Raw genomic sequence first — 127406 nt, 5'->3', positions numbered from 1 at the left:
ACTCCAAATATTTGGGGGTAACTGCTGATCAAATGAAGGCAGGCATAATTAAATTTTTCACTATGGGTCAGATACATGAAACTGGTTAAATGGTTAGACATTTAGTGCATTAAGAGATTGGATAACTAAGTGACTATATGAGAAACACTAGTCAGACAGACATGTGCAGCTGTAGTATCTCTGGGTATAACGATGGTGTTGTCATGCTGGAGATCTGGTTTCGAATCCTTCCCCTTGACATATTGTCCCATGTCTCTACTCTTAATATTTCCTATAATTCTACTTATGGTAATAAATAAGAGATTCCTCACAGTGATTTGGTCACAGTGAAGGTCGGGGAGTTGAGAGAAGGATTTGATCTGGATAAAAGTAATCATGGTTTTACTGTAGTAATATTGATGTAATCATGTGTTTGGTGGAAACTATATAGTTCTGATGTACTAACCATGCTGTTACTACAGTAACATGTTGTTAATGGAAACCGTGTTTAACGTTGTGGTTACTATGATTTTACTTGAAAAATACCATGGTCATGCTATGGTTACTGTAATAAAACCATGGGTTATTTTTTTGTTAGGCAGGGTTAGGGGTAGGGGTAGGTGTTGGTGTAGAATGTCTGTGGGACTCCAAATAAACACAATAAAAATGCTGCAGTGATGCCACTGTACTATATGTTAGTATTTAAACAGGGGTGTAAGAGTATCTGCCACTATTTGCACTAGAGTGCAAACAGCATCTAACACTGTTTGCACATATTGCAAAGAATATGCTTTTTGTTGCTTTTTACACTTAGTGAAAATAGAACCCGTCGCTATCTGTTAACCCCTCTGCTGAAATAATATGTTATTTTGCAATCAATGAAAGGGTTAGTCAAGCTAAAAATGAAAATTCTCTCATCATTTGCTTACCCTCATGCCATCTAAGATGTGTATGAATTTCTAATTTCTGCAGAACAAAAATGAAGATTTTTAGAAGAATATTTCAGCTCTGTAGGTCCATTCAATCATGTGAAAGGTGACCAGAACTTTGAAGCTCCAAAAAGCAGATCAAGTCAGCATAAACATAATCCATCAAACTCCAGTGGTTAAATCAATGTCTTCTGAAGCGATCCAGTTGGTTTTGGGTGAGAACAGACCAAAATGTAACTCCTTTTCCACTAAACATCTTGATGCAGTCTCCTTGGCGATCGTGATTTTAAGCTCGATTACACATCCTACTTCACCATTCAGCGCTCTGCACATGCATCAAGCACTAGGAAGTGTAATCAAGCTTTAAATCATAATTGTGCTTAGAGATTGCAATATCAAGATGTATAGTGAAAATGGAGTAATATTTTGGTTTGTTTCATAATATCTTCATAATATATGGTTTTTACCACCAGAGTCACCTGAAGTATTTTTATTTTGCTCTTATTTTGGGTGATTTTACAGTGTGGGTACTCGCAAGACATGCGAAACGAGAGACAATCAATCGTTTGATGTGCTCTGACCAATATAATTTACTCTTAACCCCTTTCACAGTAACTTTGCGGATTCATCCAGAACATAACTCTACTGATTACAGACCCAAAATCCCTTGACATACACTTAAGAACCTACAAACAGCATCAGCCATGCAGTAATTATAAATTCAGCAACATCAATTTCCACAAAATATGAGTACACCCAAACAAACTGCAGCATGGCGGTAGAAGAACTATGTGCAAAGCAATTGCTGTTCCCATTGACATGGTGAAACCACCAATCACAGTTGCACACAGTTAAACATTTTGCATGTTCTTGTGAAGGCACATCCATTGAACACTATTACTCTCTGGCACTCTCTAGCTTTACATTGAATTTAATGGATCATCATTAATTTTACAAAATGAAGATGTGTAACATAAACTGAATCTCCATTCCCTGGTTAAACTGAAGGATTTTGCAATTCAAGGGGATTTTTACAATTCACTTAGGATAATAAAACATATGTTTATGTTCATAAAATACCAGTTGTGTCAGTACAGCTGTTTGGCTGTTCATATCATATACTGTCCATAAGGCACTGTAGATTTGTCACAACAATTTTTATCCTCCCCTCCGATACAGACTGTGTAATGCTTAACTTTATTATGCACAGTGGGCGTGTGTTTTAATTGAACTGCACTACTGCAAAGAGTTTGCTGATTGAGAAGAGATGTGACCTTATAAAAAGCAAGGTACATCCCTGTGCAATATAACTGTCAAAGAAACTATCATTATTTAATGGCAGCATAAAAACTGTGCACTTCTCTTGCACAAAAGTGTATATTTGTCAGATTATCTTTTTATTTGCAGGTATGCAAATGTTTCAACCTGTAATAACCTGTCTGGTAAAGAAATATTTAAGGAATATCAAAAATAGCTCTTTCATATTCACAATAATGAGCATTTGGCAGTAAGTTGACTGTCACCACTTATCTCACTTTAAGTTAGATTGAGATTGAGTAGGCATTGCTTTAAAAAGCACACAGTTATAATGTCAGGCTCCAGCACTTTTCTGTCCTTTAATTTGGAAAAGGGCGTTTCAAAAATGTCATGGAATTTAGAAATATAATGGAGGGTAAATCTATAGATTACAGGGAATTTTCAAGGTCCAGCAATATAATTTGGCTAATTTTAGTGGAACAAACCAACAGTCGGAAGCCTGCAAATATAGTTTAACACTGATAAAAATCAATGGACTTTGTTTTGAATATAAATCTCATGGAAAATGTTACAAAAGTTCAAGAAAAAAAAAAAAAGGTTTTACTGTAATATGTTATTAAAGGAACAGTTCACCTAAAATTGAAAATTCTCTCATAATTCTCACCCTCATGCCATCCCAGATGTGTATGACTCTTTGTTTCTTCTTATACAGAACACAAACAAAGAATTTTAGAAAAAATATCTCAGCTCTGTTGGTCCACACAATGCAAGAAAATGGTGATCATTCCTTTGTAGCTCCAGAAATCACATAAAGGAGACATAAAAGTAATCCATGTTACTTCAGTGGTTCACTGAAGTGGTTATAGTACAGAGCTGAGATATTCTTCTAAAAATCTTTGTTTGTGTTCAGCAGAAGAAAGAAAGTCATGCACATCAGGGATGGCAAAAGGGTGAGTAAATGATGGGAGATTTTCATTTTCGGGTGAACTACCCCAGTACTACAGTGCATCTAATCAGGCCAAATAATTAACAAGCAATGGTTTCAGTCATACATATTACTTATATACTCCTGTATTCAAATGTAATAATATATATATATACACACACACACACACACACAGGGGTGCACATAACTGTTTTAGTCTGGTTCTCAGGTGAGCACTAGGTGATTTTGTTTGGTACTCACCCTATACGCAGTGTAGTCTGACTAAGCGTCATCTTCCTCACTGCTCTCCTCACTGCTCTCTCACTATCCTCAGTTTCAGTTATAGAAAAGGAAGATGAACTTGAGGCTTCCTGGATGGTGGAATATGATACAATTCCCTGGTTGTGTCTATGATGAGCTGTTTGCAACCATAAGTCTACAGCTGGCTTTGGGTCAAATGTTTCTGTGGTCATCTTTGACAAGTGTATCAGGGCTGAGAGACGAGTATGAGACAGATGGGATCTGTACCTGTTTTTTATTATATTGAGATGTGAGAAACCCCTCTCATAGGCTGCACTACTCAAAGGAAGAGTAAGCGACAATTTAAGTACCTTGTAGATCTTGGAGTAACAATTTAGATTGATTGTATTTACTACCTTGTCCAAGTCATACACAGATGCTGCTACCAGATGTTTTCCTGCTTGCTTTAAACTTATCCGTTCTCTTATTGTGGAGTCTCTGTCCAGAGGCAAGATGGCCTCATACTTCTGGAGAATGGTGCTGATCATTGTGTTGCCAAATGTGTGGAGGTCTTGCAATTCTTGATGTCAGGTTGAAGGATCAAAAACATAAAAATAATCACATGACTTCAAAGATTCATGTCTGTTTTCAAACTCTCCAATTAGTCCTCTGAGTAACATTATTTTGTCCCTGTTGGCATCAGCATTGGATATTGTGTTTTTTCTATGCTGGCCTTCAACATCAAGCAAAAGTGTGGACTGTCCACAGGCTAGTATGAGTTCATCTTTTCATGTTGAAACCTTTGAGATGTCAAAAGCAAAATGTTGCCAATGTCAAGCATATTGGACAGAAAACACTGAAAATGCTTTGTTGGACACAGACACAATGTCCTGCTCCATTTTTGTTATGTCCTCCGATCCGTCAAAATTCATACCCCAAAAGTCAGCTAATTTAAACTTTTCCCTCAATTACACACTGATAGTCAGCACGATGCTTTGCATTATTTGTGTTCCCCCTTCATGTGAATGATATGCCCCTCTGACATTGACTTCTAGCCTTTTCAATAGTGCAATATCCTCAGCATATGAAGACATAGCCTTATGAAAGGCCACAAGAAAAACATTACACACAGCTTTCCACTGTTCTTAATTTACCTTGCTTTACCATCTATCAAGCAGCGACTGGATTTTTCCTCTTGACTAGCATGTCTGTTAGCAATAGCGTGTAATACATTTGCATGTTCTTTACTCTTTATAAAATGCTGAATGACTAAAAATATTTGTCCCCCCGTAGCACTAGTTTTGTTTGCTAGATGTGGATGTGAATGACACATCTTACACCACATTTGGCTAAGCTTATCGTTGGATTCAAGCCATGGCACTTCTTGGAGCCACTTCTCTGAAAAAACTCTTTCCCTCTGGCTCAGTCTGATGTTTCTTTTGAGGTGGAGGAATGCCAAAGAAGGTACTTAACGTCTGCTGTTTTTTATGACATCATAAAGACCCATAGTCTTTAATTTGGTCGATTCAAGACGGTAACTGTGCATTGACACCAGCAACGACCTTGATGGTATGTAAATGAGTGCACAAAAATAAATAACCTGTGCATTTTGTATTTCGGTCGTGCATGTGCACCTGCGCACCAGTTATGTGCACCCCTGTATACCTCATCTTTAAATGGCCATTGAAATGGACTTTAAATGTCTGACTTTGTTTTAAATATAACTCTCTTGGAAATAATTTAACATATTAAAGTTAACTCTGGCCTTTTAAAGTGATTCTTCTTTAAATTTGGAGAACATTTAATATGACCATATTGAGTGTTTTTAAGAAGAAAAATAAATAAATAAGTGTGACCAAGAACAACATATTACACAAAATAATATATAAGAACAATAGCCCAAAATGCCGAAATTGACATTTGCATGTCATACAACTTTATTTAAGCGTAGTTTACACAAGGCTGCCAAGTTTAGAACTGTCCTAAGCAAATGTTAGTTTATTCTGAGCAAAAGTGCCTCAAATGTTGATGAAAGATAAAGAATCCAGTCCAGATGAAAATGTTTCTGGACTTGGCCCTCTGCGCTGGTTTGCGGACGAATGAGCATGGAGTAGTTTCAAGGTTTCGGACAAACCTTTAAGGAAAAGCAAATCAAACCGAGTAAGAAATTCTTCTGATAGTAATTTGTCTGAAATTGTCAGTTCTCTTCTGTAGAAGAGTAAATTTGAAGTTTTATTTCTACCTCTAATAGCTGAATTTCTACCAAGCACAACCTACCAAAAGCTCTAAACGCATGCCTCTGGCAAGTTTAGCCCTTGTGGTTTCAGCTGTTCTATTTGTACACCATAAAACCACAAACTGCCCTCTTTAAACTTATTCATATATCACTGTCCCCTTAAATTAACAAAAACACCTTAGAAGTGCCTCTCGTGCATATGAGTACCAGTCTTTGCCAGGTACATTGCATTTCAAAGCTACTGAAAAATGCCAAACAATTTTTTTAAGAATTTCTTGTCACACAACCCCAAGGCTGCAGCTTACAGGAACAGGATGATAATTTGACAAATAGGATTTTCACTTGTTGTGGAACTCTGATATTCATAGTGGATTAACCGTGTTCACTTTTGGGGCCAGCATGTTTCTGTATAGGGAAAAACCTCAAAAGTGATGTGACGATGTGGTACAGAAGAGAACATCTTACATGTGGCTCTTAAAATTCAACAGGTCATCAGTTATGGTAACTTAAAGCAACTTTGGCACATGCTGAATTTACAGAGACAACTGCAGCATTCTCAGTTAAACAATCTTGTTGTGTGATGCCAGATCCCCTATATTAGCACAAACTTTCCACTGCTCATCTGGAGACTAAGTGTTTATGACTAGCTCAGTTTAGCTCAACCCACAAATGCATGTTTCTAAAATCTGCTTGGCAAAGTAGGTCTCGGTTCAGCTGCAGCTACTGTTTATTCAAAGAGGAAATGCAAGTTGTAATGTGTCATTAATCCTTTAGGGGCCATTTAAAAAGAATAATGCACATCTTTTCAAACTTTGCAATGAATACAACTGTGGCAGGGTGGAGGGCGGGGCCAGGTCGTGATTATAAACACCTGGTCCTTTATCCCTCTCGGAGGCTTAATTAGCCTGATAAGGGACCGGGTGTGTACAATCACGACCCGGCCCCGCCCTCCCACTGCCACAAGAACCATCACTGATCACTTAATATATGATATTTTCATATTATCAATTATTTAATGGCATGTAAATGTTTGAGGCATGCAGTGATAAGGTGAAATCAACAGAAAATGCCATCTAATCAATACCTCTCAATAAAACATTGGTTTTAGTCTTGCATATTACTTATTTACTACTTTACTAAAATAAAACATTCTAAATGTTTCTAAAAATATGTCTAAAGCATCAAAGCAGTTCGCCAGATTTATAGTACTTTTGCGTCAAATACTTTTAATACTTTTGTCAGGATCCTGTCATCAGTTTTTTACTTTTGTGGCAGGATCCTGACACTCTTGTTGTTTTTGTTATTATGGGATGTTCTGTTTCTCTTCATGTATTTCTCTTCCCCTGCTTATTTCTGTCTCATGCCATAGCCCCGCCCCCTTGTTCTCTGATCTTCTGTTAATTTGCTTCACCTGCCCCTCTCGTTTGCCTGCCTGATTTATCCCTCTTTATATTTCCCATGTGTGCTCTGCCCTGTGTGTGATTGTTTTGTGAGTTCCTGTCTTCAGTCTTGTGATTCTTCGGTCAATAGATATTCTTTGGTCCTGTTGTCTTTTTTGGCATTTCTTGTTTCTCCCTCAAGAGAGTTTGTTTCTGGTTTTTGATTATTTTTCAATAAAAGCGTATTTGATTGCCTCTCTGCGTTTGGGTCCTCCCTCAGAATTCGTAACAACTTTAGTCTACGAGTGATATAAATAATTTATTGACATACATACATACATATACTACATACCGTATAAGAGTGATTTGAGCATGTAAGACAATTGGATGGGGTCTATTTGAAAAAGCCATGCTTTTTTGTGTGTGTTTGTGTTACCATTACAATGTTTCACAATGTCTAAATATTTTCTGAACATCTTCATGAACTCAGTATTATTCATGCTTTTAGATGTTTGTCATATTTTATTCTAAATTGCTTGAATTGTTTCTTTCAGACAAAGTCAGCAATTATCTTTGGAAGACACTCTTAGATCAGTTATTACAGGACTTAACCACCAAAACTTTCTGGAAAACCCATTACGTAGCTTTATTTAACTGATTCCTTAAAGTGATTCTGATTCCCTCAAGGAAGGGATATGTTTTTCTCCCATCCAGTCAACAATATAAAAAAAAAATAAAAAATTGTAAAGGGTGAGACATGTCTTCAAGGTAGTGGATCAGACATACAAACTCCAAATGAAAGTGTCTTTGTTGCTGAGGCTTTGTGTAAATCCTGCAATAGTTGAAGATGAAAAGCAAGTAAACTCAAATTAAGCAAATACGTTTAACTCAAATCTGCACACACTTGATAAATGGGGAGTAACTAAGATTTAAAAGAAAATACGCTAGACGCGGGGCTGTGAAAACAGAATACAGATGTTAACTTCATGTCAAGTGTTTGAAATCGCATTCTGTCAGACTATCTATCTACTATCTGTGATACAATAGGTTTTTAAGCAATGTGGAGACAGTGATCAGTTGAGTGTTTATTCTCTCGTCAGCTTCGCACACACATTGAAACACAAAGCAAACAGCTCTGGGTGGCCAACTCAAAATATATTTTTCTCTGGTCTGTTGCTCTTGCCACTCTCTCTTTCTCCTTTGCCACTCTGGCAGGCCTTATCAGGTCTCCCTCCAACATCACTATAATGAGAGGTGGGTGTTAGAGAAATTACAGCCCAGGTGACCAGCCTTACCACTTTCCCTCTCCAGCAGACAGACACATGACCATGCCCCCATGCCATATATGCCAAAAACAGTAAGCTAATGGAGAAGTTTGTCAGAATCCTCAGTATCTATAAAACAGTTAGCCTGGATTATTTCCGGCAAGATTCTGAAGTGTGGATCGAATTGACAATTCACTTTACTCATGATCATGTGTGAAACACTGAAAAAACAGCCAGCTGCTGTGCAATAGTCAACGACGTCAATCATGATTACACAGTAAACCATTAAAAATAGTGCAGACTGGCGCAGTTATGTGTTCGGTGTGAACAGCTCCTAATGCTCTCAACCCACGAGCCAATTTAGTGAATAGGCTACACACTATCATGCTGTAACATTACAGTATCAAGTCATGTGCTCAGCATTTTCTGTCATTTTCTTGAGAATCTGAGCTAGCGATGTCCAATTCGCTAATCAATCACTCTTTTGAGTCGGTTGTAATGTTGAATCGTTTGGAGCAGCTCTCGAACACAAAGAACAAACAGAAACCTAGATGAAGTCAAATATTTACCTACAATCAATTAAAACCAAACCTTCAAAGGCATCCTTTCGTTTGCCAATGATAATAGTCTTTATTAAATTGAACCTCTGTGTGGGTACCATGTGAACAACTCTGTTCTGCAGGTAAAGACATAACTAAAAAGTATGCCAACTTGAACACATTTGAAGTCAGCCTAAAGTCAGTCATGATAGATATTTGAGAAATATTTTTCTGTCTCTGACAGTTTTATTTAAACACACAACTGATTTATTTGCAGAAGAATGCTCTCCCTCCATTCCTCCCTCTCGAGTCAATGGCCTGTAAATTCTTCATTGTCCTACATCAATCCATTTAGGTAATAATACTTGTGAATATTTTAATTGACATGATTTAACTATCTTTAAGTGTCTATTGCATTTGTTCCTTTATCAATAGAAAAACTGGATGCTTGTGGAAATGGTTGACTATGGTGATGGAGCACGCAGGCAGTTACATTCATAGTGTGCAGGCTTATAGTAGGTGTTTAGTCCCTGCGGTCCTGCAGACAACATTGGTGGCTGCAACCTGTAATAAAACTTTGGCAAAGTTTATGTAAGCTAAATCTGCGCAGGTTCAGTGCAAATACTCTCCTTGTAATGCAAATGTTTGCCAATTTGTGCAGCACCTGCACCAGATCTGGATTACATAAACATGACCATCACTAGGCAAGAAATTACTCATGTTGCCGTTCGCTCAGTTTTTTTAAATGAAAATGTTCAGAAATCGAGTGTAAGTCTGTGGGACATACATGTCTTTTTTTGTAGAGATAAAAAACATCAGTTTAATGCTGCTGTTCATCTATACGTTTTAGACTATATTCTATTAATAATGTTTTCTTGGTTGTATTTGGTCAACAGTAACGGCATCTTTTTAATACTGTCACCCTAATTGAAACCCTACGATTACTAATAGCTTGGGATGTATCTGCTAGCTTTGCCAGCACTGCATTTGACACCATTAACACTCCTTTTACTTTCAAGATTTTCAAGTTAATTCAAGTATCTGTGATCATTATAATACAATACAAAGAACAATCAAAGTATTAATGTTAGTTTAAGGTTTCATGCCTGATGAATACATCCAAAAGACTGGCTTAACTTCAAAGTGTCTCTTTCTGAGACCCTATAATTTCAGGACAATCTAGTTGAGTAGTTCCCATCCACCCTTCCATTCATAAAACTCAAAGTAGCTCTTAGTGGTACAGTTAGTTTGTTGAAATTTTTAATTTGAGTCCCAACCTAGATGAGGTATCTTTAGCTCTTACTCAAAGGCAGCTCCATCTGTTGCGTCAACCATAATTATTCAATAGCATGTTCTCTTCTTGGGCGAGGAAGTACTCTGTTCACTGGGAGGTAAACTGGAAATGTTATTTTTTACTTGTGTTTCCAGACACCAAATTAGTAAAACTAATGAAGGTCAGAGGTTCAACCCCCACGAGAAGGGACCCAGAGCTGAAATGGCCAAGTTTTATCCTTGTTTGATCAAGGACTTCTACAAAACTTCTATGGAAGTACACAACAATTGTTTGCCAATCTACTGAGCAAGTGGCAGGAAAATGTATTCTGACAATTACCTTAAATTTAAACATTGAATTAGAATATTAGTGTCTTTCTGTGGTAATCAACATTATGCCACAAATGCTGTTGATTGAGCTGAACTTGTATTGAACCTGAAACATTCCTTTAGAGGGGTCATGACATGCCTTTATTTATTTATTTTTATTTATTATTTTAATACATTCCTTGAGATTCACTTATACTATAAGTAAAATTTTTTTGCACAAAAAATAAACATATCTGTAAAACATGTTCATGTTCCACCCTTATTCTGACCCTCTGACAGAAATGCTTGTTGCTCCTTCTCCTTTAAAACTTGACAGTAAATGCCTGCTGTTATAATTGTCTCTCTGCTCTGGACTGACGTGCTCTCTCCTTGCCATCTCACTGCTCACCACTACTGAGTTGGGCAGGGTTACAGAAGTGATAAGTTAAAGTAGGCATTTATCGTTGTTGTTGAGGCGGTCAGATGCAAATGTCTACCACAGTGTGACATCACAATGTGGAGTAGAGGTTTGCACAGGACTGGTTTTTCCATCCCGCTCCTGCAAGTTTACCTGAACGCTCTCGCTGAATTTTATTCCATGTTCACCCATTCAAGCTGTGTGCACATTTATTTTATGTTATGAAAAAATTATCAATTATCATTCTATGGTTTTCTTGTTTGTTGTTGCATTCATTAATGAATTAAATAAAAAGAGGTCCACATCAGATTTTTCAGGCTATTCTCTGTTTTCCCCTCCCTCTCTGTCCACATCTCATGGAAGTACAGTACCATCTGCTCCTGCCTTCAAATCTAATCGGTCCTGTAGGAGTTCCGTGGGAATACATACATCTAATGTGGAGAAAGTAGAGAATGAGGGAAAACGACCTGATTTAGAAAGCATTTGTTTTACTGTGAGCAAAAATATCATGCTGTAAAACTATAATGAAAATAGTATGCTGTAAAATCATTATGAACGAATTCTCCTAAAAGTGGGCTCACTTGAACAAAAAAGGGGGCCCCCTTTTAGGAGAATAATTTAATATAACTAATCAGATTAATCTGTAATTAGCTACAATAGCAAGTTCTGTGGTTGTCGATGAACTATACATTTTCACATTCATTAGAATTAAAATTGTAGTCTAGTATGAACTGTCAGAATGACCGCTATGGCCATTCTAGTTGTTCTCGTGTTAAATGCAAGTACAAGTCTATCGCTTGATTAGTGTCCTTTGGAAGATCAAAGCGTGTCTCAGCCATGACAGTATTACAAATGTCATAGACAGTAATGTCTTTGTATTGAAGGCCAAGTTTAAAATATATCTCTATAAATTCATGCGCATCCATGCTCTCAGTATCTTTGAGTAAATGAATGATGGCAATGACGCAATCGGAAAAGAGCTATACACACCGGAAACTGTAACGCGTGCGCACGCGAAAGTATCTTAGATTTTTTTTTTTGCACAGGTCACTTCGGGGGCTCCGTAGGACACAAATGAACTGAACCTGAAAATGTCACAAAAAAGACTGACTCCACTCTTACTTGCTCTGTCATTAAGCTACATTTTAGTAACATTTGGAGTCTCGCCTCCTTTGTGGGTTGTAAACACAAACATAGTTTGCAAAAATGAATGTTTGCTGCAGACTTCACTGCAGGAGATACATTTAGAAAGTACTGTCATCAGCAGAGGAACAAACGTGTTTGTTGTGTTTAGCAGACTTTAAAGGGTTAGTTTACCCAAAAATGAAGATTCTGTTATTATATGGTCATCATCATTTTGTTCCAAACCTGCATGACTTCCACTTTCTTCCTCAAAAGGAGAGGGCAAGATTTTTATATGTTTTCATAAAATGTAAAAGAATGGTGAACATTGGCTGTCAAGCTCCAAAATTTACATAAAGTATCATCCAGCGATGCATATTACTCATTGTCAGCTTAGTGATCATTGAATTACATTTCTGAATTTTCTCACACAAAGCTTTTGTACGCTTTAGAAGACTTGGTAAACAGCACATGAGTTATGTAGACTACTTTGTTGGTCCTTTTATGATGCCTTTCAGAGGAGCCCCTAGTCACCATTCACTTTCAGTGATTGGTAAAGCGCAGCGTCAACATTCTGCTAAACCTCTCCCTTTGTGTTCCATGGAGGAAATTAATTGTTCATGTTTGGAATAAAATCAGCATGAGTAAATTACAGAATTTCCTTCTTTTTTTCAGTGAGCTTTTCCTTTAAATGTGTAAAACCCTGTTCAATGCATACAATCAGTCAAAGGAAGAGGAAAAATTCTGTCTTGGAAAAAATCTTGTGTCTGAGTTTAAGCTGTAATCAAACACATGCTGCAGACAGCTGATATTCTGATCTTTCATTTAGATGTCTTGCGGTCTGTTAAATAGCGTGCTCATATTCCACGCAGTTCCAGTAGCAGAGCATGTTAAAACAATGCTTGTCAAAGAGAAATTGTTCAAAACTATTTACAATGTTAAGGCATTAGTTTGGAAAATTATACTTGATTGAGACTAATTCTGAAAATTGGAATGTTGAAACAAGCTTCATGTTTGAGGAATGCTTAATGATACGGTGTGTGACAGAAATTTTCCTTCATTCCTTTACTGAAAAGGGATCTTCCATTCAACCTGGTCTTACTATTTGAGTCTTGACACAAATAAGCACAAAGTGGAATACACACACACAAAAGAAACATCCTCTCACATTCAACTTTTTATTTTGAGCAAAATTAACATGTGTAAATATTTGTATGAATATAAATAGATTCAACAACTATGACACAATCTGAACAATTTTCACATGTGACGAACAGAAATGGAATAATGTGTCCCTGAACAAAAGGAGGGTCAAAATCAAAAGTAACAATCTCCTCCTCATGGACTGAGCCAGATTTGCCAGTTTTGCGGTGTGATTTTAGCCCACTCTTCTACCAAGGCACTTACAAGTTCCCGGACATTTCTGGTGGAATGGCCATAGCCCTCACCCTCCGATCCAACAGGTCCCAGACATGCTCAATTGGATTGAGATCCGGGCTCCTTGCTGGACATGGCAGAACTCTGACATTCCTGTCTTGCAGGAAATCACGCTCAGAACGAGCAGTATGGCTGGTGGCATTGTCATGCAGGAGGGTGATGTCAGGAGGGATGAGGATGTCTTCTCTGTAACGCACAGCGTTGAGATTGCCTGCAATAACAAAAAGCTCAGTCCGATGATGCTGTGACACACCGCCCCAGACCATCACGGACCCTCTGCCACAAATTCAATCCCGCTTCAGAGTACAAGCCTCTGTGTAAAGCTCATTCCTTCCACGATAAATGCAAGACCGACCATCACCCCTGGTGAGACAAAACCATGACTCGTCACTGAAGAGCACTTTTTGCCAGTCTTGTCATAGCCATAGGCGACATTGTTGCTGGTGATGTCTGGTAAGGACCGGCCTTACAACAGGCCTACAAGCCCTCAGTACAGTCTCTCTCAGCCTGTTGCAGACAGTCTGAGCACTGATGGAGGGATTGTGCATTCCTGGTGTAACTCGGGCAGTTGTTGTTGCCATCCTGTTCCTGTCCCGCAGGTGTGATATTCGGATGTGCCTGTTCAGGTGTTGTCTGCCACTGCAGGATGATCAGCTGTCCTTCCTGTCTCCCTGTAGCACTGTCTTAAGCATCTCACAGTACGGACATTGCAATTTATTACCCTGGCCACATCTGCAGTCCTCATGCCTCCATGCAGCATGCCTAAGACACGTTCACGCAGATGAGCAGGGACCCTGGGCTTCTTTCTTTTGGTGTTTTTCAGAGTTAGTAGAAAGTTCTCTTTAGTGTCTTAAGCTTTTATAACTGTTTCCTTAATTGCCTACCCTGTTAGAGTCTTAACGACCGTTCCACAGGTGCATGTTCATTAATTGTTTATGGTTCATTGAACAAGCATGTAAAACATTGTTTAACATTTTTACAATAAAGAGCTGTAAAGTTATTTGGATTTTACAAAATTATCTTTAATATACAGTTTCCTGAAAAAGAGATGTTTCTTTAAATATATATAGGACTGAACCATATGTGTTATTATGTAAAGATTTAAGGGCTGTTGCCACACATAGCAGATCATGATCATACCTCAAGACCACTCGTGTGTCACAGAGGGTATGATTAATTGGGTGTGTGTGTTTCCCATGCACCCAAAAATAAATTGGGGAAAAAACTCAACCAACAGCTTCCTAGAACTTGGCTTGGGTAGTAAGGCAGAGTTGTGTGCGAATAACTCATTTAAAGAAATAACACATTATGAAAGACAAGAAATGCTTCGTGATCAAACTGCTGACATATCAAAAACATTTACATGCACGCGTCAGAAGAGCATTGTACAAAGCGCGCCCTCTTCTGGACACTTTTTGAAATTATCACCATAAACCCACAAAGCATTCAGTGTAGAGGGTCTCCTAAAAATGTCAAATCAGATGTACAGGCATTTTCCAGAACGTCTTTTTATATTTTCTTTATTAGCAGATTCTGGGTGAAGCACTTACCAAAATATACACTTAAAGAATCATAAACTTGTTTGGCCAAAAATAGTCAATTTTATGAAAGCCTTACACACTTAGAACAGAGAAGCTAAGTCAAAGTGGCCCCTGTAAGGAAAATAGTTTAATGTGTTTTCTGATGGTCAAGTACATTTGGCTAATTGTGATACTGTATAGCAAAGAGTTTTCACCTTTATTTATTTTTTTCTTTTAGTTTTTTTATATAAGAGATTTATTTACCACACAGAGATGAAATTGAAAGAGTAATTTAAAATTGTAGTTTTATGTTGTAGCTATATATATATATATATATATATATATATATATATATATATATATATATATATATAAGTTGATAAGAACAGATGTAAAAAAAACATAATATCAATAGAATGCTCATCATGTATTTCCAGAATGTGACATAATAGAATTATATATATATTTATGCATAAAAAAACACTTTTGTAATGCCAACAGCAAAAGACTCGCTCTTTGGAAGTCAAGCCTATTTCTTTCCGAATTATTGTTTACATCATGTGTCTGAAGACAACAACATTACATATGGAAGTGCACATCATACATACACATCTGTACCCTAAAAAAATGACATTTTAGACCAAATTTAGCACTAAAATGCATCTTTTGCAGCTTTGAGGGGAACTTAACAAGATCTAATCATGGGTCTAAACACTCCAAAGCAAAAAGTGACATGCCAATCATGGGCATAATCTGCCTGGTAATTACAGCCTAGCACTGAGAGGGGAGGTTCTAGTGTGGTAGGTGCTTTTTAATGATGCAAGGGCCAGATATGGTATAAAAACTCTCATCATTGTGCTAGGCAGCAGCAGATCCTCTGTCTGGCTCCAAGAACAAGGATATTCAGAAGTGGGAGCCGCAGCCACAACTTTTTATTTATTTGAAACCCAAGTATGCTGGTAGGTGTCCATGTTGTATCTCCTTTGGATAGTATTAACAAAGATTTTGTGAAACTAGGCCTTAGTATTCCAGGACTATCAGCAGGTGCAGAGAGGAGGAAGCTCCTATATTATAAATTATAGTATAGAGGATTAAAAAAAAATTGAATGGATAATAAAAGCACAGTATTTAGTTGTCAATTGTTTTCTTAATTGTTCTGTTAAATGGTTGAAATTATTGCTCCAATAGATTTTTTCAATCTTTATCACCAACAGTTGTCTTCACCTATCATCACATCTAACTCATTCAATTCCATTGCAGATTTGACCTCAGAGAATGGAACTACGAGTAGCAAGCATTCTTCTTCTCCTGGTTGCCTTGACGGCTGCTCATGGTGAGAGATATGTTGTCAAGAAGGTGGTGAAGGCCCCCCAGTACTCAGTGAAAAGCCATGGTAAGTGTCTGAATTGTAAAAGCTCTCTAGAACTCTAAAATTGTGCAATCCACTGGAGATTTGTATTTACATAAAAACAAAAAACAATAAAAGACACACATGAATGCTACATTTGATTTAAATGCAGGCAAAACAAAACAAAATTAAGTATGCACATCACTAAGCTCTACTAGTTGGGTCAGGCACACTGATTGGATACTGATACTCAGTGGTTCCTCTAACCATGTATTGCAACCTGCCTAATTTTTTGAATCTTCAAATTACAGATTCATTTTTGGTCAACGTATGTCATGCTTCTACAAATACTAAATATTACATTCTTTTTGCTCTGACTGCATATCAAGAGAAATAATACTAAAAAAATAAATATTTTTGATGTTTTATAATTTAGTAATTTTTAAATTTCTTTTTTAGTTTTCAGATGAATCTGTGTTTGTGTCTTTAGCTGCATTGCCTGATGAGGTTTGCAAATATAATAGATATTTAAATATAATTACATCTATTTCATAGTTAAATCACAGGCTTATGTTGGCCATGGTATGTGTTTTATAAATATGAATATACATTTTATGTCTGTCTGTCTGTCTGTAAACACACACATGGACACATGTGAATATATATCCATCTTCTTATAGATCACATTCCAGAGGTTTTCTGTGGAGTTCTAGTCTGGAGATTGGGCTTGCCATGACAGGGTCTTGATCCAGTGTTCCTCCATCCACACCTTGATGGACCTGGCTGTGTGGAGTGGAGCATTGTCCTGCTGGAAAAAACCCATCCTCAGAGTTGGGGAACATTGTCAAGTTTTCTTCCAGGATAACCTTATACTTGGCTTGATTCACGTGTTCTTCACAAAGGTGAATCTGCCCCATTCCAGCCTTGCTGAAGCACCCCCAGATCATCACCGATCCTCCACCTGTTCATCTAATGTTTAGACGACCACATGGAGAGGCCTTCTACCCACTGTGAAATTTGGTGGAGGGTGCTTCAGCAAGGCTGGAATGGGGCAGTACATGTTATCCTGGAAGAAAACTTGCTTCCTTCTGTTCTGACAATGTTCCCAAACTCTGAGGATTGGTTTTTCCAGCAGTATAATGCTCTACACCACACAGCCAGGTCAATCAAGGTGTGGATAGAGGACCACCGGATCAAGACCCTGTCATGGCCAGCCCAATCTCTAGACCTGAACCCCATTGAAAACCTCTGGGAGGAAGATGAATGGCCACAAGTTAAAACATTGGTATTGTGTTTTTAAAAAATTTATATAAACTTATTTTCTTTGCAGTATTCGAGGTCTGAAAACACTACATCTAAAAATATCTGCAAATAAATGCTCTAAATGACAATAATTTTATTTGGAATTTGGGAGAAATGTTGTCATTACTTTATAGAATAAAACAAAAATATTCATTTTACTCAAAAACATATACAGAGTAAATCCAGAGAAACTGATCATTTTGCAGTGGCCTATATATATATATATATATATATATATATATATATATATATATATATATATATATATATATATAGTGTGTGTGTGTGTGTGTGTGCATGTGCGTGGCGTGCGTGCGTGCGTGCGTGCTTGTGCTTATACTACATTGTAGGTTAGTAAAAGTTAGTAAAACCTGAGATCACCTAACATGTGAGGCCCAGCCAGCGGTCCCCACGAGGGAAATTACTTATTAAAAATATTATGTGTGTGTGTGTGTGTACAGACAGATATAAAATGTATATTCATATTTATAAAACACTTACCATATTGTGTGTAATTATATACATACATACTTAATAATATTCATGTTCATAAAATGCATTTAAGATTTCATTTAATTTAAAAAAAAATAACACATCAATAAAATTTATAATGTAGACACACAACATATGCATGAGATTTTAAATATTATAAATACAAATTAAAATCATATTAGTCATGCTGCATATATTATTGTTTTGTGTTTTTTTCTATTACCTAAAGGAATATTCTCTTAATGCACAATTTTATAACCGCTGCAATCTGCCTCTCAGGCCTAATTTGTTGTTTGCATATGGCCTTATGTATTAGGTTTTACAGTACACCAAAATGTACATGAAATTGCACATGATTTGTTTGGATAGAAGCTGTTCAGTTGTCTGGATTTTAAAGTATATATACACACATCAAACCCAACCAACTTTCGCAGGTTATGAACAGCTATTTAGAATTACAGTCTCTAGCGACATGTTGAAAAGTGATTTGTCTGGGTGTGTCATAGCAAAATGTAGACACATCTGTACTTGGTTCATGAATGCTATGCTTCCAAGAATGACCTTTGGAATGATGCAGTTTACAAACCAATAGATTTGACCACATGAAGGCAATCATAAAACTGTGGTCCTTTACTTAATTCCCCTGCCGCATGAAATTTAATATACTTACATATATTCTTTTAGAATGGGATCCACAAATACAATCATAAAATAAACTAAATGAATGTGCGTTGTAATGTGATACATAAAATGCATAGTTCTTTATTGTGGACTTTATATAACATGAATATAATACATATATAAAAACATACAACTTGTAGCCTTTTTACTTAAGTACATCAGCTTTTTAGTAGAGCTCACAATCGTGAGAGAGTTACATTTTCTAAATCTTTGGATAGACATTCTGGGAAACCTTTGTTGTGCACCCGTAATACACAAGATTTGAATGTTAAAACATATTTCTGATATAGTATGTTTATGTCTGAATAAGATGTTGCAGTACAAGGGACTTGCTGTGAGGCGAATAAGAAAGGGCTTAACAGAGAATACGTAGAGCATGTACAGTAGATAGAGCACCTGCTGTTAAGGAAAGTCAGTTCCAAAAATCCTTAAATTATACAGTACATACTTTATATACAGTGCATATCCAGTCAACACAATTCTTTTTTAAGTCCTCACGCACAGTATCTTGAAAGATTATTAAGAAACATGACTTCTCAATTCCATTAATGATTTTCTCCTGTAACTGATCATTGATTGATTACAAATATTGCCACTGATATATGTAATGAGAACAATATAGATTCTGATATTCTTTTATTTTTTAGTGGTGTCTGTAGCAGGAGAACCAGGTACCCCTGGTGAGCCAGGCCCAGCTGGGCCCCCTGGACCTCAAGGACCCCCAGGAGAAGATGGTGAAGGGCTGCCTGGGCCACAGGGACCACCTGGACCACCCGGACCTGCTGGTTACTCTGCGCCTGGAAAACCTGGTTCTCCAGGTGGACCTGGAAAACCTGGAGCTACAGGTGCACATGGACCAAAAGGAGACACTGGTGCAACTGGTCCTCAAGGTCCCAGGGGCATGCCTGGCCCTGCTGGTAGCCCTGGACCTGCAGGTTTATCTTCCACAGGCAAACCTGGACCAGCAGGTCTTCAAGGTGCAAAAGGACCAAGGGGGGAGTCAGGTCTTAAAGGACATCCAGGTATTCCTGGTATGAAAGGACAGAAAGGAGAAAGAGGTATTGGGGTTCAAGGGCCACCAGGCGAGAGAGGTCCATCAGGGATAGTGGGTCCTTCAGGGAAGCCTGGTGAGCCTGGTGTTGGAAGGCCTGGCAAATCTGGACTTCCTGGTGAACCAGGTAAATCAGGCTCACCTGGTCGTGATGGGGAACCTGGACCCATGGGGTTGCCAGGCCAAAAAGGTCAAACAGGACCACCTGGAATTGGAATGGCTGGCAAGCCAGGTGATAATGGTGCTCCAGGTATGCCTGGCCCTGCTGGCCCCAAAGGTCCACAAGGAGCGTCTGGTGCTCCTGGTGCTCCTGGAGTTCCAGGTTATGGCAAACCAGGTGAACCCGGTTTAAATGGCGACAGAGGACTAGCTGGTAGCCCAGGTGCAACAGGTCCGAAAGGTGAGCCAGGTGCTAAAGGGCACACTGGATATCCAGGTGCTACTGGTCCTATGGGTCCAGCTGGTTCTCAAGGTCAAAGAGGTTTCCCAGGTGGAAGGGGAGCAACAGGTGATAAGGGTGACCCAGGTGCAATGGGACCTCCAGGGCTAAAGGGGCACAAGGGAGAACAGGGAGCACAAGGCATTGAAGGCAAGCAGGGTTATCTGGGGGCAACAGGCCCAGTTGGTCCAAGGGGAGCTACAGGTGCTCCTGGTAACAAAGGAGATATTGGCCACACGGGTGCGTCTGGTACCCCAGGAGCACCTGGACCTGCAGGACCAAAGGGCCTTCAAGGACACACTGGAGCAGCAGGTGAAAGGGGAGAGACAGGTGCTCCGGGGGCAAGAGGCCCTGTCGGCCCAGCAGGTCCTGAAGGTGCACCTGGCCTTAAAGGTCACCCTGGTCTTCCTGGGGCACCTGGCCCAGCAGGTTTGTCTGCTAAAGCAATTCCTGGACCTCAGGGTCCACCTGGACTTCCTGGATCTGATGGGTCTGCTGGCCTTCCAGGTCCTGCTGGAGCTCCTGGCCCACCTGGACCTCCTGGTGAGGTCAATTTTGAGAAGGCCCAAGGTGAAACTACATACCCAGTTCTTGTTAAGAGTCCTGTGTCTGCATTCACTGTTGCAACTGTGACACCTTATCCCCCATCTGGTACCCCAATTAAGTTTGATCAGATTGTATACAATGCAGAACAGCATTATGATCCTGAGACGGGCTTGTTCACCTGTCAGGTTCCAGGAATTTACTACTTCTCCTACAGCATGCATGTGAATGGGGCTAATGCTTTGGTGGCACTTTATAAAAACAGTGATCCAATCATGTTCACTTATGATGAGTACAACAAAGGATTCCTGGACCAGATGTCTGGAAGTGCTGTCCTTCAGCTCAATGAGCAGGACACTGTTTATATCCAGATCCCTGATGATGAGGCTAGCGGTGTATTTGCTGCCGACAATGTCCACTGCTCCTTCTCTGGGTTCCTGATTGCCTCAACGTGATAAGGTGATCAAACCACATCATATTCTAAAACCATCACTATTTCTCAAACAAAATATCCTGTTCTGCAAACAATGATGCATAACAGACTGTGCTATTGTTATGAGAAATACAAGCATCTCAACTTGGAAATTTCAAGTTGTGCCAATAAGAAGGAAGTCAATTATGTAACAAGTTATCAGGGATAGAAAGAGTTAATACCTAAATAATTACATTTTGTGTGTGGAGAGAGCATGTAGAAGTTTTCCTGATCATTTCATGTCTTTTCCAAAAAAAAAAATTGTTTTGATTTTTGTATTTGTTTTATTTTTTGTTTTTTACTGATCACAGAGGGTAATTAAAATATTTGTCCCGATTTCACTGTTATTGATTACCTTATATCTTTACTGATAAAACTGAGAGAATGCTGTTCCTGACATCCTTATATCTGACTTGAATATTGTGAGATGGTGAAAATTATCAAGAAAATCAAATGTTGCTTTCCCAAAGGCGTAATTTTGCTCTGTAAACCATAATGGATCGAATAAACCATTTCCTAAAGAGCTCTTGTCTGTTGTGTTTATGTTTTCGTTTTTGCTGAATAATTTAATATGCCATTTGTTCTGATATTTAAACAAGGGTAACTATTGGGTGTTAAACAATGCAACAGCAATGTATCATTACACTGAGAACTGGAGTGTGTTTTTAGTATTATTTCTAATAAGTGTTTGTGGTTTCAAAAAGCCTCACAGTTTCTGTAGTTCCAAGAGGTATGCTCTTAACCCTTTAAAAATTACAATTTACTCACACTCATGTTAGCTTCAATCAGCATTCACTTTTTATTGTGTGGATGCTATGAAAGTCAGTGATGACTGAGTCTAACATTCTGCTTAACATCTCCTTTTGTGTTCCATGGAAGAAAGTCATGAGAAATGAACAAAATTATGACAGGATTTTTTAGTCTTTAGGAGTATTATCCTTTCAAAAAAAAAAGGAGGGAGTTAAGAAGTAAGTTTTAAAGATTGTGTTAAGTTCACCCAGTCAAATTGAAAGAGATGTTGGTAAGGTGGAGAGACAAGTCAAACAGAATCCATTGGGTAGAGGTAATCAGCAGCTGAGAGCCACAAGCAGCTGAAAAGCACTGCCTATGGAAGATTTGAGGGTTGTGGTTGTGTGAAAAACTGAGGGTGTGAGCACCTGGAGGGTAAAGTTGTTTCCATCTGTGAACAGGCAGGGGGCAGAGGTGGGAGCCACAAGTTTAAAGTTGCCATAAAAGATGAACATACCTAAACTAGGAACAGGAATATTGGGTCAAAACACACCCATCTTGTGGTTGAAAATTAATGGCAGAGTTTATCTTGGAACGTAGAAAATGCATGGTTTGAAATTATCTTTAGCTTCTGTGGTATGCTAAAAACATCCGACTACTGTCTATTCACATCCTTTTTATACTTCGAAAGCATTTGGAATTTGGAAGCGTGACATTTACCAGTGTTGAGGGCAAGTACACAAAACAATGAAATTGGTAAGATGTTTCCTAATTTGAGGATCTTGTGTTATGCAAGTGGGGTGGAGGGAAACTAAGAAAACTTGTATAATCATGTATTTCCCCCATATTGCTGTTGTTCAATATATGTTGGCACAATGGTTCAGAAGGTAGATCACTGATGGAAGGATAGAAAATTACCTCAAAAGTATTATTTTTTTTTTTGTTGTTGTTGCTTTTCATAATGTACACATTTGATTAAAATCATCCTTCAGTGGATTAAACTTTAAATTGTGACTATAAGTTGAACAAATAGTGAACCAGAGGGGCAGCAAAATTGTACGGATCAGAAAGAAGGACCACATATGGGTTTAAAACTTCAATGCGAACGCAACGTTCCAGGATCATATTAGAAAATATTCCTCAATTATTCAAAAAAGCATACTGTGAGCAAAGGATGCATGTTTTCCATTTATGCACATATTATGAAGGCAAACAAAGCCACTCATATTTTCTCTGTCTAAATCCTTTATTTTTGTTTTGAGTGTCCCTAAAATGCAGGGGGGAAAAAAGCATTGTGAGCGATTTGCACACAGATACATTCCATTTAAAAATCAAGTAGAGATGGTGCAGAAGTATTTACACAGGAAGAACAAAAAATCTACTTGACAATTGCACTGGCAATTTTTCATACATTTGTGGAACTCTGCTGAATAAAAACCACTTTGACTGCATAACACATGACAGGTCAAACATTTTGATTTTAAACATTGTAGAACATAATTCTCATTGAAACAGGAGTACTTCTGGAGGGAAAAAATACTGCAATTTCTACCACTGATAAAAAAACAAAAACATTTTATCAACATCATAAAAGCCAGCAATGACAATAGCCAATACATAATGCGGCGGTATTGCACAATGCAGCTGTTGAGATTTTGAGCACCTATTTCAGTAATTCATGTAACACTGACAGTAAAATCAAATGGCAACTGACCAATAACATTTGTAAATTTTTCGATGATGTCATTTCTGATAGCTCCACACAAGCTTGATTTACCCAATGGTAAGGCACCATTGCCATCAACTAATATTTCAACACAATGTCCTTATACTAACATAGTTCAACTACAAAATGAAAAAAAAAAAAAAAAAACTGTGAAATAAGCAATGCTCTATTAATCTCACTCATGCACACGCAAACACATGCACACCACTTACACAACTGCTACAAAATAAAAAAAAAGATAAAGAACATGGGAAAACTGTGCCTTTCATATCCAAACACTCCCATCCAACTCCCTTCCTTCAAAATGTCATATACAACGTAGTGGATGGAATAGGAATGGATGAAATGAAAAGCATGGGAGAAAAACAGAGGTTTGAAATGTCATTGGTTTTGTACAAATGTTTCATGTTTGTGCTCCTCGGACTTCATCTAAAACAGGCTTTTCACCTGCTATTCTGTGGCAGCAGCCGGGGCCTCCGAGCTTTCTGTAGCAGCTGCTGGTTCTTGAGGTGCAGGCTCAGCTTGCTTCTCCTCAGTGACCTCATTGGATGTCTTTTTCTCATTCTTTTCAGTTGGTTCCTCAGCTTTGGGTTCCACGGTTGGAGCCTCTGTCTTGGCTTCTTCACTGGAGGCCTCAGGTTTGGCTTCCTCAGCTTCAGCATCTTTCTTCTGTTCACCATTCTCCACAACTGCTTCCGCCGCCTCTCCCCCTTCAGCTTCCTTTTTGGCGCTCTTCTTAAATGAAAAGCCACCAAGTTTAAATGGCTTCTTGAAGGAGAAGCGCTTCTTCTGTTTGGCAGGCTCATCGTTTGCCGAGGCAGAGCTGATTTCGTCTGATTTGGTCGAGTCCTCTCCATTTGCAACGGCGGAACTCTCCCCATTACCCTCTGAAGTGGTCTTCTCATCACCTCCATTTTCAGTTTTTCCTTCCTCTGCCTTCAACTCTTCATCAGCGGAGTTCTTCCCATTGGCCTGCACATCTTCTGTGGCTGCATCGGTGTTTGGGGAGGCATTCCCATTGGTTTTTGTATGACCATTCTCCTGTGTGAATAAAATAAAACATTTAATACAATTGTACTGCATTTTCCAGTTACTCATTACAAAGTACAGTTTTCATTCATCTTGCATATATTTGCAACCTACAAAATATACAAACAATAGAGCTCATGGAACATTGTATGGAGTTTATAGGTTCACCACGTGGGTGAAGTCCACAGCGCACATTGCCTAGCTGACGCTGTTGCCATTTGAATGAAAGCACTGCAACATGGACGAGTAGATCCAACCAGCAGAGGCGGGCCTACGGCACAGGCAAGGCTGGCAATTGCCTGGGGCCCCAAGCTGGGAAAGGGCCTCCCGCGGGCAACAATTACAGTAGTTCACAGCAACGACACTTGAAACCAGTGATTGGCAATGCTTAGTAGACTGACATTTTCGAAACCCCCCCATACCTTTAGCTACGATCAAATTCAAGTAAGAGAGGGATGCAGGCAGCATGAAGAGGACGTCCGACATACTAATCTGGGAGTCAGAAGAGGAAAAAATAAAGAGGAAAAGAAGAAGCATGACAGTGCTGAATAGTAAAGAATCTGTCATTTTTACTGAACTATCCCTTCTCACGGAAAGATTGCCAATGGTCGCACAAGTCGTAATTTTAGGAAAAGATAGATAGCAGATTCTTTTAGTTCAGATTATATGTGCATTTTTCTTTTATTTCCTTGTTTTATATACACAGTGTAGGCATTGGCTGATCATGTGTACACTGAGATCTGCTTTTGAGACTAAAATTAAAGGAAAAGAAATTCAATAATGATTCTGATCATTTCATGTTCTCTGCTTTTTCCATTCGCTGAAGTCTTGCAGTTCTCCTAATTTGTATGCTACTTCCAGAAATCTCCAGCTTCTATATTCACAACCGTTTAATGATAGAAATGTTACAGTGAGAGTAACTCCTTAGTTTACATCAGGAGTATCCTACACACCTGACATGCAATTATGGACATAAACATAAACAAAGACACACATGCCCATTAAAGGGACCAGTAAACTCTCGTCTTTTTGCCATTGCGAGGCTTTAGCAAGCAACATCCATTAGAAGCTGGAGCCAAATATGTGAGCATTAAGAGACCATTTGATCGATTCTCACGTTTAGCCTACTTCACATTTCTTTAGAAAATATTGGATTGTCATTCATAGGCAGTTTCACTAAGAATGAATTGCACCCGGTAAAAGCGCCGTTTTTTGTTGTTGCACGCACTCTCTGCGCTTTTTGCAGATAAGGGCCCGCTTTTTTCCTTTTGCATAGGGCCCCCAGAGTCAACAAGCATTGATTGATCCAACCAAAGAGATCATCGTATTTAGTTTACTGGCAGCATCGCTCTGAAAGCGGTGGTTTTGCGAGGCCGCATCTCATATTAAATCCGTGAATTGCGTTTGTTGGCTTATTGATGCTCTTATCGTATCAACAAGATGCCGTAAAGGCGTGGTTGATTTACCGAAATGGCTTTGCACGACGAAAAGCTTGACAAAGCTACTGATGCTTTCATTTAGCTTAGTTAAAATAATAAGATTGCAATCGCCAAAAATCGATGGGATCATAAAGAGGCAGTATGTGATTAACAAACTTGCCATTCAGACGCATTGACTAATTAAATTTGATGGGTTATTGTACTCGGCGTGTGGTTTGAAAAATGCCATTTACACTAAACAAACCCCTTTTAATCTCGGTCTACTGTTTTGTTACACACTTATCAATATATAGACAATAGTAACACCAAAGTGCTGATTTTGTAGTGGAAAGTGTTTTAGCTCCTTTGTTGATCGGTGCATTGTTCAACTGAGGCGACTTGGGTTTTTGGGGTACTGCACACCCCCTCAAAACATCACGCGTCTGCACAGTCAAAGAATATAATTAAAGAGAGTTATTACCTGCCCGTTTGATTTATTCGCAGCTTCGGCGGGTTTATCGGCGACAGTCTCGTCTTTTGCCCCGTTTTTAGAGATTTGCGCTCCCATGCTTTCACGCGCAACAAAGAATCCCAGCAGATGAAATGAATGAACAAAGAGCGCGAGCTTCTCTCTCAAGAGCGTCTCTTTTCAAATAAGACCGCGGGAAACAGATAACGAGAGGAAAGCTATGACAAGCTGACAAAAAACAATGAATGTAGCGCACTTTCAAATTAAATAATTTTGGGGCGGTAAAGAGATGGAGGTAATTAAATTGTTCTCTTTTGATAATGAGATGCTGGATACAACGCCCAAATACTCGTGACGTCACAGGAGGGCTGTGTGGGCCAATCAGGTGACTGTGTGGATACTATTGGAAAGCAGGGGGTAGGGGGGAAGAAAGGAGCACAACCAGCAACTGGTGATTCAGTACCAATGAATGCAGTCAAAAGGTTTTGTTCTTCTTTTTTTAAATCAGAAACATATTCTCTTTTTCTGTTTTTTTTTCTTAATATATATATATATATTTTTTTTTCTTTTAATCTGAAACTAAGACTTTCAATTTTCCCCAATCTGAGTGAAGACATGCAGGAGACACAAACCCTGAACCTGACTTTCAGTTTACCCCAATCTTAGTGAAGATATGCAGGAGACACAATAGATTTAAATGGCTGAGTATTCATTTGGCCACTATGTCATATAGATGCACTAAATATGCCAACGCATAGATTTGTGAGCATTTCTTCCCCTGGATCCTCTCCATCCATGGATTACACTTTTCCAATATAAACATCCAGTGGCACATTGCTTGCATGATGAATTCATTCTGAGGAATCCTGGTGACCTAGTCTCAGTCACAGTTTATTGTCAGCCCAGATGGAGATGTTTTGAATTCAATGAAATAGTCTAAAGCGTGCTTTCACATCAAGTACTAACTCACGTCACCATGGCAACTGCTGGCACAATCAACATCACAGCAGATTGCTCTTAAAGAATGATGATGGTGTAAATATGCAATAGTGAAATATTTGTTTACATCTGAATGAGTGAATGTGTTAGTGAATCTGGTTGAATAATCCAGGAAGTTGTGAGGGAAGATTAAGGTTGCAGACCACAAGCTGACAGAAATGTTTTTGGCAAAAATTCACTATACCCAAACTGCTTGTTACATATTTAAGGAACACCCTTAAAAAAGCCCTTAAAAAAATGCTTGCTCAATTTTGCATTTATACTTAAAGGTGCAATCAGTAATTTTTTCCTTATTAAAAAATGTCACTCCTAAAGAAATGAATTGTAATTTTTAAACATATGTATAAAATCATGAGCACTCACATGAGATGAAGTTATATCAGTTAACTTATGAAAGCAGTTTTATTCTACATGGCGAGGGTCCCCTCATGGGGGCTGCACATGACCAGCCGAACTTTACTTGCTTAATCTCAGTAACCACCCTGATATAGGACACCTTTACTCTTGGATAAAATAAATCATGGTTGACTGTGCACAGTAAATTTCTAAAATGATATCTGATATCAAAATCCACGCAGCTTGGAGTCAGTAGACGACCAAGATGACAAAAACACAAAAGTTACTGAGTGCACCATTAAAGAATCATAATTTTATTACAGTATAAAAGTAAAATAAATAAATATAAAACACTTCTTAGTGTTGGCTTCATTTGATGTTGATTGTTATTTGATCCACAGTGATCTTTCAAAGGTTAAAAACAACTACACGTCTTAAGCAATTTTTATAATATATAATATTTTAACCAATGAAGCCTAGAAGAATCATTTCAAAAAGTTTCAAATGCATCTAAATACATCTATTGTTTTAGTTCAAGAGTCCTCTGACAAGAGTTTTATCTTGTATCCATGATAAAAACCTATATTAATGCTGGAAATGTCTGAAAGCCCAAACCGTAAAAGCAGCAGCGGCATATCTTATTGATGGCTGATTCTGACTGCATTTGTAACATTTCATAGCATACAAGCACTAACAAAATAGCACCAAAAAAAAATAGATTATTTATTTTTTTCGCTCCTTGTACAATGCCAATGGTTTGGACTGCTTTTTAATGATGTTCCTTTTAATACCATTGAAATACCATGATAGGCTATGATCATTCAGTACCATGATATCATCAAAATACCACACATGGGATTATCATGTGATACTATCATTGTCATGTCACCGCATCACTTTTTTTTATAATGGTCTATACACATGAACATAAGAGAGAAAGATAATATGTAAAACACATAGATACAACCATTCTTATCAAACTTTAAAAAACATCTCAATTGAATATATCTATATTTTAGTTACTCACTACTGTGTCCCCATCCCTCACCCCTGACTTACTGATTAATTGCAAGTACAAGAGAAACTGCATTTTCTTTCTTATTGTCAGTTGAGATGGTATCTTTGGATAGGTGGTATTTTTAATTTAATTCAATTTTTTATTATTGTTTTTATTTATTCATTACTTTTATATGGTCATTATCATTGTACTTATTATTTGAATGTATTACATATTTGATACTTTTCTCTTATTGTTATTTATTTTCTGTCTGTTTGTCATGTTGCAATTACATATATTGCAGTGAGATATACAATATCTCTCTCTCTCTCTCTCTCTCTCTCTCTCTCTCTCTCTCTCTCTCTCTCTCTCTCTCTCTCTCTATATATATATATATATATATATATATATATATAGTATATATACACTTGTGGCCAAAAGTTTGGAATAATGTACAGATTTTGCTCTTATGGAAAGAAATTGGTACTTTTATTCACCAAAGTGGCATTCAAACTGATCACAATGTATAGTCAGGACATTAATAATGTGAAAAATTACTATTACAATTTGTTCAGAACTTCTTAAACTACTTCAAAAAGTCTCATCAAAAATTCCTCCACATGCAGCAATGACAGCTTTGCAGATCCTTGATATTCTAGCTGTCAGTTTGTCCAGATTCTCAGGTGACATTTCACCCCACACTTCCTGTAGCACATTCCATAGATGTGGTCTTGTCGGGCACTTCTCATGCACCATACAGTCTAGCTGATCCCACAAAAACTCAATGGGGTTAAGATCCATAACACTCTTTTACAATTATCTGTTGTCCAATGTCTGTGTTTCTTTGCCCACTCTCAACATTTTATTTGTGTTTTTCTATTTCAAAAGTGGCTTTTTCTTTGCAATTCTTCCCACAAGGCCTGCACCCCTGAATCTTCTATATGTTCTACATGAAACTGGTGTTGAGCGGGTAGAATTCAATGAAGCTGTCAGTTGAGGACATGCGAGGCACCTATTTATCAAACTAGAGACTTTGATATAGTTATACTCTTATTTAGTTGTACATCTGGCCTTCCACATCTCTTTCTGTCCTTGTTAGAGCCAGTTGTCCTTTGACTTTGAAGACTGTAGAGTACAACTTTATATGAAATCTTCAGTTTTTTTTTTTTTTACAATTTCATGCATCGTATAGCCTTCATTCCTCAAAACAATGGTTGACTGATGAGTTTCTAGAAAAAGCTGTTTCTTTTTTGCCATATTTGACCTTATATTGACCTTAAGACAAGCCAGTCTATTGCATACTGTGGCAACCCAAAAACAAACACAAAGACAATGTTAAGCTTCATTTAATGAACCAAATAGCTTTCAACTGTGTTTGATGTAATGTAAAGTGATTTTCTAGTAAAAAATTATAAATTTAGCATGATTACTCAAAGATAAGGTGTTGGAGTGATGGCTGCTGGAAATGGGGCCTGTCTAGATTTGATAACAAATTGCTTTTTTCAAATAGTGATGGTGTTGTTTTTACATCAGTAATGTCCCGACTATACTTTGTGATGAGTTGAATGCCACTTTGGTGAATTAAAGTACCAATTTCCTTCCGAATCAAAAATCTAAATCAATATTTGGTGTGAACACTTTTGCCTTCAAAACAGCACTAATTCTCCTACTTACACATGGACACCGTTTTTCTTTGTAGATGGCAGATAGGATGTTCCGAGCTTCTTGAATAATTCGCCACAGTTCTTTTATTTATTTAGGCTGTCTCAGTTACTTCTGTCTCTTCATGTAATTCCAGACTGACTCAATGTTCAGTGGGGGGCTTTATGGGGGCTGTGCCATCTGTGCAGAGCTTACTGTTATTCTATTCTATTTGCAAAATGGATGTTTGGGAGTTTTAAAAAAAAAAAAAAGTATATTTCCTATTGACACACTAAAGCTGAAGATATAAAACTGTCATCTTAAGACAACATTTTTGTGAAAAATCTTATGTGCCTAAAACTTTTAGACAGCACTGTATGTATGTATAAATATTTATACATACATACAGTGCTGTGTAAAAGTTTTAGACACATATATATATATATATATATATATATATATATATATATATATATATATATATACACACACACAAACACACAATATGTGTGTATGAATGTATATTCAGGTGAGCCAAAGACATAGTTTATTGATGAGCAGGGAAATTTAGTTTTGGACAGATCGCATTCTCATTTTGTTGGTAGTTATATTTTCTCGACGATTTCTAAGAGATTGTCTGAGAAACAGAACCAGACAGAGCTTGTTTGTGCAACTACTTGCCCACGCTGTATAGTACGAGCAAGACAGGACCAACGAGGAGGCAAACTATGCATCCGCACGCGGGCGTCTTCTGCGCACTCTGATTGGCCAAACGTCCTGTCAATCACATCATCGGTCCCTCAGAGAATCCGCCTCAGCAACGCCATCATCTGTTACACTCGGCGACAGGAGCAGCCTGAACCGTCAGGGCCAGTGTTGTTATTTTCATAATTCACGGAGATTGTGTTTATAGAATAAAAGCTGTCTGCAAATGACCTATTTTCGATTCTCTTTTTTTGGTGAATTACAAAACCCTTCAGACGACCCCTCTCTTGGTAAGCGTTTTTTTTTTTGATGGTCTGGCGTTTTTGATTCACTTGGTGCAACCGATTTGTATCCAATCGTTATTCTGCTTTATGGAAATGATGGGAGAGGGTGGCTCTATAATAATGCATTCGCTTTATCAGCCGAATAATATTCTACATTGTTCAACATCGGGAGGAATACATTCTGTATAGAAAGGATACGTGATGATTTTGCTCCGAATCGCTTGTCTCTGGCAGCAGGGATTGATGCGCAGCAGAAAAAAACACTTATGTACACAATTGAATGGAAGAATAAGGCCTCTGTTACTAGACAGTAGGCATATTATAATAGTATGAAATCATTAAAGACTCTTTATCAGGGTACAGCATATCAAGAGACAAAGATGTAGGCTAACTTAAAGATGGGTTTTTATTCAATATAAATGTTGTGTAATCTAATTTCTTGGCAGGTTACTTTACGTCTATAAATGTATATGCAGTGGATGTTGGCCTAGACTATAGTAGCCTTCATACAATTTCTAAAGAATACAATCTTCATTCTTGAATGATGATACCTGAATGAATTGTGACTTTATTACTCACTTTAATATCATGTATTCTAAATGGTTTGAGGAAATATTTATGTGCTGATTGCTATAATATCTACAGTATATAAAGTGAAATATACTAGAGTACAGTACAAAATGTTCAGAGATAGAAAAAATGGTACAATAAGGTTGTATTTGTTAACATTAATACACTACATTGGTTAACATCAGTGAACAATAACTGTATTAGTATATGTGGAAATTAGCTAATATAAACCTAGATTAATAAATGTTATAAGTGCTGTAACACTTATTAATCTAGGTTGATGTTGATTTCAACATATACTAATACAATTGTATTGTTAGTTAATGCTACTTAATGTTAACTAATAACATCTATTCGTAGTTTTGCGAATAGAATTGCGATAATGGCTGTGGCTGAGACACTTGTACAGCAAAAACACAAATGCCTTTTTTCATGCACAATAATCTCTACTGATGTTAAATTAAGAAAAGTGCAGTTTACATAAAAGCTTATACATTCTCGACATATACATTTATGTTTGCACATAAATTGATGTTTTTGGCTTTTCGTTGTTTTGCCCACTCAGGCAAAGGAGCAAATCATAGATGTTTTCACCCCATCTTTAATTGAATGGAATGCGAATACTCCATTGTGGTAGCCCAGTGCTTGCCTTGGTATGTTTATTGAATGTATGTTTTCATTTACTTTCTGCATGTGTTGCATTTCAATCCTTTAGCCTAAACTATGTAGTCACAATCAGAGTAAAACAGACTGCATTTATTACATGTAACTGCTGTTAATCTTCATTTTCTACATACTAGAACATTGAAATGGCAATTTGAAATATCAGACAACACTGATTATCCAACTCATTTAAAATAAGAATCACAAATATAGTTTCAATTAATTCACATTCAGTTGTTTTAACTGTAAGTACAGAGTCTGTTTTGTTATGTCCATGCTGAATGATTTATTGGCTTTATTATTGATTTATGTCCCTTGTAAAGTCACTCTCATTTACTCACCCTCATGCCATACCAGATGTGTATGGCTTTCTTTCTTCTGCTGAACTCAAATGAATATTTTTAGAAGAATATATCAGCTCTGTTGGTCCTCACAATGCAAGCTAGTGAATGGTGACCAGAACTCTGAAGGTCAGAAAAGGACATAAAGGCACCATAAAAGTTATCCTTTAGACTCCAGTGGTTAAATCTATATTTTCTTAAGCAATGTGATGAGTGTGGGTGAGAAACAGATCAATATTTAAGTCCTTTTTACTGTAAATCTACACTTTTATTTTCACCTAATCATTCTGGCGTGGAAGTGACTTTCACATTCAGCCACCTACTGGTTGGGCTGGTCAAAGGTGGAGATTTATAGTAAAAGAAAATAAAAAAGTTGACTTTATTTCCTTTCTGGACCTTCTGAGTTCTGGTCACCATTCACTTGCATTATATGGACCTACAGAGCTGAAATAATATTCTTAAAATCTTTATTTGTGTTCAGCTGAAGAAAGAAAGTCATACATATGGCTTTGTTTGATAAGTGATGAGGGAATTTTCATTTTTGGTGAACAATTCCTTTAATCTCCGCATCTTGATCGTTTTTAATGTCTTATTTGTAAAGAAGTTATTCATTCATTAAGTAACTATGCCCTTACAAAAAAATCCTTTATTTCCTCTCTTAAACACAAAGAAGATAGATAATGGGCTGTGTGCAATGTAAGGACAAAGAGGCAACCAAACTCACGGACGACAGAGAAACTAGTGTCTCGCAGCACGCAGGATATCGTTATGGGGCCGATCCGACGCCTCAGCACTACCCGAGCTTTGGAGTCACCACCATACCAAACTACAACAACTTCCATGCACCTGTCAGTCAAGGAGTGGCCGTGTTTGGTGGAGTGAACACTTCTTCACACTCTGGAACTCTACGATCTCGGGGTGGAACAGGTAAAAGAAATGAGGAACTTTTCTGTTCTGGAATTGAAACAGATAGTGGAATCTTAATTTTTTAAATAGAAAAAAACTGATTGTCAAAACTGGCCTGAATGTTAAAGTCAACATGAAATCAAATCCTATTTACTTCATACACATGTCTGGTCTTATTGTGCACAATCCATCAAAGCATGTTATTCTAAAGAAATAAATGCCTCAATTCTAGTATGTAACACCCACTCTTCAACACCCAATCTAACCAATTAAATAGACCAATCCTGGACTACATATTTTTGTGTGACTTGAAACTACATCACATAACAGAAAAAGGGTTACGAATGACATTTTGTGTTGACTTCAAGTATGCATGAAAAAATAAACCTAACAAACATTTTCCATCATCCTTGTTCAAATATCCCAACAATTTCCACCTTGTAAGACACATGTTTATACATTGTTATATTTCTTTAAGTCAATAAGCTTATGTTACAGTATTTGTTCTCTCCTTTGCAGGAGTAACACTCTTTGTAGCACTTTATGATTATGAAGCAAGGTCAGAGGATGATCTCAGTTTCAGGAAAGGGGAGAAGTTCCAGATTCTCAATAGCACGTGAGTTTATAGAAAACAATTTAAGGGACCATGGGACAACAGTGTCTGAAAAGGCAAAAGGATCTCATTTTAGTGAAATAATTAGAATGAAAATGAAGATAAACAGTCCGAGATATTGTCTGAAAGATTGTGATTAGTCAGAGGTTTAACTAAAAAATTACAGTAACTTTTAATGTATCTGTACAGAAAGCTTTTGCAGATTTTAAATTATATTTTATGAACAATACAGTACAGTTAGTTTCCTTAAAAAATCACATTAAGTGTGCACCTCCCTAAAAAACAAATACAAGTTCACAACTAGAAAAATGTAACTTGTATAATTCGGCACACTGTTGGTACCAAACAAACTTTTATTCTCACCATATGTTTAAAGCTTTTTTCACTTCATCAGTAATTGATGTTGAAATGGATGAAGTGCATGTAGCTCAAAATGTCATATGTACAGTATAGTGAGGATAAAAGTTTGTTTGGGAGCATTTGTGTGCCAACATTGTTGCATTTTTAACAGTTTGTTTTCTTATCTATAATTAAAATTGGTCCTATTGTAAATGTATTCTCTGTTTATTTGTTCTATATTTCAGCGAAGGGGACTGGTGGGAGGCCCGCTCTCTCACTACAGGTGGCACAGGATATATACCCAGTAATTATGTGGCTCCAGTAGACTCCATACAAGCAGAAGAGTAAGTTCTGTTTTGTGCTAAAATATTCAAGTGTGATACATAAATAGGATGACTGTCCAAAAGAACAATGACTGCTTTTTGCATTACCCTAAATAGTATTTTCATTGGAAAAGCACTATAACATAACTTTGTCATGTGGTCATAGCCAAATGCTGTTTTTCCCTTTGTAGTTGGTATTTTGGTAAACTTGGCCGCAAAGATGCAGAAAGGCAGCTGCTGTCAAATGGAAATCCAAGAGGAACGTTCCTTATAAGGGAGAGTGAGACCACGAAAGGTAAACGGCATTTCCACAAACCCATATAGAATTACTTAAAATTATAAGACAGGTCTAAATTTATCAGTCTTTGTTCCGTAAGTTTGCAAACACATCTAGAAAAGAATGGTGGTATTTTTACATGTATAACATCTACATGTGTTCTCCTGGTATGTAAACGTCTAGTATGTTTCTTCTAGGTGCATACTCATTGTCCATTCAGGATTGGGATGAAACTAAAGGCGATCATGTAAAGCACTACAAGATTCGCAAGTTGGACAACGGAGGATATTACATCACCACTAGAGCTCAATTTGAAACTTTGCAACAGCTTGTGCATCATTATTCTGGTAAATCAACAAATTCAAATTCAACACATTCAACACAATTACCTTCAGACTTGCCTGCTGTGATTTTCATACTCTTATTTAGTTGTACAAAGGGATAGTTCACCCCAAAATCAAAATTCTCTCATCATTTACTCACTCTCATGCCATCCGAGATGTGAATGACATTTTTTCTTGTGCAGAAGACAAACAAAGATTTTTAGAAGAATATATCAGCTCTGTTGGTTCTTTCAATGCAAGTGAATGGTGATCAGACCTTTGAAGGTCTAATATCACATAAAGGCATAATAAAAGTGACTCCAGTGGTTAAGTCAACGTCTTCTGAAGTGATCCAGTCCATTTTAGGTGAGAACAGACCAAAATGTAATTATTTTTTCACTATAATTCTTGACAGCAGTTTCCTTGGCGATTGAAGCTCGGTTACACTTCCTATAGTGCCATTTTGCGCTATGTGCATGCATCAAGCACTAGGATATCATGATCATTCCTAGAGACTGCAATGGCAAGGTGTATAGTGAAAAAGGAGTTATATCTTGGCTTGTTCTCACCCAAAAGTGATTGAATTGCTTCAGAAGACATTGATTAAACCACTGAAGTTGTATGTTGAATTGATTAATTGTATGACGTCTTTATGTGATATTTGGACCTTAAGCATTCTGGCTACCATTTACTTGCATTTTATGGACCTTCAGAGCTGAGATATTCTTCTAAAAATCTTAATTTGTGTTCAGCAGAAAAAAGAAAGTCATACACATCTGGGATGGCATGAGGGTGAGTAAATGATGAGAGAATTTTCATTTTTGGGTGAACTATTCCTTTAAGTCCAGACAATACACTGACTAGTCAGTTATGTAGATTTGCATATCCCTAGCTTGTAATTTCTTAATCAAATCGAACCATTATCAATGTAATCATCATCCTCGAGACCTGACCCACTATTGTTTTTTTATCTTTCTGCATTCAGCCAGGGCTGCTGGACTTTGTTGTCGTTTAATAGTCCCATGCCATAAAGGCATGCCCCGCCTTGCTGATCTGTCCGTCAAAACCAAAGATGTATGGGAGATCCCACGGGAGTCACTTCAGCTTATCAAACGATTGGGGAATGGGCAGTTTGGAGAAGTCTGGATGGGTAAGTGATTAGCTTAACCAAATGCACAATAAAAGTATATTTGTGTATCACATGTTATTCCAGGGGTATAAATCTAGGCCTGTCTTGAAGGCAAGAGATCATTTCCTCTTGTCAAATATGTCTGGGCAAGATTAATGTGTGGTTTCTTTCAAGGGCTGGGTGACTCACTAACTATGAAATCCCGTCTCTGAATGGCAGGCACTTGGAATGGCAATACTAAAGTGGCAGTGAAGACCTTGAAACCAGGCACAATGTCCCCAGAGTCGTTCCTGGAGGAGGCTCAGATAATGAAGAAACTGAGGCATGACAAGCTAGTGCAGCTGTATGCGGTCGTCTCCGAAGAGCCCATCTATATTGTCACAGAATATATGAGCAAAGGTAGGTACGGGTCCTGTCAATTTAAACCTATATGAATTGATGTTGTAAGTTATGTAATTTAACTAATAAACAACATATTTTCTGCTGAACTACTCTAATGATTCAAACAAAAATTCACCTTTAATGCAACAAAGTCACAAATGATGGAAAAAGTCTGATGATAGCAAGTGACTGTAGAATGACATACAATAACAAAGTTGTGGGTTTAAAATACAGTAATGAGCAACAGTAACATCAGATCACATGTGTTTAAATGGTCTTTCAGGAAGCTTGCTAGATTTCCTAAAGGATGGTGAAGGACGTGGTCTTAAATTGCCAAATTTAGTGGACATGGCTGCTCAGGCTAGTAAAATGTTTTATTGTTCTGTGTCTCAAATAATAATTAAAGGTAACTTAAAAGCACTTACCTGACCTCAGGTCATTTTTCATTATTTGTGTATTCTCTTTTAGGTTGCTGCAGGCATGGCTTACATCGAAAGAATGAACTACATCCACAGAGATCTGCGGTCGGCCAACATACTTGTTGATGACAGCTTAGTTTGCAAGATTGCAGATTTCGGACTGGCCAGGCTAATAGAAGACAATGAATACACAGCACGACAAGGTGAGTGTTACATTCCCAATTCAGGATGATGGGACAAAAATTAAGAACTGTGCTAATAGAACATTTCTTTTCCATCAGAACATCAAAAGACTTAGCTAAGCTGATTGATATAAAATAGTTTCTGATTCACAGTTGTTGAGCTGTACACTGTGCAGATCTAAAGCGTAACTTCTCGTAGTAGCAAAGATGTGATTGATATGGCATGGCCAAATAGGTCCTGTAACATTTGGTCTATTGGTTATATTTCTTTAATAATGTTTGCTTGTTTCCTTACATACATGCTACACAATTAAATCTGTAACTTTCCTGGTAGAAAAAAAGTAGACCACTTTTCAAGATCAGATCCATAAATCCTGTGTTCCGTTGCAGGTGCCAAGTTCCCAATCAAGTGGACTGCTCCAGAGGCAGCACTCTATGGAAGGTTTACTATTAAATCAGATGTGTGGTCATTTGGAATACTACTCACAGAGCTGGTAACCAAAGGACGTGTGCCCTATCCAGGTGAGATTTGATGGTGGAAGGGAATTAAAGACCATGAGCTTAGAGGAGTATGGCTGTGTTCACACAGCAGTAGTATACTGTTGTCAGTCTTGTTTGGAGAGCCAACTATGGTTCTGTTTATGCACAGTTCAGATATGAATGACATTGGCAACTGAATTCTATAAACAACTTGACTCACAACTACTGTATGTAGTTTATGACTTTCAGGACTCTCAATTGAATTTTGAGAGTAAGTGTGTTAAAAATACACTTGTGTGATAAGACCTTGCAGTGTTATTGAAGTCGCCAACTTTAGCCACTTTTACGTCAACGGGCTGTAACGGTGAGTTACAGTACCAGTAGCATTTTTTTATTAGATGACGGTTCGGTACAGTACGATTACAAACCATTTTATTCACTTACAATGAAAGTGAATGTGGGCCAATTTTTGAACATTAAAATACTGACTGTTTCAAAAGTATAGCCACAAGACATAAACAATGTGTGTGTTCACATGATTTTAGTGTGATAAAATCACTTAATCTTTTCTGTGTAAAGTTATTGCCAATTTTACTACTTCGTTGCCATGACGATGCAATGTCAACAAACCCTAAAATGACTGTAAAAATTACAATTTAAACAACTTTATAGCTCAAATAATACATGAGTTTCAGCAGATTCATGAATTAAAGTGCTTTTATAAAATTATAAGCTTCACATTTCTGCCTTTAAACCCTCCAAAAATTGGCCCCATTCACTTCCATTGTAAGTGCCTCATTGTAACATCGATTTTTGCTTTTTTTTAAAGAAAAGGAGGGACGAGGCGAGATTCATTATTTTGGTAATCAACATTATGCCACAAATGCTGTCGTTTGAGCTGAACATATATTGATCCTGATATATTCCTTTAACAATTCAAGTTGGAATGAAACTCAAAACAATAAGTTCAGCAAACTCAAAAATATTAATGATGCTTTAGTTCAATAAACTAGTATTTTTTAAGTACAACTGTCCATAATTATCAATATTCTTGAAAATAATATATATTCTTTATTAAGCATATCTACATTTCTACATAAGATCATGTGTCTTTACCACATAGTTGGTTCAACTTAAAAGGTGGTGTAACAAGCACTTCAAACTTCAAACACAACTTTTTGTAGCATAATTAAAACATAATTACAAACACACATAGAGCTAAAACATCTGTTAATGCAAAACAGATTATTTACATGTCCTCATAATTCAGCACGCTTTGACCAAACATAGGTAAATTTTTCTTCATTAGAAAGTTCAATCAGCTTTTTAAATAGAGTTTATCTGACAAAATTTAAGTTGGATTTTTTTACAGCACAGTTAGCAAACCCTACTCTGGACAGAGAACTGTGATGGTGAAATGGTTTTAGTGACATGGTGACTCACAATTGGTCTCTTGCTCAGTCTATACGTAAAAATCTTGATTTGGCAGCACCACAATGAGCTGGGATTGGTACTCAACAATGGTAACTGTTCGGCCAGATGGTGAAAAAGTGGCTTTTGATATTTACTTGAGTCACACACTGCCTCTGTGGTTATAGCCGTTATTTGTGGCTATCACAAGAATGAAAAATGGGACTGACTTAAGTTACAGTTGTATGGTGAAGCCTGGGTAGCAAGTCACTATGCCACCACGAGGACTTAGAGCACATTGGGAATTGGTCATTACAAATTGGGGAGAAAAGGGGAGAAAATAATAAAAAAAATACTTTGATTGTGTGAATGTAGCCTCTATTAATTATAACTTCATATTATTATTCACTAATTATTTCACTCTCAGCATGCTTTCTCAGTTAAAGACCATATGCTTTCTTGCTGTCTCAGGGATGAATAACCGAGAAGTGTTGGAGCAAGTGGAGCGTGGTTACAGGATGCCCTGCCCCCAGGACTGCCCTAGCTCCCTGCACGAGCTCATGCTCCAATGCTGGAAGAGGGACCCTGAGGAGCGGCCAACCTTTGAGTATCTGCAAGCCTTCTTGGAGGATTACTTCACTGCCACTGAACCACAGTACCAACCAGGGGACAACCTCTAAACGTAGAGCTCTAGAATACAGAATGCCACAACAGACTGCCCTCGAAAAGACTGATTGAATGAGTGTTTGATGATAAAAGCTTCCAGATTTCGTGCCATCTCGTCCCAGTCTCTGACACAATCCATCTTCCATCGAAAAAGGACTGCAATCGCATTATATCTGTCAGTAAAGCCAAATAGTGTTTTTGGGAAGAGAAATCGATCATGATTAACGATAAGAACTGCTTGTTTGTATTTAGTGTAAATATATAGTGTGTTAAGTTACCCCCTGTATTTGGCTCATTTTATGACTTTTTATAATGCTGTTTTCGTTCTTATCCAGGCTGAGAAAGAATCGTCGCTATGAGGAAAGCATGATTATGGCAACATCAAACATTTTAATAATTACAATGATTCTGGAAATCATTCCTAGACACTTCCAGTAGGATGTTGACCAGCCTCTTTTAAATATTCAAGGAATTCTGTCAATTGTACAGAATAGTAAAATAACTATGTGTGAAAACACTCCCTCTTAGCAGTGCATAGATAGCATTTCTGACACATTATTGTGACTTCTTCACGAAAGGTACTGTAATGATGTCTGCATTGGTTTTAGTGAGTTTGCTGGGCCCAATTATTTTCACCTGCTTTTAGCAAGCGCTCAGTGTCTCAATTTGTTTTCCTGCTTCTTAGAATGAGTGTATTTTTTATTTAATCGCTTTGGATTAACTATAGAGCAATGTATCAGAATAGTATGAGACCAAGAGAGCATTATGCTTGACCATACTTGCATCTTTCCTGCAAATGAGATAAAATGAACTGCTAACATAATTACTGTTGTGAGAGAAAAATAAAAACAAGTCAATTAAATGTATCTCACAATATCATGCATTTTGAAATAACACAACTAAATATGTTGAGAAAAAGTACGAAGTGGTAGAATTTCAGTCAAGATAACTTATTGCTGGTCTGCCTTGTTTTTGCCCCTCATTTTGTCCATCATGATAAAATGACATGTCTGATGGCATTGACATTATTGGCTCTTTCTTTTTTAATACATTTAGGGTGACCAACCACCCAATTAACATACGTAACAATGTGATAATTGATATACGTTATTAATATATGATATAATTTAATATTTGGCATTTCACATAAAGACAATTATGTAATGACACATGTTGTTTCTGAAACAATATTAGCATGGTCACTAGACAGTTAAACCAATGGTGACTGATCATAGTCCATGAGCAGTTTCATACACTGAAGTGTTGGTTTCAGTCAATGTTTTGGATAGAATAAGGGGTTCCATGGAACACTGTTTTTATCTGGGCCTATAATTAAATTATGTGCTGCATTGTTGTTATACTTCAACCTCATAATTTTCACATTTATTTTTGTACCATTTTTCCATATTTTTATTAATTCATAAATATTGTGTTTATTTTATTGCTTTGTTTAGTTTATGCACAAACATTTTTAGAATAAAGTATCATATTTAAATTCATTTCTTTGAACTTCACATTTTTTCATCTGACATCAAATTATGAATTAATACTCTACATTTTTTTTGTTCACTCATTTATGAGCAAAAGCAGATAGATTAGCATAGATAGCATAGAATGAGGATTTTGTTTTAAAGAAATTTCCGGGGCATAATACAAGTTAAGCTCAATCAACAGCAAAACAGCTCTTTTACCATGAAAATGAGCACAGTGGGACATTTTTTTAAAATGTACTTTTCCTGGCACTTTCAGTGATGATCTAAATGCCATGTAACCTGCCATTATACCTTTATAGAAATATTAGGATGTCTCCTACCTTAGTAAAAATCTAAAAATTTATAAATACTAATACCTGGAAAAGGAACCTTTGGACACCCTCTTTAACCAAAACCCAGGTGGAACTGGTAAATTGGGGTATTTTATTTATGTTCCTCTTAAACAAACTAGAGAGGGGCCTGTACTTGCATATAGTTTAAATTGTAGGTATTATTTAGTTAGTTTGCACCCTAGGTTTAGATAAAGATTAAAATATCCTCTTGTTAAATTAACTTAAGTTGTTTAGTCTCATTAAAAGATCCATTAAGATCCATTTGTGATGTTTTTTGTGACATTTTGGAAACACTGGAAACACTTTACCCATATTTACCCTATTTAAAAGCAGATACCTTTTTGAGTGACTTACAATGGAGGTAAATGTGGCCAGTCCATTAATGCTGAAATACACACTGTTTCAACTGTATTGCCACAGGATGTGAACATATAAGTGTTAACATGATTTAGTGTGATAAAATCACTTACTAACCTTATCTGTGTAAAGTTATATCCAATATTACAACTTGATGACATGAAAACAAAACCAATCCCAGTTTTGGTTGTGTGTGTGTGTGTGTGTGTGTGTGTGTGTGTGTGTGTGTGTGTGTGTGTGTGTGTGTGTGTGTGTGTGTGTGTAAAAATAACTGTATGTCACAAATGCTATTAATTGAGCTAAACTTGTATTGAACCCTGAAAATTCCTTTAACAGTTTTAGATTTTAGGTTTAAAAAAATGTCTATGCATTAATCCACATAGTAACTACATTTCTCCATAAACAGCTGTACAAGCTGGACTACTCCTGTATATTTAAATGGCAGATACATTATCTATACACAAGGCCACGTCATCCACACGCCCCCCCTTCTGCCGCAATGCACTTCTGTAATGCCCTGCACATCCACTAGAGGGCCACTGCATTCCAGGCAAAACTTGAGATTCTATACCACATGGATATCCACATCTCAAATCTCTGCTCAGCTAGTTTGCTCCCTTCTAAATTGGTGTGGAGCTTCTACATATATTTCAAATCTGTTCCATGAAATCACAGATGAAACTAATCCACTGAGGTCTGGAAAAAGAGTGCTATTTGTAAGCATGATTAACATTTAAATAGATCACTATGAGGCATTCATTTTTGCTGACCTGTCAAATCAAACTTTTTCACTGGAATTGATGATCAGAGAGCAAATAATTGATCACAAACTATGCAATGTCACTAATGATACATGCATTACATTTTTTATTTTCTATTATATATGAAACACCAAAAAATTGTGAAGCTGTCAACACATAATCATGTCTCTTCTTTTGCTACCAGTACAGGCCTCTAACAGATCACACCCCCTACAGCCTTAAAAGGCAAGAGAGTGCAGATGGTGAAGAGTAAACTGTCTAAGAATAAACGAGGCTTGCAAAGCATAAGGTTACCTTGAAGCTCCCCGGAACTTTTCCCAGCCCATACCCATGTGAGGGAGAAATAACATTGGCTAAAATACCAGCACCTATTTGCCTTCTCCCCTGCCTGAACTCCCCTGTTTACATCCCATTCTCCCCCAGCCATGGTCACCAATCCGGCACTTTGAAGACCTTCATCCCACATTTTCTCATGACTTTGTTAGGTTTCACCTGTGGATTACATGGGGACGACGAAAAGGAATATAATTTCCTGAGTGTGATTTAACATCAACTGGGTGAAAGTCCAAATAAGATTACACAAGCAAAATCAAAGGACAATCGGATCTGAAAACAGAACTACACAATGGCTCAGGCAACTACAGGTACTGCAGGTTTTTACGCATGATCTCCTCTATTTGGTTGACAGACATAGAGTTGATGGATTAAAAAAGACTGAGTCTTTTAAGTTCATCCTAAGGAAGGAGTGACACTGATTTGGCCATTTGGATCATATTTTAAAAATAACTCCAATGACAAATTATCAGAAAGTGTCCCAATTTTCCTATATTCACACTATATACTGTATAGTTTGAATATGTTTTTCTACTCATAATGCATTGATGATTTTATTTAGAGGTTTCAGTGTTAAGAATTGGCAGAACTGTTCATGTCACATTTTGGCCAATCTACTGTAGCTGCAAACAGGGTCATATTGCTAAGACAAGTACAGTACAACATCAGATAAATATAGATTTTGTTTGTTTGTTTGTTTTTGACTGAATATTGGTTTATTTGATAATTTTTTACTGTTCATTGAACTCAGCGAATTAAACAGCAGGAAGAAAATGACACAAGATGGACATACAGTTTATTCTGGCCAGCAGTGTGAAATCAGATTTTGAGGCATGCGGTTAATGTACGAGAGCAGCTGCAGAAATGTCAGTGCATGGCATCATGACGCAGTATTTATATAGAAAGGAAAAAACTGATACAGAAATATACAGAACATATAGAAATTATTTTTATATACAAATCATGATTTGTTTTGAAAAGTTGGAGTTTGCATCAAATTATACACTGTATATTGCAGTGAATGTGTGACAATATGGCTGTTTAATTATGGGGTGAATTTGTAGGTCAACCTGCAAGGCTAATTGGCCTAGAGTTCCCTTAGGAATTTCAAGTTTTGAATGGTTTTCAATTTAGAAGAAAAAAATAAAGACTGTGGTTAACATTACTTGAAGAGACTTTTCCGTTTTGTTCTACATCAGAAATGAATAGCCTGGTCTCATGAAATACACGTGAACATGACAACATTTTTGCCATTCAAAATGTACATGCTGTATCACGTTTGGGTGAAGTAAAATGCAAGTGAAATGGTGTTGCATTCAGATGCAGTTTTAAGGTGAATTTTAGATAGTTTGCAAAAAAATTTATAAAACCTACTTAAAGGTGCACTCAGCGATTCCTGAGAAACACTGTTGATATTCGAACTCAACTGCCAAAACAAACACATCCCTCCCTTCAGTGCTCCATTGGAAGATCCTGCATGCTGAAAAGCCTCGCCGATGTTGACATGGCTCCCTCGACTTATCATAATCCTTCTTTTTTAGTTTATATTCGTCTGACCTTTTTCTCTTGGTCTGCTTCACAGACATTTGTGTTTAGAAAGTTTGCATCAGCCAGATTTGCCGTCGCTGTTCTAATGAATTTCCCTTTCGCTCTGCCCCCACCCCCATCCTGTGCACATGCAAGAACCACCCCTTGTTGCTGATTGGTTGGAGTCGGGTTGTGTGGATCGATCTGATCCACTTTGTTTTTATCCCATTTACAGAGTCAGAGCTGTGTACAAATACTAGATTTTTTTCCAGCTCTCCCACAGAATGGACAAAAAGTGTATTGGATTAGAATTACTGAGTGCACCTTTATCCTAAAACTTTGGCCTGAACCTAACCAATAGTGTTTTAAAATATTATAAATGAGACATTTAAAAAAAGACATCCTTACCAAATCAATGCCTAAATTTCACCATTAGTGTTTGAATCTATCTATCTATCTATCTATCTATCTATCTATCTATCTATCTATCTATCTATCTATCTATCTATCTATCTATCTATCTATGAATATGATTATTAAATAATTACTTTTATTTTACCGTAGCAACTTGAGATGTTAGGCAGAATGCCTCAGTCACAATTCACTTTCATTACAGCTTTTTCCCATACAATGAAAGAGAAAGGTGACTAAGTTCTCATTTAGTGTTCCACTGTAAATTATTTTCTGGAAAGTCCTATGGGTTTGGAACAACATGAGGTTGAGTAAATTATGACAGAATTGTCATATTAGGGTGATCTATACCTTTAATTTGATCACATCACTACAGGTGCAGAAATAAATCCCATTCCTCCCACCGCTGCTGATGCTCCTGCAAGGCCAATACCTCCAGAATCTCTCACAGCCAGAAGCCATGGATTTTTAAGTGTCTTGAATCGTCCTGCACAATGGCTGGTCATCATCACACTTCTGGTCTCATGGTCATTAGCTGGTGTTGTCATGTTTAACTTTGTGAGTGACGATCAGGTTGCAAGTAAGTTCTAATCATTTCATTATAATTTTCAAGTAAACAGTCCTGCAACACAAATTTTCCATGTAAATGTCACCTTTGCTGTTTTTGTATTGTCAGGTTCACTGTGCTTTTGTTTATTTTATTTTTTATGTAGGCATCCAGGATTTAGCTTCAGATCCAAAGTTAGCAGTGGACAAGGCCATTGAAGGCATTCACAATGGGATAAACCATGTGAACAATATCTTTACTAATACTCACGGTATTCCTTTTCCAGTCACAAATATTTTCTTTAGACTTTTAGTGGGTGTACAATTTTCAGTGATTTAACATTAAAGTGATAGTTTACCCAAAAGTGTCAGACACCATTCACTTTCATTGTCTCTTTTTTCATGCAATGAAAGTAAATGGTGACGGATGCTAATATTTTGCCTAACATCTCCTTTTGTGTTCTATGGAAAAATGAAAGTCATTAGGAGCAACAGGATAAATAAATGATGACAGAATTTTTGGGTGAACTATCTCTTTAAGTACAATGTATGATTTGTTGGTGGATTTATATGGAGAATGTCTCGTTTTCTCTGCTGTTTTGTTTTGAATACAGAGACCATCACTGAAGTGATCTTTAATCCGATGGACACTGTTAATTTAGCAGTGGCTTCTTTGTCAGGATTATTTATTGCTGGTGGTATGTAAATACATCCATTCATGGCCATCAAGCCAAGTCAAGTCATTTTTATTTGTATAGCGCCTTTCACAACACACATTGTTTCAAAGCAGCTTTACAGAAAATCATGCATTAACAGAAAATACAATCAAAATCATTGTGCACAATAAAACACTATAGGACTTTTTGTTTAGTTTTGATTTACATATGTCTGTTTTTGTTTCTTTGCTGTCTGTTAAAGAGGATGCAGGGATCACTGAAACAGTGAAACTTGGTGGTGTAGTATTAGATGACATCACAGAATGGATTAGATCCTCAGTGGGCAACTTATTCCACCTCTTTGAAGGTACCTTCATTTGTACTGAAATAATTTCCCATTGTTCTGGGAGCTAACATGCAATCAGAAACCTTGGATGTGTTCTAACCCATGTGCAGGATTTGTAAATTGCTATTGATTTTCCTTGCTGAAAAGGAAAAATTAGTCACTAGAACTAATGTTTCAATCAAACATGATTTAAGTTCAGTCATGACAACTCTCTGAAAGATTTAGCATTTTAATGTGGGTATGGCATATTGATAGTATATTAGTCTTGGCTGACTAGATCTGCTATGCGTCTGCAGAGCCAGTACGGAGACTAGCTGCTTGTAAATACACAGACATACTGTTGAGCATGCACCAATTAACATAAAAACAATCCACATGTTGCCAGGGGCGGTGCAAGGATGGGGGTGTATGGGTGAATACAAGAAATACTTGGATACAAGAAAGGAGGGGAGTGGATACAGTGACACCCAGGATGGAGAAGTGTGTCTGTGAGTGGGGTGGCCAGACATCTGTAAGCTCCACCCTTGCATGTAGCAGATCTAGACTGGTGGAGCTGGTGTGGAGGGTTTCAGAGAAAAGGTCTCGCAGTGTGCTGCTGTGAAATCAGCCTTTCTGTAAAACGTAGCAATTTAAACATTACACAAAGGGAGAGACGCAAATTGATTGGCTACACGATTACATGTCAAAGGACCAATCAGCTTACACCATGCGAGCCCATTGGGTTAACGTGTCACAAGTGAGTTAGCCGACTGGCTAACAGATAACAATCAGCTTGTGCCACATTGAGTTTCATGGCTGAACTTTGGTCATTTGCACAGCCTCAATAATGTCTGATTAATGCTTTTTATGTTGCTTAGATATCCTGGATATTGTGATCATTAATCCAGTGGAAATGGCCAGTGAAGCAGTTGTGCAAATTTTAAGATGGCTCAAGACCATTTTAATACATCTTTCAACCATGCTCGGAGGAGTTAAAGGTTCTTAAATATGCAACCTGGTCTCACAGAATCACGCTAATAAACTTAAATTATTGCTAAATGATTTTTTAATTTCCTTTCACAGAAATCATGAATAAAACAGCAGATTATCAGTTAAAGGGATAGTTCACCCAAAAATGAAAATTCTCTCATTATTTATTCAATTCATGCATCACACATGTGCATGGCTTTCTTTCTTCTACAGAACACAAATGAATATTTCTAGAAGGATATTTCAGCTCTGTAGGTCTATACAATGCAAGAAAGTGGTGATCAGACCTTTGTAGTTCCTAAAATCACGGAAAGGAAACAATAGGAGTAATCTATAAGAATAAATCCATATCTTCAGAAGCAATATAATAGGTGTTAGGTCCTTTTTTACTCTAAATCTCCACTTTTACATCTGAAGGTCACATGTGGTGCCTGTTTAGTTTCACTTTCACATCTGAAAGTGGAGATTTAGCATAAAAAGGTACTTGCATATTGTTCAGTTTTTCACCCACACTTATTATATCACTTCTGAAGATATGGATGTAAACACTGGCGTCGTATGATTACTTTTATGTTTCCTTTATGTGATTTTTGGAGCTACAAAGTTCTGATCACCATTCAATTGCATTGTGAGGACCTACAGAGATAACATATTCTTCTAAAAATCTTTGTTTGTGTTCTGCAGAAGAAAGAAGCCATACAAATCTGGGATGGCTTGAGGGTGAGTAAATTATGGGAAAATGTAAATTTTTGGGTGAATTATCTTTTAATTACTTTAACACTTACTTTTCAGTTTGTTCCTCACACAATGACCTCTAAAAACTTTTACTGTAGTGCATGACTTTTAAGCCTATACATTTTAACATTTGCATTATAATCAGCAAGTTTTATAAGCTTACTCAAGTGCGAAAAAATTACGCAGTAACTTGACTGAAATGGCATTGCGCTTGCAATGCAAATGACCGGGGATTGGACACGTGAGCCGAAAGTGTCATAGAAGCACCTTAAAATGAATTGATTGCTTCAGCAATTGCATTTTTCGTCTCAAATTTTCTTTTTCTGACACTATTGAGTAAGTTTTAGGGTAGGGATCTAGGTAATTTTTGTTGATTTAAAACTCGCCAGAGCATTAACGATTAACATTAACCTTATCTGTTTGGGAGCAAATGTAACTCACTTTTAGTGTTTAGTGTACATTTCTCCTCCATGATATTCATAAGAACATTTAATATAATTTTGCAAAAATGATGCCACATATATATATTAGGCCAATATATGCAATATTAAAATCTATAAACCATAAAGGTCCATTAGATGTCAAAATTCTATCCCATTTTTCAGCTTGGATCCCCAATATGAGCACTAATCCAATGGAATTGGCCGGCAATATTGTTGAGGAGGCTACAGACCTGAAGATCTCTGTCTCTAACTACCTATCCAACCTGTTTAAAGGCAAAGAAGGTATTGTCATTAATTCATCAGCTTTTTAATTTGATTGTGTTTTGCCTAAAACATTTTCATTGCTTGCGTTATATTACTCTATTTTTTCCACAGGTGGTATTCCTAACATTGGATTTGATACCATGAAACTCCTCACAGATACTGTTGAGGAATTTACTGACAGGAGGGACATGTTCTTGGCCTTTTTCTCAAATATGCTCATGAAGAACAAAGGTATTCATAATTGTACATCACAAATTTGAACATTTGTATCTTGAAAACACAATGTTGTCTCTTTATATTCCCTTTGTTTTCTGTTTCAGATTACACACCACAAGTGATAAGAAGAAAAGGTATAATAATAATAATTATGCATATTATAATGAATAATTTTATATTATATTTTTTCCCTTTCCATGCAACAATCACTAAAATACAATTCATTTGCAAATGTAAACATTATAATATTTCATCATATTTCTAAATTCTCCAGGAGAATTCCTGCCCCCTATGGAAAAAGGTTAGTGACTCATTAATTAATTTACTGTATATAAAAGCTGTTGATTAACATGAAAACTAACACTAGTTATGTAAACTGATCAAATATTTTGACTACTGAAACAGCATCAACAAACTTAATATCATTTTTAAAATGCATTTATTTTGCACTTGCAAAAGTATATGACAGCATGTGAAAAAGGTGTTTCTTTACATAACGTTTAATGCGAGATCGTGAATTGATTGAAATTGTAAAGTCTTCAGGCTAGCCAATGCCCCATATCCATTCATTTTGATGTACTTTATCTTGTGTCTTCCCATGTTTCAAACCTGTCAATCAGAACATAAATAAATGTCAAAACAATGTGCATGAACAAATGTTGCATGACTGCATATAACGATGTAATTTATGTTCCTGTCCTACAACTACTGTAAATATGTTTCGCTCACTCAATCTCACACTGTATTGCCCATGTTTATTTATTTATTTAATTAAATATAATGTAAAAATTTGATTTATGTGCTTGCGATTTAATTTCCCTGGCATGAGTGCATATTTACACATACCAAAAATAAAAAGATTTGTCAATTGCATATCTTGCTGTGTTTGATTTTCATTCCCCTCTTTGCAGTGTAGTACGAAAGTCTAACCATCTCTGATACATTACGTAGTTCATATTCACAAACATACACCACATAAGATTTCTTTGCACAGGTATGCCACATGTTGCAAAAATATTGTGACCTCCACAATATTAATGCTCTGAGATTGAAAGCTGATAAACTTTATCTAAATAACGATTTAGATTTAAAGTGGTTGCAGTTTAGATATTTCCATTTGAGATATCAATGTCACTTGACAAACCTTAAAAGATATGCACCAGGTTTTGGGTGTTTTTTATCAGTGGAGTAACATGTGCATACTGCTAAAGTCATCAATGTGATGTAACGCCTGTAATTGTGTTTCCAATCTGTTTGCACTAGACATAAACTGATAAATCAGTTTTGGTCATAACTTTGAATGAAAAAGATAGTAACAAGTTAAACGGCTTCATAAAACAGTTGCAGAAATACTGGGCAAAAAAAGGGACACTGCCAAAATCACTGTGACATCCACATTGAAGAATACAGACAGCACTAAACAAGAAATAAAAGAGACAATTGAGGAGGACTATATTGAGGTGGACACAACCAAATTCCATGAGGATGTTGTTGAAGACACAACTGAAGTAGTTGAGGATATGTTGAATGTTAAAGAGGAAGAAAGAGTTGAAACATCTGAAGATGCCTCCGATATGACAGAAAAGGAGGACGTTGATGTTTCAGAGGAGGAAGGACTTCCTGAAACAGTTAAAGATACCTCAGATGAAGATACATCTGGTGTTACAGAGGTGGGAGAAACTACTGAAACAGCTGAAGATACCTCCGAACTTAAAAATAAAGACAAACCTTTTGATATCTCTGATATCACAGATGAAGATACCTCTGAAACAGAGGGCGACACATCTGATGTCAGTTCTGAAGATAACTCGGACGTTAAGGAAGAGGAAGAAACTTCTGACACAATTGAAGGTACTTCTGATGTCACAGATGGAGAAGCAGCAATTGAAAGAGCAGAAGATGCTTCTGATATTGCAGAGGATGAAATAGCTGAAATAACCTCTGATGAAGACACAGGTGAAGGTGAAGATGCACCTGTTGTCACCGATGAGGAAGAAGAAGCTGTAACAGATGACAGTGTCACAGAAGATGAAGAAACAGCTGAAACAGTTATAATTGTACTAGAGAACAAAGTAGAAGAAAAGACAGCTGAATTAGATGAAGCATCTTCCTTCCATGTGGAGGAAATAGTGGAGGTAGCAGGACTTGTTGATCATGATCAGGCTGAGTGCAAGGATGATTTAAATGCGGAAGACGACAAGGAAGGAAAACATGTCAAAGAGGAGGAAGTTATGGCATTTAGTGACACTAAAAAGAGCACAAAGGACATGGAGGTAGAGGAAGACAAAGATGAAGATGATTTTGTAAAAAAGGACATTGAAGAGACTGATCATGTTCCTTTAGAAGCCACTATTGCTGCTTCTGATGATGATGCTGATGATTATAATGAAGAAGAAAAAGTAGAGGAGGAGCTTGTTCTGCTTATTGTCAAAAGCGACATCACAGATGGAGATGATGAAAATAACAATAACAGCAGCGGTTTAGCTGCCGTGAAAAGAGGCTTGAGTGAGCAAAGAACATCAGCCAAAGCAGCTGAAGAAGACTGCCATTCCATTGAAACAGATGACCAGGAAGCACATGAGGATCCTCGTGAAGAATATGGCAAAGGTATAGAATAATTTAGACTTAGGCAAAAGCAAATAGTTCAACTGACAGATTGCAACCTCACATGCCTTAGTAAGGTGACCTTAATAACTAACAACAATTACAATTCACCTATTGTGGAAAGGCTAATCACTAAGGTCAGTGGCGGATTTGGGCATGGGCGACATGGGGAGCCATGCAATTTAGAACTACTACTGACTAAGGTTGTTGATTATTATTGTTTATATGTTAATTAAACATTTTATTTATTTATATATATATATATATATATATATATATATATATATATATACACTCACCTAAAGGATTATTAGGAACACCATACTAATACTGTGTTTGACCCCTTTGCCTTCAGAACTGCCTTAATTCTACGTGGCATTGATTCAACAAGGTGCTGAAAGCATTCTTTAGAAATGTTGGCCCATATTGATAGGATAGCATCTTGCAGTTGATGGAGATTTGTGGGATGCACATCCAGGGCACGAAGCTCCCGTTCCACCACATCCCAAATATGCTCTATTGGGTTGAGATCTGGTGACTGTGGGGGCCATTTTAGTACAGTGAACTCATTGTCATGTTCAAGAAACCAATTTGAAATGATTCGAGCTTTGTGACATGGTGCATTATCCTGCTGGAAGTAGCCATCAGAGGATGTGTGCATGGTGGCCATAAAGGGATGGACATGGTCAGAAACAATTCCTTCACCCAAGTGGCACTAAGGGGCCTAAAGTGTGCCAAGAAAACATCCCCCACACCATTACACCACCACCAGCAGCCTGCACAGTGGTAACAAGGCATGATGGATCCATGTTCTCATTCTGTTTATGCCAAATTCTGACTCTACCATCTGAATGTCTCAACAGAAATCGAGACTCATCAGACCAGGCAACATTTTTCCAGTCTTCAACTGTCCAATTTTGGTGAGCTCTTGCAAATTGTAGCCTCTTTTTCCTATTTGTAGTGGAGATGAGTGGTACCCGGTGGGGTCTTCTGCTGTTGTAGCCCATCCGCCTCAAGGTTGTGCGTGTTGTGGCTTCACAAATGCTTTGCTGCATACCTCGGTTGTAACGAGTGGTTATTTCAGGCAAAGTTGCTCTTCTATCAGCTTGAATCAGTCGGCCCATTCTCCTCTGACCTCTAGCATCAACAAGGCATTTTCAGCCCACAGGACTGCCGCATACTGGATGTTTTTCCTTTTCACACCATTCTTTGTAAACCCTAGAAATAGTTGTGCGTGAAAATCCCAGTAACTGAGCAGATTGTGAAATACTCAGACCGGCCCGTCTGGCACCAACAACCATGCCACGCTCAAAATTGCTTAAATCACCTTTCTTTCCCATTCTGACATTCAGTTTGGAGTTCAGGAGATTGTCTCGACCAGGACCACACCCCTAAATGCATTGAAGCAACTGCCATGTGATTGGTTGATTAGATAATTGCATTAATGAGAAATTGAACAGGTGTTCCTAATAATCCTTTAGGTGAGTGTGTATATATATATATATATATATATATATATATATTAATTAATGAATACATGAAAATAAATAAAGTTCTATATGTGTAGCCTAAAACAAATAACTTATTTTTAAAATGCTTTCTCATTACCTTATAATTCCCTCTAATAACTGTACTCAAACTGTAAAAAAAAAATTAAACAATATATAATATTTGTATTTGCTGCAGTAGCATTATTTAGCAATAGACCATTAGCATTCTTTTTTCGAATTTATCGATAATACATTAAAGAACCAGTTCACCCAAAATGAAAATTCTGTCATTATTTACTCACTCTCATGCCATCCCAGATGTGTATGACTTTCTTTATTCTGCTGAACACAAACAAAATTTTTTAGAAGAATATCTCGGATCTGTTGGTCCATTCAATGCAAGTGAATGGTGGCCAGAACTTTGAAGCTCAAAAATCACATAAAGACAGCACAAAAGTAATCTATAAGACCCCATTGGTTAAATGTATGTCATCAGATGTGATACGGTGAGAAACAGATCAATATTTCAATCCTTTATTTACTATAAATCTTCACTTTCACTTCCATATTCTACTTCTTTTGTTTTGGCGATTCGCATTCTTCATACATATCGCCACCTACTGGGCTTTATTATAGTAAAAAAGAATTTAAATATTGATCGTTTTCTCACCTACACCTATTATATCACTTTTGAAGGCATGGATTTAACCACTGGAGTCATATGGATTATTTTATGCTGCCTTTATGTGCTTTTTGGAGCTTCACAATTCTGGCCACCATTCATTTGCAATGTATGGAGCAACAGAGCGGCGATATTCCAGACAAGCATTCCAGAAGTGCTACTGTTTTGAACAACAGCATTGCCACTGTTTGTATCATGCCTGTCTGTGTTTGCTTTTTCAATAATATGTCTATAATATGGCAAGCAACTTTGTAACCATATTGTGAGAAATGTGAAAATGTACAACCTCGCTGTTACTTGTGTGATATTGCTTTTATTCTGATGAACACATGTTAGCACTCCTTACAAACTGGATGTGGAAGAACAACTTGATGGATGAAGATTCATTCAATGTTGCTTCTACTTCACCTGTGTTTCTGGAAAGAGTTTTTGAAGAGGGACAATAGATGATTCTCTAAAGAGCGTTGGTGATGGAGGTCTACACATGGAGTGAACTATAGCTATTTGAATAGACATTTATTACTACAAGCATTTCAGCCTGTTTTGTCCAATATATTCTCTTTTTAAGGCAGAATCTACAAAAAAGTACTTGCTCTCTTTTATGTAATTATGTGGGACAAATTTGTTTTGTCTTTTCTTATTCTTTCTTTGTAAAAAAGTTATTGAATATGTGTGGAATGGCTTTACTTGTTTCAAATCATCATATAAAAGAATGTAAAACCAAACAAATGACCACTGATTTGTGTACAAAATTAAGAGTCTTTATTATTCAGTCTGACATTTGTAGTCATTTTATACACAAATTGAATGTAACTCAGAAAGCTATAATCACTGTATAGTCATCTCTGTCTCATAACAAAGTGAGAAATTATGATATACACAGATTTTATTTCATTTTAAAGGTTTTACTTTCTAATGCAATGACATGACTGATTAAAAAGCTTTTCACTTCTTACAAACACAGTTAACTGAACGCACTTATAGTGCATTATTTCAAACACTAATTCTCATTTTCCATTAATCATATGGATGTTAAAACATGTAATGCTTATTTAACATGTATTGCCCTCCTTAATTTCAGTTCTTGAACACATAAAAGAGGCCAAAGAGAAAAAATCTAGAGAGGAGGTTTTCAGAATCATTCAAGGTGAAGTATTTGTTGTTTCCTTAAAGGCTTGTGCACATTTTAATTCAGTTATGTTTTGCATTTATTGAGAGCGTTTTCGAAAGTCTCCATTTTCAGTGCCGTTCCTGTGTGGATGAGAGGTGTAAAAATATAGCTAAATTAATGTGCTGTGTATTTAGAAATTGATTGACGTGTGACACATGATCTTATCTGTTTTTACAGACATGAGAGGTAAGAAGACCGAAAGAGAAAAGGATGAAATAACACTACACAAAATAAATATTACAGTAGAAAAAGCAAGGAAAAAAGAAAAAACTGAACCCGACAAAATTATGATAGAAAAAGTTCAAAGAAAAGAGAAACCCAAAGAGGATAAGTCTCCAGAACCAACAGGTAAAACTGGCAAACAGAATGTAAAAAAAATATTTTTTATAACATTTTAGCCTATTTTTCATTTTTTTTTTAATCATTAATGCATTACATTTCATAGGAAAATTCCAATAAATTGAATTGTGAAATGTTTAACAGTTAAATAAAATAATAAAAAAATGTTTACTTTTATTTTATTAAAAATAACTCAATTGAAGTTGATAAAGAAATCAACATAGGTATTTAAATCTGTTCTAGAAAAGCACATGAGAGAAAAGTCTAATAAAAAGATCAAGGTGACTAAAGTGGATGAAGAACTCCCTCTAAAAAAGAAGAAACTTGACGTGAAATCTGGTACGTATATGTGATGTACTAACACCAGTAGCATACATTAGATAAATATGGCTCTGCTTCCTCATTAGAGTGAAACTGTCTGAACGTTTATGCTAAATAGCAACCTAAAACATTATTGTTCTGCATCAGTTCCTTTCGATATCTTTTTGTAACATGTGAAAATGTCTTACAAAGTGACCCAAATTGAACTCTAACCCTTTTAAATGATTAACCCACACTATGCAGCTTTTTTCATCATTATAATCATGAAAAAATTAGCATAGTCTGGGCTAATAATAATGATTATAATTTATAATCATTATTGTGCTGCTTGACATCTTAGTCCTGATGTTGAAAATGCAATTTCGTTCGTTGCTTTTATTGCTGTATTCAACAAAAAATGCTTAAAAAGCTTCATTTTAATGTTGCTGCATCATAGGAACATGTTTTGCCAGGTATTATACATGGTAAATTTGATTTAAATATGACTAAATCAACCTGCTAACACTAGGATATAACAATAAAAGTAGTTGTATGGGTCATAGATTATGCACTGAAAATTGAGAGAAAAAGCAATATTTCAATGGCATTAGAAATGAAACTGAAGCAGTCACATCATCAAATGTCACATCTTGATACTTTTTCACAAAGCTGATAAAAAAAAAAATGCATAAACATCAAATGAAAAACTCAAAAATGTAAATTGAATGTGTACAATTCTTTCACACAGAAGCTGAGGGAAAGGTTACACCTGCAAAGAAAGGTAATCGCATTCAATCACTAATCTGCTTTCAACATGGGGTTTTATGGAAGCAAAGATTCCCACTAATGATCCTGTAAAGCAACTATCATTTATTTTATGATATTATAACTGATACATGTTGATATGTTAAACAACATGTATCAGTTATAATATCATTATATGGTGATTATGGTATGAACATTCTTTTACTGCTATACAGTAGGGAATTAACGAGAAATCGTATCACTACTTTACATTTAAAAACCATTTCCCATCTGACTATTACACCTGTCTAAACGCATAGAAAATGTTCCGTATAATAAATCTGTGGATCCTGTAATACTTTAAATAAAAATACAAATTTGCAGAGGGCCTACATTGCTATATTCTCTTTCAGATGATGTTAGCTTGAAGGTGGCCAAAGCCATAGCCATCTGAATACATGGTCCATTTTTTTGTATTCTTCTTCATCAATAATAGTATCACTGACTGGTACTGCCACCCCCTATACCTCCAAAACATATTTAAATAATAATAATAATAATAACAATATTTTCACAATCCAATGCTGGCAGGTATATTTTATGGTATTGTCTTTGTCATTTTTGGAGCTTAACAGTAGGCCTGTGGTGCCCGGAAATGGACTGATTCGGTCCCTTTGCTCATGTTAACTCGTGGGAACATCATAGTACTGTATGATAAGAACATATTAACATTGTTTTGTTGCCATGAAATATTATTTTGATGCAAAGAGATCCTTTTCTTGTGTTGAAGTGTTTAAATGACATCTCTTCATGGCCATTTTACATTTGCACTTTATATTTAAGTCAGGCTCCTCGTTTTATTAGTTATTAATACATTATTAAAGATGATAATAATGATATTGATGTTTCGTTCGCGAATGAATCAATGTTTCTTTACGACTCAATGTTTTCTCACCACATGAAAGACGCTAATTTGTCCCCATCTGCTGGCGGAAAAGAAGTGATTCGCATTAATGGTCAATTAATCAGTGAATTAATTCAAAAGACTCGATTCAATTGGATGAGTCAAACCCTCACAACTCATTCACATTTGTTCTATGAGCTTGACTAAATAATGACAATCAATATTTTTTGGTGACCTCTTCCTTTAATGTCTATCATAGATATTGAGATTGACAAGAAGAAAGCAAAAGCTGTTCTGTTAAAGAGAGGTAGGGCCAAATCTTTAGAAAATGGCATTATGTTTTTAATTTATTTCAAAATATCCGGACATAAATTGTTAATTGTATTTACAGAAGCTGAAGTGGGTAAAGAAGAGACTAAACCAGCACCATCTAATAAAGGTATGATGCTGTTTGTTCTTACAGTACATCACCGATATGAGTAAATAATTGCAGTTTAGCACATGTTTAAGCAATTTGCAATAAGAGGCTAAATAATGTCTCTTCAAATTAAGCTTTCTACTATATTTAATAAATTAGTAAGTCAATTTACAATTTCAAAAGTAGGATTCTGATAATTGTGTTGTGTCACCAGAGGTTAAGGTTGCTAAAGAAAAAGCTAAAGAAGGCCCTGTGTTGAAAGGTATCGTTCTCCATCACATCTATGTCCTGTTTTTCAGTTTTGCTCAACTATAGGCTACATTAGGGTTTCTTATATATATTGCACTGTATGTGTAAAAATGCGTATTTTAGACATGTCTCTTTTGTATAGAAGATGAAGATGCCCCAGTGAATTTCAGTCTGGAAAACTGTATATTGCTATAAGCCTTGGACTTAATTATTTGTCGCTTTTGCAGAGAGTGAAGTTGTCAAGGAAAAACACAAACCCCTTCCTGCTAAGAAAGGTATTTTCCTGTATGTGTTCACTATAATCTACATAAGTATTCCCCTTTTTTTGTAGATTATAGTAATGTAATAAAATCTCCATGTGACTTTCTGTAATTTGACATTAACGTTTACTTCTAGCATAACCTGAAAATATTGCATATGAATTTAAGTGTTTATGTGCATTTGTAGTGTGATGACTATTGTTAGCTCAGTCATCAATGAAACAATCTTTTTTTTTCAATCTCAAGAAGCTGAAGAGATCAAGAAGGAAAAGGCTAAACCAACTCCACCAGAAAAAGGTATTTCTGCCCTGTAACATAAAAATGTATCATGCAAAGTTATATGATTTCATACAACATATTTTTACAATGTTCTCAAAGATGTGTCTACAATTTGTTTGCTAGTTGCTGAGACTGTAAAAGAAAAGGCTGAACCTGCAGTTGTGAAAAAGAAAGGTAGCTTGCTCTGGATTTATTATTTTGCATTTACTGTCTTGCATAAATTAACAGATTATATAAGAAGATTGTTCCAAATACTTTTCAGAACATGACGTTACTAAAGAGAAGTCCAAGCCTGCACCTTCCAAAAGAGGTACTATGCTTATATTTTCTTCCCTTAACATTTTTGTTAAATATGTGTCTTTAACAACATGTAGAATATTTAAGGATAACAACGGCACTCCATTTAAGGGTAAGTGATCCTTTAATTTCTGTTTTTACGATTTCCCTGCAACATTCCAATTTAAAATCTATATGATTAAAATGATTAAGCAGGTATATGCAAACAAAGGAACATTCTGGAACTGATGCATTCTGTTGATTCATTAAGACATTTTGCATTTCCATTTGGCATTACAGAAGGTGAAGTTGCCAAAGAAAAACCTAAAACTGTGAAGAAAGGTATGCAATTATATGGATCAAAATTGAGCTGAATGAACTGCAGAAACTGCGGCTTATATATTTGATATTAGATTTTCATATTTGTATTTTATTCACTTCTAGAAGCTAAAGGTACTCCGGAGAAGGTTAAACCAGCTCACTTAAAGAAAGGTATGACTTGCCACATAAAATAAATTCCTTTCAAAACCAAAGGCAAGTCTTTTCTATGTTCCATGAACTGCTGATGTTGATTTAATTACAGAGCCTGAGGAAAAATCAGTAAATTCTTCTACGTATTTGGTCACTTTTCAAATCGGAACCCCTGCTCAGACATTTAGATTTATATAAAAATGTAATGTCTTCCTGTGTTGAACTGTATCTACAGTATATATTTATGTGATAATTATGGAAAGAGTGAAACAACACTGTTGATATGGGAAACTATTTATATTTTAAATTTCAAAAGCAAAGGTTGAGACTATATTTTCATTTTTTGTTGCAAAATCCCTCCTGTACTTCACTTTTGTATTCTCAGAAGTTTATTGTATCTTCTAGTTTCAGTTATTTCAATTCGGTTTTCCTTTTTCTTACAGATGATGAAAAGATTAAAGAGAAAACAAAGCCATCACCAGAAAAGAAAGGTGCTCAATTTTAGATTGTCAGCTAATTGATTCATGTAAATCGTTTGTCTACTGAATTCAAATGTTAACAAAACATGCCATGTCACACTTCTAGAGGATGAAGCCCCTAAGGAGAAAGCTAAACCAGCCCCTGTGAAAAAAGGTATCACTTTTGACAATTAATTTATGTATTTTGTTTTAAAATATTTATATGATGTTAAGTTTATGGTAATAACTGCCAATAAAACTTAATGAATTAAAGAGCCTCTCGTCTTCAAAGAGAAACCTTCTCCATTTCCTGCATTTTCTTATTAACAGCAGGCATTAAAAATAAGGAAAACCAAAACTGAATATACATGATCTTTATACTCCAAAGGTTATGTTTTAATAGGCATACAGTTCATTTGGGCTTCAAATGTATTCAGATCATTTCTTGTTTAAATAAAATGTAGGGACTGTAAAGAAATGTAGAGAAATTATAAACACTATTATATTATATTATATATTCACTTCTATCTTGTTCAGAGCTTGAAGAGAAACCAAAAACAGCTCCTGTGAAAAAAGGTATTAAGTACATTTTCATTTTTTAATTTACTGTTCAATGCATTGGGCTAGACTTACTTACTGTTATTATTGATATTTAGAGCCTGAAGTTGCAAAAGAAAACGTTAAACCAGTACCTTCAATGAAAGGTAAAATCTTATATTGAGAATTGAATATTTTGTCTTTGTTACAAACATTTACCGTTATACCATGTGCTGTTATTCAAGGCATAGGACATAGTATGAATATGAGTATACTACTCATTTTATCTCCCTAATTTTTGATAATTACAGATACTGGAGATACTAAGGAGAAAGTGAAACCAGCCTCAGCTAAGAAAGGTACTGTTTAATTTGGTTGGAATTGTGCATTTGTGTGGGAAATTTTTTTGACAATAGTGCTCACATTTATAGAGCCTGAGGTTTCCAAAGAAAAGTCCAAGCCAGAACCCTTGAAGAAAGGTAATATGATTCTGTTACTTTCAGTTGTGCATCATGCATATTTTGAAATAATTATTACATACAGATCTAATTGAAATCTTGCACAGAGGCTGAAGCTGTTGAAGAGAAGGCAAAACCAGCTCTAGCCAAAAAAGGTACATGTGCTCTGTATTTGTTACCTGTGTAACAAATATCCTCTTTCCTGAAATGTGCCATTTCTGATACATTTCGATGCACTTTTAGAGGCCAAGGTTGCCAAAGAGCCAGCTAAACCTGTGGCCATAGAAAAAGGTAAGCTTTTCTAAGAACTATACATTATCTGATTAAAGAATGTTTTCCTTTGGCTTTTAAAACAAGTTACATGAACTAAAGCCTTAAGTTTTCAAGGAACAGAAAGATTCATTATAAATGTGTGAACAAGACAATTTGCTGCAAAGTGCCGACTCTGTCTCTTATCTTGTTCAGTGGATGAAGTCGTCCAAAAGAAGGAAAAAACAGCTCCTGTAAAGAAAGGTTTGTCAAAAATCAACATGATCCATATCAAATATTTTACTGCATTTGATATTGTCTGACTGTATCTGAAGAATTATTTAATTGACTTCATTTGTTTAGAGGCTGAAGATATGACAAGGCAAACCAACTCTTAAGAAATGTATTATTATTTAATAATTAATAGTTTTAAAGGTAGTTTCTGTAGTACATTTTTAATTGTAGTACACATTTTGTGAGCATCTCATTTTGATAGGACTGTTTTGTTTTTTAAATATGAACATGAAATCACTTATCAATTAAGATACAGATGGTTTCGAAACAACTGAACCAAATTCTGAATATTTAACTCAGACATACTGTAGATTACACACTGCAGAATTATTTTACAAAACTGTTTTGACTTACATATTTTTTTAGAGCCTGAAACTATCAAAGAGGAGAAACCTTCAAAGAAAGGTACTGAAAGATTTTACTTCAGTGGCAGCTACAGTCACACTCCTATTCCTGTAAAATGCTGAAGATGTTTAATTTATGTATTTAGAAGCAGAAGCTGTTCAAGAAAAGCCCAAGCCTGCTTCTATAAAGAAAGGTATATATTACATACTGAGTGATTTTCATTTTATTCTTGCCAGTCACAAGCTATATGTTAATTCCAGGTTGAAGTTGCCTAAGAAGCCGATGCATTTACGCCCGATATTTGTTTTACCTGAACATGAACAAATTTAAAACACTGCATATATTGACTTCCATTCATTCACAGAGCCTGAAATGACAAAAGAGAAGGAAATACCTTTACCTTCAAAAAAAGGTGCATTAAGTTAAGATCTGTGTTTTTGTGCTTTTCTGTGAGAAGTTTAAGAAGCAAGCATATTTAAAATCACTTGTCAAATAAAAAGCACTTGACTTTCTACTCTGTGTTTCAGAGGCAGAAGTTAAGGAGAAAGTTCAGCCTGTTGCTGTGAAAAAAGGTATAAGCAAGTTCATTTAAGTTTATTTAGTTATATGATGCTATACAAATATATATAAAAACAGATCTATCTTAAAAAATGAATCACCATTCAATATTCAGGTAGACATGCAGTTATATTATATCACAATGTTTTGCAGAACCTACGGTTGCAGTAGAAAAGACAAAAACAAAACATTCTCCAAAGAAAGGTATAATTCATATACATTTTTTTGGATACTGAAGCTATTATAAATAAGTCCATGTATTAAGCTGCTTTTTTTGACATGTTAGGAACTTAAATGTCCTTCTGTTTTGTAGAGCCTGAAGTTACCAAAGAGAAAGAGAAACAAACACCTCCAAAGAAAGGTGACAAAGTGCATGCTGTTTATTTTAAATGTTTGCAAAATTGAATACCAGACTACACTCAAAACTATGTTTCCATATTCAAAGGGTTTTTTTCTGAAAGGGGTAGATCACCCAAAAAATTTAAATTCTCTCATGATTTACTCACCCTCCTGGCATCCCAGATGTGTATGACCTTCTTTCATCTGCAGAACAGAAATTAAGATTGTAAGAAGAATATTTCCGCTCTGTAGGTCCTTACAATGCAAGTGAACGTGTGCCAAAATTTTGAAGTACCAAAATCCACATAAAGGGAGCATAAGTCTCTTGTGGTTAAACCCATATCTTCAGACACAAAACAGATACATTTTCTGTTTTGTAAATAAATATATAAAGTAATATTTATCATTAATTCGCATACCTGCCCAGTGGGGGTGGGGGCGATATGCACAAAGAATGTGAATCACCAAAAACCGAAGAAGAAGAATGTGAAAGTGAGGTGGAGATTGACTGAGCAGGGAGGAGAATTTAAAGTAAAAAAAAAACACATATGATATCACTTCTGAAGATATGAATTAAAACACTGAAGTCATCTGGAATACTTTTATGTTGCCCATATGAAGATTTTGGAGCTTGAATATTTTGGCACCCATTCACTCACATTGTATGGACCTACAGAGCTGAGATATTCTTTTAAAAATACTTATTTGAGTTCAGCAGATGAGAGAAAGTCTTACACATCTTGGATGGCATGAGGGTGAACTTATCCTTTAAACCCAATGTTTTACAGAGCCTGAGATAGCCAAAGAAAAAACCAAGCCACCAAAGAAAGGTACTTCAATTTCAATGCAAGCAATTATTCTTTTCTTGCCAGTTTTTTAACATATGCTTATCTTTCTCTGAATATAAATGTAATCTTTACAATTTTAGAAACTGAAGTCATGAAAGAGAAATCTAAACCAGCCCCTGAGAAGAAAGGTTTGGGTTATTTAATAATTAAATTGACATTTTCTACAAATAAATGTTTAGGTATTGTTAATGGAAATCTCTTGAATATATATATATATATGGTAACACTTTACAATAAGGTGTGTTAACATAGTTAACAACATTAGTTAACATGAACTAACAATGAACAATACTTTTACAGCATTTATTAATCTTAGTCCATGTTCATTTCAACATATACTAATACATTTTTAAATCAAAAGTTTTATTTTTTAACATTAGTTAATACACTATTAATTAACAATGAACAATTGTATTTTTATTAACTAACATTTATAAAGATTAATAAATGCTATACAATATATTATTAATTGTCTGTTCATGATACCCAATACATTAACTATTGTTAAAGAATGGAACCTTACTGAAAGGTGTTACCAAAGAAATCACATCATTGGCATTTCAGAGGCTGACATCATTAAGGAGAAGGCAAAACCAGCTCCTGTAAAGAAAGGTATGCATATTAATTTAAGAATCCCCAACAAAATGAAAGAATATCCTAAAATGTTTCTGCACACATTAACATTATTATTATTGCAGAGGCTGATGTTGTTAAGGAAAAAGCCAAAGCTCCTGAGAAGAAAGGTTTGTGTTACCATTATTTTAGACTAATTTGTAAATGCATCCTTTGTCAAAGATACAGTTAACATTCAGCTAAGAATATTGAAAGATAATGCTCAAAACATTTAGCAGTTGCTAAATATGTTCACGTCACTGCCATTGTAGAAGCTGAAGTCATCAAGGAGAAAGCCAAACCAGCTCCTGTAATGACAGGTATAGATATCATTTAAATCATTTTTTATACACTGTTTCTTTCCACTGTATGATTATTCATCACATTAAGTAATACTGTTTCAAAGAGCCTGAAGTTGCTAAAGGAAAGGTACCTGAACCAAAACCCCTAAAATTTTCATTTTCCAAAAATCACTAAATTTAATAATACAAGACTGTGGCAGCGGGGGCGTGGTCAAGCGCCCGTCCGGGAGAGAGAAGCGGTAAGGGCGCTCACACCTGGGCCAAATTATGACTAACACCTGTCTCTAATTTCAGTAGAGTGAGGAGAGCGGTTAAAAGGCCAACAGCCGGAGAGCAGAGACAGAGGGGAACAGAGCAAGCCAACTGAGTGCGCTTGTGTGTGTGTGTGTGTATATATAAAGTGGTTGTCAGACAGACGAATAAAAATTCCTTACCTTACGCTGTATCCTCCGCTTCTTGTCCTCCTTCCTGTGAGGGTGTCACACTGGTGCCGAAACCCGGAAAGCAAAATGGAACAGAGTCGCCCCATAGAGTCCTCCCAGCTGGCTGAAGTCCTCCAGTCCCTCGCGACACTCCACCAGAGCCACCAACAATCCCTGCTTGAGCTCCGCAAGACCAGGATCGCCGCTTTTTTGAGATCATGCGGGCTCAAGCAGAGGACCGGCACGCCATCCGGAGCCTCCTCAGCCAGGAGGCCGCTCCAGCCGCAGCCGCGACCCCGACACCCACGCCACATTGCCCCCGCCTCGTTACAGAAGATGGGGCCGGCGGATCGACCCAGAGGCCTTCATCGACCTCTTCGAGAGGACGGCGGAGATTTGGGGGTGGCCCCAAGAGCAGTGGGCAGCCCGCTTAGTCCCTCTCCTGTCCGGGAAGCACAACTCGCGCCCAACAGCTGCCGGCAACAAGCCTCCTGGCTTACCACGACTTGGCGTAAAGCCATCCTGCAACGGGTTGGTCGGTCCCCAGAAGAAAGCCGCCAACTCTTCCGGACCTTAAAGCTGGAAAAATCCGACCGCCCGCTTATGCGTCGCCTCAACGGCTCCGCGGATGCGTGTCGGAGGTGGCTGCTTGCGCTGGACCGCGGCGCCGAGGAGCTCGTCGACCAGGTGGTACTGGAACAGTTTGTCCAGCGCTTGCCCCGAAGACGGCCGAGTGGGTCCAGTGCCACCGCCCGGCGCCGCTGGAGGAAGCCGTCCGGCTCGCTGGAGGACCACATGGCGGCGGTTCCTAGGGCGGATGAGCCCTCTCTGTCTGTCTCCCCTTCCCCTGTGTCTTCCCCTGTTTTTTTTCCCTCCCTCTTCCCTCTCGCTCTGCTCTCTCCCCAGGGTCCGCTCCTGCCCCCCGCAGGCGTGGAGCGCTCGCGACGCCCAGCTCCCCGGTCTTGGGAACACCCACCAAGCCCTTCTCCATCCTTCAGCCGCCTCCTCCTCAGGCGGGGCCTCGCCAGCACGGTGCGGCCGCAGCGCCTGGGCCGGTCTGCTGGAGGTGCGGGACCCGACCACTTCCGGATCAGTGTCCGCTGATGGAAATAGGGGCGTGGTACGGGTCTCCGATGTTCCACAGACTGCCCCGATCGAAGCTGGAGCGCATCGGATTCGGTAAGAATCTAGGGTACATACCAAGCTTTGCTGGATACCGGCTGTAACCAGACCACCATCCACCAACGCTTGGTTCAACCCGGGCTTTGGGCTCAGCTAAACTGGTGAGGGTAGGTGTGTGCACGGGATATTCACAAATATCCCGTGGTGACTTTGGCGATCAAATTCAGGGAGAAAAGCATAGTGTAGAGGCAGCGGTTAGTCCCCGCCTCACCCATCCGCTAATTCTGGGTACAGATTGGCCAAACTTTAGGAAATTATTGAGGGAGTTTGCGCTGATGGGTCCTGCGTGAAAGTGAAGGGGTGTGTGATCTGCGAGGCTTTGGCGGGGAGGCGGAGCCAGGGCCGCCCTCTGCTGCTCCGAAAGTGACGGGAAGGGGCGAGGTGGACTCTCCTCCGGAGTTCCCGGAGGGGACTTCCTTGGAGCAGTCGCGGATGAAACCCTTAAGCACGCTTTGACCAAGTGAGAGTAATCGATGGTCAACAACTCCGCCGGGTGTCGCCGCCTCATATCCATACTTTTCGCTGATCAATGATCGCTATACAGGGTGACGAGGACGTCCAGACAAAGGAAAAGTAACTCAATTGTTGATTCCACGGAGCCGCCGGAAATGGTTTTCCAGGCGCTCACTATAATCCTATGGCCGGTCACCTAGGGGAACGAAAAACACTTCTCCGCCTAATAGCCCGCTTCTATTGGCCGGGCATTGGCGGTGACGCCCGCAGGTGGTGTGCGGCGCGTCGTGAATGTCAGCTGGTAAACCCACCGCCACCCCAAAAGCGCCATTGCGCTCTCTACCATTAATCGAGGTCCCCTTCGAAAGAATTGGGATGGACCTCGCCGGGCCATTAGAACGGTCAGCACGCCGGACATCGCCGTGTTAGTCCTAGTGGATTACGCGACGCGATATCCGAAGCAGTGCCTCTGAGCAACATCTCCGCGACGCAGTGTTGCAGGGGCACTCTTCAAGATAATCTCCCGGTGGGGATCCCGAAAGAGATCCTCACCGACCAGGGCACAACGCTTATGTCACGAAAGCACTTCGCTAACTTTACGAGCTCTTGGGCATTAAATCGATTCAAGACTAGCTGCTACTCATCCTCAGACAGATGGCCTAGTGGAACGGTTTAATAAAACGCCAAGAACATGATTCAGTAAATTGCATACCCATGACGCCGAGAAATTGGGATAAGTGGCTAGACCCCTGTTATTTGCAGTACGAGAGGTCCCGCAAGCCTCCACCGGTTCTCCCCGCTTGAGTTGTTGTACGGACGACGCTCCACGCTGGGTCCTCGATGTCATCCGTGAGAATTTGGAGGAGGGACCTTCTAATGCCAAAAATGAAATTCAATACGTTCTTGATCTTCGAGCAAAGCTCCACACACTGGGGCTGACTAACACAAGAGCATTTGCTCCAGGCTCAAGAACGCCAACGCCGGCTGTATGACAGGGGTGCTCAGCTACGGAATTTGCACCGGAGATAAAGTGCTTGTATTACTCCCAACATCAAGCTCAAAATTACTCGCCAAGTGGCAAGGACCGCTTGAGGTCACACGACGAGTAGGGGATCTCGATTATGAAGTCAAACGCATCGATAGAGGGGCGCGGCCAAATATATCACCTCAACCTCCTGAAATTGTGGAGGGAGGAGGCGGCCTCTGTGACGCTGGCCACGGTAGTTCCGAGAGGGCGGAGCTCGGACCGGAGGTAAACAAAAACTACAACCTTAACACTCCGGTCACTTGTGGGGACCAGCTCTCACCGCTGCAGCTCACAGAGGTTTCTGAGTTACAAAAGAGTTTGTGGACGTGTTTTCCCTCTCCCGGCCGCACTGAACCTCATACAGCACCATATCGAGACCGAGCCGGGCGCTGTGGTGCGTTGTCGCCTTATCGCTTACCCGAACATAAAAAGAAAGTCGCTCGGAAGAATTAGATGCAATGCTCGATATGGGCGTAATAGAGGAATCCCACAGTGATTGGTCCAGCCCGGTTGTTCTTGTTCCCAAGAGTGATGGGTCGGTTCGGTTCTGTGTGGATTACAGGAAAGTCAACGCTGTGTCTAAATTTGACGCTGCACTCAATGCCCCGTGTTGATGAACTGCTCGATCGGTTAGGTACTGCTCGATTTTACTCGACCCTGGATTTAACAAAGGGCTATTGGCAGATCCCCTTGACACCAATGTCCCGCGAGAAAACAGCCTTCACCACGCCGCTTGGATTACACCAATTTGTGACGCTTCCTTTCGGTTTGTTCGGGCCCCAGCCACGCTCCAGCGACTCATGGATCGGATCCTCAGACCGCGATACCGCATACGCCGCTGCCTATTTGGATGACATAATCATCTATAGCAATGATTGGCAGCGCACATGCAACATCTGAGGGCCGCCCTGAGATCGCTGCGGCGGGCGGGCTCACAGCAAACCCTAAGAAGTGTGCGGTTGGGCGGTGGAGGTACGGTATCTGGGGTTCCACTTGGGTCATGGCCAGGTGCGCCCCCAAATTGAGAAGACTGCGGCGACATGCGACTTGCCCTAGACCTAAGACCAAAAAGGGGTGAGACAGTTCCTGGGGCTGGCTGGCTATTACAGAAGGTTTGTGCCTAATTATTCGGACGCCACCAGCCCGCTGACTGACCTCACTAAAAAGGGGGCTCCAGATCCGTCCAATGGTCGGAGCAGTGCCAACAGGCGCTACGCAGATTAAAGCTGCACTTTGTGGGGGCCGCTTTACATGCACCTGATTTCTCTCCCTTTTATTTTGCAGACGGACGCTTCAGACAGAGGGCTGGGGGCCGTACTCGCAGCTGGTGGAGGGAGAGGAACGCTCGGTGCTGTACATTAGCCGAAGCTCTCCTTAAGGGAAACTAAGTACAGCACCGTGGAAAAGGAGTGTTTGGCCATCAAGTGGGCGGTCCTCACCCTCCGCTACTACCTGCTGGGGCGGGCCTTCACCCTCTGTTCGGATCATGCCCCACTCCAGTGGCTCCACCGCATGAAGGATACTAACGCCCGGATCACCCGCTGGTATCTCGCTCTCCAGCCTTTTAAATTCAAGGTGATCCACAGACCGGGGTGCAGATGGCTGCCGCCACTTCCTCTCCAGAAATGGGGAGTGGTAGGCAGGCCGGATGACGCCCGCCTGAGTCGGGCGGTGGGGGTATGTGGCAGCGGGGCGTGGTCAAGCGCCCGTCCGGGAGAGAGAAGCGGTAAGGCGCCACACCTGGGCCAAATTATGACTAACACCTGTCTCTAATTTCAGTAGAGTGAGGAGAGCGGTTAAAAGGCCAACAGCCGGAGAGCAGAGACAGAGGGGAACAGAGCAAGCCAACTGAGTGCGCTTGTGTGTGTGTGTGTGTATATATAAAGTGGTTGTCAGACAGACGAATAAAAATTCCTTACCTTACGTTGTATCCTCCGTTTCTTGTCCTCCTTCCTGTGAGGGTGTCACAAAGACCCTAGATATGATACATTATCCTGCTTGCAGCTATTTCAGAGGGTGGAGCTGGTAAAGAATCCATGCATTAAGCTGCATTGTTTGACATGATTAGTACTGAAATATTCCTCTTATTTGTAGAACGTGAAGTTACTAAAGAAAAGGTTGAATCAGCCCCTCTGAAAGGTAAAGAGCTCAAATATATGTTGTTTATCATTTAACATTTGCAAAACTGAATGCCAGACAAGATCAAACCTAATAGAGATATTTTCATATTACAAGTTTTCATCAAAAAACAAATCTTTTTTAACCCTTTTTCAGTTGAGGTTCCAAAGGAAAAGACAAAACCAGTCCCTAAAAAGGAAGGTACATATCCAGTTAGCCTTTCAATTGAAAACCACTTATTATTACATTATTTTAACCTCCCGAGACCCCGGTGTGACCGCTGTGTGCATTCCCTTTTTGATTTATAACAAGTTGCGCCTAATTAACAAGCAGAAAACAACACCAACAACAAAAATTATTCTATAGCCAATAGTTGTCCTAAAAATGTATGTTCACATATGTGGACAGCGGGACTACGTTAAGATTTTCCATCCAATATTTTATTATGTGTCCAGGAGTGTGGGTTATTCATGTTTTTGAGACGATATAGACATCGTAGCTGATTTTCAATAAAGCTGAATTAATAATTCTTATTTCAAGTAATGGCCATTCATCTATGTACTAATTATCATTGTCCCATGTCTGCCAAACATCATCTGCAGCCTGAAACTGAATTATTGGTCAGATTTTAGGAGTGAATGCACTTAGCTGCATAAAAAGCTATAGGATGCACCCTTGCTCCCTATTTAGGGAATGACTTAACCTCCAGTGTGCTGTCTGTCTGCACTGGTCTCAGAAAAGTTAGAAATGCACCTTATTTTCATCCTAACTCAATATAAAGCCTTTGCATGAATATATATGCTTATTCTCAATGTGAATATGCATAGAGAATACTGTACATAGGAATGCATATCCTAATGTTAGTGAATAGAACCGTACAGTATAGTGATAAACAAATTAAAACAATAATACAATTTATGAGCAAATTGACCCACAGATGTGTTAATGTTGAAAAATATTCAAAATAATTAACATGTTCAACTTTTGAGGGAACGCGGCCCTAATATCAACATATGTGGACATCATGTTTATCAGCACGTTGACACGTGAAAAATGAATAGATTTTTATAAAGCCACATATCAAACGAAACTAGAAACGCTATTCTTTACAACCAAAGGTTTCAATAAAAAAAAATTAAAAAAAACGATTTCTTACCTGAGGCACTTTTGTTGGCGCTGCGCCCGTAGCAGTGCTTCCTGGAAATTAACATTACACTGTTGTGTTACGTGATGCGGTGTGCACCCTTTAATAATAGTGTAGAGTGTTGCGAACAGTATAGTGAAGCCAAAATGCATAGTCCACACATGTGGACGCGGGGTCGCACGAGGTTAAATGTAATTAATTATGACTGTTGTTTAATTGCTGCTGTGCTTAAACTTATACTACAGAGAAGATTATGAAGAATGTGAACATTTGACAAGTTTAGAATAAACTCATTGAAACATTTTCTATTCTAAAGTCAAGCCTGCATGTTTTGCAGAACCTGAGATAACCAAAGAGAAACCAAAGCCAAAGAAAGGTATTTGATTCGATTTATTTGTGAGAATAATGCAAAATAATTTGTGAGATGTTTTCTCTAAATATTTATATTTGTACCCTTTTAGAGGCAGAACCCATCAAAGAGAAAGCCAAACCAGCCCCTAAGGAGAAAGGTTTGATTTACTATGATGAATTAAGTTAGAATCTAAATATTTACATTTTCTAAATATTTTTTACATTATTAAAATGATAGGGGCTGAAGCCATCAAGGAGGAAGTTAAACCAGCCCCTGAGAAAAAAGGTTTGAGTTACCATTATTTTATCTTAATGTGTGCTTTCTGTGTTATTTACCCAAGCAAATCCCATTTACAATTTTGAAATATTAATATTACAATTTACAAGCTGAAGTCATCAAGGAGAAACCTAAACCAGCTCTTGTAAAGAAAGGTATGGATGTCAGTGAAATCCCTCTGCATAGTCTGTGTGTTTTACACTGTATAATGATCATTCATCACACGAAACAATACTGTTTTATAGAGCCTGAAGTTGCTAAAGAAAAGGCACCTGAACCAACACCAGAAGGAGGTGAGCTGTCCCATCAGGTCGTTTTACTGTAAACATTTTACCAAGTATTAATCCATATCTCACTAAATATTAAGCTGAAGCTAAGATTGTTTAGAAGGTATGTTTTAAAATGCATTGTTTGGCATGACTGAAACATCCTTATTCTGTTTTGTAGAGCCTGAAGTTGAAAAGGCTAAAGCTAAACCAGCCCCTAAGATGAAAGGTTTGATTTACTGTGTTATCAATCAAATTATCATTATTTCTTAGCTAAATTAAAGATTACGATAAGGGTTTTTGTTTCTCTCTCTCTCTCTTAAATGTTTTTATATTATAATTATTGTAGAGGCTGAAGTCATCAAGGAGAAAGTTAAAACAGCTCCTGCAAAGAAAGGTATTTATGTCTTTTAAATCCAGCATGTACTTTAGCTTTACAATGTATTTACACTATATGATTATTCTCACATGACACAATACTGTTTTATAGAGCCTGAGGTTGCTAAAGAAAAGGCACCTGAACCAACACCAGAACCTGCAATGAAAGGTGTTAATAAACAGTGCAAAATATTTATGCTTTATCTTTTAATATTTGCAATGTTGAATACCTAACTGAATACTATAAAGGACGTATTGATATTCCAAGTTTTACTTTACTTCTCTTTTTCAGTTGTAGCTCCAAAGGCAAAACCAGTTCTTGACAAAGAAGGTATATATCGTCATGGTTACTGTTGTAACCTCCCTTCCCTGATGGAGGGAACGAGATGTTGTGTTGATGTAGTGACACTAGGGGTCGCTCTTGAGAGCCCCGAACACCTTCTATTCTTTGAGAAAAGGCCAATGAGAATTGGCGAGTGGAATTTGCATGCCTCTTCCCCAGACATATGGGTATAAAAGGAGCTGGAATGCCACTTCATTCAGGTTTTGTGCTGAGGAGCCAAGACAAGGTCACGTCATGGGCGCCAGATTGTGCCCCATCCCTGAAAAAGAAGGTCCTTCCTCAGAGGAATCTGCCAGGGAGGTGCTGTCGCGAGGAGTGTGAGGTCCGAGAACCAAGTCTGGGTGGGCCAGTATGGGGCCACAAAGGTGACTTGTTCCTCGTCCTCCCTGTATTTGCACAGGGTCTGTTCAAGAAGACTCATTTGGGGGAAAGCGTATTTGCGCAGCATCCGGGGGCTCCCGTCAGGGAATACCAGAACGTGCAGTGGGAGGATTCCCGGAAAGCGAACATGTCTACCTGTGCTTTGCCGAATCGACTCCAAATCAGTTGGACCGCCTGGGGGAGGAGTCTCCACTCTCCGCTGAGCGTGTCCTGCCATGACAGCACGTCTGCTGTGGCATTGAGGCTGCCTGTGATATGAGTGGCCACACCCTCCACGACCTCGTCAGTTCATCGTGCACCTCCGGGAAGAAAGGGACCGGGAGGGGGGATGTAGCCATAAGTGGCGCCCCGAACCCAGGAACCAATCATCAAGCCACGTGCATTCAGGGGAGGGTGGAGGTTCCAATCCAGCCCGATACTCATGGCAGCCCGGGCAAGCATGGCAGTCAGCTCTGCCTCAGACTGGGCGAGCAGACCCGAAGGTGGCAGCCCAGTTGAGTCATCGGAGTCCGACATCACAAGTGCGCTCTCCGATGCAGCGATTGAAGACTCATCCTGCTCGCAGACCCCAAAATAGACGTCATGCTGGCTGTGAGGCAGGCTGGTCTCATTTCGGAACCAGACGGGAGCAAACAAGCGTGCTGGGGAACAGGAGGTCAGTGGGGAATTACCTGGCGAGACCACACCCATTGAACTCCCCAAATTGCCTCCAGCACCAGCCAGGACGGCCTCATACCCGTGGGTAGAAGGCCCACCGCCGGGGGGGCGGTTAGAGTGGCTTTCCCGCAGAAGAAGGAATGACGCAACTAGTGTTGTCACGATACTAGAATTTCTAACTTCGATACGATACCTTGAAAAATATCGATATTCGATACCATTTTCGATACCACAGAGAAAAAAACTGCCACAATATTAAGAGGGTAGAACTGTCTAGAACATGACAATGAGGTATATTTTACATGAACAAAATGTCCTGAGGTATTGCACTTGTTCAAAAGCCTCTCAGATTGCCATACATTCAAAAACCAATAAAGTGCAAGTAAATAAAAAGTGCAATCTTTTGTATTTCCAAGTCAAATCAAATCCAATCTCAATGTCAACAAAAGATACTTAAACGTCAAGGGGGTGTTGACTAGCTTTCATAAGGTCTCTCGCTCTCTCCCTCTCTGCCGTGCTCACGCTATGTATGTTGTGTGCGCGCTATCTATGTTATGCGTGCAGTATGTTCTGTCTCGCATGTGCGCTATAGATTCCGGAGATTTGAACTAAATTGCGGGCATCAGGGAGAAGCTATCAATATGCGGGAGACTCCCGGAACTTCCGGGAGACTTGGGATGTCTGGCTTCATATCAAAAATATTTCCAGATAGCACTCCTGCTGTGTTCTTTATCAAACAAAACTGGTCGCTGAGCGCCGCATGCACTCGCCATCTTTACATTCACTTCACTTTTGCTATTTAACCAGAGCGAATGAGAGGAGTGCGAGTGTGTGTGGTGTTTGTCAACGCGCCTTTGGAGAGAAGTGAAAGTGACAGTTCGGCTAGTATCGATACTTAGGGAAATTAGTATTGGTACCGTTCAGATATTTCAGTATCGATATTTATCGAAATATCTATATTTTTGACAACACTAGACGCAACCGCAACGTTGCCATGGTCATATTCTCGCAATGAGAACATGAACCATCCTCAAATGCTGCCTCAGTTTGATGGCTGCCCTGACACGTGCGGCAGCGCCCGTGGCCGTCAGAAGTGGAGAGATAACGACCGAATGCAGGAATCACACAAAGACGGAAAGGTAGCTTTATAAAGATGCATTTTTAAAAAGACATTCAACGTCAATGTGTGTGCTCTAATAGAGAAAATATACTCTTTAGCAGGAATATACACTCTTTTAGCGCTGTCGAAGCACCCAGGGGCGAAATCTGCACTCGTCGAGCTGAAGGAGAGAAAGCCGCTGGAAATGCACTGTATAACCAACAGCATACACTTCTTAAGAGGTGAATGGAACAGTAGTAGTACTCAGCTTGCTGATAGTACAACCGCTCGGCTCCAAAGAACAAATCTGAATGAAGTGGCATTCTAGCTCCTTTCATACCCGTATGTCCGGGGTTTGGCATGCAAATTCAACTCGCTAATTCTCATTGGCCTTTTCTCAAAGAATGGGAGGCGTTCGGGGCTTTCAAGAGTGACCCCTAGTGTCACTACATCCACACATCGTCGAGTGAGTGACAGAAGGGGAACCAACCTTTAAATTCAAAATACTTTAAATGACACAGTACCTCACTGATGAACTAATGCATCATCAGATGTTAGCAAGGTTTCAAAGATAGTCAATTTATAACTGCTGTGTTGTTAAAATGCTGCAAAAGAATGCTGTGTAACAGCCCGGTTGAATCAAGGAAATTCGCTCTCTCACTGATGCTGTCAGTTTATTGTCTTTAATACCTTCACAACTCCATCACAACACCATAAGAGCTAGAACAGATCAATTATCAAAATTATTGGAATTTGTAAATAATTCACGTACATATAAATGAAACAAACAGTAGAATATATAGCAACAAAATTACAAGATTAATACTAACATTTATTATAAACAACTTAAAATTACTTATAAATGAAACAAGCACATATAAAACAATTATAAAGACAAGATATGCTATGTAACATTATACAAGTGCATAAATATACATGATGTATAGCCTACCTTGTACGCCTTTCCAACCAGGTGCTAAAAAATATACACAAAAAACATACTACAAAATAAAAACAAACAGCGAATAGATGCCTAAATTCACTTAAAGGTGACAATACTAGAATTCAGATCGGTGAATCCGTCTGTCAGCAATCTATCTGTATGCGCGCTCTTTGTGCGCGAGCGATCTGTTCGTTTTTCCGGCTAGCGGCCTTTCAAAATAAAGGTCTCTATAGGTTAAATAACTTAAGAGTGCAAAGTAAACTTCCAAAATATAATAAACACAATATTAAACTAATATTAAGAAATACAGAATTACGATAACATCAGAATAATATATTAATGCCCAAAACTAATTTAAATAGCTGAGGGTTATTTACATGCTGTCATGAGACAAGTGTCAATTTACTCTTGCAGTTCAGATGCTATTCTAAAGTTAAATCCGCATGTTTTGCAGCACTTGAGGTAACCAAAGAAAAGCCCAAGCCAGCACCAAAGAAAGGTAAACTCTACTTTTAGTTTGAGCATAATGTCAAAAAACGAATTCCAATGGCCTGAAAATGTTAATTGTTTGCTTGTTTATACATATAAATGTATATTTATAAACCATTAGAGGCAGAAGTCGTTAAGGAGAGGGCTAAGCCAGCCCCTAAGATGAAAGGTTTGATAAACTGTGTTAAGAATTAAATCACCAATTTTCCCAACAACATTCATGATTATGCTAAAAAAAAATACTTTTCCTAAATCTTTTTACATTATCATTGTTTTAGAGGCTCAAGAGAAAGCTAAACTAGGCCCTGAGAAAAAAGGTTGGTAATTAATGTATTGTGTGGTTTCTTTTGCACTTACCTTAAAATCTCTAAATTGTATTATTGTCATTTAAGAGGCTGAAGTCATCAAGGAGAAAGTTAAAACAGCTACTTTACAAAAAGGTATGGATGTTTATGAAATCACCCTGTATTCTGTTGTTTTCCACTGTATAATGATCATTCATCACACAAAACAATACTGTTTTATAGAGCCTGAAGTTGCAAAAGAAAAAGCACCTAAGCCAATACCAGAACCCTCAAAGAAAGGTATTATATACCAGAATAGCTCTCTTTGAACTTTTGCAATTTTGAATACATGCTTGACTCTCATACTGTATACAGTATATTTCCATTTACTAAAACCCTGATTTATCTTGTAACCCCTTTTCAGTTGAGGTTTCAAAGGAAAAGGCAAAACTAGTCCCTGAAAAGGAAGGTAAATGTGTTGTTATGAAACAACTGTCAGCTCACATCTAAATTTTAACAGTTTTTCTAAAGTTAAACCTCATGTATTGCAGCACCTGGGATAACAAAAGAAAAGCCAAAACCAGCACAAGGGAAAGGTAAATCCTTTTTTAATTTATTTGTGTTAGATGGTAATCGTTTTCTTTTGTATAAATACTCCATATTTATTGATTGTTTTATATATGTGTGTATTAATTTAGAAGTTGAAGCTGTCAAAAAAAAAAGTTAAACCAGCCTTAAACAGCCTGTCTACACCGGACGTGAGAGGTCTGTCATGTCGCGTCAAAAACAAAACTACCCCATTATAATCAATGGTGCTGTCTACACTGGAAGTGTTCGTTGCGTCCATTACGTCGACTAGAAACGGGTGTCACGTTCCGTTTCGCACCGCAAACGCTGATGCTCCTACACAAATTAAATGGTTTAGAATGTACTTGTCAACAGCGCCCATTGTAGACAGGGTGTACCTAGAAAGGTTTAAGTTACTGTTTTAAGAATTTAATCACAGGGGTCTGCGTAGTGAGTAAAGATTCTGACTACTTCCCCTGGAGTTCATGAGTTTGACTCACAGGACATGCTGAGTGACTCCAGCCAGGTCTCCTAAGAAACCAAATTGGCCCGGTTGCTATGGAGGGTAGAGTCACTTGGCTTAACCTCCTCATGGTTGCTGTAATGTGGTTCGCTCTCGGTGGGGCGCGTGGTGAATTGTGCGTGGTTGCCGCGGTGGATGGCGTGAAGCCTCCACACGCACTATGTAACGCGCTCAACTAGCCACGTGATAAGATGCGTGGGTTGACGGTCTCAGATGCGGAGGCAACTGAGATTCGTACTCCGCCACCCAGATTGAGGCGAGTTACTACGCCACCATGAGGACTTAGAACATATTGGGAATTAAATCACGTTTATTTTTACATTATCATAATTTTAGAAGCAGAAGTCACCAAGGAAAAGGCTAAACCAGCCCCTGAGAAGAAAGGTGAATTAAATCTTACACTCTGTTAAAGATCACCCTTGTTGTTGTATTTTAGAATTAGACTCAGTCTAATTTAAAGACAATGCTAAAGGAAATCTATTACAACCTGAAAATGTTTTCACATCCCTGCCATTGCAGAGACTGAAGTCATCAAGGAGAAGGCTAAACCAGCTCCTGTAAAGAAAGGTATAGATATCAATGAAAAATGTATATCTTTTATCAAGACATTTTAAGATAATGCTAATGCATTTTCTTTATTTTGTTACCATCTCAATATTAGAAGAAAGGTTTGGTTTTACAATAAAAAAAATTTTAAGCAAAAGTTACAATATTATACTAAAGAGTATGTTTTGCTTTCTCTAATTTGTTTTATTTATTATTTAACACTTTAGAAGCTGAAGCAATTAAGGAGAAAGTTAAACCAGCCCCTGAGAAGAAAGGTGAGAGTTTCATGTGTGATTTTACTTAAGTTAAATATAAACAAATTAAAGTAACAAGCAAGCCCAAGAAAATGTAACGGTTATACTAATGTCTAAACGTTTCGTATCACTTCTGTTTCAGAGGCTGAAGTCATCCAGGAGAAAGTTAAACCAGCTCCAGTAAAGAAAGGTATGGGTGTCATTGAAATCATTGTGCGTGTACTGTTTTTTTCTACCGTATGATTATTATTCATCACATGACACAAGAGACTGAAGTTGCTAAATAAAAATGGCACCTGAATCTACACCAGAAATATGTGTGTTTTCTCCCTTCAGTCCTTTTAGGACATTATTCATGAAGTTGCTTTGCATGAGTGAAACTGACACATCCTTATTCTGTTTTGTAGAACCTGAAGTCATCAAAGAGAAAACAAAACCAGCCCCTAAGAAGAAAGGTTTGATTAACTGTGTTAATAATCAAATTAGCATTGTCCCTAAGCAAAATTTGTAGTTTCTTTAAACATTTCCTATATTGTAATTATTGTAGAGGCTGAAGTCATCAAGGAGAAAGTTAAACCAGCTCCTGTAAAGAAAGGTATGGATGTTTATGAAATCACCCTGTATTCTATTGCTTTCCATTGTATGATGATTATTCTCACATGACACAATACTGTTTTATAGAGTCCGAGGTTGGTAAAGACAAGGCACCTGAACCAACACCAGAACCTGCAATGAAAGGTATTAATATGTAGAATATGTATATAGCGTACTGTACAGCAGTTTATTTGTTTTAAAATTGTGCAATATTAAAAATGTAAGATTACATTGTTGCTTTAATTTTCTAGAAAAGATTATGAAGTGTGGTGCCTTGAGACAAATTAATTGTCGTCATTACCTGATATTCTAAATTTATTGGTCTGTGTTTTGCAGAACCTGTTATAACTAAAGAAAAGCCGAAGCCAGCACCAAAGAAAGGTACTTTAGTTTATTAGTGAGAATAATGTCAAGACGTTTTTCCTGGGCCAGTTTTAAGAGAACGATAAATGCTTTAATATTTTCACCATTGTAGAGGCTGAAGCCATTAAAGAGAAAGCTAAACCAGCCTCTAAGAAGAAAGGTTTGATTTACGTTGTTACCTATCAAATTAACATTATCCATAAGCAAAGTATAAGATTATACAAAAGAGAGTAATTTATTTTCTCTAATTCTTATTTTAGAGGTTGAAGTCCTCAAGGAGGAAATTAAACTAGTCCCTGTAAAGAAAGGTAGGTGTTACAGTACTATTGTTTTAACTTCAAGTGTGTTTTTATGCTATGTTTAATATCAAATAAATACTATTCCTGCTAATCAAAGGCAATGGTAAAGATTTTCAGTCTGTCTGTATTTATTTTTTTCTTATTATCTTTTATTAAATTGTTTTTTTGCATTTTTACAACATCTTTTACAATCGTTGTGTTTTCAGAGGCTGAAGTCAAGGAGAAAGCTAAACCAGCTCCTGTAAAGAAAGGTACTGTATATATAAAACACACTGCATGCTGTTGCTTTACACTATATGAAAATAATTTATGAAAAATAAAATACTGTTTAATAAAACCAATTATAAAATGCCAATTTTATAGAGAAAGTTGCTAAAGAAAAAGCACCTGAGCCAACACCAGAACCTGCAAAGAAAGGTATTCATATACAATATATGTCGTGAGTGCTTTATCCTTTTGAAATGATTCAACGTTTTTGCTATGCAAGAATAGCAAAATGGAAAAATATATTTCACTTTCTCTAAATGTTTTTATACTTTCACCATTTCAGAAGCTGAAATCGTCAAAGAGAAATCAAAAACAGCCCCTAAGAAGAAAGGTTAGATTTGCTTTGAGAATCTAATGAAAGTTTTCTTAAGCAATTTTACTGTTATGCAAAAGAAATCATTGTCCATTAATGTTATCAACATTGTAGAGGCTGAAGTCATCCAGGAGAAAGCTAAACTAGCCCCTGAAAAGAAAGGTATGGATGTCAATTAAATCATTACATATACCAGTACTGATTTTTTAGACTATATGATTATTATTCTTCACATCAATCCAAAATGTTTTTATGGCTTAAAGTTACCAAAGAAAAGTCATTTGAATCAACACCAGAACCTACAAAGAACCATATTCAATATACACCAATCAGCCACAACATTAAAACCACCTGCTTAATATTGTGTAGATTCCCCTCGTGCCGCCAAAACAGCGCCAACCAGCATCTCAGAATAGCATTCAAAGATGCTATTCTTCTCACCACAATTGTACAGAGCAGTTATCAACATCAACACGGCATTTCCATCCACAGAACTGTCGCTCATTGGATGTTTTTGATTTTGGCACCTTTTTGAATAAATTCTAGAGACTGTTGTCCATGAAAATCCCAGGGGATCAGCAGTTACAGAAATACTCAAACCAGCCCATTTTACCACCCCTGGAGTCACAAGTTTGAATCCCAGGCCGTGCTGAGTGACTCCAGACAGGTCTCCTAAGCAACCAAATTGGCCCAGTTGCTAAGGGGGGTAGAGTCACATGGGGTAACCTGCTTGTGGTCGCTATAACATGGTTCGCTCTCGGTGGGAATCAGAATTTATTTGGGGAATGTTACCAAAACTGTTTCGCCTGGCATGTTGTAAGATAATGCTAACCTTTTGCTTTTTCTAAATTTTTTTATGTTACCAATATTTAGAGGCTGAAGTCATCAAAGAGAAAGTGAAACCAGCACCTGAGAAGAAAGGTAGGGGTTCCAATGATCTCATCCTAATGTGTAAAATGTAATAGCAATCTCTAAATATTTTCACATCACCTCCATTTTAGATGCTGAAGTCATCAAAGAGAAAGCTAAACCAACTCCTGTAAAGAAAGGTATAAGTATCATTGAAATCATCTTGTGTATATGATGCTTTTCATGTATAATGATTATTCATCACACAAAATGAAACTGTTTTTCAGAGCCTGAAGTTGCTAAAGAAAAGGCACCTGAACCAACAACAAAAAGAGGTGAGATTTCCCTTGATGGCTTTTAGGATGCTTTAAAAAAAGTCACCAGTATTGGTAATTCTGTCCAAATGAAGAGATAGACCTATAGTCCAGATTTACTATATTAAACTAGGGGTCAGTATTTTAGAGACTGAGCAAGTTAAGAAACTATACGTTTGTCATGATACAAACTGAAATTTCCCTTTGATTTGAAGAGTCTGACATTACCAAAGAGAAAGCTAAACCAGCCCCTAAGAAGAAAGGTTGGATTTATTGTTAACAATCAAATTAACTTTATTCCTAAGCTAAATGTTATACCTTGTCTAAAACATTTTATATTATCGTCATTGTAGAGGCTGAAATCATCGAGGAAGTTAAACTAACTCCTGTGAAGAAAGGTAATAGATTCAATTAAATCATCTTGCATATATGTATGTATAAATATATATATATATATGATTTATGATTATTTACCACACATATTATAGAGCCTGATGTTCCTAAAGAAAAGGCACCTGAACCAACACAAAAACCTGCAAAGAAAGGTATTGATACACAGTATTCATATGTTTTATCTTTTAAAGTTTGCAATTTGGAATACCGGACTGAATCCCATCCGTATGTTTTCATATTCCAAGTTTTTTGTAGACACAAATGCTTATGTATTTACATCGTCACTGCTTTTCAGTTGAGGTTCCAAAGGAAAAGGCTAAACCAGTTCCTGAAGAGAAAGGTACATGTCCAATGACCTTTACATTCGAAATCCTTTTTACTTATTATTTTGTGACATAGCATTTCTGATTTATCAAAACATCTCCAAAAAATGGCCTCTGTCTTAAATGCAGTCAATAAGGTTAAACCCACATGTTTTGCAGAACCTGTGATAACTAAAGAAAAGCCGAAGCCAGCACCAAAGAAAGGTACTTTAGTTTATTAGAGAGAATAATATCAAGACATTTTTCCTGGGCCAGTTTTAAGAGAACGATAAATGCATTAATATTTTCACCATTGTAGAGGCTGAAGCCATTAAAGAGAAAGCTAAACCAGCCTCTAAGAAGAAAGGTTTGATTTACGTTGTTACCTATCAAATTAACATGATCCATAAGCAAAGTATAAGATTATACAAAAGAAAGTAATTTATTTTCACTAATTCTTATTTTAGAGGTTGAAGTCCTCAAGGAGGAAATTAAACTAGCCCCTGTAAAGAAAGGTAGGTGTTACAGTACTATTGTTTTAACTTCAAGTGTGTTTTTATGCTATGTTTAATATCAAATAAATACTATTCCTGCTAATCAAAGGCATTTATTATTTATTTAAGGTATTTATTTTTTTCTTATTATCTTTTATTAAATTGTTTTTTTGCATTTTTACAAGAACTTTTACAATCATTGTGTTTTCAGGGGCTGAAGTCAAGGAGAAAGCTAAACCAGCTCCTGTAAAGAAAGGTACTGTATATATAAAACACCCTGCATGCTGTTGCTTTACACTATAAGAAAATAATTTATGAAAAATAAAATACTGTTTAATAAAACCAATTATAAAATGCCAATTTTATAGAGAAAGTTGCTAAAGAAAAAGCACCTGAGCCAACACCAGAACCTGCAAAGAAAGGTATTCATATACAATATATGTCGTGAGTGCTTTATCCTTTTGAAATGATTCAACGTTTTTGCTATGCCAGAATAGCAAAATGGAAAAATATAGTTCACTTTCTCTAAATGGTTTTATACTTTCACCATTTCAGAAGCTGAAATCGTCAAAGAGAAATCAAAAACGGCCCCTAAAAAGAAAGGTTAGATTTGTTTTGAGAATCTAATGAAAGTTTTCTTAAGCAATTTTACTGTTATGCAAAAGAAATCATTGTCCATTAATGTTATCAACATTGTAGAGGCTGAAGTCATCCAGGAGAAATCTAAACTAGCCCCTGAAAAGAAAGGTATGGATGTCAATTAAATCATTACATATACCAGTACTGATTTTTTAGACTATAGGATGATTATTCTACACATCAATCCAAAATGTTTTTATGGCTTAAAGTTACCAAAGAAAAGTCATTTGAATCAACACCAGAACCTACAAAGAAAGGTATCCATATTCAATATACACCAATCAGTCACAACATTAAAACCACCTGCCTAATATTGTGTATATCAAGTCAACTCAAGTGGTTTTTATTGTCATTTCAACCATATACAGTTAGTACAGTACACAGCGAAATGAGACAACGTTCCTCCAGGACCATGGTGCTACATAAAAACAACATAGGACAAACACAGGACCACATGAGACTACACAACTAAATAAAATACCTATATAAATACCTATATGTACCTATATACCTATATAAAGTGCACGTGCAAACGTGCAAAAAGTACGGGACAGTACAAGAAATTTCTGACAATGAACAGGACAATAGGCACAGTGAGAGACAGTGCAGCACCATTTTGGATCCGGAGAGGCCGCTGCGTGCTACCGCGCCACCATCTTGGATCATATATCCCTCATGCCGCCAAAACAGCGCCAACCAGCATCTCAGAATAGCATTCAGAGTTGCTATTCTTCTCCCCACAATTGTACAGAGCAGTTATCAACATCAACACGGCATTTCCATCAACAGAACTGTCGCTCATTGGATGTTTTTGATTTTGGCACCTTTCTGAATAAATTCTAGAGACTGTTGTCCATGAAAATCCCAGGGGATCAGCAGTTACAGAAATACTCAAACCAGCCCATTTTACGAGTTTGAATCCCAGGCTGTGCTGAGTGACTCCAGACATGTCTCCTAAGCAACCAAATTGGCCCAGTTGCTAAGGGGGGTAGAGTCACATGGGGTAACCTCCTTGTGGTCGCTATAACATGGTTCACTCTCGGTGGGAATCAGAATTTATTTGGGGAATGTTACCAAAACTGTTTCGCCTGGCATGTTGTAAGATAATTCTAACCTTTTGCTTTTTATAAATATTTTTATGTTACCAATATTTAGAGGCTGAAGTCATCAAAGAGAAAGTGAAACCAGCACCTGAGAAGAAAGGTAGGGGTTCCAATGATCTCATCCTAATGTGTAAAATGTAATAGCAATCTCTAAATATTTTCACATCACCTCCATTTTAGATGCTGAAGTCATCAAAGAGAAAGCTAAACCAACTCCTGTAAAGAAAGGTATAAGTATCTTTGAAATCATCTTGTGTATAATGATGCTTTTCATGTATAATGATTATTCATCACACAAAATGAAACTGTTTTTCAGAGCCTGAAGTTGCTAAAGAAAAGGCACCTGAACCAACAACAAAAAGAGGTGAGATTTCCCTTGATGGCTTTTAGGATGCTTTAAAAAAAAGTCACCAGGATTGGTAATTCTGTCTAAATGAATAGTTAGACCTATAGTCCAGATTTACTATATTAAACTAGGGGTCAGTATTTTAGAGACTGAGCAAGTTAAGAAACTATACGTTTGTCATAATACAAACTGAAATTTCCCTTTGATTTGAAGAGTCTGACATTACCAAAGAGAAAGCTAAACCAGCCCCTAAGAAGAAAGGTTAGATTTGTTTTGAGAATCTAATTAAAGTTTTCTTAAGCAATTTTACTTTTATGCAAAAGAAATCATTGTCCATTAATGTTATCAACATTGTAGAGGCTGAAGTCATCCAGGAGAAATCTAAACTAGCCCCTGAAAAGAAAGGTATGGATGTCAATTAAATCATTACATATACCAGTACTGATTTTTTAGACTATATGATTATTATTCTTCACATCAATCCAAAATGTTTTTATGGCTTAAAGTTGCCAAAGAAAAGGGATTTGAATCAACACCAGAACCTACAAAGATCCATATTCAATATACACCAATCAGCAACAACATTAAAACCACCTGCTTAATATTGTGTAGATTCCCCTCGTGCCGCCAAAACAGCGCCAACCAGCATCTCAGAATAGCATTCAAAGATGCTATTCTTCTCACCACAATTGTACAGAGCGGTTATCAACGTCAACACGGCATTTCCATCAACAGAACTGTCGCTCATTGGATGTTTTTGGTATTTGGCACCTTTTTGAATAAATTCTAGAGACTGTTGTCCATGAAAATCCCAGGGGATCAGCAGTTACAGAAATACTCAAACCAGCCCATTTTACCACCCCTGGAGTCACGAGTTTGAATCCCAGGCCGTGCTGAGTGACTCCAGACATGTCTCCTAAGCAACCAAATTGGCCCAGTTGCTAGGGAGGGTAGAGTCACATGGGGTAACCTCCTCATGGTCGCTATAACATGGTTCGCTCTCGGTGGGAATCAGAATTTATTTGGGGGATGTTACCAAAACTGTTTCGCCTGGCATGTTGTAAGATAATGCTAACCGTTTGCTTTTTCTAAATATTTTTATGTTACCAATATTTAGAGGCTGAAGTCATCAAAGAAAAAGTGAAACCAGCACCTGAGAAGAAAGGTAGGGGTTCCAATGATCTCATCCTAATGTGTAAAATGTAATAGCAATCTCTAAATATTTTCACATCACCTCCATTTTAGATGCTGAAGTCATCAAAGAGAAAGCTAAACCAACTCCTGTAAAGAAAGGTAATAGATTCAATTAAATCATCTTGCATATATGTATGTATAAATATATATATGATTTATGATTATTTACCACACATATTATAGAGCCTGAAGTTCCTAAAGAAAAGGCACCTGAACCAACACAAAAACCTCCAAAGAAAGGTATTGATACACAGTATTCATATGTTTTATCTTTTAAAGTTTGCAATTTGGAATACCGGACTGAATCCCATCCGTATGTTTTCATATTCCAAGTTTTTTGTAGACACAAATGCTTATGTATTTACATCGTCACTGCTTTTCAGTTGAGGTTCCAAAGGAAAAGGTTAAACCAGTTCCTGAAGAGAAAGGTACATGTCCAATAACCTTTACATTCGAAATCCTTTTTACTTATTATTTTGTGACATAGCATTGCTGATTTATCAAACATCTCCAAAAAATGGCCTCTGTCTTAAATGCAGTCAATAAGGTTAAACCCACATGTTTTGCAGAACCTGTGATAACTAAAGAAAAGCCGAAGCCAGCACCAAAGAAAGGTACTTTAGTTTATTAGCGAGAATAATGTCAAGATATTTTTCCTGGGCCAGTTTTAAGAGAACGATAAATGCTTTAATATTTTCACCATTGTAGAGGCTGAAGCCATTAAAGAGAAAGCTAAACCAGCCTCTGAGAAGAAAGGTTTGATTTACGTTGTTACCTATCAAATTAACATGATCCATAAGCAAAGTATAAGATTATACAAAAGAAAGTAATTTATTTTCACTAATTCTTATTTTAGAGGTTGAAGTCCTCAAGGAGGAAATTAAACTAGTCCCTGTAAAGAAAGGTAGGTGTTACAGTACTATTGTTTTAACTTCAAGTGTGTTTTTATGCTATGTTTAATATAAAATAAATACTATTCCTGCTAATCAAAGGCAATAGTAAAGATTTTCTCTCTGTCTGTCTTAATTTTTTTTTTCTGCATTTTTACCAAATCTTTTACAATCGTTGTGTTTTCAGAGGCTGAAGTCAAGGAGAAAGTTAAACCATCTCCTGTAAAGAAAGGTACTGTATATATAAAACACCCTGCATGCTGTTGCTTTACACTATAAGAAAATAATTTATGAAAAATAAAATACTGTTTAATAAAACCAATTATAAAATGCCAATTTTATAGAGAAAGTTGCTAAAGAAAAAGCACCTGAGCCAACACCAGAACCTGCAAAGAAAGGTATTCATATACAATATATGTCGTGAGTGCTTTATCCTTTTGAAATGATTCAACGTTTTTGCTATGCCAGAATAGCAAAATGGAAAAATATAGTTCACTTTCTCTAAATGGTTTTATACTTTCACCATTTCAGAAGCTGAAATCGTCAAAGAGAAATCAAAAACGGCCCCTAAGAAGAAAGGTTAGATTTGTTTTGAGAATCTAATGAAAGTTTTCTTAAGCAATTTTACTGTTATGCAAAAGCAATCATTGTCCATTAATGTTATCAACATTGTAGAGGCTGAAGTCATCCAGGAGAAAGCTAAACTAGCCCCTGAAAAGAAAGGTATGGATGTCAATTAAATCATTACATATACCAGTACTGATTTTTTAGACTATAGGATGATTATTCTACACATCAATCCAAAATGTTTTTATGGCTTAAAGTTGCCAAAGAAAAGTCATTTGAATCAAAACCAGAACCTACAAAGAAAGGTATCCATATTCAATATACACCAATCAGTCACAACATTAAAACCACCTGCCTAATATTGTGTAGATCAAGTCAAGTCAAGTGGATTTTATTGTTGTTTCAACCATATACAGTTAGCACAGTACACAGCGAAATGAGACAACGTTCCTCCAGGACCATGGTGCTACATAAAAACAACATAGGACAAACACAGGACCACATGAGACTACACAACTAAATAAAATACCTATATAAATACCTATATATACCTATATACCTATATAAAGTGCACGTGCAAACATGTGCAAAAAGTACGGGACAGTACAAGAAATTTCTGACAATGAACAGGACAATAGGCACAATGAGAGACAGTGCAGCACCATTTTGGATCCGGAGAGGCCGCTGCGTGCTACCGCGCCACCATCTTGGATCATATATCCCTCATGCTGCCAAAACAGCGCCAACCAGCATCTCAGAATAGCATTCAGAGTTGCTATTCTTCTCCCCACAATTGTACAGAGCAGTTATCAACATCAACACGGCATTTCCATCAACAGAACTGTCGCTCATTGGATGTTTTTGATTTTGGCACCTTTCTGCATAAATTCTAGAGACTGTTGTCCATGAAAATCCCAGGGGATCAGCAGTTACAGAAATACTCAAACCAGCCCATTTTACGAGTTTGAATCCCAGGCCGTGCTGCGTGACTCCAGACAGGTCTCCTAAGCAACCAAATTGGCCCAGTTGCTAAGGGGGGTAGAGTCTCATGGGGTAACCTCCTCATGGTTGCTATAACATGGTTCGCTCTCGGTGGGAATCAGAATTTATTTGGGGAATGTTACCAAAACTGTTTCGCCTGGCATGTTGTAAGATAATGCTAACCTTTTGCTTTTTCTAAATATTTTTATGTTACCAATATTTAGAGGCTGAAGTCATCAAAGAGAAAGTGAAACCAGCACCTGAGAAGAAAGGTAGGGGTTCCAATGATCTCATCCTAATGTGTAAAATGTAATAGCAATCTCTAAATATTTTCACATCACCTCCATTTTAGATGCTGAAGTCATCAAAGAGAAAGCTAAACCAACTCCTGTAAAGAAAGGTAATAGATTCAATTAAATCATCTTGCATATATGTATGTATAAATATATATATGATTTATGATTATTTACCACACGTATTATAGAGCCTGAAGTTCCTAAAGAAAAGGCACCTGAACCAACACAAAAACCTCCAAAGAAAGGTATTGATACACAGTATTCATATGTTTTATCTTTTAAAGTTTGCAATTTGGAATACCGGACTGAATCCCATCCGTATGTTTTCATATTCCAAGTTTTTTGTAGACACAAATGCTTATGTATTTACATCGTCACTGCTTTTCAGTTGAGGTTCCAAAGGAAAAGGTTAAACCAGTTCCTGAAGAGAAAGGTACATGTCCAATAACCTTTACATTCGAAATCCTTTTTACTTATTATTTTGTGACATAGCATTGCTGATTTATCAAACATCTCCAAAAAATGGCCTCTGTCTTAAATGCAGTCAATAAGGTTAAACCCACATGTTTTGCAGAACCTGTGATAACTAAAGAAAAGCCGAAGCCAGCACCAAAGAAAGGTACTTTAGTTTATTAGCGAGAATAATGTCAAGATATTTTTCCTGGGCCAGTTTTAAGAGAACGATAAATGCATTAATATTTTCACCATTGTAGAGGCTGAAGCCATTAAAGAGAAAGCTAAACCAGCCTCTGAGAAGAAAGGTTTGATTTACGTTGTTACCTATCAAATTAACATGATCCATAAGCAAAGTATAAGATTATACAAAAGAGAGTAATTTATTTTCACTAATTCTTATTTTAGAGGTTGAAGTCCTCAAGGAGGAAATTAAACTAGTCCCTGTAAAGAAAGGTAGGTGTTACAGTACTATTGTTTTAACTTCAAGTGTGTTTTTATGCTATGTTTAATATCAAATAAATACTATTCCTGCTAATCAAAGGCAATAGTAAAGATTTTCTCTCTGTCTGTCTTTATTTTTTTTTTCTGCATTTTTACCAAATCTTTTACAATCGTTGTGTTTTCAGAGGCTGAAGTCAAGGAGAAAGCTAAACCATCTCCTGTAAAGAAAGGTACTGTATATATAAAACACCCTGCATGCTGTTGCTTTACACTATAAGAAAATAATTTATGAAAAATAAAATACTGTTTAATAAAACCAATTATAAAATGCCAATTTTATAGAGAAAGTTGCTAAAGAAAAAGCACCTGAGCCAACACCAGAACCTGCAAAGAAAGGTATTCATATACAATATAAGATATGTCGTGAGTGCTTTATCCTTTTGAAATGATTCAACGTTTTTGCTATGCCAGAATAGCAAAATGGAAAAATATAGTTCACTTTCTCTAAATGGGTTTTATACTTTCACCATTTCAGAAGCTGAAATCGTCAAAGAGAAATCAAAAACAGCCCCTATAAAGAAAGGTTAGATTTGTTTTGAGAATCTAATGAAAGTTTTCTTAAGCAATTTTACTGTTATGCAAAAGAAATCATTGTCCATTAATGTTATCAACATTGTAGAGGCTGAAGTCATCCAGGAGAAAGCTAAACTAGCCCCTGAAAAGAAAGGTATGGATGTCAATTAAATCATTACATATACCAGTACTGATTTTTTAGACTATAGGATGATTATTCTTCACATCAATCCAAAATGTTTTTATGGCTTAAAGTTGCCAAAGAAAAGTCATTTGAATCAAAACCAGAACCTACAAAGAAAGGTATCCATATTCAATATACACCAATCAGTCACAACATTAAAACCACCTGCCTAATATTGTGTAGATCAAGTCAAGTCAAGTGGATTTTATTGTTGTTTCAACCATATACAGTTAGCACAGTACACAGCTGAAATGAGACAACGTTCCTCCAGGACCATGGTGCTACATAAAAACAACATAGGACAAACACAGGACCACATGAGACTACACAACTAAATAAAATACCTATATAAATACCTATATATACCTATATACCTATATAAAGTGCACGTGCAAACATGTGCAAAAAGTACGGGACAGTACAAGAAATTTCTGACAATGAACAGGACAATAGGCACAATGAGAGACAGTGCAGCACCATTTTGGATCCGGAGAGGCCGCTGCGTGCTACCGCGCCGCCATCTTGGATCATATATCCCTCATGCTGCCAAAACAGCGCCAACCAGCATCTCAGAATAGCATTCAGAGTTGCTATTCTTCTCCCCACAATTGTACAGAGCAGTTATCAACATCAACACGGCATTTCCATCAACAGAACTGTCGCTCATTGGATGTTTTTGATTTTGGCACCTTTCTGCATAAATTCTAGAGACTGTTGTCCATGAAAATCCCAGGGGATCAGCAGTTACAGAAATACTCAAACCAGCCCATTTTACGAGTTTGAATCCCAGGCCGTGCTGCGTGACTCCAGACAGGTCTCCTAAGCAACCAAATTGGCCCAGTTGCTAAGGGGGGTAGAGTCTCATGGGGTAACCTCCTCATGGTTGCTATAACATGGTTCGCTCTCGGTGGGAATCAGAATTTATTTGGGGAATGTTACCAAAACTGTTTCAGCCTGGCATGTTGTAAGATAATGCTAACCTTTTGCTTTTTCTAAATATTTTTATGTTACCAATATTTAGAGGCTGAAGTCATCAAAGAGAAAGTGAAACCAGCACCTGAGAAGAAAGGTAGGGGTTCCAATGATCTCATCCTAATGTGTAAAATGTAATAGCAATCTCTAAATATTTTCACATCACCTCCATTTTAGATGCTGAAGTCATCAAAGAGAAAGCTAAACCAACTCCTGTAAAGAAAGGTAATAGATTCAATTAAATCATCTTGCATATATGTATGTATAAATATATATATGATTTATGATTATTTACCACACGTATTATAGAGCCTGAAGTTCCTAAAGAAAAGGCACCTGAACCAACACAAAAACCTCCAAAGAAAGGTATTGATACACAGTATTCATATGTTTTATCTTTTAAAGTTTGCAATTTGGAATACCGGACTGAATCCCATCCGTATGTTTTCATATTCCAAGTTTTTTGTAGACACAAATGCTTATGTATTTACATCGTCACTGCTTTTCAGTTGAGGTTCCAAAGGAAAAGGCTAAACCAGTTCCTGAAGAGAAAGGTACATGTCCAATAACCTTTACATTCGAAATCCTTTTTACTTATTATTTTGTGACATAGCATTGCTGATTTATCAAACATCTCCAAAAAATGGCCTCTGTCTTAAATGCAGTCAATAAGGTTAAACCCACATGTTTTGCAGAACCTGTGATAACTAAAGAAAAGCCGAAGCCAGCACCAAAGAACGGTACTTTAGTTTATTAGAGAGAATAATATCAAGACATTTTTCCTGGGCCAGTTTTAAGAGAACGATAAATGCATTAATATTTTCACCATTGTAGAGGCTGAAGCCATTAAAGAGAAAGCTAAACCAGCCTCTGAGATGAAAGGTTTGATTTACGTTGTTACCTATCAAATTAACATGATCCATAAGCAAAGTATAAGATTATACAAAAGAGAGTAATTTATTTTCTTTAATTCTTATTTTAGAGGTTGAAGTCCTCAAGGAGGAAATTAAACTAGTCCCTGTAAAGAAAGGTAGGTGTTACAGTACTATTGTTTTAACTTCAAGTGTGTTTTTATGCTATGTTTAATATCAAATAAATACTATTCCTGCTAATCAAAGGCAATGGTAAAGATTTTCTGTCTGTCTGTCTTAATTTTTTTCTTTTTTTTTTTTTTTTTCTTTTTTTGTACATTTTACTAAATATTTTACAATCGTTGTGTTTTCAGAGGCTGAAGTCAAGGAGAAAGCTAAACCATCTCCTGTAAAGAAAGGTACTGTATATATAAAACACCCTGCATGCTGTTGCTTTACACTATATGAAAATAATTTATGAAAAATAAAATACTGTTTAATAAAACCAATTATAAAATGCCAATTTTATAGAGAAAGTTGCTAAAGAAAAAGCACCTGAGCCAACACCAGAACCTGCAAAGAAAGGTATTCATATACAATATAAGATATGTCGTGAGTGCTTTATCCTTTTGAAATGATTCAACGTTTTTGCTATGCAAGAATAGCAAAATGGAAAAATATATTTCACTTTCTCTAAATGTTTTTATACTTTCACCATTTCAGAAGCTGAAATCGTCAAAGAGAAATCAAAAACAGCCCCTAAGAAGAAAGGTTAGATTTGCTTTGAGAATCTAATGAAAGTTTTCTTAAGCAATTTTACTGTTATGCAAAAGAAATCATTGTCCATTAATGTTATCAACATTGTAGAGGCTGAAGTCATCCAGGAGAAATCTAAACTAGCCCCTGAAAAGAAAGGTATGGATGTCAATTAAATCATTACATATACCAGTACTGATTTTTTAGACTATATGATTATTATTCTTCACATCAATCCAAAATGTTTTTATGGCTTAAAGTTACCAAAGAAAAGTCATTTGAATCAACACCAGAACCTACAAAGAAAGGTATCCAAATACAATATACACCAATCAGTCACAACATTAAAACCACCTGCTTAATATTGTGTAGATCAAGTCAACTCAAGTGGATTTTATTGACGTTTCAACCATATACAGTCAGCACAGTACACAGCGAAATGAGACAACGTTCCTCCAGGACCATGGTGCTACATAAAAACAACATAGGACAAACACAGGACCACATGAGACTACACAACTAAATAAAATACCTATATAAATACCTATATGTACCTATATACCTATATAAAGTGCACTTGCAAACATGTGCAAAAAGTACGGGACAGTACAAGAAATTTCTGACAATGAACAGGACAATAGGCACAGTGAGAGACAGTGCAGCACCATTTTGGATCCGGAGAGGCCGCTGCGTGCTACCGCGCCGCCATCTTGGATCATATATCCTCATGCCGCCAAAACAGCGCCAACCAGCATCTCAGAATAGCATTCAGAGTTGCTATTCTTCTCCCCACAATGGTACAGAGCAGTTATCAACATCAACACGGCATTTCCATCAACAGAACTGTCGCTCATTGGATGTTTTTGATTTTGGCACCTTTTTGAATAAATTCTAGAGACTGTTGTCCATGAAAATCCCAGGGGATCAGCAGTTACAGAAATACTCAAACCAGCCCATTTTACCACCCCTGGAGTCATGAGTTTGAATCCCAGGGCGTGCTGAGTGACTCCAGACATGTCTCCTAAGCAACCAAATTGGCCCAGTTGCTAAGGGGGGTAGAGTCACATGGGGTAACCTCCTTGTGGTCGCTATAACATGGTTCGCTCTCGGTGGGAATCAGAATTTATTTGGGGAATGTTACCAAAACTGTTTCGCCTGGCATGTTGTAAGATAATGCTAACCTTTTGCTTTTTATAAATATTTTTATGTTACCAATATTTAGAGGCTGAAGTCATCAAAGAGAAAGTGAAACCAGCACCTGAGAAGAAAGGTAGGGGTTCCAATGATCTCATCCTAATGTGTAAAATGTAATAGCAATCTCTAAATATTTTCACATCACCTCCATTTTAGATGCTGAAGTCATCAAAGAGAAAGCTAAACCAACTCCTGTAAAGAAAGGTATAAGTATCATTGAAATCATCTTGTGTATAATGATGCTTTTCATGTATAATGATTATTCATCACACAAAATGAAACTGTTTTTCAGAGCCTGAAGTTGCTAAAGAAAAGGCACCTGAACCAACAACAAAAAAAGGTGAGATTTCCCTTGATGGCTTTTAGGATGCTTTAAAATAAAGTCACCAGTATTGGTAATTCTGTCCAAATGAAGAGATAGACCTATAGTCCAGATTTACTATATTAAACTAGGGGTCAGTATTTTAGAGACTGAGCAAGTTAAGAAACTATACGTTTGTCATAATACAAACTGAAATTTCCCTTTGATTTGAAGAGTCTGACATTACCAAAGAGAAAGCTAAACCAGCCCCTAAGAAGAAAGGTTGGATTTATTGTTAACAATCAAATTAACGTTATTCCTAAGCTAAATTTAATACCTTGTCTAAAACATTTTATATTATCATCATTGTAGAGGCTGAAATCATCGAGGAAGTTAAACTAACTCCTGTGAAGAAAGGTAATAGATTCAATTAAATCATCTTGCATATATGTATGTATAAATATATATATATATATGATTTATGATTATTTACCACACATATTATAGAGCCTGATGTTCCTAAAGAAAAGGCACCTGAACCAACACAAAAACCTGCAAAGAAAGGTATTGATACACAGTATTCATATGTTTTATCTTTTAAAGTTTGCAATTTGGAATACCGGACTGAATCCCATCCGTATGTTTTCATATTCCAAGTTTTTTGTAGACACAAATGCTTATATATTTACATCGTCACTGCTTTTCAGTTGAGGTTCCAAAGGAAAAGGCTAAACCAGTTCCTGAAGAGAAAGGTACATGTCCAATAACCTTTAAATTTGAAATCCTTTTTACTTATTATTTTGTGACATAGCATTGCTGATTTATCAAACATCTCCAAAAAATGGCCTCTGTCTTAAATGCAGTCAATAAGGTTAAACCCACATGTTTTGCAGAACCTGTGATAACTAAAGAAAAGCCGAAGCCAGCACCAAAGAAAGGTACTTTAGTTTATTAGAGAGAATAATATCAAGACATTTTTCCTGGGCCAATTTTAAGAGAACGATAAATGCTTTAATATTTTCACCATTGTAGAGGCTGAAGCCATTAAAGAGAAAGCTAAACCAGCCTCTAAGAAGAAAGGTTTGATTTACGTTGTTACCTATCAAATTAACATGATCCATAAGCAAAGTATAAGATTATACAAAAGAAAGTAATTTATTTTCTCTAATTCTTATTTTAGAGGTTGAAGTCCTCAAGGAGGATATTAAACTAGCCCCTGTAAAGAAAGGTAGGTGTTACAGTACTATTGTTTTAACTTCAAGTGTGTTTTTATGCTATGTTTAATATAAAATAAATACTAATCCTGCTAATCAAAGGCAATAGTAAAGATTTTCTCTCTGTCTGTCTTTATTTTTTTTTTCTGCATTTTTACCAAATATTTTACAATCGTTGTGTTTTCAGAGGCTGAAGTCAAGGAGAAAGCTAAACCATCTCCTGTAAAGAAAGGTACTGTATATATAAAACACCCTGCATGCTGTTGCTTTACACTATATGAAAATAATTTATGAAAAATAAAATACTGTTTAATAAAACCAATTATAAAATGCCAATTTTATAGAGAAAGTTGCTAAAGAAAAAGCTCCTGAGCCAACACCAGAACCTGCAAAGAAAGGTATTCATATACAATATAAGATATGTCGTGAGTGCTTTATCCTTTTGAAATGATTCAACGTTTTCGCTATGCAAGAATAGCAAAATGGAAAAATATATTTCACTTTCTCTAAATGTTTTTGTACTTTCACCATTTCAGAAGCTGAAATCGTCAAAGAGAAATCAAAAACAGCCCCTAAAAAGAAAGGTTAGATTTGTTTTGAGAATCTAATGAAAGTTTTCTTAAGCAATTTTACTGTTATGCAAAAGAAATCATTGTCCATTAATGTTATCAACATTGTAGAGGCTGAAGTCATCCAGGAGAAATCTAAACTAGCCACTGAAAAGAAAGGTATGGATGTCAATTAAATCATTACATATACCAGTACTGATTTTTTAGACTATAGGATGATTATTCTACACATCAATCCAAAATGTTTTTATGGCTTAAAGTTACCAAAGAAAAGTCATTTGAATCAACACCAGAACCTACAAAGAAAGGTATCCATATTCAATATACACCAGTCAGTCACAACATTAAAACCACCTGCCTAATATTGTGTATATCAAGTCAACTCAAGTGGTTTTTATTTTCATTTCAACCATATACAGTTAGTACAGTACACAGCGAAACGAGACAACGTTCCTCCAGGACCATGGTGCTACATAAAAACAACAAAGGACCAACACAGGACCACATGAGACTACACAACTAAATAAAATACCTATATAAAGTGCACGTGCAAACATGTGCAAAAAGTACGGGACAGTACAAGAAATTTCTGACAATGAACAGGACAATAGGCACAGTGAGAGACAGTGCAGCACCATTTTGGATCCGGAGAGGCCGCTGCGTGCTACCGCGCCACCATCTTGGATCATATATCCCTCATGCTGCCAAAACAGCCCCAACCAGCATCTCAGAATAGCATTCAGAGTTGCTATTCTTCTCCCCACAATGGTACAGAGCAGTTATCAACATCAACACGGCATTTCCATCCACAGAACTGTCGCTCATTGGATGTTTTTGATTTTGGCACCATTCTGAATAAATTCTAGAGACTGTTGTCCATGAAAATCCCAGGGGATCAGCAGTTACAGAAATACTCAAACCAGCCCATTTTACCACCCCTGGAGTCACGAGTTTGAATCCCAGGCCGTGCTGAGTGACTCCAGACAGGTCTCCTAAGCAACCAAATTGGCCCAGTTGCTAAGGGGGGTAGAGTCACATGGGGTAATCTCCTTGTGGTGGCTATAACATGGTTCGCTCTCGGTGGGAATCAGAATTTATTTGGGGAATGTTACCAAAACTGTTTCGCCTGGCATGTTGTAAGATAATGCTAACCTTTTGCTTTTTCTAAATATTTTTATGTTACCAATATTTAGAGGCTGAAGTCATCAAAGAGAAAGTGAAACCAGCACCTGAGAAGAAAGGTAGGGGTTCCAATGATCTCATCCTAATGTGTAAAATGTAATAGCAATCTCTAAATATTTTCACATCACCTCCATTTTAGATGCTGAAGTCATCAAAGAGAAAGCTAAACCAACTCCTGTAAAGAAAGGTATAAGTATCATTGAAATCATCTTGTGTATAATGATGCTTTTCATGTATAATGATTATTCATCACACAAAATGAAACTGTTTTTCAGAGCCTGAAGTTGCTAAAGAAAAGGCACCTGAACCAACAACAAAAAGAGGTGAGATTTCCCTTGATGGCTTTTAGGATGCTTTAAAAAAAAGTCACCAGTATTGGTAATTCTGTCCAAATGAATAGCTAGACCTATAGTCCAGATTTACTATATTAAACTAGGGGTCAGTATTTTAGAGACTGAGCAAGTTAAGAAACTATACGTTTGTCATGATACAAACTGAAATTTCCCTTTGATTTGAAGAGTCTGACATTACCAAAGAGAAAGCTAAACCAGCCCCTAAGAAGAAAGGTTGGATTTATTGTTAACAATCAAATTAACGTTATTCCTAAGCTAAATTTAATACCTTGTCTAAAACATTTTATATTATCATCATTGTAGAGGCTGAAATCATCGAGGAAGTTAAACTAACTCCTGTGAAGAAAGGTAATAGATTCAATTAAATCATCTTGCATATATGTATGTATAAATATATATATATATATATGATTTATGATTATTTACCACACATATTATAGAGCCTGATGTTCCTAAAGAAAAGGCACCTGAACCAACACAAAAACCTGCAAAGAAAGGTATTGATACACAGTATTCATATGTTTTATCTTTTAAAGTTTGCAAATTGGAATACCGGACTGAATCCCATCCGTATGTTTTCATATTCCAAGTTTTTTGTTGACACAAATGCTTATATATTTACATCATCACTGCTTTTCAGTTGAGGTTCCAAAGGAAAAGGTTAAACCAGTTCCTGAAGAGAAAGGTACATGTCCAATAACCTTTACATTCGAAATCCTTTTTACTTATTATTTTGTGACATAGCATTGCTGATTTATCAAACATCTCCAAAAAATGGCCTCTGTCTTAAATGCAGTCAATAAGGTTAAACCCACATGTTTTGCAGAACCTGTGATAACTAAAGAAAAGCCGAAGCCAGCACCAAAGAAAGGTACTTTAGTTTATTAGCGAGAATATGTCAAGACATTTTTCCTGGGCCAGTTTTAAGAGAACGATAAATGCTTTAATATTTTCACCATTGTAGAGGCTGAAGCCATTAAAGAGAAAGCTAAACCAGCCTCTAAGAAGAAAGGTTTGATTTACGTTGTTACCTATCAAATTAACATGATCCATAAGCAAAGTATAAGATTATACAAAAGAGAGTAATTTATTTTCTTTAATTCTTATTTTAGAGGTTGAAGTCCTCAAGGAGGAAATTAAACTAGTCCCTGTAAAGAAAGGTAGGTGTTACAGTACTATTGTTTTAACTTCAAGTGTGTTTTTATGCTATGTTTAATATCAAATAAATACTATTCCTGCTAATCAAAGGCAATAGTAAAGACTTTCTGTCTGTCTGTCTTAATTTTTTTCTTATTATTTTTATTTTATGTTTTTTGCATTTTACTAAATATTTTACAATCGTTGTGTTTTCAGAGGCTGAAGTCAAGGAGAAACCTAAACCAGCTCCTGTAAAGAAAGGTACTGTATATATAAAACACCCTGCATGCTGTTGCTTTACACTATATGAAAATAATTTATGAAAAATAAAATACTGTTTAATAAAACCAATTAAAACGCCAATTTTATAGAGAAAGTTGCTAAAGAAAAAGCACCTGAGCCAACACCAGAACCTGCAAAGAAAGGTATTCATATACAATATAAGATATGTCGTGATGGTAAAGATTTTCTGTCTGTCTGTCTTTATTTTTTTTTCTGTCATCAGATAATATTTTTTTAGAGGATGCATACGTTTTAGGTTGAATTGTTTGCGTTATTGAGACTGAAATATCCTTCCTCTGTTTTCTAGAGTCTGAAGTTGTCAAAGAGAGAGCTAAACCAGCCACTAAGATGAAAGGTTTGATTTACAGTGTTAACATTATTCCTCAGCCAAATTAAATATTATGAAAAAAAATCGTTTTTCTCTAAGCAATTTTATATTATCATTGTAGAGGCTGAAGTCACCAAGGAGAAAATGAAACAAGCTCCTGTAAAGAAAGGTTTGTATGATACTTAAATCCAGTGTGGACTTTTGCTTTAGTCTGTTTGAGGGTTATTCATCATCACATGACACAAACTGTTTTATAGAGCCTGAAGTTACAAAAGAAAAAGCAACTGAACCTGCAAAGAAAGGTATTAATGTAGTGTACTGTATTTAATGTTTATCTTTTAACATTTGCCATTTCGAATACACTATTAAGTCTCATATACATATATAATATTTTGAGAAAGAAGTCTGTATTTACTTTGTCACCTCTTTTCAGTTAAGGCTCCAAAGGAAATGGCAAAACCAGTTCCTGAAGAAGAGGGTACATACAGTATTTAGTATAATTCTGATTCAATTCAATTCTTTTAAACATACAATTACAAATGAATTATGAAGAATTACATAATTTTTAACAAGTTTTAATTTGCTATTCTAAAGTGAAATCCCTGTGTTTTACAGAACGTGAAATAACCAAGGAAAAGCCAAAGCCAGCAGCAAAGAAAGGTACTTATAACGTTTTATTTATTTATTTGTTCAAAATAATGCCATCCCAATGTTAGAATTAATAATAATTTTACCCCTAGATAACATGTACTGTCAAGGATTACTTTTATTATTATTATTATTAAACTATAGCCATTGTCTGTAATAAACTGTTAATGTCAAAACAGCATTTTTCCTTTGTCGGCTTTAAGATAATGATAAAGCTTATGTTTTTTTTTTTTTGTATAATTACTATTACAGAAGCTAAAGTCATTAAAGAAAAACCTAAACAAGCCCCCCTAAAGGAAGGTATGGTTTTATATCCTTTTATCCTGCATAAAAATCAAGTTTTCTTCCAAAGCTAGTTTAGGATGAGGCAAAATGAAGGGGCTTTTCCTAAAGGTGTTAATTATTGTTATATTAGAGGCTGAAGTCATCAAAGAGAAAGCTGAACCAGCCCCTAAGAAGAAAGGTTGGATTTCCTACATTAATCAAATACCCTACAAAACCTTTTTCTTTCTTGGATATTTTTACATTATTATTTTAACATTTCAGAGGCTGAAGTCTTAAAGGAGAGAGTTAAACCAGCTCCTGTAAAGAAAGGTATGGATGTTAATCAAAACATTCTGTGCATATAGTACTATTGTACACTGTGTATGATGATTATTAATCACATGAAACAATTCTGTTTTATAGAGCCTGAAGTTGTTGAAGAAAAGGCACCTGAGCCAACTCTAAAAAGAGGTGATTTTATTTGCCCACAATGTGCTTTTAGGAAATTTAAAATCTTTCAACCAAAATCCTATGAGCATCATTATAGATTATACCTTCAATTAGCACAAGCGAATATGGATTTATGTTCTTTTTAATATACATAAACTTTTGCTATACACTAATGCTAAAACATTCTTATTAATTTTTCTTATTGTTCACTAGTGGCATGATAATACAATTAGACCTATTTGATCAAACTTAAAAATAATAATAATTGTTTTGGGGAAGTTACCTTATACTAACAAATTCACTTATTTGTCCAACTGGAAATGCTAAAACTATAAAACTATCCGTGTTAATAGTTCTAATGTCTACATGAAGCATATTTTATAAAGCAGAAATAATGGAAAATGGTGCATTTGACAAGAGCTAAAGCTATAACTGCCTGAATAACCACAGGCTCATTAGATGAGTTGGTTTCAAAATTCTTTCAAACACACAGATGATGTTGCACCCATCGGTCTGGATGTGGAGCTCCTGAACTCCATTAACCAAAAACTGTCTCTTCTGGATCTCCTGAGGAAGGACATTGGTGATATGAGAAGTGACCTGGAGTCCACACAAAATCAAATTACTCTTTTAAGAATGGACAACCGAACAATCAAAGGTATTTTGTCCATCCATGTTAGATATAAGCTATTTGAAATAGCCCTATGTGACGACATATTATTTTCAGAGGAACAGACCGATCAAATATTTATTTCATTGTGTATGCTCCAACTGGATGAAATTTTTTTTTACTAAACATGTACAGATTATTAACAGTGTTTTGACACCAAATGTTTAAAATTTCTTTAACATTAACAAAACTGTTGAGTTAGAGCCAATCAAAGGAGCATTCTTGGAAACAGTCTCATTATCCTCATAAAGACTAGTTTGGGTGATCTGCAATATCTAAATTACAATAAATAATCTAGAATCCAAGTCAAGAGGTAATTCATTTGTGTGTTTTTCACAGTCAACCATGAATTCCACTTAAAAGGAAAATTAACTATACCAATGATGAATTTATTTTTAATTTATTTTTAAACCACATGCCATTTGTTGCCTTTACAGAGCCTGACACTGTCAGCATGAAAGTCAAGCCAACTGTCTCCAAGGAAAAAGCAAAAACAACCAAAAAAGGTATTTGTTAAACTTCACATGTCAGTGTAGTTATTTGTCTGTTCAAATGCCTGTTTGGACTTACAAATGGATGCATTGAGCCACAACGAAACAGACATCAGGCTTTGCAAGATTTTATATAAACTGTGATTCCCACTGTAATGTACAGTTTAAATGTGAGTGATTGAAAGATTGTTCTTTTAAAGAACGTGATGCTCTGAAGAACATTTCCAAGACAGCATCTATTAAGACAGGTAATGTGCAAACATTCTCTAATCTAACCTGTTATTAAACATATTAAACTTTAGAAATGTTACTTCCTTTTTTCTTTTGGATGTTGTTAGCTACAGTTTGCTTATGAAACTAGACAAAGCTTTTAGAACAATATTGGAATGTTCCACATGTTGCAGTTGACATCACCTTGGCATTTCGGTTTAATATAATATACAATATACTGTATTTATTGCCCATACAAAATGAGTACCAAATATATCAAGCAGTCCTTGTCCCTGTTTATCCTGAATGTGGCTAATTCAATTTATGTTTCCCACAACACAGAACGTGACGCCCTGAAAAACATCACTAAACAAGCAACTGCAAAGAAAGGTAACTATGGTAAAATGATCTCAGCAGCGTAAGGACTCCATCAATTTAGAGAAATCAGGAATTAGCAATGGCATAGACAGAAGATTTGCTTGTGTTGATGTATGAAGTGAATATATGAATGCTGTGTGTGTATTTTGTTGGTAATTATATGGATAAGAGCTTAAATAAGAGGAGGAGATTAATTTAGTAAAGGCTTTATTTAAAAAAAACAACATGAAATGATCTCTATAAATGAAGTTTATTGTTATTACTGGTACATTATTTCATAATGCAAGTAGATATCAAAACGAATCACTTATGTCCAAATAAAAAAATGTTTAACTTTTTCATTCTAGAAAAAGAGGCTCTGAAATCCAAGATCAGACCAGAGCACAAAAAGAAAGGTAACTTGATATACATCTGAATTACTAGACCTTTTAAGTTTAAATCATTTGTAATTACTCTGAAATATTGATGCTGTATTTTATAAGAAATGATTTTACCACATTGGCATGTACATAGGTTTTTTTGTACAAGATATTAAGTAAAAAGTGGTTAGATCAGTGTTTGTTTGACACTCCTAACTCTAGAAATCCCTCATGAAAAAGTTAAAGAAGTAAAGGAACCTTTACAGCAAGGTACTATGGCTGTACCAATGGGCTTGCATCACATAGATTTACTAACAGTGACTTTTAACAATTTTATTCTCTATTCACCAATAGCTGTGGGTGTACATTCATGCATTTATTCCACTCCAAGAATATAAAATAATTCACATGTTCATCAATAGGCTTAAAATGATTAGTTGATATATGATAGTTGGCGATAGTATACAAAATTTGCCTTAACATTACAGAAATCCTTTTCAGGAATGTTAATTCTAAGCATTAGAAAGGCAAATAGCCTTTATAAATTAGCTGCAGTGCTGTGAAAATTGTAGACATGAATTGGGATAAATTATTCATAGACAAGAGCTGGGTTTCCCAAAGCACTAAGTAGAACATTAGTAGCACTTAAGTAGAACTTAATCTCCACAGCCAGAGCTGCCTTGCAAGGTGCTAGCCTGCCATTGGAAGCAACTTGGGGTTCAGTGTCTTGCCCAAGGACACTTTGGCATGTGGAGTCATGTGGGCCGGGATTCGAACCACCAACCCTGCGATTAATGGCTGACCCACTCTACCAACTGAGCCACAGCCTCCCACTTTTCACGTATTAATCTCTATGAAGTCGATACATCTGAATCCCTGTCTTGCCAAAGCCATCCTTATTTCTTTCATTAAATTCAGTAATATCTAATAACTTTCGGCACCATGACAATGTAACATACAATTTCCATGACTTGTCAGTATTTCCATATTATTTTCATGTTAAGAAGACAAACTCCTGGACGTATTGGCAAACGTTTCAGCACTTTTGGAGCAGACAGCTCCCACGACAAAGCACTTAAGTTCTACTTTATAACGACCGATGTTAGTTAAAATGATCGTAATAGCGTAAGTTGCAACATTATCAGGAAAAACAGCCTAGGAGTATTACAAATAATAAAAACAGAGCAATTCAACATCCCAGCAAAGAGACCCTGGTATCGCTCTAAAGCATTAAGTGTGCATCAAAACTTGCAGTTTTGCAAAACTTATAAGAAACATTTAAATATAAAAATGTTGTGTTTTCTTTTTCTTGTAGAACCTGAGGAAGTCATAGAAAAAGGTATGATTTTGTAATGAAGTTATCTACAGTGAAGTCCATAAATATTCAGATAATTTCAAGTTATTTAGGTCTGCTCAAATTTCTTCTCTTAAATGTATCTTGTGAATGTTCTGCTATTAAAGCCAAGCAAACTGAGAAAGAAGGTGTCAAGGCCAAGGAAGAAAAAGGTAAAATATATGAATTACATAATTTTGCATGATTTTATTTTCTCAATAAACTCTAGCATTATTTGATCAATTTATGAATGCTGTAGTGTTATTTTGTAACTTGTTTATTGAAAATTGCATCTCTTCCTTCTGTTGTTTTTAAAGTAGAAGTACCTGATATCACCAAAGATATTCCAGAAATAGAGGAGGGTAAGTTTTTGTCAATCACATCTGGAATCCACAACATGGTGAACCTTTATAAACTTACTGTACATATCTGACCTGCACTCACTCCACCTCTAACATTCTTCTACAGCTGTGCTTTTAAAGCAATGTTGCAGTAATGTGCAGTTTAAAACATCCCACATTTAAATGCCAAGTCTTTTTACTTTTCCTTTGAAGTGAAGTGTGACCATTCATTTTTCCCTAAAATAATCCTGAATTTTTTTTTTCAAATAACTTTTTCCACTTCAGAAGACATTCCGTACTTCCAGTGTTTCTTCGTGGATGAGGATGATACTCAGTATCCGTTCTTCCCCTTTTCACCACCGGTATTGTGAGCCAAGCCAAGCCAAACCCTGGAGTCTGAAGTTTGACAGCATGTCAAGCCAATGGAATAAAGACCTCTGAAGGATGAGGCACCGTCGCTTTGATGCAAGAGGTATATTGGTGCATAATTGGTCCTAAAAAATCACACCAAGGAGGGCCCAGACATGATGATTTAAGTTATTTCCTGGATGAGCTTTCAAAACAAAACTGGAAAACGTCCTTCTTAAAAATGTTGTTGGTCTTTATTGTTATTTTGTGGTTCAGAGCGTTTAAATGGACAGCGGTTGCACTAAGGTTTGCTAGAATGTTTCATATTGTCTTAAGGCTATCTGTCTTTTAATTGATATTGTAGATTTGCCTTTTATTTCAGGTTTCTGAATAATATATTTTTATGTATGCTTCATGTGTGTGTATATATATATATATATATATATATATATACACTCTGGTGGCCAAAAGTTTGGAATAATGTAAAGATTTTGCTCTTATGGAAACAAATTGGTTCTTTAATTCACCAAAGTGGCATTCAACTGATGTATAGTCAGGACATAAATAATGTGAAAATGTTACTATTCCACTTTGGAATTTTTTTTCATAACTTTTTAAACTACTTAAAAGTGTCTCATCAAAAAATCCTCCATGTGCAGCAATGACAGCTTTGAAGATCCTGTCAGTTTGTCCAGATACTCAGGTGACATTTTACCCCACACTTCTTGTAGCACTTGCCATAGACATGACTGTCTTGTCGGGCACTTCTCACACACCTTACAGTCTATCTGATCCCACAAAAACTCAATGGGGTTAAGATCCATAACACTCTTTTACAATTATCTGTTGTCCAATGTCTGTGTTTCTTTGCCCACTCTCAACATTTTCTTTTTGTATTTCTGTTTCAAAAGTGACTTTTTCTTTGCAATTGTTCCCATAAGGCCTCCTGAGTCTTCACTTTACTGTTGTACATGAAACTGGTGTTGAGCGGGTAGAATTCAATGAAGCTGTCAGCTGAGGACATGTGAGGCATCTATTTATCAAACTAGAGACTTTCATATACTTATTCTCTTGTTTAGTTGTACATCTGGCCTTCCACATCTCTTTCTGTCCTTGTTAGAGCCAGCTGTCCTTTGTCTTTGAAGAATGTAGTGTACACCTTTGTATGAAATATTCAGTTTTTTGGCAATTTCAAGCATTGTATAGCCTTCATTCCTCAAAACAACGATTATCTTATGAATTTCTAGAGAAAGATGATTATGTTTTGCCTTTTTTGACCTAATATTGACCTTAAGACATGCCAGTCTACTGCATACTGTGGTAACTCAAAAACAGACACAAAGACAATGTTAAACTTCATTTAACAATCCAAATAGCTTTCAACTGTGTTTGATATAATGGAAAAAGATTATCTAGTACCAAATTAGAAATGTATTATTACTCAAGGATAAGGTGTTTGGCGGGGGTCTGGGTAGCTCAACAATTATTGACACTGACTACCACCCCTGGAGTCGCTAGTTCGACAGGGTGTGCTGAGTGACTCCAGCCAGGTCTCCTAAGCAACCAAATTGGCCCATTTGCTAGGGAGGATAGAATCACATGGGGTAACGTCCTCGTGGCCACTATAACGTGGTTCTCGCTTTCGGTGGGGCGTGTGGTGTGTTGAGCGTGGATGCTGCGGAGAACAGCGTGAAGCCTCTACACGCGCTACATCTCGGCGGTAATGTACTCAACAAGCCACATGATCAGATGCGGATTGAGGTGAGTCACTATGCCACCACGAGGACTTAGAGGACATTGAGAATTGGGCATTCCAAATTGGGGAGAAAAATGGAGGGAAAAAAAACGAATAGGTGTTGGAGTGATTGCTGCAGGAAATGGGGCTTGTCTAGATTTGATCAAAAATAAATTTTTCAAATAGTAATGGTGCTGTTTTTACATCAGTAATGTCCTGACTATATTTTGTGATCAGATGAATGCCACTTTGGTGAATCAAAATACGAATTTTCTTCCAAAATAGCAAAAACTGTACATTATTCCAAACTTTTGGCTGCCAGTGTATATACGTCAAAGAAGGAACATGAGTACAGTTTTTTCCCAGACAGCACTGACATAGAGTAACAAACAATTTCTGATCATTGCAGTGGGATTAAAGATAAGATACTAAGATTATACAATCATATGCTATCCATTAAATATTTTTACATTACCTCATTTTGATGGGGTGCCAATTCAGAGCATTCCTTTCTTTTCTGTCAGAATTGGGTTTGAATGTTTGTTTTGACTTACACAAATGGAATGGAACTTACTGAGGATATAATTGATCAAGTAATATATATAAATTAGTATTTTATTTATCTTTTGGTATGGTAGTACCGTTTACAGAACAGTTTACAGAACTGCTTTAAGGGCTTAGATAGGCAAGCCCAGTTCCTCAGTTTTTTTTTTTATTTATTTGCATTTTACAAATGTAAATGGTTTGGTAAGATGCCAAACAATGTTATTATAAATCTATACTTCACAGAGGAAACACAAGTATGTTTTGTTCAGTGCTCTCCATAAAAGGAGATGCTGGATTTTGCGTAGAAAAATAGAACTTCTTGGTGTTAAATCCACAGAAATGCATTAAAACACAATGCTGTTAAGAACTGCATTTCTGTGCTATTTAGATTTTTAGAATTGAGTGCCATTGAAAGACACCAGTTAAGGAGGAAACAAAGCTGTTCAAAACACAGACTGTTTTCATCCAAGCTAATGTATTTTTATCTTGCAAATAGAGTAGTTTTAACTTGTAGCACAAGATTTATCATATTTACCTTTCGCTGCATAATTTTAAAGATTTATGTAACATTATACCTATAGAAATGTGGAAGTGTTTTTGTGCCTGGCTATCATGGGTGAAAATTACAGTACCTGATGAAGATGTGCCAGTTAAATAGCACATAGACATTTATAAGAATATTATGTTATAAAATTGTCTATAATGCCCATTTTACTCATACAGAAGACTTTTCCATTATGAGACAAAATGATATGCCAGATTAAATGTATTATTGTGTGTAATTTTCTGGGACATTACCCTTTACCACAGTGTTTCTCAATCATGCCCCTAGGGGCTCCCCAGCACTGGACGTTTTGGATGTCTTCCCCTAGCTATCACAATGCATTTGACTCTTAGCTGATAAGCTCATTAGTAAAGTGCCCCATTACCTGAATTTGGTGTGTTAGAGGTTGAATAGGGAAACACGTGTGCATTGCTGGGGGCCCCAGGAGCCATTTTTATGTATTTTCTACAGAAGGAGTTCAGCATGTTGCTCCATAGAGGATAAACTCATGCCTGTACAAAGACCATATTATGTAGCCATCATATATACAGTAATGCCACCTGGTCATATACATGCTATACCAATACTGATTTTAGTTTTTTAGTTTTTTGACATTTTAAAAATAGTTCACCTTGATGTACTGTATGCTTATTGTGGTGTTTTTATTCAGCCTGTGCATGCTTCACATTCTGATGTAAATCTAGTCAATACAAAAATGAATAACTCCAGAAATAGATTATATTTAATAGTAAAATAGGATTTTGTGATTGTAATTATTTGTTAGATTTGCATAGCATTAAGTTATAGGTAAACCTACAGTAAATGTCCTGCTCATAATTTTGGCACGGTTCAAAGTTAATATTCGAAGGATATGTACCCAAAAAGTGTGGATTTTGTGTTTTAACAGTGTATGTAAACCAGACTGGGATAACAAAACTATCTACGGTCCATACTTAATTGTAATAAGATATTTATTTGAAAACAAAATTGTAAAATAATATTGTTTATCTTCAAGTGTTGTCGCATGGTTTTACTGTCAGATCCTTGAAATGTTATTTCTATTCTACAATGTTTAATTTGACTTTCTGTATAAAATATATAGTCATAAACTGAAATAATTTACAAAGCTGTAAGAAAAACAACAACATTGTGGTAAAATAAGAGCCCTTATGAGACTGTAATGCCAATTGAACTATAATGCATGCTCACATTTTGCTGACGTCTGATTGAAAAGTTAAAATAAATAAATGTTTGCAAAAATCAAAACAATTGTTAGAAAGGTTTTTATTTTTTACAAAACCAGCACAACTGCCTGATGGTCCATTACATATATCCTAACAGAAATTTCCATTTATAAACTAAGAAACTTTAATGGCAAATACATTATTAATTTGAGCAACTAATTCACTATCACCCAGGCCATTTTTCCTAAATCCATTTCTACCAGTAGGTGGCATTATGGCAATATGCTGTCATGTAAACTTTATGGTTCTTGTGTGAACGTAATAGTTGAAATGCCAGTCACATTGCAAGCACTTTGGAAAATGAATTACATCAATAACATTTCTAAAACTTAAAATGAAGAAAATGTTGGTATAAACATTCCATCACAAACTAAACTTGATTTAACACATTTAAAAGAGTATTATACAATTCCTTGAAATGATTCCACAAGGTTACGTGCAGTATACACAAATATGCACAAAGCTTCAAAATATACATTTTTATTTTATCTTTCACTCACAATACCATAAAAATCCACCAGTAGTGCCAAATACTCAATGCATTGGTATGCACAGCCTGCTTTCTGCCATTCAAGGTTCTTGGCAGACTGCTATTCAAGTAAAAAAAAAAAAAATCTTAAACATCTCAAAGCCATGTACAAACAGAGACAACTGAGCCTGTGCTAAAATTCCCTTTTTGTATTATAGGCCTTTATATATATATATTGCAAAATCTACAGTGGATCCAAAACGTATTTGGACACTTACTATAAGCCACACCAAACAATACTATGTCTTTGCTTTATAATATAAAATATTAAGTAATATTTAAAGAAATATAGCACAAAAATAAATATCAAGCCAAACAGTTAATAAAAACAGTTTTTACTGTAAATTAATATAAAAAACAATAGATATTTTGTTCCAAAAATATTTGAACTCTTTCCTGTGTTCAAACATTATACAGAATGCCCAAAATTAATGTCATGAACTACATCTTTAATTCCTGCTTTGCATTACATAAACAGTATGTATAGGATATATTTCTTTGTATTATAATATATTGTATGTTGTATATAATGCAGATATCATGCATAATCCATAGCTTATATAACGTATGACTTATTTTACAATCACATATATATATATATATATATATATATATATATATATATATATATATATATATATATATATATATATATATATATATATATATATATATATTATTATTATTATTTTTTTTTGTGACATTAAGCTACTATGGAACCAAAAAGCATTTTTGAAACTGAAACCATATAAAGAAGTGTCATTAAATCAGTTGTTTAAAACACCACATTACCTCTCTCTCATTAAACATTGCTAGATATTATGCAACAGCAGTGCCCTAAAAATAAAAGCAGTCCCTGTGTGAACTGTGGTCCAGTCCAATTACAATCTGTGCATTGTCAACTGAAATATTTTCTCGTCTGTGTTAACAGTTCCCATGGCAGGCACGGAGAAGTGCTGGGGGTTCCCAGAGCCCCTGTGCCTCTTTTCTTTTCAATAGAGAACAACGGGGAGAGTTTCTTTCATGACACTTGGCAAGAGCATAATCTGCCAGTGATGTCACTCCCAAACTTATAGACTATTGGCCACAAAGGAACGGACTACTATCGGCCCACAAAGATGAGAGGCAAAATCAGCTTAAAGCTGAACCATGGCTGGCCTAAAGAAAAAAGAAGAGATGATGAAGGCAAGCATTCATGCTTCCTGACAAATGGCCACAGAGACTTGACATAGACTGAGGGGCTGAATAGACCCCCCATATCCTCTCTATTTTCTTCCCTTGCTCGGTTAGTTTGTAGGCAAAATGAGTCTACATGGAAGTGTGGGCACTTTTGGATCTTATTATTTTGATTATTTCAGAAATATATGAGTGAACTATCACAGGATATCAGTTTCATTGTTTATTGCAAGACAAAATAATATTATATTCATACAAATAACAAATACTATCTATAATTAAACTAATATATCATGTCAAATTTCTGTGCAACAATGGTGAATTATTAGTATCCCAGAGACGTGTACACATACATATTATACTTGCTATTTCTTACTCAAGGTGGCGCTGATGTTTCAGTGATCATCCAGGTTTACATTTGACATTGCTATTTGATGAAGAAACAACATGGAAGTAAACTATAGCAAGTACAACACATGAACAGTATGATATGGCTGTTGTCATTTGGGTGTACCACTGAAAGTTGTACGTCTATTTAGACTCAATTAGTGCCTGAGAAAATACATATGTGTGTGTTATGTGTAGCTCAATGTGTGTTTGACAGCCAGTTGCATCTCATAAAATGTCAGTATTAAAGTAATAAATTCTGTTCTAGATTTGTCCTGATTTGTTGCATCATCTCTTTAATATATAAAAATATAATATAATTTATTTACTATCTTATTTTATTTATTATTATTTTAGAAAATTATACACTATCTGGGCATTTTTGTAGATCCAAGTGCTGGGTTTCTAAAGAGTAAGTAATAATGTTTGGCGAAATACTCGTGCATCGTAAGGGTTAAAAACACTTAACTAGTTCACATATATGATTCACTAAGTGAAATATTTAGTTAATTGCTGCTGTTTATCAATATATTTTGACTCATTGTATGAAATATGATTAATTTTGTATTAGTTTATATTTTGTATACATTTATATATTCCATTTAACCTAATTGTTTAATGTCACCCTGATAAAATAATATAATTGTTATAGATTTATAAATAGCTTCAACTTAGTTTAGTTACTTTTTGATATTGACTTGTTGTGTAGCAAAATACTGTACTTTTTTAAAAGTGTAGTTTGACTGTAGTTTAACTTCAAGTAATGTGTATGGCTCAGAAGAAGCTTTCCAACACTGTCTCTAGAGCAATACTCACAAAACAAAGATACCAGTATGCGACTTTAATAAATAGACAGAGTTAGATTCTCATTTGGTTTTCATCCATACATACAGTAAAGGAATAGTTCTAAAAATGTCCTCATGTTGTTCCAAATCCATAAAACGTTCTGGAACACGAATGTTAGATGTTAACAGAATTTTAGGGACTGACAGCCTCAGTCACATTCATGGCATTAGTACAAGATGCCTTTGTGTTCCATTGAAGAATAAAGCCAGATGTCTATTGCAGAAGTAAGCACGAGTTTCGCGCACGAGGTGTTAAGGGCATGCTTATGAATATTATGCCCTTACCAAACCCCTTATCTAAACAGTAGAGTGTGTAAACATGATAGGAAGATGTTGTGTGTGACAGAAGCAAGTAATTGTCGTGTATTAGATGTAAACGATGTCCAGCAACGTCATTGGCTGTAGTGGAATTCTTGGGAAGTAAGACGAGTGCAGTCGCATAATATCATAGGAATGAGCCAAATTTAGAAAAGTCGTAGGAATCCTGACGATTTAGCTGTGAGAGTGTGTTGGATTTTTCATTTTGGGGTAAACGATCCCTTTCAGTACAACTTTGCTTGTTGATCTTTTTGCCCTGGTAAAACTGTATTGTGATTTGTGGTTAAAGAGTTGTGTCATTAATCCGAGCAAGTTACTCTGATGAGTCTCATGCTATTAGGTCAGCTGCAAATACGGAGAACAATGGCTGATTACTTTCCACTCCAGTTACGATGCTTTTGTGACTGAAACAGTCCATTCACAATCTGCTGTAATAGTAAAACCATCGTTACAAGCCAAGGTCAAACTAAACTGTCACTATATGTATTGTTGAGCATATTGTTAAATAACATTTTGAGCAATAGCAGCCAGTTACAAGGGTCAAACCTGCCTATTATTGCATATATTACACTGTTTCGGTCTTATATTAGGTCTGGATAGTAAGTGCAAATTGCTGTTTACTTTAAAAGAACACCTTCAGTCAAAAGTCTTGACATTTGGTTTGTTTCTCATGATCTTAAAGTAATATTCCACGTTCAGTACAAGATAACCTCAGTCGATAGAACTTTTGGCATAAACCAATTGTGACTCAGCCCTCGTTTATATATAAAAAATAGCAAATATCACTGTCACAATAAGGCTCCTATAATGGAAGTGAATGGGCCCAATCCATGTAAACATGCTAACATGATTTAGTGAGATCAAATCACTTACTAACCATACCAGTGTAAAGTTATATTGAGTAAACAATTTCGTTGCCATGATGACTTCGTTGCTATGATGACTTCGTTGCTATGATTTTATCACACTAAAATAATGTTAACACATGTAATGTTTACATCTTGTGGCTGTACATTTGAAACAGTGTATTTGAATGTTTTTGGACTGGTCCCATTCACTTCCAATGTAAGTGTTTTACTGTAGCCACATTTTTGCGTCGTCTTAAAAACAAAAAACTGGCAACTGGCATCTCATAAAGCTGATTGAGAGAATGTCTTGAGTTGTAATCTAGGCAAAAGGTTGAGTATACTTTGAAGAAGCTAAAAATGTATAAGACAATTTTTATTTAATAGTTTTTATATTTGTATCTGACTTTATTATTAATGTTATATATGAAGTAGAAGAAGAAGAAGAAGAAATAATAAACAATGAGTAGATGTGTCCAGATTTTTGATTGGTCCTGTATATGTCATAATTAACTTCCAAATAGCTTGTGATAAAATGGGGCCAGTAACACACAAAGCAAAACGGTTCTCTTGGGACCAATTTGAAAGGAAGCATCTGAACATGGTTGGTCAAATTGATCGAATGATGCTCCTACTTAAAGACAATACAGATTAAAGGATTAATTTTGACCCACTGATGACATGTCCCCACTTGGCAGGTTCACAAGTTTTGTAGAGGTTACTACAGGCCATTTTGAGAGGAGCGCAGACTCGTTTATACCCACATCACATTTCACAGTTGCAGGATTGTTTCTCAGACTGGCATTTTCAATTCAAATGCAGATATATCTGCCCTGCACAAAACAGCTTTTTGTCTGTTGCTGTTCAAACTTCTCCAAATGTAAAGCAAACTATCATTCAAGACTTCAGACAAGGTTTTTTCATACACAAATGTGCAAGTCATTCAGTTCTTATTCTGAAGTGGCCACTTGAAAACGGCCATTTCAGCATTGTGCAATAGTCAAAATAATCCCAGGCAACAGATTTAATTTTATCTTTTCAAATATGACTTCGAGTTACTGGAGTGTTGGCCATCCACTCAGTGGATTAAGACAGCACAGAGTTGACTCTCAAAGTCTCGTTAGAATCTAATTAGCATCTACAGCACAAAAACGGCTGATCAATGATATTTTCATCATCCCAGTCCATAATTGGATTGGATTACAGGTAATGAAATTATATGTAAACATAAAGCATTTAAAACTAGAGCAATTTACTAGCAAAAGACTATAGGATATGAAGATGGAACAATAGAATCAATAAAAAATAAAATGTATTTTATTTTATTTAATTTTTTTGTCTTAAAGATATGCTGCTGGAAATTATGAAAATTGGGTTAATTTATCTAAATTTGGGAATTCATCTAGTCTTCATTCATTAAAATTGTAATTCACTAATATTGTTAATAATAATATTGTAATATTGTTGACTTTGTAACCTTGCAGGAAACTTCAGTATTAAACCAATGACAACCAACAGTTTGTATGAGACATACTTTAGCAAGAAACAAAGAGTCTTTTTTTAACAAGTGTGTATTTCATTCAGGTTGACACAAATGCAGGCATCAATTATACAGTCCACCAATAACATTCTGTAACATTTATAAAAACTCCACAATGTGTATTTCATATAAAAGGTGTCACAAAAAATGTCTCACGTGTCTCAAAAAGGGGAAAATGTAAAGTTTAGAATACAATGTAAAAATGCCCTTTTAATATTGTCAAGTTGCCAGGGTTACACTGAATTGACCATCAGTTCGACATTATGCCTTTTCATATGTGCGCACACACTGCACTCCCTCAAAGGTCAATGTCTGTAAACAGCAAAGATTCGGAAAGAATATATCAATATCATTATTATTCAGTATGTATGAGCACTACATTTTCATGACACTGATGGCAGTAAAACTAATTTTGTATACAAAAATATTGTATGCATACTAATATTTATACAGTAATGCAACTTACCATAACCATTTTTTCATCCTTTATTTCTCTAACAAACTTAGTCTCCTTGCCGTCCCACTTCTGAACGTGGACAAGGTTGTCTCCTTCCATGGTTACAGTTGACTGAAATAAGATTGCAATTAAATAAATTAGTTAATTAGTTATTCTAAATGTTGTCTTTGTGCATGCTATACACAACAATTCTGTCTTGTGTGTGTGTTTGTCTGCATGCAGAGTGCCTACAAAGCAGCAGTTCATGCAGGGTAAAAAGTAGACCTAATTTGCAAAGAGTGCATATACATTCGTTTGCAATCTTGATTTTTTTAAACTGATTTTAGATATTGCTGCAGCCATTGCACACATCAGTGAGCACCTATGTCACAGAAAACCTACTTAAATGAAAAAGCACACACCTTTACATGTCTGTCATCTGCTGTTGTTTCATCAAACTCCTCTCCTAGGTTGAAAGAAATCTCAGTGTTTTTGAAGGTACTCTGTGTCTTTATCACAACTTTGTCCCCTTCATGGCTGATGACAATTATGGGTTTGGTAACATTGCCAACTTGCCTAGTGGCAAAACCAACACCTGTGGACATTACAAAAAAGACAAACTTAAGCATGCATGCATACACCTAAAGACCAGACTGCACTATTGCACTTTGCATGTGCAAAGATGTTCAAAGCAATCTGATTTTTTTTCTAAAACAACATAATTTTAACTTACCCAGTGCTTTCATGTATTCATCAAAATTCTGGCTGTCAACCAGTTTCCAAGTTGCACAAAATGCATCAACCATGTTGACAGTTGAAAAAATTTAGCAATCACACAATGTGGTCCTTCAAAATACAGAATCCACAGGCTCCTTAATGTGTCTGCACTCTGCAGAGCCCAAAGTAATTAATACTGTCAGGGAGGTGGGGATTAAGAATAGGCTTGTGCTGATTGGATGGATTTTTATCTACTCATGCAATGATTGGTTCAAATACATGGCGAGAAGTGACACTGTTATTTCAGATGTCTAATCCAATAATGGGTCTTGGACATTGCATTTGAGCAAAGATTAAAATTGTAATAATTACTATACTAATGGGGTTTATTAAACTGTTATGCAGACTATCATCTAAATAATCTATATGCATCTTAATAGCGTCCTAAATAGTTGTGACATTAATCACATGATAAGGAATAAAATATTTCACAAATACATTTACATCAAACAGGATTCGTTTAAAGGTAACTAGATAACTATAATGTTTATGGAATATCAGGCATATGAAGAACTTTTTATTTTTCTATTTCAAAGCTGGATAACGACTTCTATGGAAGCCTTTTGTTGAGAAACAGATGCAATTCGATATTAAGAGTAATCACGCGGGTTCGTTTTCTTTTTGCATTGAGTAACATTTGAATAAACCAATTGTGACTCAGTGCACAAAGAAAATAATCAATCAAAAATGCATTCATTCATTTCATCAGGTTGCTGGGGTGCTGAATGGTTGCTAGGTGGTTACTAGGATGTTCTAATCTGGATGGTTGCCCAGCAGTTGCCAGATGGGTGCTAGGATGTTCCAGACAGACGGACAGATGGACGGATGGACGGACAGACAGATGATAATGTTATATGTAAATGTTATTTATAGAATAAACGTTTATTTGTTATTTAATAAACATTCTTTACCCCTACACACAAAAAAATTGCATGCCACAGAATTTCTACGGAATACATAATGTGCTTTATATTATGTAACCAAGTTTATTCATTTGAAAGAGTACTATGATTGCAGACGTAACTGGAAAGTAAATATTTCCTAAGAGTCAAAAGCTCTGTATTCCTCTCGGGGGCTCATGAGGGCTAAGAGAGCAGAAAGCAACCCTGGAGCTGCATTCAAATCTTAGGACTTTTTTGGTCATTTGTACCCTAAAATGTCAAATATTTTAATCATTTGAATTTCAAAATTGTGACATGACATACACATGAAGATCCTCACTAGCCATCTTTATAAAGTTATTAAAAAAGAAAGTGGCTGTGATTGTGTCTTGTTTGGAAGCGTCCTCCGGAGGTCGAATTTGTCGGCCGCATACGTCATCGAGGCTGTCTTGTTTCATTTTTATTTATTTTTTTGTCTTGCTTTTTCTTGTTTTGTATCTATTTTCAATGCCTTTTATGTATATGTATATGCATTTACATTTATAGAATTGTTAACCTTTTTTGCATTCCCAATAAAAAAATAACAAATAAAAAAAAAAAAAAAAATGAAATGAAATGAGACAGCCTCGATGACGTATGCGGCCGACAAACGCTACCTCCGGAGGACGCAGCCTTCCAAACGAGACAGCCAGTGCCACACCCAGTTGTCACATCACCAGCGCTGAAGAAGTAACAGGAACAACATGACGACGCTGTCTACAGGCTGCTTCAGCTGCGGTCTAAACATTCATTTATACCTGAATAATTACAATGAGACACTTTATCAGCCATTTAATTGAAAATACACCGTAAAGAGTAAAAATATAAGAATTATTATTTTGACTCATCGTGCCTGACCAATCAGAGATAGCTTCTGGGCCTCTTAGACCCCGCCCGTGGTGATACCCTGTGTTATGTTAAAGTGATAGTTCACCCAAAAATGAATATTTCCTCACAATTTACTCACCCTCCTGCCATCCCAGATGTGTATGACTTTCTTTCTTCTGCAGAATCTGCAGGTCCATACAATGCTAGAGAATGGTGACCAGAACTTTGAAGAGTTAAGATATTCTACTATAAAAAATGTAAACATACAATCTTACACAAAAGTCATACACATACGGGATTACATGATGGTGAGTAAATGCAGAGAGAATTCTCATTTTTGGGTGAACTATCCCTTCAATTGCCACTCTAACAGTTTATGGTTCTGTTCAGACTTATTCGCACTTCTTTGTGGCAACCGCCAGGTGGCAGTCAGAACCAGAATTAGCTTTATTGCCAAGTATGCTTACACATACCAGGAATTTGTTTTGGTGACAGAAGCTTTCAGTGTACAGCCATGGCCTAAGTATTGGCAGTGACATACATTTTGTGTTTTGCAAAGTTTGCTGCTTCAGTATTTGTAGATTATTTTTAACATGTTTCTATGGTATACTGGAAAACACTGATAAGCATTTCGTAAGTTTTAAAGGCTTTTATTGGCAAAAACATTCAACATATGCAAATAGTCAATATTTATAGTGTTGGTCCTGGTTCTTCAAAACCTCTGCAATTCGCTCTGGCATGCTGGATATCAGCTTCTGATCAAATCCTGACTGATGGCGATCCATTCTTGCTTTATTAGTGCTTGGAGCTGATCACAATTTGTGGGCTTCTGCTTGTCCACTCGTCTTTTGATGATTGACCACAGGTTATCTATGGGATTAAGATCCAGGGAGTTGCCTGGCCATGGATCCAAAAATTAAATGTAATGATCTCCGAGCCACTTCATTATCAATCTTGCCTTGTGACATGGTGCTCCATCATGCTGGGAAATGCACAAATCATCACCAAATTGCTCCTGGATCGTTTGGAGAAGTTGCTCTTGCATGACGTTTTGATACCATACTTTATTCCTGGCAGTTTTTCAGAATTGTGAGAGAACCCACTCCCTTAGATGAAAAGCTACCCCACACATGGTGCTTCACTGTTGACATGACACAGGACTCATGGTAGCGTTCACCTTTTCTTCTCTGGACTACCGATTATACAGATGTCCCAAACAGTCGGAAGGGGGCTTCATCAGAGAAAATAACATTGCACCAGTCTTCTGCTGTTCAATCCTTGTACTTCCTGCAGAATTTCAGTCTATCTTGATGTTTATCCTGGAGAGAAGTGGCTTCTTTGCTGCCCTTTTTGACACCAGGCTATTGTCCAAAAGTCTTCGCCTCACTGTGCATGCAGATGCACTCACACCAACCTGCTGCCAATATCGAGCAAGCTCTGTACTGGTGGTGACACGATTCCGTAGCTGACTCTACAGGAGGAGACGGTCCTGGTGCTTGCTGGACATTCTGGGACGTCCTGAATCCTTCTTCACTGCAGTTGAACCTCTCTCCTTGAAGTTCCGGTAAATGGTTCTTTCAGGTGCAATATTCTTTGCAGCAATTTCCTTGCATGAGAGGCCATTTTGATGCAAAGCGATGATGGCTGCATGTCTTTCTTTAGAGGTAACCATTGCTAACAAGAACACAATGATTGGAAGCACTTCTTCCCTCTATTTATAGCAATCAGTCTGCTCTTATAATCCAATCAGAATGATACATGAGTGACTTCATCTCACTAGTACTCATTCACACTTTCCCAGGTGCTGCTGATATGATTATTGAAATGATGTTGGCTGGTCATTTTGTGCCAGGGACAAAAAACAGTGAAATTTGGTTTTTTGTGATAAAGTTAATTTTTTTGGCCAATTAAGCTTTTTGCAGTTATTTAAAATGCATCTGATCACTCTGAACAATAATCTACAAACAATGTGAAACAACATCATAACAACTTAAGCAGAAAACTTTGCGAATCACAACATTTATGTCACTGCCAATAATTTTGGCCACGGCTGCACAATCAATACAGCAACAAGACAGTGTGTGTGTGTGTGTGTGTGTGTGTGTGTGTGTGTGTGTGTGTGTGTGGGTGGGTGGGCAGGTTTAAGTGGTTTACAAGGACTTTTGTTTAGGTTACAAACTGGTGATTACAAGGGTATTATGCTATAAATGTGGTTTATGAGGACATTGCTTGTGTCTCAAATCAATTCAAATCACTAAAAAAAACATACTAAACAATGTTTTATTTAAAATGTAAAAATGCTGAAAGTTTTTTGTGAGTGTTGGGTTTAGGGGTAGGGTTTGGGGATAGAATCTATAGTTCGTACAGTATAAAAATCCTTATGTCTATGGAGAGTACTCATAATGATAGCTGCACCAACATGAATGTGTGTGTGTGCGCGCGTGTGTGTGTACAATATACAAATAGACTAAACTGTGTATTGCACACAATTATTGCTCAGTGGGGCGGTTTTAACTGTTCATGAGATGGATAGACTGAGGGAAAAAACTGTTCTTGTGCTCAGTGCTCTGTTGCAGTTGCCAGAAGGCAACAAGCCCTTTTCCTCACTCTGGAAGTGTACAGTTCTTGAAGGGAGTGCAGAGGGCAACCAATAATCCTCTCAGCAGTCTGAACTGTTCTGATGTTTAATTTCATAGCTGCACCAAACCAGACAGTTACTGAAGTGAAGAGGACAGACTCAATGACTGCTAAGTAGAACTGTATCAGCAACGCATGTGGCAGGTCGTTTTCCATTTGACACACACGATCACAGTTCATCTCAGGCAAGTTTAATAGACTTTTGCTGTCATTACTATAAATTACTTTGAAATATTTGTACTGTCACAAAACAAATGCCAAGGGATTATGCAGGCCTAACATGACTTTTTAAGCATTCTCACTGTGTGAGTCACTCGCACCACTGCCTCACGCCTTAGATACAGTACATTCATTGAAAACACTTCATTCGAAGCAGATAAAATCCGAGTCATTGCATTTCGAGGCATTAAGAGTCATGATTTGAAACAGCGCTTACATCACAGAGTGTCTAAATTAAAGGCTCTGCACAATTGTGTCATGAGCTTAGTTATGTAAAAAGTCAAAAAACAAAAAAGTGCCAACTGTGAAAAACAGAAACCAATGTGATGCCCAAAATCACAAGTTAATGAAGTGTTGCAATGCCTTTTTGATGTTGTTTCCTAACTATTTTCCCCCCAAATGGCTCTATCTTTCTCCACAAGTCATTCCTAAAGTTTGGAAGACTAGTCCGCCACCCAAAATTATGACTATCTCAAAATCTGCTTAACATGCCGGAGGAAACCATGTGATGCCATTTAATGTCAAGCTGAGTCTGTACTGCAGAGGCCGAATAAAAGTGTCACCACAAACCATAAGGCCTACGACCACTCCCTTGTTTGTCCAAATTACAACGTCAAAGAGGACGTCTGAATGTAACCATGGAGCTTATAAGCTTATACTCACAATAAGACACCACCATTTAAACTATGATACTCTATAATATAATCGGTATGGCAGGATGTTCTGAACAAAGTCAACTTCAGCTCTGCTGGTTTCAATCAAACTGGCAGGCTTAAAGGTACTCTATGTCTGACTGTCTCAGATATTACAGTCGGCCAAGCAAGAGTGAAAAGATGAGCCTGGCTGAACCTACATTGTACATGTCTACTTTGTACATTTCTATTGAGACTCTAAAATTGATTTACACATATAAATAACATCAAACAAGCTACAGAAAAGTGAAGTTCATTAAGACAAACTTTGAATGTTGGCTTTACCAAATCTTGCCTGAAAGTTTAAATTAGCTTCACTGCAAATAATCGTGTCATTTGAAGGTTATTTCCTCAAATAGTTTAAATATCAAAAGAGGTTGAAGAGTCTTTTGAAGAATGAAGGTTCTCTTACGAGAGGTTCTCTCGTATTGCGTAAGCTAGCTTACGCTACGGGAAAGATTCATCTTTTCTGAGATATTGAAGCCAAAAAATTATCCTTAATTTTTGTATCCATTGTCAGCGCAGTCGCGGCAGCTGCAGACCTTGGCGGGCTAGCTAGCGAGCTCATAGGTTGCTCTGCGGCAACTGCTGCAGCCTATAGACGAGCTTGGGCGAACTCGCATCCAATGAGAGGCGTCCGGCGCTCACTGCATCAAAGCCCGCCAAAAGGGCGTGACTAGAGTGCATATAAGCGTAGTTCGTAGGCTGGAACCCTGATTTTCATCTCTTCAGCGAAGCTCTCCGCATCGCTGACCTGGAAGCCGCGTCGCCGTTTGAGGGGCATCTAGCAAGCGTGGACAGCGCTAGAAGAAGCCGGCCGTCTCAGCCACCTTCAGCCATCCTGCGAAGCTACGCCATCCGACGGCGTATCCTTTTATTAAGCAAGCTAGTTCTCAAGAACTATTCACAAAGAATACGGCGTCTTTTTCAAGATGCCTCGCTCCACTTGCGCCTCATGTCGCGCCCTTCTCAGCACAGGAGACCGCCACATCATCTGCGCTCTCTGCCTGGGACTGGGGCACGCAGAGCTCGCCCTCACTGAGGGCGGATCGCGATTTCTGCGAGGAGCTACCGATGTCGACCCCTGCGGGCTCGACTTCGAGCGATCAAAGCAGAAACCGCCCGCGCCGCCTACCCTCAGCCGCGCAGGAAGAAGCGCCCGCTCACAAAGGCTGCGGAAACTGTGGTTGAAGCGACTGCCTCGCCGGAGCCTCTCCCTCGAGCATCGCTTTCACCCTCCCGCCCCGGGGCCAGCGACAGTTGCCGCCGGCGGCCGCACTGCTGCCATCTCGGATGACTAGGCGGAGGATAAGGGCTGCTGTTCCATCATGGCTCGGACAGCGAGGAGTGGACAGGCTCCCAAGCCTCCTCCTCAGCCCAGGAATCCAGCAGGACCAGCGCCGGGTCGAAGGGGAGTTAACACGCCTCCTCACACAGGCCGTCGACCGCCTCGGGCTCAGTGGTCACCGCCCCTGAGCAGGCACCCAACAGACTTCGGCGGCTGCTTTCTTCAAAGCCATCGCCGCTCTACACCCGCGGCCGGGCCGCTCCTTCCTGCCGGAATTACATCACGGAGCTTGCAAAGTCGTGGAGCGCTCCGTTTTCAGCCAGGACCCGTTCACGCGTCTCCACCTCTCTGGCGTCGGTGGGCGGCGCCACTGAAGAGGCTACTCCTCCATCCCCGGTCGAGGACTTCGGTAGCAGCACACCTTTGTCCGCCCTCCGCGAGATGGCGTTCCAAGCCTGTGCTCCGTCTAAGGCCTGCAGAGCGACTTCCGCCTATGTTGGCGCGCCTATTCCGCCGCCGGCCAAGCGCATCTGCTCTGCACTCAATGGCCGTTTTACAGATCCTACAAGCAGACCTTCTTCGGAGTGGGATGAGAAAGGCAGGCACCCAGAGGCTGTTACTGATCTCTGGCGCGACAGACCTCGCCCTTCGCGCTACCAAAGCTGCAGCCCAAGCTCTAGGGAAGTGCATGGCCTCGCTGACTGTGACCGAGAGACACTTATGGCTAACACTAGCCGACATGGGAGAAGCAGAGCGCTCCACGTTCCTCAACGCACGCTCTCTCCAACCGGTCTCTTCGGCTCCGCGGTGAGTGGCATTGTTGACCGCTTCTCAGAAGTCCAGAAAGCCACCCAAGCCATGAACCTCTTCCTGCGGCGTCGCGCTAAGCTCCTCTGCAGGCCGCTCACGTGATCAGCCTCCTGCACGAGCCTCTTCACAGCGCCCAGTTCAACAATCTCCAGACTTCTCAGCGTCGACAGGGCGGCCGCCCTCGTCAGCGCTCAGACAGCCGCCGCAGACCGCCTCCCCGCGGGCCTCGATCTAAGGTAGCGCTGAAACCCGAGCAGCGAAGTCTTCCTAACTGTGTTGAACAAGCGGCGGCTCAGTCCGCCGCGGCGGACCACTGTCAAAGCTTTACCCCTGTCAGTCCCCTTCTCTCAGGCTACTACAGTGGTGAATTTAGCAGCCAACAAGCCGGTGACACTGCCCGCTTGCCTGCACTCAAGCGCCGTTTTCACGGCGACCCAAATAAATCTTGTAAAGAGCAAACATGTCTTATGTGTAGAAAAAGTGCCCACAACCCAGTGTTAGCCCCTACACACAAGCATAACACATCCCGTGCCCCTATCAGAGCACGCTCTCATAAAGCGATTCACGAACCGCTCGGCGTCAGAGTCAATGAAGAGCCCACAAATGCGTCGTGGCGCCCATTCTCTGCCGGCTCTGTCACCACGACCAGCCCTATGTGTAGAAAATGTGCCCACAATCCAGTGTTCACTTCTGCACACAAGCACTGCATGTCTCGTGTCCCCACCAGAGCACGCTCACATAAAGCGATTCACGAACCGCTCGGCGCTAGAGTCAATAAATGCGCCCGCAAATGCGTCGTGCGCGCCCATTCTCTGCCCGCTCTGTTACACGGCCAGCAACCATTCCTCTGTGTGTAAGTCCCGTGCCCATGACTATGCTTGCGCATCACGTAACAGATGTGACTCTTTCCCCATTCATTCCAATCGGAAGTCACTCACAAAACAGCCTGTTCATGCTGTCTGCGAGCAATCATGCATGAACACACTAAGCAGCTCACACATTTTGTTCAGCTCTGTGTGCGGCAATCAGAGCGAATTGGCCATTCACCCTCTAGCGTTACGCTTCAAAGCGTGGGAAGCTATTCAGGGATATCCAAGTGGGTGTTAAGCACAATACAACAGGGCTATTTGCTACAGTTCGATCGCCGCCCCTCGCTTCAGAGCTGGCTCGAAACCACTGTGAACACGGAAGCTAGCGTGCATGCTTCGTTCAGAAATAACAAGCCTTCTGTGCAAAGGGCCATAGAAAAGTGCCACCCTCTCTGAGCGAGTCGGGGCTTTACAGCCGTTATTTTCTTGTTCCCAAGAAAGACGGCGGCCTCAGACCCATATTAGATCTCAGGGTTTTGAACAAGGTGCTTGCAAAAGACCGTTCAAAATGCTTACAATCAGGAAACTCCTCGCGCATGTGCGCCAGGGGACTGGTTTATTTCTCTCGATCTGAAAGATGCATACTTTCAGATTCAGATAAATCCCGTCACAGGCCATTCTTGAGATTCAGCCTCGACGGCCAGGTTTATCAATACACCGTCCTTCCGTTCGGCCTGTCCTTAGCACCCGTACTTTCACGAAGTGCATGGATCGCGGCGCTCGCACCCCTGCGGAGTCAGGGTTTGCGAATTCTGAACTATTTGGACGACTGGCTGATTATGGCTCAGTCACATATGGAGCTTCTGTCTCACAGAGCAGTTCTCCTCAGCCATCTGAACAGTTTGGGTCTTGCAGTCAATTGGACCAAGAGCTCACTACAGCCCAGTCAGACCATTTCCTTCCTGGGAATAGAACTAGACTCCGTGGCAATGGCGGCTCGCTTATCTACACAGCGCCGCGCCGTGTTCAGCGACTAGCCGCATCTTTTCAGATGAACAGCCTCACGCCTCTGAAGAAATTCCAGAGAGTGCTAGGTTACATGGCCTCAGCCGCAGCAGTACTTCAGCTGGGTTTACTGCACATCGCCCGCTTCAGCATTGGCTAAACACCAGCGTCTCGCCGGGCTTGGGCCACAGGCCGCCAGCCCATCAAGGTGACTCAGACCTGCATATCAGCTCTGCAGCCCTGGACAGTGGCCGAATGGTATCAGCGGGGAGTGACAATGGGAGCTGTATCTCGCCCGAAAAGTCATCTCGACAGGCGGCGTCCAACACGGGTTGGAGCGCGGTCTGCGAGGGCTCTCGGTTTTGGCCTATGGTCAGTTCAGGAAAAGCTCCTTCACATAAATTGTCTGGAAATGATAGCGGTCGAGTACGGCTGCGTCGCTTTCTCCCGGTCATTCAGGGTCACCACGTCCTGGTCCGTTCGGACAACAGATCTGTGGTATCCTACCTAAACCGTCAGGGCGGTGTCAGATCCAGGAACCTCTTTCATCTGACAAAACGCATACTGAGTTGGTCCCAGTGCCACCTGCGCTCGCTGAGGGCGACGCGCGTGCCAGGCCACCTGAGCGGCGGCCCGGACAGACTGTCCAGAGACAATATTCCCCAGGGGAATGGTCCCTGCACGCTCAAACAGTCCAGACGTTATGGCACCTATTCGGCAGAGCAGAGATAGACCTCTTTGCGTCCAAAGAGAACTCTCACTGCCCAGTATTTTTCTCGAGCGAGGACGGCTGGCCCAGGACTGGCCCAGGCGCCCGCTTACGCCTTCCCTCCCGTCTCGCTATTGCCACAGGTAATGCAGAGGATCAGGAAGCAGCGTCACTCGGTGCTCCTCATAGCCCGCGTTGGGAGAATCAGACATGGTTCCCGGAGCTTACGCAGCTGTCACTGACAGCGCCGTGGCCCATCCCAGTGAGAGCAGATCTCCTCTCTCAAGCTCGCGGCACAATCTGGCATCCCCACCCAGAGCTGGGCGCTGCATGCGTGGGTGATCAACGACTACCCGTCGCTCTGCCAGAAGGAGTAATAAACACCATCATACACGCTAGAGCCCCTTCCACGAGAAGACTCTATGCGTCAAAATGGTCTGTGTTCTCAAAATGGTGCACCGACAGAGACCTGGACCCACGGACATGTGGGGTGTCAGTCGCTGCTCAGTATTTCTACAAGAGCTGCTGGATGAGGGCAGATCCCCATCCACGCTCAAAGTGTATGTGGCGGCCGTTGCGCGTTCGCTGAACCCCTGCACGGCCAGTCATGGGGTAAAAGCGAGCTGGTCATCCGCTTCCTCAGGGAGCTAGAAGGATGAACCCCGCGCCCCCATCGGTTCCTATCTGGGATCTTTCTATAGTTCTCGAAACTATGAAAGCCCCCCTTTCGAACCACTTCAATCCGTGGATTTGAAATACCTTTCACTCAAAACCGTTTTTCTGACTGCCCTGTCATCAGTCAAGCGTGTGGGAGACCTTCACGCGCTGTCTGTCAGCGCTGCGTGTCTTGAGTTTGGACCAAGTGACTCCAAGGTCATTTTAAAGCCTAGACACGGCTATGTTCCCAAGGTGATCGGTACTCCTTTCAGAGCACAGGTCATTTCCCTATCGGCGCTGCCAGCACCGGATAGCGAACGCGACGCCAATCTCCTTTGCCCGGTCAGAGCACTGAGATTGTATACTGCACGCTCCGCTGCTTTCAGACGCTCGAGCAGCTTTTCGTTTCGTTCGAGGGCGCACCAAAGGTCTCGCCGCCTCGAAACAGACACTATCTAGATGGATAGTGGACGCTATTGCTGCTGCATACGCGTCAAAAGACCTGCCATGCCCGTTGGGCATTAGGGCTCACTCCACTAGAGGCATGGCATCCTCGTGGGCATGGTCCAGCGGAATTTCCATTCACGACATATGTGTGGCAGCGGATGGACTTCCCCTCCACCTTTGTCAG

The 127406-nt window shown here is 37.7% G+C and overlaps 5 protein-coding genes across 54 annotated transcripts; 3 read left to right on the top strand and 2 right to left on the bottom strand.

Moving 5' to 3' along the window:
• Window positions 1-15650: 15650 nt before the first annotated feature.
• Window positions 15651-21678, top strand: col10a1a (collagen, type X, alpha 1a). The gene is made up of 3 exons (XM_052153031.1): window positions 15651-15786; window positions 16088-16220; window positions 19298-21678. Exons 2-3 carry the CDS (start codon window positions 16103-16105, stop codon window positions 21136-21138), a joined length of 1959 nt encoding a protein of 652 aa, XP_052008991.1. The 5' UTR covers window positions 15651-15786; window positions 16088-16102; the 3' UTR covers window positions 21139-21678.
• A 1441-nt stretch (window positions 21679-23119) lies between these two features.
• On the bottom strand, window positions 23120-26872 carry marcksb (myristoylated alanine-rich protein kinase C substrate b). Its single transcript, XM_052154064.1, has 2 exons — window positions 26539-26872; window positions 23120-24651 (listed from the first exon to the last, which is right to left on the bottom strand). Exons 1-2 carry the CDS (start codon window positions 26623-26625, stop codon window positions 24061-24063), a joined length of 678 nt encoding a protein of 225 aa, XP_052010024.1. The 5' UTR covers window positions 26626-26872; the 3' UTR covers window positions 23120-24060.
• A 4472-nt stretch (window positions 26873-31344) lies between these two features.
• Window positions 31345-41971, top strand: fyna (FYN proto-oncogene, Src family tyrosine kinase a). Its single transcript, XM_052154055.1, has 13 exons — window positions 31345-31494; window positions 32624-32711; window positions 33733-33989; window positions 34488-34584; window positions 35166-35264; window positions 35435-35538; window positions 35718-35867; window positions 36829-36993; window positions 37192-37371; window positions 37637-37713; window positions 37822-37975; window positions 38345-38476; window positions 40316-41971. The coding sequence occupies exons 3-13, from the start codon at window positions 33743-33745 to the stop codon at window positions 40522-40524; spliced, it is 1614 nt and encodes a 537-aa protein (XP_052010015.1). The 5' UTR covers window positions 31345-31494; window positions 32624-32711; window positions 33733-33742; the 3' UTR covers window positions 40525-41971.
• Window positions 41972-43848: 1877 nt separating this feature from the next.
• On the top strand, window positions 43849-109364 carry si:ch211-266g18.10 (titin). 50 transcript variants are annotated; one of them, XM_052153103.1, is made up of 171 exons: window positions 43849-44097; window positions 46101-46304; window positions 46438-46542; window positions 46885-46968; window positions 47189-47293; window positions 48130-48249; window positions 49582-49701; window positions 49795-49914; window positions 50004-50033; window positions 50174-50200; window positions 55757-55822; window positions 56024-56194; window positions 56429-56524; window positions 57237-57266; window positions 58393-58440; window positions 58525-58572; window positions 58766-58813; window positions 59028-59075; window positions 59307-59357; window positions 59463-59513; window positions 59602-59649; window positions 59916-59957; window positions 60060-60107; window positions 60530-60577; window positions 60672-60719; window positions 61082-61120; window positions 61201-61248; window positions 61393-61440; window positions 61513-61560; window positions 61647-61694; window positions 61783-61830; window positions 62005-62052; window positions 62449-62487; window positions 62573-62620; window positions 62792-62839; window positions 62955-62999; window positions 63139-63189; window positions 63299-63346; window positions 64113-64154; window positions 64253-64300; window positions 64737-64784; window positions 64871-64915; window positions 65057-65104; window positions 70265-70309; window positions 70445-70489; window positions 71770-71808; window positions 71894-71941; window positions 72022-72069; window positions 72171-72215; window positions 72306-72353; window positions 72508-72555; window positions 72676-72723; window positions 72817-72873; window positions 72997-73035; window positions 76582-76626; window positions 76738-76785; window positions 76895-76933; window positions 77009-77056; window positions 77144-77200; window positions 77325-77369; window positions 77452-77496; window positions 78327-78374; window positions 78510-78557; window positions 78764-78811; window positions 78933-78980; window positions 79198-79245; window positions 79338-79385; window positions 79472-79528; window positions 79721-79765; window positions 79860-79907; window positions 80008-80055; window positions 80253-80297; window positions 80410-80463; window positions 80597-80644; window positions 80741-80788; window positions 81500-81547; window positions 81628-81675; window positions 81763-81810; window positions 82005-82052; window positions 82143-82187; window positions 82278-82334; window positions 82478-82522; window positions 82665-82709; window positions 82804-82851; window positions 82952-82999; window positions 83190-83234; window positions 83347-83400; window positions 83534-83581; window positions 83678-83725; window positions 84773-84820; window positions 84901-84948; window positions 85037-85084; window positions 85280-85327; window positions 85424-85471; window positions 86184-86231; window positions 86312-86359; window positions 86444-86500; window positions 86644-86688; window positions 86830-86874; window positions 86969-87016; window positions 87117-87164; window positions 87338-87382; window positions 87495-87548; window positions 87682-87729; window positions 87826-87873; window positions 88923-88970; window positions 89051-89098; window positions 89183-89239; window positions 89383-89427; window positions 89569-89613; window positions 89708-89755; window positions 89856-89903; window positions 90077-90121; window positions 90234-90287; window positions 90427-90474; window positions 90571-90618; window positions 91670-91717; window positions 91798-91845; window positions 91930-91986; window positions 92130-92174; window positions 92316-92360; window positions 92455-92502; window positions 92603-92650; window positions 92846-92890; window positions 93003-93056; window positions 93195-93242; window positions 93339-93386; window positions 94450-94497; window positions 94578-94625; window positions 94714-94761; window positions 94957-95004; window positions 95095-95139; window positions 95230-95286; window positions 95430-95474; window positions 95616-95660; window positions 95755-95802; window positions 95903-95950; window positions 96124-96168; window positions 96281-96334; window positions 96473-96520; window positions 96617-96664; window positions 97699-97746; window positions 97827-97874; window positions 97963-98010; window positions 98206-98253; window positions 98344-98388; window positions 98481-98537; window positions 98681-98725; window positions 98867-98911; window positions 99005-99052; window positions 99153-99200; window positions 99394-99438; window positions 99549-99602; window positions 99767-99814; window positions 99909-99956; window positions 100045-100089; window positions 100221-100265; window positions 100403-100447; window positions 100688-100735; window positions 100851-100898; window positions 100982-101029; window positions 101123-101170; window positions 101643-101807; window positions 102257-102325; window positions 102511-102558; window positions 102863-102910; window positions 103246-103293; window positions 104573-104596; window positions 104719-104763; window positions 104908-104952; window positions 105217-109364. In XM_052153103.1, exons 1-171 carry the CDS (start codon window positions 44079-44081, stop codon window positions 105300-105302), a joined length of 8952 nt encoding a protein of 2983 aa, XP_052009063.1. In that variant the 5' UTR covers window positions 43849-44078; the 3' UTR covers window positions 105303-109364. The 50 variants fall into 50 exon arrangements, with proteins under 50 accessions (XP_052009063.1, XP_052009064.1, XP_052009065.1 ...); XM_052153104.1 differs by having other exon boundaries at window positions 57234-57266; window positions 93198-93242; XM_052153105.1 differs by having other exon boundaries at window positions 57234-57266; window positions 104911-104952.
• Window positions 109365-114990: 5626 nt separating this feature from the next.
• fabp7a (fatty acid binding protein 7, brain, a) lies at window positions 114991-116322 on the bottom strand. Its single transcript, XM_052154303.1, has 4 exons — window positions 116158-116322; window positions 115847-116019; window positions 115455-115556; window positions 114991-115300 (listed from the first exon to the last, which is right to left on the bottom strand). The coding sequence occupies exons 1-4, from the start codon at window positions 116228-116230 to the stop codon at window positions 115250-115252; spliced, it is 399 nt and encodes a 132-aa protein (XP_052010263.1). The 5' UTR covers window positions 116231-116322; the 3' UTR covers window positions 114991-115249.
• Between the last annotated feature and the right edge of the window lie 11084 nt (window positions 116323-127406).

Source organism: Xyrauchen texanus, chromosome 22 (assembly GCF_025860055.1).
Source record: "Xyrauchen texanus isolate HMW12.3.18 chromosome 22, RBS_HiC_50CHRs, whole genome shotgun sequence".
Classification (NCBI taxonomy): domain Eukaryota; kingdom Metazoa; phylum Chordata; class Actinopteri; order Cypriniformes; family Catostomidae; genus Xyrauchen; species Xyrauchen texanus.
This window is presented reverse-complemented; position numbering and strand designations above follow the sequence as displayed.

Excerpts from the sequence above, each read along its gene's own strand:
- col10a1a (XM_052153031.1), top strand. The coding sequence starts at position 16,103 with ATGGAACTACGAGTAGCAAGCATTCTTCTTCTCCTGGTTGCCTTGACG. Across the intron at positions 16,221-19,297 it reads GTACTCAGTGAAAAGCCATG|TGGTGTCTGTAGCAGGAGAA; the intron begins GTAAGTGTCTGA and ends TTTATTTTTTAG.
- marcksb (XM_052154064.1), bottom strand. The coding sequence starts at position 26,625 with ATGGGAGCGCAAATCTCTAAAAACGGGGCAAAAGACGAGACTGTCGCC. Across the intron at positions 24,652-26,538 it reads CGAATAAATCAAACGGGCAG|GAGAATGGTCATACAAAAAC; the intron begins GTAATAACTCTC and ends TTATTCACACAG.
- fyna (XM_052154055.1), top strand. The coding sequence starts at position 33,743 with ATGGGCTGTGTGCAATGTAAGGACAAAGAGGCAACCAAACTCACGGAC. Across the intron at positions 35,539-35,717 it reads GGAGAGTGAGACCACGAAAG|GTGCATACTCATTGTCCATT; the intron begins GTAAACGGCATT and ends TGTTTCTTCTAG. Across the intron at positions 37,372-37,636 it reads CACAGAATATATGAGCAAAG|GAAGCTTGCTAGATTTCCTA; the intron begins GTAGGTACGGGT and ends ATGGTCTTTCAG.
- si:ch211-266g18.10 (XM_052153102.1), top strand. Across the intron at positions 81,676-81,762 it reads ACCAACTCCTGTAAAGAAAG|AGCCTGAAGTTGCTAAAGAA; the intron begins GTATAAGTATCA and ends ACTGTTTTTCAG. Across the intron at positions 82,335-82,477 it reads ACAAAAACCTGCAAAGAAAG|TTGAGGTTCCAAAGGAAAAG; the intron begins GTATTGATACAC and ends ACTGCTTTTCAG.
- fabp7a (XM_052154303.1), bottom strand. The coding sequence starts at position 116,230 with ATGGTTGATGCATTTTGTGCAACTTGGAAACTGGTTGACAGCCAGAAT. Across the intron at positions 116,020-116,157 it reads TGAATACATGAAAGCACTGG|GTGTTGGTTTTGCCACTAGG; the intron begins GTAAGTTAAAAT and ends TAATGTCCACAG. Across the intron at positions 115,301-115,454 it reads AGGATGAAAAAATGGTTATG|ACATTGACCTTTGAGGGAGT; the intron begins GTAAGTTGCATT and ends TGCTGTTTACAG.